Source organism: Conger conger, chromosome 3 (assembly GCF_963514075.1).
Source record: "Conger conger chromosome 3, fConCon1.1, whole genome shotgun sequence".
In the NCBI taxonomy this organism is placed as follows: Eukaryota; Metazoa; Chordata; class Actinopteri; order Anguilliformes; family Congridae; genus Conger; species Conger conger.
This window is the reverse complement of record NC_083762.1, coordinates 65,017,292-65,161,470: the sequence shown is the minus strand read 5'-3', so window position 1 is coordinate 65,161,470 and position 144,179 is coordinate 65,017,292. Positions and strand designations below refer to the sequence as shown.

At 43.5% G+C, this 144,179-nt stretch overlaps 7 protein-coding genes across 9 annotated transcripts; 2 read left to right on the top strand and 5 right to left on the bottom strand.

The window, feature by feature from the left end:
• Nucleotides 1-27,664: 27,664 nt before the first annotated feature.
• On the bottom strand, nucleotides 27,665-37,687 carry dok3 (docking protein 3). The gene is made up of 5 exons (XM_061235121.1): nucleotides 36,008-37,687; nucleotides 35,064-35,372; nucleotides 34,417-34,501; nucleotides 31,771-31,940; nucleotides 27,665-29,014 (listed from the first exon to the last, which is right to left on the bottom strand). Exons 1-5 carry the CDS (start codon nucleotides 36,227-36,229, stop codon nucleotides 28,511-28,513), a joined length of 1,290 nt encoding a protein of 429 aa, XP_061091105.1. The 5' UTR covers nucleotides 36,230-37,687; the 3' UTR covers nucleotides 27,665-28,510.
• A 142-nt stretch (nucleotides 37,688-37,829) lies between these two features.
• On the bottom strand, nucleotides 37,830-55,485 carry ddx41 (DEAD (Asp-Glu-Ala-Asp) box polypeptide 41). Of its 2 annotated transcripts, none has more exons than XM_061235119.1 (17): nucleotides 55,273-55,485; nucleotides 54,021-54,119; nucleotides 48,579-48,732; nucleotides 47,834-47,908; nucleotides 46,294-46,354; nucleotides 45,118-45,254; nucleotides 44,163-44,235; nucleotides 43,729-43,882; nucleotides 43,107-43,243; nucleotides 42,561-42,723; nucleotides 42,004-42,135; nucleotides 40,807-40,878; nucleotides 40,013-40,109; nucleotides 39,520-39,669; nucleotides 39,208-39,279; nucleotides 38,721-38,831; nucleotides 37,830-38,367 (listed from the first exon to the last, which is right to left on the bottom strand). In XM_061235119.1, the coding sequence occupies exons 1-17, from the start codon at nucleotides 55,297-55,299 to the stop codon at nucleotides 38,231-38,233; spliced, it is 1,851 nt and encodes a 616-aa protein (XP_061091103.1). In that variant the 5' UTR covers nucleotides 55,300-55,485; the 3' UTR covers nucleotides 37,830-38,230. The 2 variants fall into 2 exon arrangements, with proteins under 2 accessions (XP_061091103.1, XP_061091104.1); XM_061235120.1 differs by lacking the exon at nucleotides 55,273-55,485 and adding an exon at nucleotides 54,844-54,884.
• Nucleotides 55,486-55,743: 258 nt separating this feature from the next.
• Nucleotides 55,744-74,030, bottom strand: fam193b (family with sequence similarity 193 member B). The gene is made up of 10 exons (XM_061237137.1): nucleotides 73,687-74,030; nucleotides 67,471-67,770; nucleotides 65,666-65,852; nucleotides 63,052-63,273; nucleotides 62,288-62,651; nucleotides 62,000-62,183; nucleotides 61,050-61,286; nucleotides 59,470-60,490; nucleotides 58,755-58,830; nucleotides 55,744-57,935 (listed from the first exon to the last, which is right to left on the bottom strand). The coding sequence occupies exons 1-10, from the start codon at nucleotides 73,840-73,842 to the stop codon at nucleotides 57,839-57,841; spliced, it is 2,844 nt and encodes a 947-aa protein (XP_061093121.1). The 5' UTR covers nucleotides 73,843-74,030; the 3' UTR covers nucleotides 55,744-57,838.
• Nucleotides 74,031-75,809: 1,779 nt separating this feature from the next.
• Nucleotides 75,810-88,425, top strand: zfyve28 (zinc finger, FYVE domain containing 28). The gene is made up of 13 exons (XM_061236852.1): nucleotides 75,810-76,670; nucleotides 80,486-80,626; nucleotides 80,759-80,896; nucleotides 81,498-81,700; nucleotides 82,642-82,731; nucleotides 83,206-83,295; nucleotides 83,483-83,584; nucleotides 83,807-84,427; nucleotides 85,377-85,480; nucleotides 86,459-86,575; nucleotides 87,106-87,201; nucleotides 87,355-87,458; nucleotides 87,682-88,425. Exons 1-13 carry the CDS (start codon nucleotides 76,629-76,631, stop codon nucleotides 87,802-87,804), a joined length of 1,971 nt encoding a protein of 656 aa, XP_061092836.1. The 5' UTR covers nucleotides 75,810-76,628; the 3' UTR covers nucleotides 87,805-88,425.
• Nucleotides 88,426-89,934: 1,509 nt separating this feature from the next.
• mxd3 (MAX dimerization protein 3) lies at nucleotides 89,935-99,467 on the top strand. Its single transcript, XM_061235031.1, has 6 exons — nucleotides 89,935-90,096; nucleotides 90,876-90,978; nucleotides 91,525-91,554; nucleotides 93,082-93,196; nucleotides 94,622-94,784; nucleotides 95,822-99,467. The coding sequence occupies exons 1-6, from the start codon at nucleotides 90,018-90,020 to the stop codon at nucleotides 95,938-95,940; spliced, it is 609 nt and encodes a 202-aa protein (XP_061091015.1). The 5' UTR covers nucleotides 89,935-90,017; the 3' UTR covers nucleotides 95,941-99,467.
• Nucleotides 99,468-100,521: 1,054 nt separating this feature from the next.
• Nucleotides 100,522-106,122, bottom strand: prelid1a (PRELI domain containing 1a). Of its 2 annotated transcripts, none has more exons than XM_061235030.1 (6): nucleotides 105,965-106,122; nucleotides 104,212-104,333; nucleotides 103,171-103,396; nucleotides 102,150-102,263; nucleotides 101,671-101,749; nucleotides 100,522-101,469 (listed from the first exon to the last, which is right to left on the bottom strand). In XM_061235030.1, the coding sequence occupies exons 2-6, from the start codon at nucleotides 104,301-104,303 to the stop codon at nucleotides 101,339-101,341; spliced, it is 642 nt and encodes a 213-aa protein (XP_061091014.1). In that variant the 5' UTR covers nucleotides 104,304-104,333; nucleotides 105,965-106,122; the 3' UTR covers nucleotides 100,522-101,338. The 2 variants fall into 2 exon arrangements, with proteins under 2 accessions (XP_061091014.1, XP_061091013.1); XM_061235029.1 differs by having other exon boundaries at nucleotides 105,944-106,118.
• Nucleotides 106,123-111,073: 4,951 nt separating this feature from the next.
• Nucleotides 111,074-112,201, bottom strand: npy7r (neuropeptide Y receptor Y7). The gene has a single exon (XM_061233983.1). It carries the CDS (start codon nucleotides 112,199-112,201, stop codon nucleotides 111,074-111,076), a length of 1,128 nt encoding a protein of 375 aa, XP_061089967.1.
• Between the last annotated feature and the right edge of the window lie 31,978 nt (nucleotides 112,202-144,179).

Here is a 144,179-nt window from a genome sequence, read left to right as displayed (position 1 = left end):
CTCAACTTGTGGAGGTTTAGAAAGTGCAGCGTTAATTAGCATTAACTCTTTTTGTGAAATGCTCGGCTCTTTGTGCTTGGTATTCTCTTCCTCGCTCTGTTCAGCGGGGTTCAGGCAGTTCCCTCGTTATCTTGAAGCAGGGAACAAGTTCACTGCTGCCATGGATGCCTCATCACCATATTGACGACCTCATCACCATACGAACAAGCGCAGGGAGGGGTGAGCATCTCGCTCGGAATGGGCAGGTGTTCATATAAATTTAAAAGAACATTATACCATTATACTTATCTTAGCAACTTCTATTGTCTAAGCCTATAATCAGTATGGCTTATACCACCACACACATCCCCCCTGTGCCCCCAACAGCCTCTGCCACACACTTTAATGCTTCATGTTATGGTGGACTTTGATATTATTTCAGGCAATCTCCAATGAAGGATATTTTCTAAATTTAGAGAGGTTTCTCACACTCTCTTATAAATCTCTTAGACCCCATCTCCGCTAAACTTATTCAGGAACCATGTCCTACACTAGGAGGTCCATGACCTGTTATCATCAATGGGTCACTCTCGACTGGTATTGTTGCTCTAGCTTTCAAAATGGCTAACTTACTTAACCCCTTAAGTATTGCTCCAGCTTAAAAATGGTGTCTTCTGACTTATTAGCAGACGTATTAGATGCTGCTGTAGCCTATCCAATTAGAGTGGCTGTGTGTTCAGAGATGCTCTTCTGCATACCACTGTTGTAATGCATTATTTGTGTTACTGTCGCAAACCTGCTGCTCACTACAAGTTTTTTTTTGTACCATTCTCTGCAAACTCTCGAGACTGTTGTGTTTGAAAATCCCAAGATATCAGCAGTTTTTGAGATACTCAAACCACCATGTCTAGCACCAACAATCAATCACATCTCTTCCTCATTCTGACATTTGGTCTAAAAAACAGCTGAACATCTTGACCATGTCTGTATGCTTTTATGCATTTAGTTGCTGCTACATGATCGGCTGATTTGATATTTGCATTAACAAGCTGAACAGATAACCTAATAAAGTGCTCAGTGGGTGTATAGTGTATAGTAGATTGTACATTATTTTTGATTGGAGATATTTCCTGTGGTTCAACGTGAGATTGTTGTGCTCAAGGAAATAAGAATCCACAGGATATAAAAATATTTATTTATAGATATTAATGTTGTATAATATTTATATGTATATTTATATTCATGTTGATAGTTGTAAAAAAAAGTGCTATAAAATGTGTCTGCCCATATGTATAGGCTCGGGAAAAGTAAGATTGCTTTACTCTTTGGAGTTATGTAATGTATATTTTCTCGCTTTGGACCACAAACCTCCTAATACCCTTATAATAGCCATTATAAGAAAAGCTAGTAGGTCATCAGGACATCTGCAAGTGTACTTCTTAAATATCCTTCACATAAAAACTATCTGGGACACTGAACAACAAACACTAAAATATATTTTTTTAAACCCATAGCAAACTGCTGGTTTTCCACCCTCCCTTTACCTAGGAGTCAGGTGTAAAGAGATTCTGGCCAATCAGTAGCACTAACGGGAGAAAAGAAAACCAGGACTGGATTTGATGATCCCTGCTCTAGGTTTTCACTCCAACAAAGCACACCTCATTCATCAACTAGAGCTCTCGTTAAGCTGTTAACTAGCAGAATCATGTGTGCCAAATTACTGCTGAAATGAAAACCTACAAGACGGTAGATCTCCAGGAACATGGTTGAGCTGCCCTGCTCTAGATGATGCCTGTGCCTATTTCTTGCTCTTTCTATTTAACATGGAGGAATTGTAGCAGTCTGAGGGCATTCTGCAGTGTGCTTTTGTGTTGTTGATCTGAATGAAATCATTTGTAGTGTTGCTGGGTGTTGCTGCAGCTCTCATCAGGTTGGGAATTGCAGGAGTCAGTTATATGTCACGTTCTGAAATGGCCACACTCCCTCAAAACACAAAATATGTGCTGAACCACGCTTTTGTTAGCACGGCGCATTGGACAGTGCATAACAGTAGAAGTGAATGCGGGCTCCTCACAGGTGTACAGTACTCTCAGGTAAACTATGTTTTTAGCCACAGCAGGGACATGTATCAGAGAGAAGGGCACTGCACCTGAACGCCCCTCACAGCTTTTCCCCTGAATGCCATCTCACAGCTCTGCACCTGAACGCCGCCTCAAAGCTCTGTACCTTAATGCCGTCTCGCTGCTCCGGACTCTGGGGTGCTCTGTGCCACGATGCGGCCATTGTATACCTGGCTCAGTGGATGACTTCGCAAAGTTTGCTGTCTTTGTTGAAAGGCAACAGGCGTTTGGTGTTATTTTCCAAAGGGACACAGGAGTTTGATGTCTGTTGAAAGGAAATGGTAGTTTGGCGGCTGTGTTGAAAGGAAACGCAGGATTTGTCTGATTGATGCACCATGCAGAGTTGGCACCTGGTATTCCTACATATATACAACCTAACCCCCATTCGGTCTGCTCTCAAACTAGAGCCGGGTAATTGCACCAAATAGAGTCTGATTGCTAATGATGTGTTTCTATGTTCACAGAGACATGTGTTGGGCAGGGGGGGTGGGGAGGGTCAGGTAAGTTAAAGTCGGGAGGGGACACTTATTACTGCTCTGAGCCCCCTCGACAAGCACACTATTGGTGAACTGTCAAAAAAGGCCTCGCCTCCCACCCCAGTTACAAGTAAGGCGGGAATAAGGATATGTGAGCGGTTGTCGTAGAAACTGCTCCCTGCCTCATTCTTCCCTTGCGTTGTTCCACATGAGTGCAGAGTGACCGAACAGTCAAAACCAAGCCGCACCCCACGCGACCATCAAACAGAGGGAAAGACGGATCCAGAGACCATGCCGTTCATCCATCACTCCCCTTCGCCCACTCTCACAGAACACAAAGAATGAATTACCTTGCGCGTCCGCGTGCGATTGCGGTGATTATGTCGTTTCGCGAACAAAGACCATTCCCGTTCCGTTCGATTCTTCTCCGCCGTCGCCGTCTTCCTTCGGCTAATGATAATGGTTTATGAAAATTTCACGCATAATTGCAAGGCGATAACTAGATGACATCCTTCGCGAATCAGATAACCGCGGTTGGTAGCGCCCGTGGAGACGCAAACACAGTGTGTGACGCGAATGGATCATGGCACCTCAAAACAAATGTTTAAGTGGTAGATTTTATGCACTCATGAATAATGTAGCAGCCCCCAGAGGGAAAACGAAACAGTCTCACCAGTCACAAAATATAAAAAGAAATCATACACATCTTGTTTTATCTTTTTGATCTTTTATTGCATACAGTATCTCTCTTTTTTATTTTATAATCAGAGAAGATTGTCTGAGCAGTTTCAGATATCAGACTCCATATTAAGACTCTATATTAACCTTACCTGCAGTTTTTGTTGCTGTGTCTCAGTTGCAGGTACCTGAGCGTTAAGTGGTATTTCAGGTTGCGGTGGAGTTGTCGCTTGAGCTCTGTGTGTCAGGCTTAAGGAGGGGGTTTTCATGGGCCACAGAATTTCCAGAATGCAGTGGGATCCCGCGAACACTCCTGGCAGGCCGGTGAGTATCAGCCGTGTGGAGATTTTCTGTCACGGCCCAAAGTCCCGAGGCTGGCCTGCTTAAACTCGCTAACTCACATTCCCCACCCGCCAATTACCTTAATCCCCAACCCAGACAGAGGGCCTACACCGAGCGCCCGGCCCCCTCAAACTCCAGGCTGTCTCCTCCGTTTCTCACTCCTAATTTAAAACATGCAGTTTAATGAAAGGCTCCTTGCCCATCTATAGTGATTCATTCTCATCTAAAACAGAAACAGAAGCTATTATCGGTGTGTGATGGACTGTGAAGAGTTGGTTTCCGCTTCTCTGGCAAATAGGGGAAGATTTCCGGCCCACGTAAACAGATTAAGATGACTTCATCCAAAATAGAAAATCAAAAATAGAAAGCGTCTGAACATGGTAGCATCAGAAAAAGACATGTGTCCACTCTCTGCTTCTACCTGATTCAACTAATGTTCCAATTGCTATTTAACTCACCAACTATTGTCTTATGTATTCACCCACTCATTCATCCGCTCACCCACTGACTCACTCACCCATTTACATGCACTCTCTCTCATTCATGTCACACAAGCTCATTAACATATTCTGCCACTAGAGGGCAGAAAGTGTTGCATTGTGGCCATTGAGATATTCAAGGACTGAAGACATCTGCAGCTGACCAGTTCCATGGATTCCTTTGGGAGCTGCTTAATGGCGCATGAAGCCAGTTCATGGAGGCTGCCATGTTTGACTATGGGGCTTTTTTGGGCACTAGTACATGCACACTGGGGCATTTTTGGCACCAAAGCATGCACACTGGGTGCCTAAACGTGAAGGGAAGACTCAGAATTAAACAAATAGTCTTCTTCTGTAAGGTTCAGAAAAAAAATGGTTAATGGAGACTCATTTGTACAGTGTGAAGAAATTTTTGAATTTAAAAGTACTGTCCAAAATAGTATCATTTCGACAGCATAGATTCATGGTTTTGAAACTTCAATAGGGAAAAGCTTTTTGGCACCAAATGCTTAATAAACTGCAATACCTCCGATAACCACTGGAGTTTGCAAGCCTCTGGGGGAATGGAATTGGAGCAACTGGACTTTCTCAAACAGCAGGCCAAGACAAACCGATCTCTGTCTCAATGTCTGAAACAGCAGCCCACGGGTTGTTAACACATACACACACACACACACCAGTAGCATAAAGTAGTCAGTCACTCTTGCTTATTTATATTTTGAGACTTAAAGTTCTGAGCATTGACTCTTGGCTACACATGGAAATTTGGAGAGCCATTTTGATACAGAGGTTGGGCATCATATTTCAAATGAGAGATAAAGCATTTACTGTACACTCCTTACATCTGGGCTATTATAAGCCCAGTTCCCTGACCACTATGTTAATCTACCACATCTGGCTTTCTCAGTGTGGCTAATCCTCCTCAGTATAACTGTGTTAATACTCTCTGTGTGGTGAGCACTCTGATGCAAAATTAATGCATCACCCAGGAGTGCTACATAAATTAATTCAATTACTAAACTAGCAGTAGTAATAGTCGCAGTAATAATAGTAGTAATAATGGTATTAATAGTAATTGTAGTGATAATAGTAGTAGGCTACTTGTTGTTGTTGTTGCTGTTGGTTTAGGGGGCGCGACCTTCCCTCGTCAAGAACCTAATCTGCACTCTGACCTTGAAGATGTACAAGGCTTCAACACACCATCTAGTCAGGACTGCCATTTCTTTATAACATCTGCACACCAAACTAATAGACCATGCACTAGCCAGGACTCTATTACAGAGCAACAGCAGGGCACAAAGCAAAGAGCATTACTGAATGTGCTGTGTGAGTGAGACAGGGAGTCTGAATAAACATGATATTTTACACACACGTCCCAGCTTGTAATGGATGTAATGGCTACAGGAAGCAAGGTGGTAAAGTTTTACTAGAGGTCTTTTTTTAAATTTAGCTGGAATCACTTTAATTGGTGCCATTTAAAATACAGTTTAAAACAAAGAGAGCAATTTGAAAATATGAGCGTAACCATCTGTTGATGTTTATTTTTCAGTCTCTACGTGCAAGCCCTCCAAATTGATTTTTAAAATAGCAATTAGTGAAGTAGTAATTTCCGTCCCTGGATGCTGAATGGTAAAAGTGCTCTACATACTTTTTGGTACACTTCAGGACGACGCTCAAATTATCATCAAGTCACGCCCTCTCGCCTTCTGATTGGCTCGATGGTTAAAGGCTGATTGTCAACAGCAAAAATGTGTGTCCCCGTCCCTTCCCCCAAGTATCCCCATTCAATCTGGAAAAACATGCATTCTAGGGGACAGTTGAGTCAATTAAAACTCGATTAAAAATGGTCTGAGTTCATGGCATGCAAACAAAAACAGGCGTTGTGCAGTTGCCTTGCAATGCATTCAAAAGACCAGGAGAAATAAACCATTCCACCATTGGGGCTCAGAACAGCTGACAATGACCCATAATGCAGAAATAAATGGCAGCTATTCTGAGAAGTGCGGAGCTGAGATGAAGCCAGGAGCTGTCGCCATGGTATTGACTAGAATAGATTGCTGTTGCTACCGGTTTTGCTGTCCTTAAAAAAAAAAAAAATGTAAGAAGGAAATAAACAATAAAATCAAAATGATGAATGCATCTTAATGAAAATGGGAGAGGGATTATTAATAGAAATGGTGACAATAGAGGCTAAATAAACTATCACTCTGGTGACACACTATTCATAACTCAGCAGTGTTGCTGTTTCTGTGACAGATGGGCAAACTGTAACTCTTTAACTACTGATGGTGCACGGAAGGCTTACTGCTGGTTATGATAGAGCTACATGGGACTGCATGTACAATTTACTATTTTGTCATTAAGCAGACCCTTTTAACCAAAACAGCTTACAAAAGTACATTTCACATGGGAAAGGGAAGAGCTAGAGACAGGTAAGTGCCACTATCAAGGTGAATGCCAAAATCTGCAAGAGAAAGTGGGAAAGGGGTTTTTTTTTATATATGAATAAATGGAAACATTTATGTGTTGCTTGAAACTGAGAGCTTTTACACATTTGTGGAAAGCCAGTGGACCACCATGCCTAAGGATAGGAAGGGTCAGCACCATTCATAGCTTAGTGCTCAGGATGAGAGATTTGAACTGTATGCAGACAGCTGCCGGAAGCCAGTGAAGGATGTTCAAATCCAAAACAGTATGTGTGTGTGTGTGTGTGTGTGCATGTGTGTGTGTGAACAGGATTGGTTGACATTCAACAGGCTTTCATTCACGAGTTTAATCCTCTGTCGCATCGGCTTAAAAGCCGGCTAAACTATGAAGAATGTTCTCTTCCAAAGGCACGATAGGCTGCGAATCATTCAGTTTAGCAAGCACTGTGTGTTTGTGTTCATCATAAAAAGTCTTTCAAATGGTGTAAGTCAGAGAATGGGAAAGTAATATGGCCCTCCCATTCAGTGCTGTTGATAGTTTTCCCGTGAGAAGTGGAGCCTGACCACACTCATGCAGATGGAGGAGACAGCGTCGGGGGAGAGCGTAGCAGCATTCTGCTGACACTGGGCGTTTAAGAATCGCTTTGTGGAATTGCTGAATCACACTTTTCATAACCAAATTTCTGAAATGAAAGAATAAAGCACAAGATTTATGTATTAAAGACATGTTCGTACATTCAATTGCATTTCATGAATTATTTGATTGCGGCGCAAAAGGGAATTTCTGTACGAATCTTCTCTGTCGGAGAACAAGGAATATAAATAAATGAAAAAAGCATAAATAACACGATAAAGTATATGGAGGTTTCAGCTCCCATTGGCTGGGCAGCAGTGAGGGATCAGTCCTGATCAAGTCCCACCACCATGGCGGTGTGGAGCTATGGCAACCGTGCCTGCCAATGCAAAGCATCAGATTGAGCACATTCCTAACCATCACACTGCCTTAAAGCCTATCCCCAGAGACAGACAACACCACGACCCGGGTTGAACCATGTTTGCACAACATACACATCTGATATCTTTTATTACTAAAGATGGTGGCATCATCATTGGTCAACATAAATGCGATTGATATTCTAATGCAGCGCCTGCGTCTAGTGCAGTGATTGATCTGAATGTTCTGCGTGTCTACAGTGAATGTATAGTACTATGTTATTTTTCCCTCATAGTCCCCAAAGCTCCCCTCTTCTTTGAGCTATAGCATTCACTGTGCTTAATTATGCATTCTGTCTGCTTTACAGACACCCCTGTGCTTAATCACGCCTCCACCTACTTTACAGTACACATTGTACAGACCTTTCATTTATAAGGCTTGATATTTATTGAGGCAATAATGACTGAGAACCTAACTACGGTATATGGGCACACCTGACTAGCTACAAGACCTCTTAACTGGGAAAGCGAATTATACTAGCTGACCTGTTAAAAAGACATTACGCTACAAAGTGCAATTCATTCCCATCTCTCGTTTGAAGCTTTATCAGCCTAGTTTCTTTTGGACGTCTCTATATTTAGTCTTGGGAGGTAGTTGGAGAGGTCTGTTTCAGAACACACAGGGACCTATAGCAGGTTCACTCTCACCTCCTCACCTCCTCTGTCACCATGCATCTCTTCCATAGTGCATCCACATGACATGACAGAAGATACAAGCCATCTAAAGGGCATCCTTGGGTTAAGGGTTGGGCATGTCAGGCATGATGAAGCAGAGGCAGGATTCCTGTCCTCCCGTCCGTAAATGGCAGAATCCACAGGGTCAGCACACAACCCAAGGGGCAGAGGCAGCATGTAGCCTAGTGGCTAAGGTGCATGACTGGGACCCGGATGGTTGGTGTTTCAAGCCCCTATGTAGACTGGATAAGATCCATGCGGCTGTCGGGCCCTTGAGCCTTTGAGCAAGGCCCTTAACCCCACATTGGTTCTTGCTTAGTATAATCAACTGGATAACAGCATTAGCTAAATAACTGTAATGGTGTAATAATGTAATGATCTATAGTGAAGGTTCATCCCTGTTCAGACGGTGCCCCTGAACTAGTAACTGAAAACTGCTGCAGGAGATCTGAGGTCAGTTGTGCCCCTCACCTGCAGCTGGCCCATGGGGGAATGCAGCTGGACGGAACTGTTCTGGGATCAGAGCAGGAACAGTAAATGACACGGTCCCACTGAAGAGAGGATGTGCCAGGACGTGACCCCAGCTGACCTCCCCATAACCGCAGGCCTACCCCTCTCACCAAACATACATTTGCATACTAGGATGCAACTGCCAATCATTTGCTTACGTTTCTTTTCATCTCCCCAGGGTTATTGCAAAGGTTTACTTCCTTATTATACTACCGATCCCTACTTACTTCTTGGCTGTACACACCTGACAAACCAATTTGTCAACCCAGTAGAGCGCAATGTCTTACGCTTTCTGAACAGGATGCAATTGGCACAAACATCTGAGTGTTGAATACATGTACAACCTACAACCATAATGAGTCACTGTATTTAAAAAAACATCAAACTTAGTGAATAAACATCCTGATTTAGACATGAGGAAGACAGGCTACAGCTACGGCTAGCAAACACATACCTGCCCGAGGTAACCGGGTGTAGTTTCCCTCACTTGGATAAGGATGGGTCAGGTGGACAGAATAGCTGCCAGTTTAGCAGTCAAAGAGGCCCTGTTTGAAGCACACAGTCACTGCAGCCTTAAGCAAGGTGCCTTCCCTGAATTACTTGAGTTAGATATGCAGCCACATACACAGAGAATATTTAAAACTGTGCAAATTGCCTCAGACAACAGCCTCTGCTAATCAAATAAAAATAAATAAGGAACATTGAGCATGAATGTGTGTTTAATGCGGTTACAAGATTTAGTGGCTTTTGCGGTTTAGTCTCGGGGGTTTTTGGCATAAGGTGCAGTCAGTTTCATCTTCACTAGTCCTAAGGGTCTGCTTAAACTCCGCTCGTCAAAGCGCAGAGGCACTCAATTAGTTCAGACGGAGCCGCGCTGCTATGAAAGCCATGTCTGACTTTTCCAAGACAAGAAAAGGGCACCATCCATCGAATTTTGAGGTTATTTTTATTTTAAATTAAGTGTCTTAATAGTGTTGAATTAGGTGACTCATGCATGATTTCACTGAGGAACAGGTTTTAGAGCGTCGGGGAAAAAAGTCTTCAGAGAAACTTTCCATCACAAAATTGCCGGGACCTCAGGGTACCTGCGACTGAAACACGGCTCCTGACGCAGTGGCGCGGCTGTGATGCGGTCGAACAGGCGTGGTGCGTTCACGACACGGTCACGACGCGGTCACGGCGGCCCGCGCAGTTCTCTAGGTGTTTATCCGTGCCAACCAGGATGTCCCCGTGTTTGTGGAGAGAGGCTGAAGGGCACTGGGAGGCGCGGATGAGATATAACATCTCCAAATATTTGCGGAGCGTCGTGACTAATTGAAGGCAGCCTCGCTCAGATCCACACCAGCGGAGCACTGTAACCACAGCCTTATCTCTATCGACCTCTGCAGCTGCCGGAGACGTGCCAATGCTAACGCAACTCTCCCGTGCAATAACTCACGCAGATAAATACAGGGATGTGGTAATCAGCCTCCGCAGGACGTCCGATGGGCTCCTGACAAGATTCAGCTAAGTAAACACGCTAAAATGAAATGAATAAAAAATAAATACATAAGTAAATAAATAAATAAACACAAACCAAATTCCTCTGCCAAGCATCCTCCCGCACACCCCCCGCCCCCCCTACCCCCTACTCCCATCATTCTCATATTAAAATACAAGAGGTTTTATTGGCAGGAAATACATTTGTAAATATTGCCAAAACATACAGTTTATACATTAAACACTGAACACTTAACACCGATGAATAATTAGCAAAAAACATGACATAGTAAACAAAATAGTAATTAAGAGTAACAATAATCACACACTCATTCTTCATCCATCTCCACACGCAAACATATAAGCTCTCTCTCTCTCTCTCTCTCTCTCACACACACACTCACACACTCACACACACACACAGACAGAGTGACTCAGTAAGGTTAACCAGGCTTAGTATTATTTCCATGGTTCCAAAGGGCAGAGGGGTCACATGAGCAACAAATAATAAGGAATGTCGCTAATTTGCAGGTGAGTGGTGAACACAGCTGCTACCTGGCGACCCAAGCAGTCTTCAAGGGGTCAAAGGTTATTTTCTGTGACCGACCGGCACACTTGCTGCTAATATAAGGAGGCCCAGGTGGGGGGAGGAAGGTGGGAAGGCAGAAGGGGGTCATTTCACCTGCCCTGAGGAACCAGTGAGAGTTAGACTGACCATCTCCTTGGGGTACGAGGACCAGACACATAAAGTCTGACCAAAGAACTGCTCAGGAAGGTCATGCTCATCAATCAGAATTATCAGTGAGCATAAACCATTAAAGCTTATATCGGGCTTTCAGAATTTTAATGTCAAAAAAACGAGTTTCAGTAGAATGGAAAATGTATATTTTGAAAGTGTAAACAAAGAGCGGCATAATTTCATTGGCACGGTCATGCGGCTTTTTAACAAGCGGCCTAGTGAATGTCTCTCGTAACATCACAGCCACAATACATTTCTTCCTGCGTTGTGCCAATTTGTTTACAAATGTGGCAACCATAACTAAAGCTACAGCAACATGGCCAAAAACTCCATCAACAATCAATACGAAGACAACCTCCCCCGAACATCTGAGGAGAAATGTTCTGAGCTCAGGGGAGGATTCACCAGGGCATGGTACTGTAGTTTACAGAATTTGCAGAATGGAGCTAAGATATCTCTTGGCAGCTAGCAATCTGATCTGAATCATCAGAATTTGCAGCCGAACAAATTAGAAGCGCCTCCATCCACACAGCCAAGTCTGATACAGAAATTATAATTTAAATATATTAAAGAAAAAATATTCTAAACACATATTCTAACCTGATTATCGCTGCAGATTAGTTACATATTTCCTCTTATGAAAGTCAGAGTACAGAATTATGCTCTTCAGTTCAGAGTCTCTGGTTGGCTTCAATGAATGAGAGCACTGAGACCCACCCAGGATGGATGTATTAATGTGTTAAAGGTTTGCCCACTCAAAAATCTCCACTGGAGGTTTTAAAATTCCTGGAGAAGTGACCCTTTCCGCCGTACATGTCATCCCTGATAATGCGGCGGGATAGCCAGGTAATGATTAGAGCAGCTCAGGGCCGGTTCTCTGAGGGACTTCTAAATGATCCATCACCCGGAGCAGCTTATTTCCTGTGACTGAGCCGAGGAGTGGAGAGGAGCCTGTTAACATCCAGGTGGAGGAAACTGCTCTCTGTAATTAACGCTTTTATACCACACCACCCACCTCACTCTGCAGGGTCTGTGGGGTGGGGCAGGGCAGGGTGCGGTAGTTCCATAGTTCAGAAGTATCAAATGAGCTCTCGCTCTCTTTCTCTCTCTCTCTCACTGTCACACTCTCACTCTCTCTCATTCTCTTTCTCTCTCCCTCTCTTGCCCCCTCTGTCATTCTCTCTCTCTCCTTTTCCCTTTCTCTTACCCTCTCTCTCATTCTCTCTCTCTCTCTCACTCTCTCTCTCTCACTCACGCTCTCTATCTCTCTCATTCACGCTCTCTCAGCTGCTTGACTCCATTTTTGAGACATGCAGAAAGGGAAAAGGACCTTCACTGCAGCGGGTATTATGCTGTGATTGTAAGTCGTTTTCATTCATATTACAGGTTGTTTCAGAACTGATATTAAGGGTGTATCTAAACTTGAATACCCTGTTTGGAAATACACAGATAAGTGATGTGTGGTTGTGTTGTATACAGATTTATGTCTTCTCAAAGTCAAGCAATGATAAGGGGAAGATAGTCGGAAGATCACAGTAGCAGGAAAAGGGAGCGTTAAGTGGAAAATGAAACAATAGTAATTTGTCGCGCACAATGAAACACGCATTATAATGCATTTCTCGACAAACAGATTTCCAGTCCACAATTTGCCTGCACCGCAACCCCCACCTACTCTTCAAGGTGAACGGTTTCACCTCAGCCCATTGCCTTTTAGGTACAGATAGAGGTGATTTTATTGGTTGAATAGATACAGACGCAGGTACATTTGTACACCGGTCTCACCTCTATACAATATCATGTGCTTGCTTTAGAGATGCCAATACGCATGGTGACTAAACAGCATCTTCCCTCCGAAGACTGTTTTTCAGCAGGTGGATAGAGAGGCTCCGTAACTAATTCAGATTTGGCACCATCTGCAACGGCGTGAAGTGTGACAGCACTCCCCCCAAAACAAGACTCAAACCCCGCAACGTCCCGGATTCCAAGAAAGATGGACTACAACTACAACCTAATGACTACAACCTCCAGTGTCCCCCTCAACGTACATCCCATTCCACAACCCCCCACCCCCAGTGTCACTACCCCACCTACACCCCACCCCACCCCCCCAGCAAAGTCTGTCCTCCCGCTGATTCTGGCTGCTGTCCATCAGCGGTAGAGGTCAGTAAAGGTCACGGGGCTGGACGGGCCCCGGGGCCCCGGGGCCGTCCCCCGTGGCGGATGGAGCCATGCCGAGAGCACGCACGCCAAATGTCACTCACCCTCCCCTCCTTCACGCCTCCCGTGGGACGCCCCTGATGAGACGGGCTGATGAACAATCGTCGATTGCCAATTAAAAACCTAATAAGAATAATTGAAGCCTGCTGTGCCTGTAGCAGCGCCTACGATTAAGCCATCAGACCCATATCCTTACAGACACCGCCAACAAATATCATCATTCACGGGAGTATTTACTCTGCCTCTCCTAGTGGGTCCTTATCCTCTATCGCCACGCTCAGAAACACTCTCTTACACACACATACACATACACACACACACATATGTACATACGCACATAAACACACTCTCTCAGACACACACACACACACACACACGTACATGCATGCACACACAAACACACACACATACTCTCTCATACAAAAACATACTCTCTCTCCTCTCTTTCTGCCTCAGAAGCATTCTCTTACACACCCACACACTGTCTTTCAGGCACACAGACACGCTGCCTCTCACACACACACTGGTACAAACACACTCTCTCACTTACACACACACATATTCTCTCACACACACAAAAACACACACTCACTCTCTCAGAAGCACACAAAATCTTTCACACAGCCACACACTTGCTTTCAGGCACACATACTCTCTCTGACAAATGTTCTCTCTCTCACACACACACACACACACACACACACACACACACACCCTCTCCCTCTCACACACTCTCTTTCACACACATCGGCACACTCTCTAACTCTCTCTTATACATGGACACAAAGACACTCTCTTTCTCACAACACACAGACACACGCACCCTCACATGGACACAAGCACTCATATGCAAACACTCACACAGATCCAAATGCACACACAAAAACACACACTCAGACCGACACACAAAGAGCCCACACACAGAAGAATGTCAAAAAATAATAATAATGTCATCTGCAACTCATACATTGTTTGTTTATATAATATCTGCTCATAAAAGGTTATGCAGGCAAGAAACACAAATATGAAGCTTTTGAGAGCTGTAACTCTAGGCTTGTTCATGACAGATATCTTCATGCTATTGACTGAAAACACAACATAAGATGTGTCAAAATGTTGTGTGATCTCTCAACAATCTTCAACACACTGTTGACCAAGAACAGAAAATCAGTTCATTATTAATTGAATCCTTGATTCTTTCAGTCTCATTAGATACAATAGCTAAGAACAGATGGCAAGAAATTATGTTTTCAATAAAACTGAATCTGCTGCCATAGAAAAATCGATATAATGATAACTAAACATGAAGAGAAACTCTACATCTAAGCAAGAACAACCTGCATCTATATATAGTATTGTGAAACTTGTAGCGCAATGTCGGTTTTGACAGTTAAAATTTCTGATTACTTTTTTTCTTTTTTTGTGTGGTTGTTTTGGTGGTCTTCGCACTTTATTTAACTTTGCATATTTGTTCTTGTGTGTATGTGTATGTAGATCTGGATATGGTGGAGAAAGGGATAATGAATAAAGAGGAGTAATTAAAGAACTGCTTGGAGGCAGTCAGAGGACAATTAACGCAGCAGATCTTAGACTGTGTGAGAAAATACGCTACTGGCCCCTACTGGTAACCGAGGGAAAGACAAGCACGCAGGCGAGGGAATACGTGGAGGACAATAGACTGAACCGACTGCAAAGCACAGCGGTCTGAACACAGCTGCTTTCATACCAAGCGCTGAAGGCCACGTGTTGGATTTTTATCTGTGATCTACCGCACAACATCCATCTTATCTTCAAGAAAAGCATATTTCAATACATATTTAAGTACTGCATTTATCACGGTAGCAAATAATAAATAAATAAACCCATTTTCAACAAAAGGGCATGTTTTTTTTTTCCACATCAGATCTTGTTCCAGAGATAAATTAATGTTGCCAGGGCAGGGTGCAGAGGGGGTGTTGGAACTTAATCTCTAATGATAAGGAGCAACAAAAGACCCCAATTGTGATAACAGTCTTATCTCCAACGGCGCTCAACATTTTGTAAATGGTTGCCACTGTTTGCAATTTCCTTCCAGATAAATCCTGAAAGTACTGTCAAGAGAAACAATGTCTGCCAGTCAACATTCTGTGCATGTCACATATCCCCCCTCAGATACTTCAGTGTTCAAATCAAGCCCCCAGCCTGTCTGCCTCGGCAAATAAATCATACCTCACATTACCCAATGCTCCAGACGTTCCTGAGAAATAAGTGTCTATGTTTTTCATCTTTCCATGTGGTGCCTTCACAGAATTCATCATTACTTACATATTTTAAATGTGACCATTTGCTCATAACACCCAAGCTCTCGGCAGACTTGAAAAAGAGAGGTGTGGTTGCCATCTAGTGGGAGGAGGAAGTATTACCTTAAATCTGTTGCATTCCCTAATTTGTCACTTCCAAAATCTCATTGTTCACCTCCATATAATTCATTACCTATTGATTAATCCTCTATGATTTTTGCATCACCTTATTGAGAACACAAAACAACTTGTGTTGATTTGCATAGCACTAAATTAATATTACTCAACTGTGTGAAACCTCATTTATAACAAGCCCTTTGGCATCAGATCGATTTCTAACACCGATTTCTAAACCCATTTTATATCAATGTTTCCATTCAGTTAGCTCTCAATACCTGGAAATTATTAACACATGAAACACCTTTCAGTCATCAGCGAAAATGTTTGTATTGTGGAAAATTAAAACAACGAATCAGAATGTAACTCAATAAGTAAGGATATGTGAGTTAGTGAGCCTTCGGGAAGTCAAGACATGCTTGAGTGCATTCATTGCACTTACCTGTCTGAACCCTTCGATAGCCTATTTTGTTTGATTGTTTGTTTGTTTGAACATATCTTAATTGCCTAAAGCCTCCATTTCCCTGAGTGTAGAGTGTTTCATACTACTGCCTTCTCTCTAAAAACAATACCCACTTATGAAGCATCTGTAAACAATGTGTAATTGACAAGGATATATGAATGAAGCTTCTTAGATAGATAGATAAATCGATAGACAGACAGGTAGATGGACATACAAACACATGCAGTAACTAGAGCTCATCACTAGATGGCGAAGAGGCCAGAATAAATAGCCAGTAAAGCAGGATTCAGTGCTGTTCTCCTGCGCGTCGATGTCATCTCCCTCTCTTTTACTGCACTGCTGCATAGAAGCTTCTCACTCCTCAGCTTGTGCAAAGCGAAGCAGACAGGCGTCTGCTGGTGGGGGAGCAGAGCACTGTTTTCATTGCATATGACATATATCTACTGATGGGCATGAGGACTAGGGGTCTGTGGGGGCTGTCTTACACAGAACCCAGCCCTCCCTCCCCACCATCCACCCCCCCCCCCCCCGCCCCCGCCCCCCACGCTCAAGGTCACAGTGCCAAGCGACACTTCTCTATCTGCCACATGTTCCTCACAGACAATAGAGGAGTCACATTCATTCAATAAATACACACACACACACACACACACACACACACACACACACACACACAGAAGTTCAAACTCATGCACACACCACACACACATACACGTGTAGACATACGGACACATGCACACATACATATATAGACACACACGGACACATACATACACACACACACTCATGATTGGTGTCTTTTTGTGGGACTTCATAACATCCACAATCCTAAACGTCTCAAGGCATATAGTTGCCCTGCTTACTCCCTATTTAGCTGGCTGCAGTTGCAACAAAAATCTCCTAGAGCAACTTTCTCTCACATGAAGCAGTATGAAAATAGCACATCAGAAAAGAGTGAGTGTCCTGTACCTATAATATTCTGTTCTTGTACAATCACACAATACCGCGCTGCATGCAGGTTCCTGCTCATTATGGATACTGCCCCCACGCTACCAATTCAAAAACAGTAGAACCTGGCTCATCACTTTACCAAAGTAAACATCACTAACAGCACAGCAATGTGCAACAGCCAAGAGGGAAAAGATTTTCCTCTTTTCCCCAAAAGCAAATTTTGTCTTCAGGATTTTGCAAGATGTAGTCCAACAGGGATAACCATAACACTACTGTATGAACAGCTGTAAGACCTGTTTTCACCATTTACACAATCTAATGCCTACACCATTAAAACAATGATCATGGCTTTCAAAACCTAGTCGACATTCAGTTTAACATGTTACAGTATTTGTGGTAAAGCAGTGACAAGTAGACAAAAATCAGGCTATTTCTAATGAAAGGATTACCAACCAATGAATTAGTTCATATCTTTGGAGTATCATATCTTTGGCATTAAAGCAGGGAAAAACCTGAATGTGTAGTCTGACACACTTTTCTGTCTTGTCTCAGATTATCAACTTTTTCATTTTCATAAGGTTAAAAGGTTCCTATCAAAATTAAACTTCATGTATTTCAAAAGGTATAATAGGTCTACTTATCTACAGAAAATAGAGTTGTTACTGGTATGTCTTGGCATGTTTTGATCATTTCAAAGAGAAGCTTTATTCACAATAAAACATACTTTAATGGCTTTCTTTCAGTGTCACTTGGTGTATGGTATCCAAACTTGAAATACTAGTAAATATCTAGGTTAAGAACAGCCATAAGTAAAATGAAGTCAAAGAGAACTATTTTCTCTACTGATGAAACATTTGTCATTTACTTCTAACTTTTTTCAAACATGCACGCGGGTGGGCTTGTGTCGTTACTGTGCTCTCTGTTCAGATGGAGCCGGACACGTTTCATAGGCGTTCGGTGGAGACAACCCCACCGGGTTACCCTGCCAGGAGAGACTGCAGTCACCAACCCCCTGCCGGGAACAACAGCTCCGACACGGGCCCGCGACCTCCGCAAGAAATCACCAACCCCAGCAGCATTGTGCGGCTAATGAACCGTGAACAGCGCCGCATAATTGCCGCGACATTCCCATTGAAGAGGAAGGTAGGAGTGAGCCTGTCTGTCTCGCGACCACCTTATCTGTCCAGGGTATATCCATGAATCATGTTTGGCCAAGTAGACTCGAACTCACATCGAATATTAAGTGTGTTAACCCTCTCTATGCTTTTGCTGACAGATCGATTGCCTATTCCTTGCTTCAGTGACAAACAAATTAGGTTTCTTCTAACATGTAGGGCCTACACTCATTTTGTTTATATCTCCTGGCAGCAAACTACGCCCTTAAAGTGGTGGACCACTCATAATCAGTAATGCGCCAATAATCAGGTAGGCTAATTGTATTGTTGTGTTATGGTTCCACGTCACACCACATAGGCTATATTTTGCATTTAGAGCAACCTCGTCCACCCGTCGAATGCGCAATACTGAGCACTCTTTTTATTGTAGGCCTACTGTAGATGTTTGGATTAAAAACGTTCAGTAAATTAACCTACTAAAGTATATATTTTGTCTACAGGCTTTCATAGTTGCTGTCACAGTCGATGTTTGGTAGTGGTAAGTGGGCTTGGTGTGTATTAATGGTGAAGTTCTGAAATTGCGAAATAGTAATATTTCAAATAAAATGTGATCGGTAATTATGCATAAATAGGCCTAATGTTTTGCACAGTTGAAGTAATTATCATTCAAAGAATAAACCAATTTTCCGGGACAAGTTCGTGTGTATAATGTGTGAAGCGTTAACCTACAGTGTACTATGCCATAATAATCTGGGAAACTTTCGGCGTTCAGCGTCAGACGTTTCTTTTAAAAACTGAAATGACACTTTTTGTTGAACAGGTAGAGTTTCTGTAACAAGATTCTGATTTCGCCACCATACACGCGGGCAGAAAGAACACAAGAACTATCCAGGCAGGCACGGAAGAGGATAGGCTGTCTTTGATTATGGAAGCGTGAAACTACTGTTGTGATCCGACCCATACAGTAAGCCGACCTTAAATTGTGGGTCGCTGCAATACAATGAATCCCAGCGAGTCAAGTCTGGTTAACCGTTATTGCTTTGTAGTGGAGACGCGCCTCCAAACACCACAACCACGTGATTTCCCCACTAGAATGCAGCCTTATATCCATCCTGTGTAAAATAACTAATAATAGACTTTCACTGAGGTTAAATTACTTGATATGTGGCCACGCTCTAATTAATATTGGTATTAAAACATTAAATAATGCAAGCTGCTGCCTATATTTCAGTAGGCGAAATGTAACCATAGGAATGTGATCATTGTAACAAAGACCAGGCGGCATCACAGCTGATCTAACTAAAAGGTTGTCAACTGACACTTTTTACAGGCTACAGACAGCTACATGTTAGTATCTATCCAAGTACACCAAAATACATGGTTATGTATCCTTAAATAAATTGGAATCGTATTAGCATAGAATTGCAGTTGTACCGTCTTTAATACGTGGATTCCGATATCCGTCTGAAACTAGGGTTTGATATTCAAATGCAGACTAACGCCGTTTTAATAATAGGGTAATTTCACAGAGCAAATTGCCCTATCAGCTGAACAGTAATACCTCATTAGAAACTATTAGGACTTACCTCTATCTAAATTATCCTGTATTTCAACTGGAAAATAACTTCCCTTCCCCAATTTTATTACCAATGTCCCTTATTTGCGGTTGAGACCCCCCATTAGCAGCTCTGGCGGACCACTCATAAGGTCCCGCTTTGCCCCTGTAGCTACGGGAAAATGTGGATAATTATATAGTCCGAAACATCAAGGGCTTTTCTTCTTCGTTGGTCTCAGGTTGTTTTTACATTGGCCCTCTGACATTGTCAATTGTGTGAAGAGTGAAGGCATCCAGTCTCTTTTTAAAAAGTCTTTAATTATGCCGCGCAGGGCACAGAAAGTAAGGTATGTGCAGTCTGGTTGGCAATTGGGCGTTTAGATCTACTCCACTGAGCCAAGAAGTCAGGCCCACTGTATTCAGGGTTCTCCCGGCGACTTCAGAGGTCGTCAATGAATCAGCACCTTATGACTGGACGATTGATCCAAAGAACCACTGTAGCCTGTCATACAGTACAGGCCTACTCACTATTACGCATATTCCTATATTCCTTATTTGGACCCACTGGTCAAAACTAATTGGGAAAACTTACTACAATGTTCTGTCACTTCGCCAATAGCACATATACCCAATTAACTATTTGCATATTAACCACCTGTGTGGATGTGTAAAAGCATTGCTACATATTCCTAACAGATGAACAGATGAGCAAAATGGTAGCCTATGTTATATTGGTTCATTACTCTCAGCTATTTTAAAATGTTGATTTGTTTGTTTGTTTGTTATAGGATTATCATTTACGATGACAATCGATTCATTGACCGTAATTAGGTTATAGCAGGTCACGCGGACAAAATGAGTCGCGTGCTTCAAAAACTGGGCACCTTTCAGAACTGCCGCTTTTAGAGACATCTAGTGACCCCAGTAATACACCTCACACCTCCCATCGTCCCGTCCGACACTCCCCACTCACACCCCGCAGCAGATGGGAAGTGAAGCCGGGTATCCTCCCTAGATTCTGCAGGGCTGCAGTCTGTCGCGGCGGTAGTGGGGGAGCTAGGAATGAAATATTCATGGAGGAATGAATGGACACCCCTGCTTGGAGAGTGTGCCCGTTTATTCAACCGCGGCAAGGCTCATTAACTCGCTGACGGGAGGGCAAGTCACGGTGATTTCCTAACCAACATTTAACATCTACCGCCTGTCTCCACTGTGGGGTCTGCCCGACTTGAAACTTAGAACGCATTAGAACAGCTCCTACCCCCATCACACACAAGAAAAAAAAACAAGCACACAAATAAACGCACTCAAGCGAACACAATCACGCAACACCGAAAGCAAATACGCATACATACTGTCAGAGAGGGCGCGCATAGCCTACATACACACACGCAAGCCTACTGTCAAAAAATAATGCGGAACTATAGGCTAGATAGCCCTGTTGGTTTTATATATTATTCACAAGAGCAAATTGATAGCATACAACTTCCTATTTTAACTCGAATTTATTTCTAGCAATAAAATGAAATATTTGTATGATGGTCGGCAATAAAAAATAATCTCTTATTTCAAAGTTTATGAGGGATTTCTCAGACAATTTAGTCATGACCCCGTTACCCTCGCCACAGACAGCCAAGTGGCTAACTAACATTCTTATCTGGCCCATGCGTACGTTAGGATTGCGATATTTTTGTTCCTCTTCCAAATGCAGAAACAATTGCTTATGATTTATTGTCGGCTTTGGCGCTTCACTTTGGAAGATGGAAACCCCCTTTGCTAATGACTTTGGTAAGTAAGCTAGGTCATATCATAACCTACAAACTTGCACCTACAACCTAAACTAACCTACAAACGTTATAACATATGTCGGCCATTATTTAGCTTGTTATTTAAGTTGACAATTCAATTGTGGCAGAAAAAGGACACCCAAGTCTGACAACTGTAATCTTGCTGAGGTTCATTGTGCGAAACAGAAAGGAAGCATCTTGTTGCTATGAACTATAGTTTAATTATTTAGAGATTTGATGTGTGTCTTAAATATCTCGCGGCCCAAAGAGACTCTTAAATCAATCAGGGCACCAGGGAGTAGAGTCTGATCAACAATGTTCTTCTCCCTCGGGTATTCTAATGACGGGGGTTAAGAGAAAGTATGGTAATGAAAATGGATGCTGCTATTGTACCGAGCAGCGAACTTTTTTTGAGGTCTCGGCGAATAAAAAGTGTCAGAGTTAAAGTATCCCTGCGAGCAGCATATGGGAGACGCTTGTGTCGGCTTCTGACTGTGAGGCGACTGCTGGAAGACAGCAGCTGATGAGGAGGGTTAACCCGACACATAATATCGAAAGACATCATTTCATCCCCTGGGGTTCTCCCAATGTTTCTCTCTTTATACGGTTTCATATGAATGTAGAAAACTTCTCAAACTGAACGAGAATATAATAATAATAATAATAATAATAATAATAATAATAATAATAATGATAATAATAATAATAATAATAATAATAATAATAATAATAATAATAATAATAAACAACACAATAATAATGTTTATTATTATTATTATTATTATTATTATTATTATTATTATTATTATTATTATTAGCTACTGAGTAGGATCTGACAAGTTGGCCTATTAGGCTATATGAAGATGATGATGTTGGTTGTTGTTGTTGCTGCTGGTACTTTTGTTATTGTTATTATTTTATGTATAATGACTAATACTACTAAGGCCACTATTTATGTTATTGTTTCTATTTATTACTATAATCACATTGACTTTGTCATTTTGAGGCATAATAGTCACGGTTTCCTGATTACAGTAAAAGCGCCGTCTCCAGCATCCCTTATCAGCAGATTGTTTGTCCCCTCCTTGGCGACAGGTGTGTCTCACGACTTGTCTCCCACCTGTTCGTTTTATAGTTGCTAAAAACGCCCCTGGAGATTGTTCACGTTTACAGTTTATTTGAGAACAGCCCCATGCGCATATATTACATCGCAATTCCATGATCATTCAAGTTTGATCGTCAGCCAGTTCCGTTGCTTATCTATGACAAACTGCGCGCAGTTAAAGACGCAATGGACGAAATTCTACTTTTCCGGCACATGCAGGATGAGCGTTTACTCAGCTGAGAGGCCAGACGACCTTCTCCTTTTGTTTAATAAAGGCGTTAAGGTGCAGTAATGTTTTGCGTGTGCATTACTTTCCCCACTCATTCATCAGTACATTCCTTAGTGCTATATTTAATTAACTGATGAATATGAAAAAAGTTACTAATGAAAGGAAGAAATCCTACCTCAAACTAATATAACCAAACAACCAAAACATAGTAGCGGTTTCGTCCAACAAATGTAGATTTCCTGGTGGTATTCAGCATTCACTATGAGGAATATATCATACAGCAGGCTAATAATAAATAAATAAAAACACAGAAACACACAAGCCCAATTTATTTTTTAGTTTTCTCTGAAACCTTTAATGTATTATTCAATTATAGTGCACTGTGCATTCACTGCAGTTTTCAAATTTTACAAAACATAGCTACTGCCATCCTTAGAAAACCAGTGATGCTTTATGCATGCATGCATGGATAGGATTATGATTGAAATAAATATTACCACAAACTAATATTGTCAAACAACCCAAAATTGTAAGTGTTTGTGTCTACATGTAGCCGGCAACAGATTTGTATTTCTTTCATAGTATGCAGTAGTTGCCATGAGAGATATATGTTTCAGCTGGGACATTGGATTTGAAGTGAAACAATGAATACTTAGGTAAACTTCAGACTGCTTTAATTTGAGTATAATTGCATACATATTGGGTGATCTGTGTAGGAATTACAGGACTTTTTACTGTATGCATAACCACTTAACCCCCTCCATTTTATGTCGATGCAAGTTCACAAAAGGTCTAGAGTTGGTTCTAGGTATGGCATTTGGAATCTGTTACTGTCATCTCTCAACAAGAGGACCAAAGAGGTGTCAATGCCAGTAAAGAAGACCATAATGAGGCTGAGAAAAATACATAGCAAGTCAAAATCAACTGTTTGGTACATTGCTAAGAAACAAGAATGCATTGGTACATTCAGCAATAGAAACCAACCGAGCAGAAGACTGTCAAACAGATCAAGAACACTCCAGGATGCAGGCATAGATGTTTCAAAGACTACTATAAAGAGACTACACCAGGTAACATAACCTCAGAAGGGTTCACTGCATGTGGCAAACCACGGGTAAGCCTCCAGAACAGAAATTAAAGTTTGCTTTTAAAAAGGTACATAAAAAACTATTTCAGAAATAGAGTCTTCGCTGAGACAAGTATGAACCTGTACCACAATGATGGAAAGAGGAAAGCCTGCCAAAAGAAAATCAATTCTCTTGATCCAGAGCATACCACCTCATCTGTGAAACATGGTGGAGGTAGTGTTATGGCTTGGGCATGTACTGTATGGCTGCCACTGGAGCTGGCTCACTTGTCTTTATTGATGGTGTGACTGCTGGCGGCAGCAGGATGAATTCTTAAGTGTACTGAAACATCTGCTCTGAAGCAGCCAAATCCCTCAAAGCTCATTGGACAGCATTTCACCTGGCAGTGTGACAGGATGAGCTGAAACATACTGCTGCGGCAATCAAGGAGTTTTTCGGGGCCAAAAAGTGGAAGGTTTCTTTGGCTGGCCTAGTCAATCACCTGACCTGAACGCAACTGAGCATGAATTCCATTTGCTGAAGACAAGACTAAAGGCAAAAGGGCCCAGTAACAAACAGGAACTGAAGATTGCTGCAGTACAAGCCTGGCAGAGCATCATGAGGGAAGATACCCAGCATCTGGTGACGTCTACATGTTGCAGACATCAAATGCAAAAGATTTGCAGTGAAGTACTGAATACGATGACTTGATTTAAGATTATGTTAATTTGTCCAATTACACATGGTCACCTAAAATGGGGGCACGATGTATAAAAAGTCTGTAATTCCTATAAGGATCAACCAATGTGGATGTAAATACCCTCAAATTAAAGCTGATAGCCTGTATTTAACCTTATATTAATTGTTTCATTTCCAATTTGCTGGAGAGTACAAGCTAAAACAACAAATATTGTGACACTGTCCAAATGTGTATGGACTGCACTTAAGGGTCCATTTTATGTAATTTTATGGATGACTATATTTTATGGATGATGACCACTTTATAGAGAGCCAGCATATCTGTGAACTAATATCCTACTTAATTCAAACAGTCTCCTATGTTCTATTTCATAGATTGCACTTGTGCATGGATTTATGACAAAAAAAAACTTAACGCAAAACTCTATTTCACATGATAATCCATTCTGTTGTGCATTCACTGTCATTTTTAAACTTGACAAAATATTGGGACTACCATCATTGGAAAACCAGTGATGCTTTACTTGCATGGATGGTAACAAACGCTTTTTGTTGTGTTTTCTTTTGTCATGTAATGTTGTTTTTATAAATCGACGTTAGTCGAGAATAACGTCAGTAAAAACATTAAATTGCCCAATTGGATTGGCTTCATTCGCGAGTATCATTTGCAGTAGCCTCCTTGCACACTAAATGTATTTATTTTTTATTTTTACCGATATAACTTTTGTGAGTTCTACACTTTCTTTGCATGTGAAAGCTCTGCACTAAGGGGGAGTGTGTGGACCATTTGCTATTGGCTATGAACACGCGACTTGTATTTCTCTGGGGCGGGGACCAGGGCTGCTAGAGTAAAAAGCTCAGCACGCGCAGAGAATGATGTGAGATGTCGTAAAAGTCACAGCACTGACTTCTGCAGATCCAACACAACTTCATCCGTGCGGAATTTCTTATCAGATATTTATGTTAGTTCAATTCCGAAGGAGTGCGCTTGGGGAAAGTTATTATCTGTTGATTGTTTGCATTTTACAACAAACCTACACCGTCGTTGCATCAGCTAAAAACATAAAGATATGACAGCCGAAAAACTCGCTTTGATAAATTGGTCTGACGGAAACATACAGGACTGTTGTACAGACGAACTTCCTTTTCCTGAAATTTCTAGACTGGCACGCAGCGACCCACGCGGATGGTTGAACCAAGCTCTGGAAACATCGAGTTTGGGCCACATATATCCATCCTCAGGGGTCTCCGTCTCCAGTCTATACGCACATGGGTCCATGGATGTGGACCTTGAAAAGTTCATACCAAGGAGCAAATTGTCCGACAGTGCTATCGTGGCAGAAAATGACATCGATACGCCGACGGGCGAGTGCCCGAAGCAGCCTGGCACGGGCCCGATTAAGCACAGGCGCGTGGCAGCCAATGCCAGGGAGAGGCGCAGAATGCATGGGCTGAACCGAGCCTTCGACAAGCTGAGGAGCGTCATCCCCTCCCAGGAAAATGAGAAAAAACTTTCCAAATACGACACTCTCCAAATGGCACAGATATACATCACAGAACTGTCCGAGTTACTGGAGGGTGTCGGCCAAACTGAGTGCAGGGACTTAAACGGGGGTGGTGGCACAGCTAGCGGCCACGCGCGACGGAGTCAAAGGCAACCCTCCATAGCAGAGGGCATTTCTGATTACACCGTGGGCTCAACGCAATCAACGGTCAGGTTGCTAAGCGAGACTCAAGACCCAAATGCCTCGCTTGGGCGCCTGATCATTCTGTCTACCCCTAAACCGGACATGGGAATGGACAGCAACAATGTGCTTTCATCTAACGGCAGCGACGGTGAATCCTCACATTTCAGCGACTGCGAGGACGGCCAGTCAGACAGGAACTAGCCTCGGTGCAGGGCCACCGCAGAAGGCCTTCTTTTAACCCAGCCAGGAAAAAACTGGCCGGAGGACTGGGGCAGTTATTGAACACACAGTGACGCCGAGTGTGGACACGTCGAATCTCCGTGTTTAACTAGCCATGATAGAAGCCAAATAGCTGAGTAGCTACCTGTGCCGTACTGACCAAATTATTGAATGTAATCCATTGTCAACCTACCTGAAATGCTTTTGGTAAACTTGGAAACGCAGGCCTAACCTATTTGTTTTATAGGTATGCCTGACCATTACCAGACCATAATTTCAATGTATATGTTGAGGAATCTGCATACAATAACATAGGGAGACTATAGGAAATGACCATGGACTAAAATATATTTAAGTCATTCATGTTAATAATTTATTGTAGAAGAATTAAGCGTCGGTCCATTAGTTGCACTTTATCGATAAAACATAGGCTAAACTTTTTATGGAATATGTTTTTAGATCAGAGTTTTGTTTTTTTACGTAGACCTAATGAGATGTAGATTTGTAAAAATAATTGATATTTTATTTTGATATTTATGCCTTTTATTTGCATTTCCATATGATCAATTCTGGATTTGAGTTATTGATTACGAATAAAGGGTGTCTAAGGTACGTTTTTTGTGTGTGTCCACAATACTTTGTGCAATTTTCCTGAAGGTTTCTAGACGAAGTGGAGCGTGCTCTCGGAAGGTTTAAAATATCTGTCGATTTTACTGGTGTTTTTGGAAATCTATCGTTGAATATATTTATATGTACTGCACAAAAAATAGCTACACTTTTACCAGTCTAGATATTATGTTAGTCTTAATGATAGTATTTCACGCTTCAAGCTGTAATATTTTCCTCATACCATAGGATTTCCAACAGTGTTACAGTGTAAAGAAATATAGTTTGCGTCATCCACGTTGAGATTAACGCCAGTTTATGATGATGATGATGATGATGATTATTATTATTATTATTATTATTATTATTATTATTATTATATTATTATATTGTATATATATTATTATATAGTATGCTTTCCAAAGTAATTGTGATGTAGATCTGTGGGCTACATTCGAACTGGACAAAATAACGTTTCAAATCTTTACTAACACAAGTATTCAGGTGAATTTACGGTAGTCTGTGGGCCGAATTACAGTTAAAACAATGTTCCTCCAAACCTCTTCTTTATGGCAAATATAATAATATGCTTAGAAATGTTTATATTACAGCTGAAATAATAATACAGCTTCCAATGCAATGCACCACAAAACACACATTTTCACAATGGATGGCTCGTAGTATTCATTTATAATTGAATCATCAAAAAATATTTCCAGCATTTTACTGACTGATCAATTCAAATTAGCTCACATGTTTCCTGTTGAAAAAGGTACAAAAAGTTAAGTACAAAAATAATATGCTATTTGGCAATGTATTTAATTAACATTATTTTCTCTGTGATCGCAGACATTTCTAGAGTAGAAGAGACCGATAATACCAGAATGCAATGCAGAAATTGCATTGGGAGATTCAAATACTTCTCTTTTTTTAAAGATCTTTTTTCAAAATTACTTTTGCTGTGAAGATGCATATATTTACAGAAATGTCAAAACCAGAGATAAAAACAGACACAAACTAGTACATTCAGTCCCACTCATGAAAGTTCACATCCTGTCAAAAGATGAAATCCTACTGTGTGATATCTGCATTATCATGGGTGGTACAGCTGAACAGGGCGTCTGGGTGTCACAGCAAGCAGACTAAATAGATGGTTCTTCCTCTAGCACTCAAAGCTCTGATGCTTTATGGGCTGTCCAGTATTTGGCATCCATCATGAAAGACCACCTTGCGCATGTCAGTATCAGACCAGAGTCAAATACTTCATCTGAAATACACCTTTAAAAATCAGTAGTTTTCCTGTTGAGATTCCTTATATGTTTAAAAATAACATAGTTATTCTCCCCCAGTTTTAATAGCAAAAGTACCAGGGACCTGCAGAGCATTTTACCAATATACTAAGAGTTGAGGTTTGTCAAATCAAATGTTTGAGAGTTTTCAAGTAAAACTATTGCTAACTGAAACAGACACAACTTTGTTCTGAATATTGGTGAAAATGGCTGCTTCTTTCAATCCTGTCAGTACTCCAGGTTTGGGGGCTGGATTGGCTGCATTCTGGTCCCCTCTTTGGAGAGGAGTTGGGAGAGTTTCTGCTTGAAGCTTACTCTGGGGGCGCTTGTGCCAGAGGAGGTGGGGCTGGTCGGGTCAGTGGGCTGCTTTCCTCCCTTGTCGTAGTTCACCAGGGCGTAGACGCATTCGGAGCTGGGAGTAACCAGCTGGGCTTGTGCCTCCGGACCCAGGCCATCTTCTTCCCCCTCATACCTCCTCTCCTTCTCCATCCCGTAGTTCATATTGCGATAGACCGGGGATGCAGCTCTGTCACTGTCGTCGAGGGGCACGCCACTCCTGGAAGCCGAGGTACCTGCTGGGACAGTCCAGGCATCGTTTTGTGGATCCGTGACGCTCTGTTGCCTGATGCCGTCTTCAATAGCCCTGTAGATCGTAGCGGCCTCCCGGGACACGAAGGTGAAAAGGCCTTCCCCGGAGTCACAGCGACGGCCCGCCTCAATACTCAATGTCTCCTGTGAGAGTCAGTGCAGTGGGAGAGCCTAAATCAATAGACCGTTAATGCACAATTCATCTTCATTATGCTTATTACTGAATAGAGATCTATGCATAACTCTAGCAAGACATCAGAATTGTACTATCACTATTGTGTGATAAAATAACACATTACTAAAAAATACTAACTTAAGAGAAACCTGACAGACAGCCATTTCACTTTAAGCAGCTAATGCCAAAAAAATTACACAGCCACCCATACAAGCTAGTGCTTATTTTTTTGCAAGAGAGCCAGAGCATCTCTGGAAAGTACAGTGCAGTCTGTAAGTATTTAGACAAGATGGTTTTTGTTGTTTTGACTCCAGCACATTGGATTTGAAATGAAACAATATAGAGTAGTCATATTCATAATTGGTGATCCATGTTGGAATTGCAGCCTTTTTATACATAGTCTGAAATCTCATCTGCCCAAATCTCACCAAATGCCTAAAAAAACTGATTGGACAGTACTTTACCTTGCAGCAGGACAATGACCCCAAACACTGCTGAAGCAACCAATGAGCTTTTCAGGGCCAAAAAGTGAAACGTACTTGACTGACCAAGTCAGTCACCTAACCTTTATCCAGTTGAACATGTGTTTCACTTGCTGAAGACATGACTGAAGGCAAAAATCCCATGAAACAAAGGGAGGAACAGGCTGCAGTACAGGCCTGGCAGAGCATCACCAGGGAAGATGCCCAGCATTTGTGATGGGAAGTCACAAATATTCAACTTCAGGAAGTCACTGAATGCAAAGGATTTGCAAGCGGGTATAAAATAGGATGACTTCATTTAAGATTATGTTAATTTGTCAAATTACTTTTCCTCCCCTAACATGATGGGAGTATGTATAAAAAATTGATGTGTCCTACGTGGATCACTAAATATGGATGTAAATACTCTTAAATTAAAACTGACTCTGAGCTTTAACATATTGTTTATTTTCAAATCTAATGTGGCTTGAAATGCACGTAACCACTAAAGGTGTTTCAACCCTTATCCTCATGGACTCACTGTAAGCACAATAATCTTTTAAATAACAGGACAATTAATAGCACAGGTGCAACCAATTATACCACCAAGCATTCATTACAAGAAGCAGTGTTGACACAGTTCAAAAGAATGCATCAATGTGAAACATGGATGCATCAAAGAAGAAAAATGATGAGAGATTGTGCACCACAATATCCACCCCATTTACCGCACGCCAGTGGATGTAATTTGTTTTGTCCAAGTTCAATTTATCTTTGGAACACACACAAACGACTGGCATTTCAAATTTTAAAACATAAAAAGCAATAACTGCAGGCATCTGTTGTTTAAGGCAAAAGGGAAATGACTACCTGGAGAGCTGGCACAATGCTATTTACAATTTGACAGAGGCATTTTTTCAGTGATAATATCTCGTTGGAACAATAGCATAATGAATAATATACCTTCTGCTGTCATTTCAATTACCTGTGAATATTCGCACAACACAATCACACAATGCCTCCCAAACATTATCTCTTGGTTATAGGTCTTGGACGTTTTCACAGCTAGATAATATTATTAAAATGAACAGGACCTCTGAACGAAAATATGTCCACTGGCCTTAATTTACAATTCCATTTCCATGGAACTGAGATCAGCTCATTAACTACAATAATTCAAAACTGAGAAAAGCATGCCCATTAATTTATGCTGGACTGAAAATAGTGTAGGCTCTTATGTACCACAATAATTATTTGAAATGCTTCAACTTATGGAAGCTGAACGCAATGCCTCCAGTTAATGGCTGACCATATTATGGAATCCTGTTTTACATTAATATACTAATTTCAGAAAGGTATCTTTCCACACAGCTATTTTTTCTTGTAACACAGAAGAAAATGGTTGTTTCACAATCTCAGACTGCTTGACGCTGGCTTGTATTCAATAATAATGTGTGCTTAATTCTAACTTGCAGAATCTCAAATTAGTGTATTTTTCTTCACAGCAAAGTCTGGCAAAATAGTTTTACTGCTTGCTGAATCTGCCAAACTGATTAAGATAAAAACATTTCAGACAATGTTGAGCCCAAATTCTTATTGAATCCAAGTTAGAGTCCTCCAATGGCAGAACTGAGATCAACAATGTCAAGGCTACAGTCCTGAGGCTCATTCAAATTCCTTATTTTTCTCTTTTCCTTTTCTTGTTATTTTATCTACTTCTAGGTCTCCACCCATTGTGAGAAGCTGGGAAAAGTGGCAAGGAAAATAACTGAAGACAGGGAAATCGAGAAAATGTGAATTAGGCGAATGGAACGTCCTTGTTCCTTCAAATGTCAGTTCGAAGCCACGTCAGTTACAGATGTGGCAGAGAGGTGGATCCACAGGTCGACCATTTACATGTCAGGCTTTCTGGAAAAATACTTCTCCAAAGGATGCACTGATGTTTTCTTGCTCAAAGGAAAGATTTGGAGTTCCTAACTTCTAGCTCCCAGAAGGAACATTTAATGGGTTGGAATGTCCTTAAAGATGGCGGACCTCAATTGATTACTGAGTCAGGAGCAAGGGAAGGGGAAAATAAGAGATTGGAATGAGCTATGCAGTCTTGCAGCGAGGGGCAGGAGCTGGCCTGGCAGTGTGACATGAACAGGCATCTGCTATTTGGGCTTTTTTTGTAGCAAAGACGAAAAAATGAGGTAAATATATTTTTTAATGCGGTAGGATAGCCAATGATCTGAGGCTTGGGGCATGTGGGGGGCAGGGCTAACCTTGTCATTGCCGAAGCGTCGGAGCAGCTGATAGGGCCAGCAGTAGAGTGGCAAGGCTGTCTGAGGGTCCAGCAGGGTGAGGGCCTCTGCGCTGGGTGATAGCAGGTAGGACCCAGCAAGGTTACACCTTACTGCCGCCTCTGTTCTCTGCACAACCACCTGGTACTGGCCTAGGAGAAGCACATTACCACAGCGAACTCAACACACACTGTCTGCATTCAAAATAACCAGAGAACAACTGAACAAACACTGTCTGCATTAGAAATAACCAGAGCACACTGAACAAGCACACAGTGCATTAGACATAACCAGAGAACAACTGAACAAACACTGTCTGCATTAGAAATAACCAGAGCACACTGAACAAGCACACAGTGCATTAGACATAACCAACTGAACAAACACTGTCCGCATTAGAAATAACCAGAGAACAACTGAACAAACACACAGTGCATTAGACATAACCAACTGAACAAACACTGTCTGCATTAGAAATAACCAGAGCACACTGAACAAGCACACAGTGCATTAGACATAACCAGAGAACAACTGAACCCACACTGTCTGCATTAGACATAACCAGAGCACAACTGAACAAGCACACAGTGCATTAGACATAACCAGAGAACAATGAACACACACTCTGCATTAGACTTAACCAGAGAACACTGAACCCACACTGTCTGCATTAGACATAACCAGAGCACAACTGAACAAGCACACAGTGCATTAGACTTAACCAGAGCACAACTGAACACACACTGTCTGCATTATACATAACCAGAGTCCAACTGAACAAACACTGTCCGCATTAAACATAACCAGAGTACAACTGAACAAGCACACAATGCATTAGACATAACCAGAGAACACTGAACACACACTGCCTGCATTAGACATAACCAAATAACAATGAACATGCACTCTTCGCATTAGACTTAACCAGAGAACACTGAACACACACTGCCTGCATTAGACATAACCAGAGCAAACTGAACAAGCACTGAACATTGCCTTTTGTAGCATTCCAAGCAAATGCTTTTTTATTATTATTCTTTTTCTGCCCTAAAAATATATAGCAAAAAAAATGTCCTTCAGCAACCAAACTTGACAGGTAAGCTCGCATGGTGGCCACTACTCAGGTTTGACAAATTACAGCAATTGGCCAGATAGTGGCACTGTTGCATGCCACAACAATCTATAAAAGCCTATAACTCATGAACCACTTGGTCTAATTCAAAATTATTTGGACAAAAAAAAGATCTGTTTTGGTAGATTTACCGCCATTTCTAATTTTGTGGAAAAAAAATACATCAAATACATTCACATTGACCATTTGACTTATCAACTTGTAACTGATATCACTGAATGTCCGAATAACTTGACATTTTGTACTCTGCATCTGGGCCACAGTTCCAAACAGGACGAAAAGATATGGTCATCTTATTTTGTTCCATTCTGTACTGTTTATCACACAGAGCTGGTCAAGCTCAATTTTTCAGATCTGTTACAGAAATAATTATATTAAACAATTGTTACAAAAAATGAAATAATATTTTAGGAAAGTATCTAGCAGTAATAGTAGTAGTAGCAGTAGTAAGCAGCAGACCAAACATTTATAGACTGAAGAAGCAGCCAAGAGCTACTGCTATAAGATGCACTGCTATAGTTATGAATATTTAAATAAACTTTGCTGTTGCTGTAGGGTGAAAAAGGTGGTCAGATGCAGCAGACGTGTGTTGTCTGATGGCTGTAAGGCCACAGCTGTGACTGCAGATGTAGCTTGGTTATTTTTAGGCCCCTGAGAAAATAAAACAACACACTTTACACCAAGTTTACGTCAGCTGCACAGAACATTCCCCTGCGAGGGCCCTTTCACAATGCTACAATGCTACCTACGCCCTCACTGAACTGAAAACTCACACCGAGAGCTTATTATTTTGAGGGCAATAGAAATAACTCCCCTCCCAAAATACATTATAGGAACCTTTTTTTTTCTCGCCATAAAGTTTGAATGATAAGTTTAGATGATAAGCTTGAATGGGAGGGTACCAACTCGGATTCCTTAGAAGGGAAATTGCTCAGATGGAAAATGCTTGCAATCTGACAGCTAATCAGCCATCAGTAGTTAGGCCATATCCTATTACACAATAGCTGCTAGGTGCTAGGGAGCTGCCTAGATGTAGTGTGCTAAGGTTATGAGACTTCTGCTTCTCAGCCTAGAAACTAGTGGTAAGAGATCTGGCATCATAACCACAGAGATATAGGCTTCAAAACTGTGAATGTTTCTGCTGTCGTTCAAGGTTTGTAACCTGGATTACTTCGTTAAATACCGATTTGTTGAAATTAATCAGATGTTCCCTTGTGAGGAATATGCTACAGGACAAATTACACAGTTTGACGGACCATCCTCCTGATAATGATGTGGGTTTCAGTGCAGTTAGGCGGGGCACAACCCAGCTAGTGCCGACTATGCTCAACCTAAGAAATAAAACATTAGCTATTTTCTCAATTAACGTCCCTATACAGATATTACCACACTTCATTAGCAGTCACAAGATATAATGAAGGGTAAAGTGTCTTACTCTAAGGGGATTTGGATTCAAATGTGTAACCTCAAAGCCCTATGCATTGCCCTTCACATACCTGAACGCCAGGAGGAGTATAGCTCATTCTCCGCCATGGGCACCACCTGCCCCGTGCTCTTTAAGTCCAGGTTCCTGTTGTTCTTCTACAAAACACAATGAGTAGAGCAAGAAGAAATGTCACACCCCCCTATAACCATCCACACAACCTGTCACACCCCCCCATAACCATACCCACAGCCTGTCACATCCCCCTATAACCACCCCCACAGCCTGTCACACCCCCCTATACCCATCCACACAGCCAGTCACACCCCCCTATACCCATCCACACAGCCTGTCACATCCCCCTATAACCATCCACACAGCCAGTCACACCCCCCTATACCCATCCACACAGCCTGTCACACCCCCCTATACCCATCCACACAGCCTGTCACACCCCCCTATACCCATACACACAGCCTGTCACACCCCCCTATAACCACCCACACAGTCTACCACATACTCGAAGCCTAAGTGTGGGGGGTTTTACATGGACAGCCAGCAATGTGTGGTTGCAAGTGTTTGGGAGGAGGAATGTCTGTGGTTGCAAGTGTTTGGGTTGGTAGGTGTAGTTGTAGGTAGCTGTCCAGTGCCTCCGTACTTGATTGTAAATGGCAGGGGGGGTTAGGTGTGTTTAAGGGGGGCGAGTTATCAGGGTTGTACCTGGAAGGCCATTTGGCAGAGTATGGGCATCCAGTCATCGGCCGGCGGGGCAGCCAGGGCGTAGGTGCGCTGGGTGGTGCTCAGGGCGAAGGCGGAGCAGTCCCGAGGGCAGACCTCCTCAGGGATGGGGCAGATGCTGAGGCAGTCATCTAGCCGAATCACGCGCTTGTCCACTCCCTTCAGCACCTGTTTGACCTGGGCCGGGACCGCACTCCCAACCCCGCCGTCCCTCATATGGTACAGCTCCACTCTGCCGATACCGTACGAGCTGGGCGTGAACAGCATCGCCCAGATCCGCCTCCACGATTTCTGAGAGGGACGGAGAGGAGGAACCATGGCTCTCCATTAGTCACTATTCCACACACAACTTCCCAGAATACAATGGCTCAACGTGAAAATGTGTGGGAACTTGCATCACAACCACATTGACAAATACCTTCCATTATTCGTTTGTGTACCAGACTTGTTTATCCACATACTGACACTATTGATAATATTTTGGAATCTCATCCTGCTCTGACAAATAGGTCTGTTGTGCATGCTGTTGCTAATTTAGTAAAGATTACAATTGATGGCTGTGGCTAAGCTGACAAAAATGTTTTTGGGTGTTTTTGTGGCTGCAGCAGCTACCATTCTTTAAAAACAAAAAAACACTTCCCCACCAAGCGTCAAAAATAGTTCAGTAAAATCAGTGGTCGCTTGCCTTTTTCCTTCTTCCGGGCTCTCAGATACTATCTTACTACATTTAATTTGTTATGTGTAAATATTATTTAACTTTATATAACTTTACAACACAATACCCCACATTCCCTTATGAAACCAGGTGTATGGATTCACATCAGCAGTATGGATTCACATCAGCAGTGACTTCGCACATCCTAAAACTGTATCTTTCACTCTGTAAGGACAGCAAGAAAGTTGACCTTTCTTCTGGAGAAACTCACCTTGCCAAACTTCACCGACTGCAAGTGGAGAAGGCCCTCCTTGGCAGGAACCTCCATGGCCTTGTTCAGTGCAGGCACACGCAGCTGCTTACTGGCAGAAGGTCCGTTGTGTGCGTCAACTGCAGAGATGTTCCTGTGGCTGGGCAGAGTTCTGATGAAGCTGTGGTTTTGGTTGAGTGTAAACCTGTGGTCACGTGACTCAGCTAGAGGGAGGGGCGCCATTTACATGTTTTCCCTCTGACGGTAACATTATGCGTCACTAAGCCTGATATAATCAGTAGAACTCTGTCACCAATCATGACCGCCTGCTGCTGAAATCAAACTGCAGGAGCTGAGCCGGTGGTGGAGGGGTGAAAAGAGGTCTGTGAGCTAATGTTCCTGTTCTTCTGTGTATGCACATGCACTTGACTGTGAGTGTACTTATTTGTGTGTGTGTGACTGTGTTGGGGGTGTTATTCTTTGAGACCTAGAGCTGGTGAAGCCATGGGGAGGAACGAGCGGTAAAGGCAGACATGGGGGCAGGAGCAGCAACCATTTTATTTCATTTTTTGCAAAGATATCTGTCTGTTGTTCATGTGTTCTTGACTATGGTGCCTTTATCATTAGTTTTCTAAAGTTTTCTGAATCTGAATCCACAGTGGTCCCTGTGATAACTGGTCCCTTTTCTACTCTCTGAAAGACCCAGAATAAACTACTAAATACTCATGTGGAAGAGTACTTCAGCAATTAAGAGAGTAAAAGCTCTGTCAAGGAACCAAACTAAAAACTCCTTACATGCAATTACACAGATATTAATAAATGACAACTAATTAACAGTGAGCACTGCTAGCTGGAGTAATGAAGTGAAATAATTAGCAGGCAGCAGCAGCAGTGCCAGGAGGGGGGAAAGGCTAAGATGAAAGATTATAACCTCATTGCTTTGCAGAAGTCCTTCACCAGGGGAACTTGCATTCTCTAAATACATTACCCACATACCCACCTACAGTAACTAGGTACGGTCACACGGTCACACAAACTGCATGAATAGGAACTGCATTTTATGAATGCAAGCTGTTCCCTGAACACTTTACCTACCCCGCCCCAAGTGCCATTATGCGGCCATATTAAAAGGCGTTTTGTCTTTGGTGTTTGGAGAACTCTGCTGAAGCTGGACAGGGAAGGCGGTGCCTCAGTCAGTCTGACTCCATTTTGTCCATTCAATCCGATTCAGAGTATAGTGGATTCGCTACAGTTGTATTATCTCATTTTAATCTTGAATGATTGAAGCAACCCACGTTAAGTACCTTGTTCTCGGGTACATTTGAAGTATTCCATATGGGAGCAGACCCAGGAACGCTGGATTTGCAAACCCAGGGTCCTGTATCATAAAGCAGGATTACTGAGGTAGCGAGTAAAACCTGGAACTGCTTTTTACTTCAGTGATTGTGATACAAGCCCCTGGTCCCAAATAGGGGACATTATGGGTAAATTTCATAAGACACAGATTAAGCCTAGTCCGATACTATATTAAATTTCAAATGGAGATTTTCAATACAAATCACTTTAGTCCAGGACCAAGCATAATCTGTGTCTGTGAAGCCAGCCGTGTGCGTCACATGATAACGCTGTGTTGTGGTGGCGTTACACTCTTCATTATGAAAAGGACTTTCCAGAAACTCGATCTTGGCACCATCGCGTCTCACTTCCCCCATGCCACTTTCGGGCCAAACCAAAGAACACCCAAAATATAATCTAACACGTCCATACGCAAGCACCTACACGCCCACACTTGCACACACATATGCTCATGCCCATACACACACACAGGCACACCAGACTCGAGCACTGTTTGCCACTTTATTTACATTACATCTGCATTGGAGCTTTACTTCAGAAAAGCCATATAAAAGGAAGCGTAGGGAAAGCGTATGGTTTTTACAGCAGTGTGGGGAGCAAGGGCAGAGAAAGACACGCTCAGGGGATTTACATACAGAACATTAGCCACCGCTACACCCCCCACCCCTCCGCAATGACCATGCTACGGGAACTTTAAAACAGGCGCCCATCTGATAAAAAATATTTTAAATAGGGAAACCATTTCCACTGAGGGCGAAAGGAAGGGGAAGAGAAAGAGAGGATGGACTGGGGACACACACGAAGGAGGGAGGGAGGAGACAGACAGACAGACAGACAGACAGACAGACACAGACAGACAGACAGACAGACAGAACTATCAGAAGAAGCTCAGAAGTCCATGGAGCTGTGTGCCAGGTAGTCCTTGCGGCCGATGTTGGTGACCTGCTTGGTCTGCATGGCTTCCAGTTTGGGGCAGTCTGTGATCCTGTGGCCCAGACCCCCGCAGAACGTACAGCCCCGCACACCTGTAAGCACACACACTCATCATTTACATCATGTCATAGTTTCCAATCATTGCTATGTACCAAGTCATAACCTAATTAACATCACCGCAGTGCGCATAAACCCCAAAGACGTGACATCACGTCCTGTCTCTGCATACAGGCCTTAAGCGTGTCGGCCTGAGTGAAGCCACGAGGCACTAAAGCCCGCTTCTGCTTTTAGACTCTGTGGGCAGTAGTTTCACCTCTGTGTGCTCTGTCTGAGGCAGACAGGTGCTACAGCTCAGCGCACACCTGCAGGGTTATTAATATCTGAGAAGCGCCGCAGTGGGGGAAGCAAACACCAGGCCCCCCGGGGCACCAGGGGGCGCACTTACCGCCAATGTCCAGCATGGTTTCATCGCCGGTCTGCAGCACCTGCAGCACGGGCGGAACCTTCTGCTTGGCCTCGATCAGCAGAGCCTTCAGATCCATCAGAACCGACTCGTCTGGAGATGGAAAAACAGGAGGAGACAAGAAGTGAGCAGGGAGAGAGAAAGAGGAAAGAGAGGATGGGAGAGCAGAGGGGATGAGACAAGCACAGAGAGGAGTGGGTAAGAAATTTGGACATCTTAAGGCAGAATCATTATGTGGGAATTTTCCAGAGGGAAATTGTCAAAACAAAAGGTATGTGTCCCCTGTACGATTCTGCTTTGTGTTCTATTTACCGAGTCAAGGCTTTTCTCTTACAGGGTAGAGGTGGTTGTGGGTAGTAGAGTGACAGAAATCTCAAATTGGTCAGCGGTTGAGAGGACTGCAGGTGTTGTTACATTATACAACTGTAGGCGAACATAGAGGGTTATGGGTATTTATTCTGGTTCTCACCACAGCCCTTGTTGATGAAGGTGGTGGCGATCCCAGTCTTGCCTGATCTTCCAGTACGCCCAATTCTGTGGACTAAACACACAGGCACAGAGCAACATTACACAACACGGTACACAAAATCACAATCTCTGACTAGAGAGTGCATAAAATCCCAAAACCACAGTCACTGAGGATGGGCGACATGCAGTCTTATTAGTGGGGATGGTTGCTGTCACATGGCCTGATTGGTTGGGAGTGGGTGAAAATGTAAGCTGTCTGATAGGTGAGGATGACTGACGCACGGTCTGATTGGTGGCGATGGTTTGCTCGTACCGTAGTTTTCGATCTCCTCGGGCATGTCGTAGTTCACCACGTGCTGGATGGCAGGAAAATCCAGTCCCTTGGAGGCCACATCTGTGGCCACTAGCACGTCTTTCTTCCCTTCCTTAAAGGCTTCGATAGCCTTTGTCCTCTCCTCTTGGTCTAAAACAGGCCACAGACTGCACTTACTCATTTCAGAAAAGACCATATTCCGCAACAGCCAGCGTTCTGACTAAAGCTGTGGGTTTGACACTGAAAGAGTGCACTGACATACAGAGTCCACCAGAGGGCAGGCTTCTGCCACAATGCACAAGCTCTGCCCATGTCTAAAATAAAAAGAAAAAGAAAGCCCTGATATATGCCTTCGGCGAAAACGAAAATGAACACTCGCTTCAATTAGCATGAACAAAGAAGACTGGTTTTTAAAGATTCAGGCCTTGGTACAGGATACACCTGGGGGAGTGAGTAAACGTGAATGCACACGAGCGCACACACCCAAACACACCTTTCCCTCCGTGAATGGCCACCGCCTCCACGCCCTTCAGTAAAAGGTACTCGTGGATGGCGTCCACATCCGCCTTCTTCTCAGCGAACATCAGCACCTGAGAGGAGAGACACGTTTACACCTGCGATGCATTTACAGGCTGAAGGCTTCATACCCTTCACAAGCAAAACCCAGGGCTCATCCCCGATGCAGTTCAGACATTCATAAACATAGGCATAAAAGTATAGTCACCTCTATAGAGACTACACTAATACCTCTATGTTCTTAAATTTCTCCAGAAATTAAGCTCATTAAAAAAAAAAAAACATTCAAAACATAAATATGCTTTCATTGAGAAATCTATAATTCTATAATTCGGTACACACTACAATCTGCCAACCAAACTATTGATGTAAAAATGTTAGAAATTGAAAGTTATGAAAAGTTACCAAATAAACATACGCCCACACATAAAAAGGCTGTGTTCCCTATGTGCACTCTATGTGTGTTTAACTTGGCACTGCGTTTCAGAATCTATACACATTACATTACATTACATTAATGGCATTTGGCAGACGCTCTTATCCAGAGCGACGTACAGTTGATTAGACTAAGCAGGAGACAATCCTCCCCTGGAGCAACGCAGGGTTAAGGGCCTTGCTCAAGGGCCCAACGGCTGTGCGGATGTTATTGTGGCTACACCGGGATTAGAACCACCGAACTTGCGTGTCCCAGTCATTTAACTTAACCACTACACGACAGGCCACCCTACACAGCACAGACGAGGGGTGTAACAGCAGCACAGAAAGACTTACGGGGGGTGGAGTCTTCTGCAGGCACTCCAGAAGGTACACCATTTTAGCTTCCTCTTTCACATACTCCACTTCCTGAATGAAGGGAAACAGAATAGGGTTCTCTAAATAGCACACAAGAAAAGTGACTCGTCAAAGAGATCCCTTTTTAGGAGGACAGACAACATCTTCAATGTGCCACATGCAGACCTGCGGTAAAACAATTATTGAACTTCCAACTCTTTGGACACCAGGACAATATTTAGCACAAAATGGACTGTTTATCAGTGAAATTATAATGAACATTTCTGAGGGATACTTTTACCAGCATCTTTAAACCCACCCCCCCCCCCCCCCCCCCCCCCACCGCACCTCCACCCTCTGACGCTGCTACGACTGTCAATCAAGCCTGGTCCAATCCACATACAGGACAGATGGAGTAAGCCCCTCCCCACCCCCAGCGCTGCTCCAAATCTATAATTTGATCCTCTATATCACACTGTGACTTCACTGCTGACAGTGCGTCTACTGCCGGCTCTAATCTGCCAGGTAGTCACTGAATGATTCAGAGCCGACTGTCTCCACCGCTGGGGATAAAGACATGTCGTACCAACCTGACGGATGGGGTACATAAATCCTCCCGGGTGTGCGGTTTGAGTTGTACAGCATCAGCCATCACAAAAACTGGAGCTTGTTAATAGGGGCCCCAGCACTGAAGTTTCTTTGAAATTTGGAATCAGTCAGTCAGAGTGCTAGCAGGAATATGCAGGTTTCAAAGAGTGTATCACTGGCTGTGATTGGTGGAAAATGATAAACCATACATGTAGGTCCTCCAGCCGAATAACTTTGCCTCAATAAGCATCATTGCTTCACAGTTCACTCTGCCAGCTAAACCAGCTTTGTCTGGCTAGAGACCAGTTTTGACTAGCCACAGACCAACTATGACCAGCTGGAAGTGTCGAAAATATAGCGTGAGCCATTTTACACCAGCTTAGAATCCCAGGTGGCCTTAACTGGAATTTTCGGCAGGGACGGAGAGACAAATAACAATAAATGTCCCAAGAGTCTACAAACATCACATCGTAAGCTAAATGCATCATATCAACATACCGATATGTATAGATTACTTATTGCTTCCATTTAGATATGCTTCTTGCGCTCACCTCTGGGTTTATAACAGTTCACACGGTTTACACTGCATTCATGGATCGCTGGTCTCACCTGAATGACGTCCAGACTGGCGGCACCGGCACGGCCCACATTGATGGTGATGGGCTTCACCAGGGCGCTCTTGGCGAAGTTCTGAATCTTCTTCGGCATGGTGGCGCTAAAGAGCAGCGTCTGCCTCTGGCCCTGTAGACAGAGAGCATCCAAAAATGATGTCCCGCCCCTTCAAGACCAGCCAATTACAAACATTCGCACCGCAGTCCCATAATCAAGTCTCTTTTATAAAAAAATTAATAAAGTAAAAGGCAATGTTCTAACATTGTTGCAACAGCCACTGTCAGTTAAAAAGCGGATTACACTAAATAGGCACCTTCCTGTGAGAAGGGGATGTTGGAAGAAGAGTGAACATGACTGAATTAAGGTTTAGAGTGGCTGTGTTTGCAAAGGTGACCTTGAAGTATGAGACCACAGAATTATATGGTTCTAAATGGTGTCATAAATACATTGTCTATAGAACACTAAATATGTGTTAAGTTTTACACAAAAATACTGTTTACACAAAATGTAAAAGCTGCTTGGAGCCCATTCACTTTGGTTTCTTTGAAGGTCACCTTGAAGTAGGAGAAGATGGTTCGGATGTCCTCCTCGAAGCCCATGTCAATCATTCTGTCGGCCTCGTCCAGCGCCAGGTAACGGCAGATATCCAGGCTCACCATTTTCTTCTGCAGGAGGTCCATCAGCCGACCGGGCGTGGCCACCATCATGTGCACACCGCTGCCATGGAAACAGAAGTTAGCTGGCCCATTGTCCTGCTCATGTTCCGGCATCATGCCTGCACTCTTCCCACAATGCACTGCATTAGCCATCAGGCTCCTTCCTGGTGAAAGTTCGCTAGTGTCTGCTTGTCTCACTCCGGACTTTACTCTACACCAGACATACGGACTTAAAGAACATCAGTGACGATCAGGAAGAGAGAAAATATCAGTGACTGTGACATTCATGGTTGAAGATCAGTTCTTTACAGACTAAATTGTGTTATCTGTTGGAGGATCTACCTCTTTTGGTACCACGCAATGGTTGGCGTAGTCTGAATTCCGGGAGGCACCACCCACACCCCTGCCCTACCCTACCCCCTTCCCATGATGCAGCGCACTCACTGTTTGACCACCTCCATCTGATCCTTGACAGACATGCCCCCAATGCAGAGGGCACAGCGCATGGGTGGAGCCCCTTCTTCCTCCAGAAGCTTGCAGTAGTATTCGATGATACTGTGAGTCTGTCGCGCCAGCTCTCTCTGCGAACACAACAGCGCCTCGTGTAACCACCAAACCAAAGAGCTCCCCCATATAACCACCCACACGTGTACCGAATATAACCAGCAAGCCCTCAAAACAGAACCCACTATAACCACCCAAACCTTCAGCGCACCCCATAGAACCACCCAAACCATCTAAGTGCTCTCCCATATAACCACCCAAAACACCAGAGCACCCCATATAACCACCCAAAACACCAGAGCACCCCATATAACCACCCAAAACACCAGAGCACCCCACATAACCATCAAACCTTCATAACAGTGGCCCCATATAACCACCCAAACTTTCATAACAGTGGCCCCATATAACCACCCACATTTTCAGAATCACTGTTGTACAACAACATGGGTAACATTCAACAGCTTCATAAAATACCCCACAATCTGATACTCTGAGCACCAGAGTGCTGAGTGTGGCAGTGTAATGGCGGCATGCAGGCACCAGGGGGCAGCAGGCTTACGGAAGGGCAGATGATGAGTCCGTAGGGCCCCTCTCTCTTGTAGAAGGGCAGTCTCTTCTCCTGCTCCAGGCAGAACATGATGATGGGCAGAGTGAACACCAGAGTCTTCCCGGACCCCGTGAAGGCAATGCCAATCATATCTCGTCCTGAGAGGCTACACACACAACCAAAAATGGAAATAATGCAATGCAAAAGAGATTCCTGCAGTGTGCAGAAGATTATATACCTTGTTCTTTTTCCCCTATTCTGCCCTGCCCATCGCTGTTGCTGTAGTTTCTCTACTGTCTCGGAGTAAGAGTTCTACAATGATATTACTTCCACGAGTGACAATTCTTACACATATTTCAGTTTTACCATCATGTGAGGACTCCCATATTACATCATCACAGACTCCTGCCACAACCCTCACACCCACCCCCGCCCCTCATACTCACATGGTTGGGATTCCTTGGATCTGAATGGGCGTGGGGTGAACGATGCCTTTCTTTTTCAAACCCTTTAATATCGCTGCAGATGAACGGACAAAGAGAGTGTGTGTGAGGGCTGGTCTCTTTACGTACACACATTCCACGCATGTGTAATATTTCCCCTTCAAACAAAATGGCTCAAATAATATCTGAGCCATGCCTATTCTACTCATCTAAACCGAAACAAACCTGCCATTAATCTTCTGCCATGTCATTAAACTGGAAAGCTGGCATGCTGTCATTGTCTGCATGGGTTTTCACAACAGTGCGAGCAAGCGTAAATCAGTATTCCGCCAACACAGTTCTGGAGACTGGCGGCGTGCTGGGTTTTTTCGCTAAACGAGCTCTGTTAATTAGGTTTGATTGAGCAGTTAAAGGAATCCTGACCCTTATTTCGGATATGTGCGATTAATCTGCTATAAACTCTCTGGGGAAGAGCTTCATTACTGTAACTGTTTGTGCGATTAAGATATAAATCATGAATTAAATCTAAAGGATTTAAAATTCAATACATTACTTAATATTTGCCTGCAGGAAAGAAAATTTGGGCAGCCGGCTCAAAGTTAATCAGATGTTCAATTAATTGTTCTTGGCATTGCGGAAGAGGCAATTATTCTAATTCACTTAAATTATACACCTGTCTGAATTAATCATTAGTTTAAGGGGTTTACATGAGCAGAAACGGCTCTACGGAAACCACTATCCACTATCATTTCTTTCTCAATGCACTAACTGTACACATTGCCAAAGTCAGTATGTAATGACTGAAATTCTCCACATTGAAAGCCAAGTAAGACAGATGCACGCATGCACACACACATATACATACACACGCACACGCACACCATGCGCGCACACATGCACATGCACACATACACCTGCACACACAGTCAGGATGATGAGCTAAGTACAACCACGCCACCTTGTGGGAACTTCATCTCCCGGAAACTCTTGATGGGAGGTGGGATTCCTTCTCCCTCCACCAGGACGTGGTACTTCTTCCTCACACGCTCATGCCGCGCTGAAGGCATGTTCAAGATGTAGCGTGGCGCCCTCCAGCTGTGGGGAGAGAGAACTGCAGCGTGAGCACCTCTCTGCAGCAGTATATACCCCATCCCAAAGTAGGTTAGTCCTGATGGCTGCAATTTAAGATGGAGAATTATAGTTCCACTAGAAATAAATCTCTGGATATTAGTATTCATTGAAATGATTTGCCTCAGAAATGGCACCATGCAGAGAATACGCTTCCAGACCTTCCTTTAATCAAGTTTAATATTACCAGCAATATGGGTTCAGTATGCAGTCAAAGTTACATCAGCAGTTTCCCACCTGACAATTGAACATGCAACCACTATAAAAGAAACTAAGTCAACTTAGTAACTTCACCACAGTGGTGATTAAGGACTGACTGTTTGTTCACCATCCATGGAAAAGGTTACTCAAGGGAGCAGACCTGGGTGAAATATGCAATTGTTTTGGATTCAAATTATTTTTCTTAGCTAAATTGATCCTGCCTGGTTTCATTGGTTGCAATACAACAAGCTCAGTAAAACGTAGAGCTTTCAAGTATTCAACACATTATATCTTGTCAGCTTTGACCAGCCTGGCCATTCTCCTCTGACCACTCTCATTAACAAGGCGCTTCTGTCTGCAGATCTGTTGCAAAATTGATTTTTTTGTTTAGTTTTTTGCACCATTCTTTGCAAATTCTAGAGACTAGTGCGCGCGAAAATCCCAGGAGATCAGCAGTTTCTGAGATACTCAAACCACCCTCTCTGCCACCAACAATCACTCCATGGTCAAAGTCACTTAGATCACATTTTCTGATGGTTGATATGAACATTAACTGAAGCTCCTGACCTGATTGTATGCATTGCACTGCTGCCCACTAAATTCACTGATTAGATAATCACATTAATTAGTTGGTGTAATAAAGTATGTCTCAGGTGTGTAAGGGAGGGTTGCAGGTCAGATCAACATCACACCACATTCCCCTCATCACAGTCCGAGCACGTCCAACCACGTCCAACCACATCCAACCACATCCAACCATGTCCAACCACGTCCAACCACGTAAAACCCGCTCTGCTGTACTGACCTGGTTTTTATCGGATCTTCATATGTGATTCCCTTGGCCATCTCCTTTACAGACATCAGTGCTGCCAAAGAGAAGATAATTATTACCCCTGTTAGCTTCTGGGACTGCATATATTAGCTCCACATAGTCAAGTGTGACTGCACAGCCAGAATGATGTACAAGCTGTTTGGAACAGAAGATGCAACAGAAGCTGAACAGAATTGAGTGGTCACTGTGTGGAGACCGGGCTCGACACAGCGCTAGATACCATTTAGGGGTTAGGCAAACTAAGCAGTAAGTTAACTTTAATGGTAGGAAAATGGGAGCATTGCAAGGCTAAATTACCTGTTCTCACCATTATGTTATGTTAAATAGGTTTGCAAATAAACGTGAAATAGCATTGTCCTTCAATACAGCATTAGCAGTGTGTTGTTAACTGATGTCTGAAATGGGACAGACTTGAAGACAAACACTTGGTGGTACGTTATTTAAGAATTTGTCTGGTGTGAAAACTATCAAACATGTTCATATTTGTAAATAAGAGGCTGTGGACTGCAGCCTTTTGCCTGGGGTTTAACATCCAGGTGGATACGGTTAGATGGGTGGGGCCACATGCCGGTTGTGTCTGGGTGTGGCGCAGTGATAAAATAAAACTGGTTTTGTCTCGCTAAAACTCTAATCCCACCCCAGCGGAAAAGAAGGGGAGGGCATCCACGTGTGTGTGTGCGTGTGTGTGTGTGCGCTCAAAACGTTTGTAATAAATGTGGCTGACTTCACTGAAGTAATTTCATTTCCCCATCTCCGACAGAATCATAAATCTGTAACAGAATGAATGAAAATACAGAAACACAAAATAGAAACACAGGAAGGCAGATATATACAGCAAATGAAGAGACAGAATCAGAGAGAGAGAGACATACAGAACTGTGCAGAAGTCTTAGGCCCCCTAGACTTTATTATATATATATATATGTTTATTTTTTTGTGTGTTAGTATAAAAGAACACATTTGAGATTTCCAAATATTCATTTTCCAAAACACTTCATTTTACAGAGATATTTTTGTATCTAATTTGAAAAAGTAACATATTACTGTAAGCAAATGACTACTTTTTACATAAAAACTTGATCATGGCTGTCTGAGATCCAAAGCAAGGAGCCAACCAAAGTCTGCAGAAGAACTGTGGCAAGTTCTCCAACATGCTTGGAACAAACTCCCTGCTGATTGTCTTATAGAACAGCAGGACAGCGATGGCTATCTCAGAGAAGTGAGACAGTTTTAACGGCGAAGTGTGGTCACAAAAAATATGCGTGTGTGCACATGGTATGCGCGTTTGGTGTGTGCGCGCGCGTGGATGCTGGTGCAGTTTTGAACTATTCTGCCAAATTACTAAAATGTAATGTAAAATGTATAGTACGTTTATTTAGGACCTTTCATTTAAATATTTTTGAAAGAATCTTATCTGTACAGAATGGTATACAGGTGCCGAAGACTTTTGCACAGTACTGTATAGACACAGAAAGATAAAGAAGACTGGTCCAATAATAAAAGATTCTCTTACCTCTTCTCTCCGCTACGGTCTCCAAGATCTTCTCCTCCTCCTTAAGCTGTTTTTCCTTTGCCGACTCCTTCCGTGCTGCACAGGACACAACCATATTAAAGTGCACACAGACATAAACAAATACTAACCCATTTCAATGTTTCATCAATAAACCAATGAAATTCAGGCTATTCACTGCAACCCTGCAGAGCATTACTGCAGATTTAGTTCCTGCTCGTGTTCTATGACGTACAGTGGGGTCCAGAAGTCTCAGACCACTAGTGAAAATGCTTCTATTTTCCATTCTTTCCTCATTTAATACAAACCATTTCATTACAAATTATATTATCAGCATAACAATTTGAGTGAGAAGTTGAATCTTTGTAAAATGTACATGAAATTCTTAGCATTTGGAATGTCCCCCTTTTGCTTTAATGGCACTTGAGTTGGCTCCACACATTTCTGCAAAACCTTTGAGCACTCCTTGCTCTACTTTGGACTTCAAGTAGTTAATTTGTTTAAAATCATTCAAAATCCTAAGACATTGCTTACTTCCAGGACTACATGAAAAATAAATCCCCACTGTATAATAAAGACTTCTAAATCTCTGGCAAAATGAACAATGAAATGAACTCAAATAAATGCACAAATAAATATTGTCAGATGAGTCCGAGACTCTGAGACTGGTCCATGCATTTAAATAAATATATGAATAAATAATTTGAGTTAGGGGTGCGGTGAAGGTAAAGTGGGCAGGGAGGCTCACCCTCAGCCTTCTCCTTGAGGTGCTGGTGCTGGTCGAGCAGACTGACGTTAGAGCGCGGCCCCACCCCCTCGTCATCGTCTCTCTGCTCGCCGCCGCTCTCCCTCATCTCCTCGTCCGTCAGACCCTTCCCCCGTAGCCGGAGCAGCTTCTGCAGCTGGACACGCAACAAATGACATAAATTACTGCGCAGTCACACTGTACCAGTACTGAGCAGCTTCTGCAGCTGGACGCATTACTGCGCAGTCACACTGTACCAGTACTGAACAGCTTCTGCAGCTGGACGCATTACTGCGCAGTCACACTGTACCAGTACTGAACAGCTTCTGCAGCTGGACACACAGGACACATTACAGTGCAGTAACACTGTACCAGTACTGAACAGCTTCTGCAGCTGGACACATTACAGCGCAGTCACACTGTACCAGTACTGAGCAGCTTCTGCAGCTGGACACACAGGACGCATTACTGCGCAGTCACACTGTACCAGTACCGAGCAGTTTCTGCAGTTGGACACACAGGACACATTACTGCGCAGTCACACTGTACCAGTACTGAACAGCTTCTGCAGCTGGACACACACAGGATACATTACTGCGCAGTCACACTGTACCAGTACTGAGCAGCTTCTGCAGCTGGACACACACAGGATACATTACTGTGCAACATCTGCACAGTTACACTGTCCCAGTACTTCTGCAGCTGGACAAATTATTACACAACATCTGCACAGTCACACTGTCCCAGTACTGAGCAGCTTCTGCAGCTGGACACGACACAACACCTGCGCAGTCGTCGTCGTGTGGGCAGGTGTTGTTCTCTCCACTCCCCCAGGCCCTTTTACCCCCCCGAGCCTGGGGGGGGGGGGGGTTCACCCGGGCTATATTTCGGGACACACCTCCAGCAGCCATGCCACCGAGTCGTCATCCAGAACCGTCAGACCATGCATCCCGTTGGGTGCCCGATAGATCGGCCAGTACAGGATGACATGGTCTGCGGTTTGTTCCTCTGCGCCACACTCACAAACCGCACTGGAAGCCAAGCCCCATCTGTGCATCGATGAGCGGAAACCCCCGACGCCGGTCCGGAGGCGGTTAAGCCTCACCCATGCCAGTCTGGGCAGGTCCATTTACATTTACATTTTAGTCATTTGGCAGACGCTTTTAATCCAAAGCGACTTACAAGTGCATAGGTTCTACCATAAGTCAGAGCATCACATCCAGAAACTAGCAAAATACACAGGAAATGCTGTTCTAAACATAGTTGTCATCAGAAGTGAATTATTTTATTTATTTATTTTTTTTTGGGGGGGGGGGGGGGGGAGGGGTTAGACAAGGATAGGGATATCAGAAAGGAGGGGCAGGGGAAATCAGGAGGGAGGACTAAGGTAGAGTTTGAAAAGGTGGGTTTTGAGTCTGCGTCGAAATAGGGGGAGGGATTCTGCTGTTCTGACAGTGGTAGGCAAGTCATTCCACCACTGAGGAACCAGAACGGAAAACAGGCGTGAACGTGCAGCTCGACCGCCAGGTGCACGTAGAGAGGGAACCGTAAGGTGACCAGAGCTGGCAGACCGGAGTGGTCTAGCTGGGGAGTAGGGAGTGATCAGGGATTGTATGTAAGGTGGGGCAGTCCCCTTAGCAGCCTGAAATGCCAACACTAGGGCCTTGAAACGGATGCGTGCGGCAATAGGAAGCCAGTGGAGGCCAATGAGAAGCGGAGTGACATGAGCAGACCTGGGCTGACTGGTGATCAGGCGGGCTGCAGCATTCTGGACCAGCTGGAGGGGCTTGATGGCACATGCTGGGAGACCGGCTAGGAGGGAGTTGCAGTAATCCAGGCGGGAAATGACGAGCGCCTGGACTAGGAGCTGGGTGGCTTTCACAGTCAGGAGATGACGGATATAGCGTATATTATACAGAAAGAACCTGCAGGTTCTGGCAGTGGAGGATACTTGTGGAGCCAGGGTGAGGCAGTTATCAAGAGTCACCTCAAGATTCTTTGCCGTACGGGAGGAGGAAACTACAAAGTCCTCAACAGTCAATGAGAGGTCGATTGACGGAGAGGACTTAGCAGGGATGTAGAGAAGCTCAGTTTCGGCAAGCTTGAGCTTCAGGTGATGGGAAGTCATCCACGCAGAGATATCAGCCAAGCAGGCAGAGATCCGTGTGGTGATTTTGGTGTCGGGGGGGAAGGAAATGAAGAGTTGGGTGTCATCAGCGTAGGAATGATAAGAAAAGCCGTGGGAAGAGATAACAGAACCAAGAGACATGGTGTATAGCGAGAAGAGGAGAGGCCCAAGAACCGAGCCCTGCGGGACTCCAGTTCGTAGGGGGTGAGGGTCGGAGACTGCGCCCCTCCAAGTCACCTGGTAGGAGCGACCAGAGAGGTAGGAGGAAAACCAAGCGAGTGCAGAACCTGTGACACCCATCCCAGACAGCGATGAGAGCAGAATCTCATGGTTGACTGTATCGAAGGCGGCTGACAGGTCGAGGAAGATGAGGACAGAGGAGAGGGATTTTGCTTTCAGGTCCACCCCGATAGGGGGGAAACCGACGTCGGGGATGAAGCCACGGAGTCTGGAGGTGTTCTCCTCCCACTCCGTGCTCCAATTGTAGTCCGCCCATCGTGCCGCACCGATGTTAAGATCTCTACATTGCTGCAGGAGTTCCTGTGCGGCAGGCACAAATGGGTGTCTCGACTTGAGGCGCCGGGGAGGCTCAGCTGTTACAGTGAGCCTTTCATGGAGCAGATGGTTTAGCTCCATGGCCCGGCACGCGAGACGTGCTGTGGCCCCAGCGCGGCAAAGCCCAGCGGGCTGGATGCCTGCAAGGATGGGAACGCAGGGGTGGAACGCAGGCATCCTGTCACAATGCGCAAGGCCTCGTTGATAGGCGTATCGACGAGGCGAGTGTGGGCACTGCGACACCATGCTGGTGGGCAGTATTCACTAGTCGAGTACACGAGAGCCAGGGTTGCCGTACGCAATGTTCTGGCGCCGGCGCCCCAGCCTGACCCGACTAGTCGCCTCATCAATGCCACTCGAGATGTTAGTTTCTTGCGCAGTGACTCAAGGTGTCGGCGAAACGTGAGCGACCTGTCCAATGTCACGCCGAGGTAGGTTGGCTCGGCGCAGCATGGCAGGGGTGTTCTGCCGATATGTACTCGGAGCTCACGTTTGGCCTCCCTGTTGTTAAGATGGAAGGCCGCCGACACCGTCTTTGCCTCGCTGAGCTTCAATCTCCATTTCTGGTGGTAGACCGCTAGTGTCTGCATGTCCTGGCTCAGAGTCCCCTCCACAGACTGCCAGTCTCCAGCAGAGTATACCAGGGCGAGGTCGTCTGCATAAGCATACTTCCGCAAGACTGTGTTAGGTAAGTCATATGTGTAGATGTTATATAGGAGGGGGGCCAGGACAGATCCCTGGGGGACGCCGTTTTTGAGGCGTCGTAACCTGCTTCGCTGTCTGCTACCGGTGGTGAGGGTAAAGCTGCGATTTCGGACAAGCTCTATGATCATGCTGACCATGGGCCTGTCCGGCAGCAGGCGGAGCAGCTTACAGGTGAGGCCGCGGTGCCATACAGTATCGTAGGCTGCCGTTAGATCTATAAAGACGGCCCCGGCCTTCTTCTTGGCCGAAAAGCTATCCTCGATGTCTTGAGTCATCAGTGTGACTTGATCTACGGTCGATCTCCCGTGTCGGAACCCTGCCTGCTCCCGGGGGAGCAGCGGGTCAACAATCGGCTCGACTCGACCGTAGATAAGACGCTCGAGGATCTTGAAGGGGATACAGAGCAGAGAGATTGGACGATAACCCCTTCAGGCTTATTCGGCTTAGGGATTGCGACTACTAGGGCTCTTCCAGGAAGAAAGGAAAGCTCTTAACCAGGACTTCAGGGCAGGTGCGGCATGGAGTATAAGCTCCGGGCAGATAGAATCAGGACCCGGAGCTTTTCCTGACTTTAGGTGCTGAAGGGCGGCAGCGAATTCCTCTGGTGTGAAATCACCGGAGATATTGTCACTGCTCGATGTTGGGACCCTCCAGAGGTCAGACACTTCTTTTGCCACGAGTCGCGATGGCTCGCGGTCTTTACCCTCGTATACCCCATTTCTCACGAATTGTGATGCAATTTTATTTGCAGAAATGGGGCAGTGGCGAGGGAGAGTGTCTCGCCCTACCAGTAAGGTTGTTCAGGATACACCATGCCTTGCGACTGGAGTGCGAGAAGTCAATGGTGTTGATAGCCTCCTCCCAGCGCTCCTGCCTCTTTTGGCCGAGTCTTGACAGCAGGGCTGTTGCAGCCCCGCTTGACTCGGCTCCAGAGGGAGCCCGGAGGAAGGCGCAGTAGAGGTTCTCGCACTCCGCATCCCAACACGGTTTGTAGTTGTTACGACGACCACGTGGGATGGATTTTTTAGCCGCTTTCACCAATATGCCACAGAAGTCCCGATATGCCTCATCCACGTTGTTAGTTGTTGATTTGTTGGTAAGGAGGCGGAAACGTTTCCAGTTGGCCTTTCGGAAATTCCATCGCTTCACCGGCTCGCTCGGGACTGAGTCCACGAGTTTAGGCACGGTTATCAGCGATGGTCGGTGTTGGGACCACGGGAACTTTCCGAGTACGTGTCAGTCGGGGAGCCGATTATCTGCACCGACACTCGCAAATGCCAGGTCAGGATTTGTCCCGGTATTCCAGCAACCGGAGAGAAAACTGTCTGCGCCCTTGGGATCGTATAGCAGGGCCAGGCTGTTATTAGCTGCCCAAGCAACCAGGTTCTCTCCGTCAGATGTACTGGTGCTGTACCCCCAGTCCTCATACTGGCAGTTGAAGTCACCAGCATAGAGACAGGGGTGGGAGAAAACCGGGACAGACGCTAGTGTGAATTGCGAGGGGGGAGGTTTGTAGACGTTGATGATTTTGAAACCGGCAACGTCCACGCACAACCACTCAATCCCCGAGTCAGTCGGAGATTGGTCGGTGAGAGTCCAGCTCAACCTTTCGTGGACAAACGTAGCGAGGCCATGCTTCCTGCTCAGGATGGACCCAGCTAGAGCGAAGTTGGGTAGCGCTAGCTTGTCTGCTAATATGCAGTGGGTCTCCTGGAGGAGGATGACGAGGGCCTTGGTGGTATAGGCCAGCTGCTCTATGACGCTGATCTTGCTGGCGGTGAGTCCTTCGGTGTTCAGCTGCAGTATTCTGGGTTGGAAGCCAGCAGAGCAAGCACCGCCGGCTCTCCCCCCCGACTGCAGCCGAACACCAGCCCGGGTGAGGGCCCTTTGGTGGCAGACCTGCGCAGTCACACAGTAACAGTCCAGAGTAGCTTATCAGCACAGAAACATAAGTCTCTGCCCAGAGTCACAGCTCTATCATGGTGCTGCCCAACCAGTGACAACAAAAACACATCGCAACTGATACATCACACTTAAGGGAATAGTTAGTTACATACCATCTGCTGTTTTCTTTGTTTGACAGGAACATATGGCACATATTCTTCATCATCAGATCCCTCAGAGCCGTGCACCTCCTCTTCCTCCAGGTGTATTCTCTGTAGACCATCGGCATTATGTTATTATTATTTTACATATCAGTTATATAGCCTAGATCATTTGTATGGATACAGTCATGAAATATAGTTACATGCAGAATAAACATGTCAGAAACAGTTATGCAAGACATAAGGAACAGGCTAAATGTCCCAGGACTTCTAATTAGATAGATTAACTAGGCCTACATTTTCTTAATGTGCTATACAGCAAATGGGTCCTTTTTTTAAATATTTTATATATATATATAACTTTTTATACATTTCCTCATAGGCCTATGGCCCAGGTGAACTAAACGTGCCTTAATTACTGTATGTGTGTATCTTCTTCAATTAAACTAAACTGGTAAGCCAAACCTGCACTAAGTGAAGATACATTGAAATGTTTGAGAACCCCTGTTGAACGGCAGAGGTAGGCGACCGTAGTCCGAGTGAGCTGGAAATAAGGGCCAAACTGTCGAAAGTGTTATTGCGGTCAAATAGTTTCCTTCATAGTTACGAATGTGGATTCTAACAGATTATATTCTCTAGCTAGCTAGATTTCTTTGAATATCCATTCATTTTGCGACGCTGCTAACAAAATGTCATCAGCATGTGGAAGAAGTACGGTGTAACTAAAATGTCATTCAGCCCTGGTAATAATTTTATTAGCCTACGACAGAAACGGCCACTGAAAGTAATTCATATTTACGATTAATGTTTAGTTGGCTAAGTTAAGTTAGCTAACCATCGTTCAGTCTGTGCAGGGCAGGCACTTGCTGCCTATATAGCTATGCTACTGCCATACGTTAACTTTGCTCGCCATGTTATTTTAGGGGGTGCACACCACAAACATATGTCTATGGTCCACACTACCGTCAACCGGCCCGCAAATAGTGCGCCAAATGAGGGACACGTTCAGTTCTGGAAGCTGAACAATGAGGCAATACAGTTACAACGGGAAATGGCAGGTAACTAACGTTAGGTAACTGACGTTGCTACTGTTTCTAGCCATGTACCCTACAGCAACTTAGATCGCTAAATTTACCCACCGCAGATAACATAGTTGACACAAACGAGCAATTAAACGAGCTGCGACAAGCTAGAAATCCTGTAGTTTACATTATCACTAGAAATCCAAGTTAACGACTAGACGTACATATGTAGCTACATTTACCTTTCTCGATCGGTTTTCTGCTTCCATTGTTATATTCCGTGGTTATGAGTTGTTACAATTTCAGTAATATCCTCGCGATTGTGTTACATTAGACACAATTTATCTTCAATGATCAGCTCCGAAATAGCATTGTCGCCATTACGTTCCTTTTTCGACAGTGGTACGGTGGCTGAGGAGGTCCAAACAGGCCCCAATCACCCAGGCCATTCTAGGTTTACCCACCAACGTCGCACAGCTGACGTATTTCTTTCTTTTTTTTAATAAATAAAATATGGCAGGCCTACATTTGCAGTTAATATGCATATGGCAATGTGGAATATTGACGTTTTGTGAACTGAAACTACACATATCAATTCACATAAATATAGGCATACAAAAATTATAATTATATGAATTATCTGAACAATGACATTTAATTTCGGGATGTTGAGATATGGTCAAACGTGCCAAGTGAGAAAGCAAACACCACACTTTTGTGTTTTGTCAAAACTGTATTGTTTTAATCTTTCAGGATGAAAGATTTTTCACAGTATCAAAAGTGAATAATAAAAAAACAGAGCAGCCAACATACACTTGGCTCTTAATGGTATAGTATAAATCTACATTCCAAACTTTAAAGATAATGTCTTGTTGTTTAATATAACCTGGATAGCATCAGAGATCTTGCAAAATATGAAAAGATTCAAAATAGATTAAAAAAACAAAACAAAAAAACATTTCATTCATGTCAGACTCAGAAATAATTTTATGTGAAGGACCCCAAACCCCACACTAACTTCCACAAATCAATGCAATTCTGGTTTCCTCTCAGAAGGGGATAAACCACACTTCTTCACAGTAAAGCTGATGACAGTTTCAAGGATACCAATGACAGGGGGCGTGTAGTCAAGGCTGTACCATTATTGCAAAAAATAAAAATAAAATATAAAATAAAACCCCACATCACATAATGTGAGTTTTGGATGCCCTCGAAGCCTTAACTGTGGACTTTGTGCGCACGCACAGAAACCAGTGACACGAACAAGGAGGGAAGTAGCGTACCATGACTGCGAAGGATAAGCTGCTTCAAGTGCTGGAAGGGGAAAACGCGGTTCGTGGCAGCTGCGCAGTAATAAAGAACAGTCGGATCGTGGCATCGGAACGCGCGCGCGTGTTTCAAGATCGCCACGGAGGTGGCGTTAGGCTTCATTAGAATACACATTTCTGAGGTTCAGTTAGATTGCATACAGTCAACGTGATTAACAGCGAGTACTGAATTTCCAGGAAAGACGATAACGGGCAAAAACTAAGTGGGCAATTTTTGATTTAAAACACATTTGTCATTTTTAAAAAGCCATGCAAAAGAGAGGGGGCGGGTGTGCGGGGAGCAAGATTCAGTTTGATTTCAATTACATCTTTTGAAGACGTTTGATTAAAAAAAGTGTTTTACACCATTTCATACTCGTTTCTAAAATGGAAATTTCATTTTAGTGTCATCTTGTTTGTCAAGTTGATCATATTTATGGGAAAAGACATTAAAAACAGGGACTGCTGTGGCCACTTCCGTGACCTTTTTTTGTGTTGTGAAATACACCATTATCACTACAGGGGGTCTGGGAAGCCATGCCTCACTCTCTAGGGCTCTAGAGCAGCCTTCTTCAGTCACTGCAAAATAAAAAAAAAGAACTGGCAAGAACAATCATATGTTCACAACAACAGATGGTACAATGATTGACAATTCATGTGCCACTCGTTGCAGCAATGGTTCCCAAGCACTTGTGGATATCGTTCTCCCAATGAAGCCCACTTTTCATGAAGGATTCAACACCCTCCCGTCAAACCCACAGTATTACGTTCTGCTGGCTTGTAAACGTGGTCCTCAGCTAATCAATCCAGCTCAGTGCTCCAACGACCAGCAAACCACACTGCTTTGCAAGGCCACCGGGAAAAAACCAGCGCGTATGCATGCACGCAGTTTCCTTAGCTTTCTGAAGTTGTACATCATTTACTTTTCTAGATGATTAATCAAGAGGCAGGGCAGGGTACGGGGCCAGAAAAGAAAAAAAAGAAAGAAATAAGAAGCAAAGAAACACAGCACATGAAGGACATGGGGGAGAATCACATAGAACGCGTTAACTGTCAGTCAACCGGGTGTTAAAAATATGCCACACTGGCAATAAAAATGAGAATTTTAATAGCAAAGTAATTGATTTACAGAGTATACATAGACTGTGAGCGTGGAGGTCGGGTCTGCAGCCACAGACAGGGACCTTATGTGGGGTTATCGATAGACAGCTCTGGCCAAGCAGCCTGACAGGTAGCTGGGGAGGGGAGGGTGGGGACACTGTTGGCGCTGGTCTCTGGTCTCTGGTTATGAGCAGGTGGTGCAAGTCCCAGCGACGGTTACCAGCACCAGGCAGCCAGAGAAATGTCAACCCCAGGAAAGGGGCAAAGGTCGCTCTGGGTGCCTGGAGGGGTGGCGGGGGTGGTCTCGGTGGGTGGGAGGAGGGGGGAGAGGGGGGGTGTCTCAGGCCTCAGGCCAGTTCTGGTTCGGGACAGAGCAGAGAGGGAATCTCCCATCTCTCCGCTACTGCGCGGCGTTGGAAGGAACCTTCTTCAGGCTGAAGTTGGACCAGTTCACTGCGACCTTCTGACGAGTCTGTTTAGCGGAGTCCAGGCAGAATCTGGAGGGATGGAGGGAGGAGGAGAAAGAAAGAGGTGAGATGAAGACGACCGTGTCAGTAGCCATGCTAGAATAGAGTCACACCCGCAGAGTATACAACCTATAAAGACAATGACAGCGGTGGAAACCTTCCATCACACAGGCCACCAGGAAAGTACAATTGTTTCACTCTGCACGTGTCCTAGGTTACATGCAGAATGAGGAACACACAGGGGAAATATGCCTTGGGGGCTGAACCAATGAGCAACGCTTGTTTTTCAGTTGCAAAACGATGGTGCAAAGATTTTACGTCATAGCATTTTTTGAGAAATAAAAACATCCATCTTTGTTTGTGTGGTGGGGGGGGGGGGAATCTGACCTAAAAGTATGTACCATCGACTGAACATCAATATATGAATGGAAATATGTATAATTTGGGGGGGGGGAAAGTTTTTTTTAAGTGAAAATATAGGTATCACTAGGGGCAACTTCATATTAACTGTGCAAGTGTCCAATAATTAGCAAATAAAATGTACTCAGTGAATTATCATCATTGTTTCAATAAACTAAATGAGTAGTTTTTGTGAGTTCAAATAAACTAGTATGTACAGATTACATGTGATGTGCTTAGAGAGTATATATTGGGTGTGAGCAGGGCAATGGATATGTATATTAATACATAACTCTAAATCGAATAATGTTTAATAAGGAAACTAATATGCTTCTTTGGTGACATTGACAATAGCCATCCCACACAAGAAAGATTAACTTTCACATACAAGTGACATTGGTTTGATGTGTGGACCCTGAACGAGTGCCAGCTCAAATCAGTGCCTCTTACCTCTTGAAGTACTCAACTTCTCTGTCAATTTCATCCATTTCTGTTGGATCCAAGTCTTTGGGGAGAAACACATCATCTATAAAGAGGAAAAACAAAAGTACAGTTTCAGGCATGGCATTACTCAAACACTGGTCATTTAATTAACGCGCTTATAATATACAGAAGCAGGGCAAAGCGAGCTGATATTAATCTCAGTGAAATGGGTTCACAGAATTATGAAGACAAGTCTGGCAGCTGTGGGCTCATGTTGAATAAATGGTGGTACAAATGTCTAGCATGCTGGGATCAATGGAATATTACATTATATTACATGATTGGCATTTAGCAGACGCTCTTATCCAGGGTGACGTACCGTTGATTAGACTAAGCAGGAGACAATCCTCCCCTGGAGCAATGCAGGGTTAAGGGCCTTGCTCAAGGGCCCAACGGCTGTGCGGATCTTACTGTGGCTACACCGGGGATCGAACCACAGACCTTGCGTGTCCCAGTCATATACCTTAACCACTATGCTACAGGTCGACCTATGAGTGTGGAAGGGTGGGGCTGGGGGATGATACAGGTGTAGAGGGCAGGTCTGGGGGATGATACAGGTGTACAGGGCAAGTCTGGGGGATGATACAGGTGTAGAGGGCAGGTTTGGGGGATGATACAGGTGTGAAGGGTGGGGCCGGGGTGTGTATACAGGTGTGAAAAGGGCGGGGTTGAGCAGCCTTACCGATAGAGGTGTTGGCCTTCTCCACTTTGTTCTTGTTCTTCTTGCTCTTTCCCTTGGGCTGCTGGGAGCCGGCGTGGGCCGGGTGCGAGGCCCGGCCCTCATGCTCCTGGTCCCCCCGGCTGGGTTTGGGGCCCCCGGGGGCCTGCTCGCCCCTGTCACCAGGGCACTCCTCCGGCCTCTTCCCCGCGGCAGGCGTCTGGCACTGGGGAGGCGGTTTGGAGCCCGGTTTGGAGCCGGCTGGCTTGGCCTGGCTCTCCCTGTTCCTGGGAGGCTCGTTCCCTGGGGCGGCCCTGGAAAGCCTGCCCTGTGGGGGCTCCTGGAGCTGAGGGACTTCCTGCTGCTGCTGCTGCTGCTGCTGCTGTTTCTTCCCCTTCCTGGCCTTCCCGGCGGGAGGGGCCGGGGCGCGGACCGTCTCCACCTCGTCCTGGGGCTTGGGAGCGGGGGTGCCCTGTAGCGTGGGGGCGGGGTGCGGCCCCCGCTCGGGCGAGGAGCGCACGCGGATCAGCTTGGACAGGCTGGGCGTGGCCTGCAGCCGCTGCACGTCCTGGCCCGGGGAGGGGGCGGGGACGGGGCCGGGGGCCGGGGCGGGGCTGGGGGTGCGGTCGCGGTGGCGGTGACGGTCCTCCCAGCCGTTGACCAGCTCCAGGTGGCTCTTGAAGGTGCCCAGGGAGAGCGGGGCCAGGTCCAGGTCGATCTGCTGCAGGTCGGATGAGCCATTCAGGTGGGACAGCAGGTGGTTGCCCTCCAGCGTGGCGGCCTTCTTGGGGAAGTCGTTGACGTCCAGGTTGAGGTCGTACATGCTGAAGGAGGCGCGGATGGAGTCCTTGATGGTGTTCTTAATCTCCTCCAGGCGGCTGGTCAGGAAGCTGTTCACCCGCTCCAGCTCCAACTGTGGCCATTCCAGCAGGCGGCCTCCCTCCCCCTCCGCGGCCCCGCCCGCCTCCTCCAGGACCTCGGTGGGAGAGGCGCGGGGGTCATCGCCGGGGGCGTCCGAGCTGCCCTGAGCCGCCTTCTCCTTCTCCTGCAACACGGGGGTCACATCAGACACCCCGAAACTCCCACACCACATTGTTCCTCCTTACAGAAATATAAACATTTTTCATTACTATCCATTTCCGTGTGGCAACATGCATCTACAAACAGCCCACATTACATTATCATATTTTCTTAACAACTATGCGTTAGGAACAAAGCCTCTGTTGCTAAAAAGATTCAGTTCAGACACTGTAACTGGAAGCCAGGAATTAACATCGAGTGATACAAGAGGCAAGAAGAAAGAACTCATTAATATGAATAAAATAAGAATGAAAACAAGTCCAGACTCCCCTGAGACATGCCACTTAATTGTGTTTTCAACGTGGCGTCAAAAACGAAATATAACCTTATTGCAGTGATAGAACCTCTCTCCCCTGAAACCAGCCTTAAGTTCAGATGTGAATGAAATAATTGGACAAGGGAAGAACAGGGCTGAAAAGGGGATTTAGATGAAGCAGGCGAGGAGATGAGGCAGATTAACTGAGGGCAGCAGAGCCAAGGCGACAGCCCGTAGCACAGCGCCCAGCGAGGCGGAGAGGCTCTACCTTCTTCTTCTGTTTGTGGCGGGCGCGCTTGGCGGCCTTGGCGCTGTTGACGGGTTTGGGCTCGGTGCTGTTGATGAAGTCCAGCAGCTCGTCCACGTCGCGGTGGTCGATGGCGCTGGGCGGGGCGGCCGGGTCCGAGTCCTGGCGCTGCGGCAGCTCCTCCTTGCGCCGGGTGAGGCGGGAGCGCAGCTTCTCCCGGATCTCCGCGTAGTTCCGGCTCGTGGGCGCGGCCGGGGGCTGGGGGGGTTGGGGGGGGACACGGAGCAAATTCACAAGTGGCCCCGACACCTCAAACCCAACCTGCCAAACTTCCTCCTCGCACCTGTGTGCCGATGAATGAGGCTGGATACCGCTTTGTTTATTTAACATATAAATATCATCATTGAAGTCAAATGGGAAGTTGTGTCTTTTAGACCAAGTAGCAGTAATTTGCAGGTTAGGATTAGGTGGCCAGATTAGGAATTTTGCAGTTTTAAAGATGCATTTCATTTACTTTCAAATGCTTCCTGCTAGGACCGTGCAGTAAAGTGCATTTGAGTGCAGTAATATGTACTCAGATGCAGTCTGGTAAGCAAAGGTGCAGTACAGTGCGTTGTAGTTGTACTAAGGTTCTCTGGTGTAGTTGGGTAAGTTAAGGTACAGTGCAGGGTGCTGTAGTTGAAGGTGTATGTTCTCTGGTGTAGTTGGGTAAGTTAAGCTGCAGTGCAGGGTGCTGTAGTTGAAGGTGTATGTTCTCTGGTGTAGTTGGGTAAGTTAAGCTGCAGTGCAGGGTGCAGTAGTTGAAGGTGTATGTTCTCTGGTGTAGTTGGGTAAGTTAAGCTGCAGTACAGGGTGCAGTAGTTCAAGGTGTATGTTCTCTGGTGTAGTTGGGTAAATTAAGCTGCAGTACAGGGTGCAGTAGTTCAAGGTGTATGTTCTCTGGTGTACTCGGGCGTGGCTCTGCTGCGTACCGCGTTGTGGCCGAAGAATTCGCAGTAGCAGCAGTCGCAGTACTTCCCGTCCTTCTGATTGGTGGAGGAGGAGGCGCAGGAGCTTCGCTCGGAGCTGCTGTCCTCGTCCTCGCCCTCCTCCAGCTCGCAGGGCGGGTGACACACCGTCCCGTTCGCCAGCCGGTGCCCTTTACAGGCCTGGTCCCTGCACACACACACACATACACACAATGAACCAGCTCACTCTCATAACGACAAAAACTAAATACAAAGCTGCGAGACTGTGACATGGGCTGTATATCGGCTGACCTGCAGGCGGTGGTGGGTAGGTGTCCCGTGTTGGAGCTGACCGGCCCGTTGCTGTGGCCGTTGCAGGGGTGGTTGCAGCCCAGGGGAGCCGCGCCCAGCTTGGCGTGTTGCGTGTTGACGGCGGGAATGTGGGAGTTCTTGCAGGCGGCGGGTTTGTGCAGGGGGGCGGGGCTGTCGTTCAGCTTGGATGCCAGCGGGGCAAAGGGGGCGTGGCCCGGCAGGGTGGGGCCGGGCGGGGCCGCGTGCGCATGCTGCCCGGGGGGCAGCAGGGAGGAATGGTGCGAGGAGGACAGCCCCGTGGGACTGTTGGGCGGGGCCGCCAGGTCTGAGTGTTGGTGGTGATCGCTGGAGTGGAACGCCTCTCCTGGGGGAGAAAGGTGACATCGTCAGCGCCGCAGAGAAGTGTGACATCATCAACACCTCAGAAAAGTGTGACGTCATCAGCACCACAGAGAAGTGTGACGTCATCAGCACCACAGAGAAGTGTGACGTCATCAGCACCACAGAGAAGTGTGACGTCATCAGCACCACAGAGAAGTGTGACGTCATCAGCACCACAGATAAGTGTGACGTCATCAGCACCACAGATAAGTGTGACATTGTCAACACCACAGAGAAGCATGACATTGTCAACACAGGAGAAAGGGCACAACCTCCTGCTGGAAAGTAAATATCGCTTATCAATATCGCAAGTTTCTTTGGAAGATAAGAGCACAGACTGAAAATGAACCTTGAGCAGGAGGAGGCAGAGGAATACAGCTCACCTGGAGGAGTGGGGCGTCGGCACATGGTTTTGAAGTGCTTGGGCGTGGTCTTGCAGAGGTCGGCACTGCCGGGGGAAAGCGAGGAGCCACCCGATGTCCCACTGGGGTTCTGGGACGACGGGTGGCTGTAGGGACACACTTTGGCTCCCGGGGGTTTAGCCGACTTCCCCGGAGCTTCGTGGGGACCCCGCTTGTCCGTACAGGGGGGTCCCACCAAACCACCTAGGGGAAGAGAGGGAGGAACAGCTAGGTGAGACCTCCACTCTGAATATCCACTCTTTAAATAGTCTTCCTAACTGAATGTTAAATAGTCCCAGTTACTGAATTTTAAATAGTCCCAGTTACTGAATTTCAAGTAGTCCCAGTTACTGAATGCTAAATAGTCCCCGTTACTGAATGCTAAATAGCCCTCGTTACTGAATGCTAAATAGCCCGCGTTACTGAATGCTAAATAGCCCTCGTTACTGAATGCTAAATAGCCCTCGTTACTGAATGCTAAATAGCCCTCGTTACTGAATTTTAAATAGTCCCAGTTAGTGAATTTTAAATAGTCCCAGTTAGTGAATTTTAAATAGTCCCAGTTACTGAATTTTAAATAGTCCCAGTTACTGAATTTTAAATAGTCCCAGTTACTGAATGCTAAATAGTCCCCGTTACTGAATGCTAAATAGCCCTCGTTACTGAATGCTAAATAGCCCTCGTTACTGAATGCTAAATACTCCCTGTTATTGAATGTTAAATAATCCCAGATACTGAATTTTAAATAGTCACTGTTACTGAATGGTAAATAATGCCTGTTTCTGGATGCTAAATAGTCCTCATTACTGAATGTTAAATAGTCCCAGTTACTGAATTTTAAATAGTCCCAGTTACTGAATTTTAAATAGTCCCAGTTACTGAATTTTAAATAGTCCCAGTTACTGAATTTAAAATAGTCCCAGTTACTGAATGCAAAATAGTCCCCGTTACTGAATGCTAAATAGTCCCCGTTACTGAATGCTAAATAGTCCCCGTTACTGAATGCTAAATAGTCCCCGTTACTGAATGCTAAATACCCCTCGTTACTGAATGCTAAATAGCCCTCGTTACTGAATGCTAAATACTCCCTGTTACTGAATGTTAAATCCTCCCAGTTACAAAATTTTATATAGACCCAGTTCCTGAATTTTAAATAATCCCAGTTACTGAATTTTAAACAGTCGCCATAACTAAATGTTAAATAGTCCCTGTTACTGAATGCAGACTCAGGGAACCCCCCTGTTAACAAAATATTTTCAGAATGCAATCTTTTTGTAGGGAGCCTAAAATTTACATCAAGTTGGTGGGAACCATCAAGGAAGTTGAATGTTAAAGTTTTTGGGGACGTGCTGGGTACAGCAGCGCGAGCATTAGCAGGCCTAACGATGGCATCCCAGGCCGTCCTGCAGCAGCTGTTTAAACAGGCGGTGATGTCACGGGAGTCATTAGACTGGAACCATTCTTCCTCCTCCGCTCAATCCCGTCACACCGGTCCGTGCACGCAGTCACAATAGAGTCCTTCAGACGAGAGGCCTGCCTCAGCTGTCAGACGCCCAGAGGCAGCACAAGCACCAGAAAAAACACACAGGCAGCACCCACTTCCGCCAGAGCAAGCCCCGAAAACACGGCCTGTTTACCGTAGGCGGGCCAGCAGCAGAACTAGCACATCCGTACCCAATGAGCAAGCGCAGACATAAGATCAACCTACGCAACTTTCTTTTCTGCATCTACACAACCTACACAGCTTTAAAACTGCACCTACACAACCCATCCAACGTACTACATTTCTGAGAGTTTTACTCATATTCCTGCACATCCGTATTGTCACATGAATGCACAATATACATATTATTCATACACACATTTCATTTGTGGATTTTCATATCTCTTCCTACATGCGTACACAAATGGTGTGAGAAACGCAGTTAATTTCTGGATGCAATCTCCTTGAAATTGTATGTGGTGACTAGGTATGTTGAGATTAAACGGTTTCACTATTAACCACACTAAAAAAGGTTACGGCTTCCAAACCGTAGAAGTTATGGTATCTAGCTACAGCTTTCAGCACTGCACATTGCCGTGTTAAAACTCCACGAGAGTGAGTCATGTCATCTGGGTGTGCGGTATGCCTGGCTGGCCAGTGGCTTGGGAGTGTGTGAGTGCCAAAGACAGTGGCTGTGGCAAATATTGGGCACCTCTGTGTGAGTTTACAAGCTGATTTTGCAGGGATACAGCATCGAAAAATGCACCTACTTTCCCCCACAATATGTTTTCAAGTCAAGTAGGCTTACATGTTTTCATTGCAGAATGGTATGAAAAATTCAACACAACTTTTACTGAAAAAATGCTCATGTTTTTTCCCCACCATAATGTCGCCTAAATAAATAATCGTAAAACTGTGACATTTCCTCAGACTATGATCGTACGATCAAAATCCCATTACATCCATAGTAGTGACTTTGTCATGCATGTTCTTTCTTATGCATAGTCTGTGGAAAAACACTACGTTTTGATTTTCAGAGGAAGTTTGCATCCAACAAGAGAGGATGGGCAGAGGCGGGAGTGGAAGTTTGACTGACGGGGGGGGGTCACTGACCTTGCTGTGAGTGCGAGCCGGCGCCGTGGTTACAGTGCCCGCCTCCATTGGAGTGGGCGGAGTTCCAGAGGCCGGAGAGCTTGTGGGCAGAGAGGAAGGAGCTGGGGTCCCACTCCACTGCGCTGGGCTCGGGATAACCATTCCCACAGGCCTGCGCCTTACAGGACGAGGCGTGCGACAGGGGAACCTGCACCAATCACACGCCAGGGATCAACACGGGGAACTGACCCAGGGTCAGTCTGAACACGGCCCCACAACCACAACATGGGAGGAGCTACCACAGATCATCTATACACACCAGATCGAGACCATAGCATTATAAGGCTCTAACAGACAAAAATTAGTTGGTGTCATAAATATTGCTTATCGGGCACTCAATACATGTGTTAAGTGTATTGACACTGTTTCAAAGTATGAAAAAACGGTCAATTTAAAAGGTTATCAGCTCTGAGTGCATTCACTTTAGAATCTAGAATCTTTTAAGCTCAATATCTGAAAACCTACTCAGAACTCAGATAGAACCTTATAAGTGGGTCACGAAATGTGTAGCTGCAATGTTCCTTCTGTTTCCTTAGTAACAGGAGCTTCTGGAGCAATGTTAGTAGCATGTTACATATTTTACTGAATTACATATGAATTACAAGATGCCTAAAATGTCAATATTTCACCATCAATGGTCAGTGGACAGAACCAAGCGTCGCAAAAATATGCAGCCGAATATCTGGTTGGTCTGAAAAGTTTGTGGAGCTATTCTGCTACAGGAAACTCTTTTGACTGGTTCAATCCACCCACAGTGAGGTTTGTGAAGCCACACTCTTCCTGCCGCTACTTAACATTATTGGCGTTTGGCAGACGCTCTTATCCAGAGCGACGTACAGTTGATTAGACTAAGCAGGAGACAATCCTCCCCTGGAGCAATGCAGGGTTAAGGGCCTTGCTCAAGGGCCCAACGGCTGTGCGGATCTTATTGTGGCTACACCGGGATTAGAAACACCGACCTTGCGTGTCCCAGTCATTTACCTTAACCACTACGCTACAGGCCGGCCCCCTTAATGGTTCAGATGTTGCACAGATACTCATGGATCATGGATCGGCTGACATCCATGTAACATATGGATAGGTGAAATTGCACAGAATCTGGGAGGGAAATATCCTCAACAACAAATCCATCAGATTCCAGTTCTATAGCAAGTCAAGCAGGAGAGAATCAATAATGAGCATGCAGGGCTTTAAGTGCTTCAGCCAGTGGCTTCATGAATGCCTGAGAGATTCTAACTGATCAGGAGCACTTTTACTGGCCTAAATCAGCTAATCGTTAAAGAAGCAATTAGCTCAAATTACTAAACATGAGCTTCCTGGACCCCACTGGCCCTTAGGAAATGACTATATTACTGGAGAAAGAGAGGAGAAAAAAAAAAAAAAAAAAAAAAAAAAAAAAAAAAAAAACACACACACACACACACACACACACACACACACACACACACACACACACACACACACACACACACACATACAGTATATACATATATACATCGTAGTGGTTGGATAGAAATAGTGTTAGCGCCAAGCTGATATGGCACTTTGTGAAATGTCATAAGGACCGATAATGTGGACTTTTTCTACACGTATGTCACATGCACACGCACGCACACACAAACTCACATTCGCTCACACAAACGCACATTTGTGCACAGACAGACACAAACTCACACATAGACAAACACACTCACAAACTCTCACATACACACAGACGCAGACACACACTCAGACTCAGACACACTCTCTCTCTCTCTCTCTCTCACCGGTAGGGTCTGGTCCTGCGTGGCTCGTCGCTCCTCCTCCTCCACGCTCTTGCGGCAGCTCTGGCAGATCCAGAGCGGCACCTCGCCCAGCAGGGACTGGGAGAGCGAGGGCACTGCGTCGGCCAGCTTCCGGCCCGGAACCTCCCGCAGCAGGGCCTGGGACAGGGCCGGCACGCCGTCCGCCATCTTGGCTCCGGGGGAGGGCAGCCCGTTGGCTGGGCCCGCCCCCCAGTCCTTGAACTCGCGGTGACACAGCAGGCAGCAGGTGTGCATGGGCTGGCCCGACGACAGAGGGAGGGGCTGCAAGCACACACACACACACACACACACACAGGGTCAAAGGTCAGGGAGCTACAATGGACAGCATCGCTCCCAGTCAAAAGACCCACAAACCCAAGCAAAACCGTTCCACAATAGCAGTCCTGGAGGGCCGCAGTTTCTGCAGGTTTCTGGTGCGTTTTAGCACAAGTGATGAATTTAAGTTTTTCATTGGCTAAAGAGTCCCCACAGCTTGTTCTCAAGGCCTTATTTGGCTGCTGATTGAAAGGAAACCACAAACACAGACATTGCAGCCCTGCACTATAGCTGTGATGGGAATGTGAGGCTTTGGCTGAAATAACACTGCCAATGCATAATAGTTTCAGCCATTATTAACATAAGCGGCTTAGCATTTAGTGTACCACTGACAGGATGTTTCCAGGCAGTGCAATACCCTGCTTCTAGTGAAACCGGCTCATACTGCAGGTGTGAGGTTTCCAGCCCTGTTATCTACAAGAAACAAGTGTGTGCTGTCAGTCACTGACTTGTCTCAGCCAATACAAATGCAATTCCTTCTACAGCTTGGACACTATGATTCAAATCACAAGGCCCTCCTAACACACAGCAGTTTCAACAGTTTTGGGATTCACAGAAACTCACATTATCATTATGTTACAGTTAATTAGCCAATGCTTTTATCCAAATGACTTACAGTAAGCAGCGGACTATCCCCCCTGGAGCAATGTGGGTTTAAGGGCCTTGCTCAGGGGCCCAACAGCTGCACAGATCTTATTGTGGCTACACCGGGGCTGGAAACACCAACATTCTCGGTCCCAGTCATGCACCATAGCCGCTAGGCTACATGTTGCCCCAACATGACTGGGTTTTGGCTGTTGTCAGGGTAACCAATCATGTGTGACAGTGGAAGATGGTTAAGACCGTATACATTACACATGCAGGGATTAAAAAAAACTTGTCGAGTGATGAGACAATCGCAGGTTTAAACCGGGGGCAGTGAGCCACACCCGCTGTGCCCTTGTGCATGGCCCTCGTGCGAGCGGGAGCGGGTGACGTGTGGAACTGGAACTGCCGCGCACGACGTGGCGGGCACAAGGCAGACACCGCCGTGTTCATCTCTTCATCTCTCCGTCTCGCTCCGTTAGCCACGAGAAGCACGGGGACGCGCAGACAGGAAGGTGTTTTTTTTTCCTTCATTCCTTCAGTTTCTTCATGCTCGCCACATCTGTGTTTGTCGACTCTGCAGACGGATAATCGGCTCGGCTTTTGGGCGTGAAGGGCCCAGGTGTGTTTAGCGCGTCTCCGGCCGGCCTCGGAAGCCTTCGGATGGGCCGCGTTTCCCGCTCGATCCGCCGGCAGGCGAGGGAGGGCAATTCCACGGCCTCCTAAGCCCATTACACGCGCGCAATCAGCCGTTTCTTCTCTGAAGAGGCCGGGATTGCGCGGCACAAAAGAGCAAACGTGCGGCACAAGGGCACTTCAAAACGGCCTGAGAGAGAAGAGCTCAGAATGCTGAGGCGCCGGGCTTAAAGAAAATCTACTCCAGAGAATGAACATGCAAATCGCGGAGCGGGCCTTTTGGGGGACGGAAGGACGTTCTATTAAGTGGTGCCGACGAGATGAGAAGTGGGATCTCCGTTATCATCAAATATCATCAAATATCAATGACACGCACTGCAGTTATTCTGGAGTAGGTGAGCCTGATTTCAGAGAGTTTTAACTTCTAATACAGCACCAGCAAACCCAGCAATACATAACCAGGCCAGTGTAGTCAGACCTGGTCTTAAATAGGCAGTCAGAGAGCAAAAACCCTCTGTTAAGAGGCCGTTAGCTCAGTCCACAAAAACACACCTGCTCTTCCTGCTTTTGTGCTGCAGCAACGTCACTGCCAGGAGAACGGTCATAAACGCTGAACTTCGCCATAAACCCGCCACCTACCAGGAAACTCCCAACAACAACCGAAAACAAACGTTCCACGCGTGGAAACCACACTGAGACGAAGCAGCACCGAGTCTACAGCAACCAGACCCGAGTCAAATACGTAAACATTTCGGATTCAAATACTTTCCTGAGACAGATTGACCTTGCCTGGTGCACTTGAACCAACCAATACGACCAGAAGGCGAGGTTCACACTTTTTAAGAGCGTTTCATAGGTTCCAATACACCAGACAAGCTCAGTAAATCGTACTGAAAAGCATCAACACGGCAACAAAGTCATCAACGCGGTCGGAGAAGGGATGACACCAGATACAATCGCACGAGCCTGCCAATGAAAACAACCATAGATCACAATCTCGCTTTCCCAGGACCCATTTCAACAAAAGGCCCGCCCCCTCCCGCATTGCTTTGACATAAGTTACCAGGCAGGTCTTCAGAAAGGGGGAAATGCACCCCACAACAAAGTCAGAAGACCCTGCAGTTGGCGCCTTCTCGCGGGTGAAGTGGTGTTCAGCGGAACGGTTCCATCACTTCCTGTGAAGAGCGGATCTGTGACCGCATCGCGCCCGGAGCCCGTCGAGAAGCAGGTGCATTCGCAGTCGGGGCTTACTCAATAAGCTGCATCTCAGCCGCTTCAAAGCCCTGTACAAGACACCTGGTAACACGTTCATGACCTAACATTACAAACACTTCATTTTAGGTCTTCAGCTGAAGCTCTCATCCTCGCATCTTTAAGCTCTCGAGTTTACGTCCCTTAGATAAAGACAGTCCTCCGAATCGAGCCTACAACAGCTGATTGCGATATTTCCCTGTAGGAAAAATGAAAAGAATGTTTTTATTGTATTGCTGACTTTGCATTGGAAGGGCGGCCGAAACATCTACAACGGAGCCAAACGCAGTGGCACTAGTTAGTAGTGTTTCTCAGCAAGACCAGGAAGCGATGATGAAAAAACGAATCCCGGTTTGGGTCGTTAGGGGTTTTCCCCGCAAAAGAGCACCTCCTCTGGTGTAAAAGGCCCAGGTGTGACGGGGGCAGTACAGCTCAGCTGGTGGACTGCGGAGTGAGTAGAAACAGCAACAGCAGCATTTGTTTCAGAACACACACGTGCAAGCCCGATTCCTAATCAACAGATGACACGACAGTGAAGCAGAGAAATGTATGAATGCAGGATAAAACCCGGTTATAAAAATGCAGGTTCGCTACGAATATCACGCTAACAAAAATAATTTTGCAATCAAAACCGTAAACCAGATTAATAAAAACTGCCCATGGAAGCTGTGCAAAGCATCTCTCCAATGCAGCAGACAGATTTAATTCACAGGAACTGTTGACAGCGGAGAGACACAGACTGAGTGGAATTCTACAGGACACACAGTTTCACAGGTTTCTGTGGAGAACGCGTGCCAGCTACACGCTCTCCTTTTCGCTCAGAGGAAAGCCTGTTTTTTTTTTTTCTGCCAAGTAACAGTGCCCTGGCCTTCGTAGCCACGCGTGTAACAAGGGCAAGTCTGGAGGAGAACAGCAAACAAACACTCCAGATTACGAGGCTGGCGCTGGAGGTCAGTCTAATGCAAATGCGCGCTGGTGACTGTGGAGTCTGCAGCTGCTCCTATCCACTTGGCTTCTCACAATGAATGTAAGTTCGAAAATAATTCTGCCCATGTATTTTCTTTTGTGTGTATGTCTGTGTGTGTGTGTGTGTGTGTGGGGGGGGTTATGTCTTTGCTGGACTCTTTGGCATGAAGCCAACCACTTCCTATGCAGGCAGTGGCATTGTTGTGAGCCACTGTGGTTTTGCCTAAATGTTCCCTGGTTGTAAACTAGCTAAGGCTGTGGGGTGTGTCTGACGGTAAGGCGTCATCACTTGCATCGGTGTTGGCGCATCGTGCCCCGACACATTGTGACATCACTCCTAAAGAAGCTACAAGTCTGAAATTAGTTCCCTTGGCTGGAGACCTCGGTCTTTGGTCCAGTGGGCTAACCAGCGGCTGTTGAGGGCCGTGGTTTCAAACCCGCAAAACCTGGCGCCTAACACAAGCTGCATGGCATCACTGCAGGATAACACTGATTGATGAGTCCTACAGAGGAGCTCCCCTCAGGCCATCTTCACACTGACATACACTGGAGCCAGCTGGGGGGGAATGGGACTGTGTTGTGATGTTTGAAACAGCAACTTTGCAGTTCTATTACCGAAACTGCCAGCTATTCTGCAGGGGAGTCCAGGGTAGTAGTTAGGGGGCCATGCATGCAGCCAGGTGGCTGCGGTTTCGAATCTCGTGAGGAGAACTGCAGTTGACATACTTGGACAAAGTCTGAACTGAACCAGAACTGCTTCCATAAATATCCAGCCAAATACAGAAAACTACTAAAGTCACATTCGACAGGACTGTCTGCTAACCAAATAAATAACAAAACCTGAAAAAGACCTTGGTGTGGTAAACTGCACACAATGTTGGTTTGAATGCAACAGAAAAAAGCGATCTTGCCACAAAACTCAGAAAGGCAGCAAATATTCTGGACTGCTTCTTGCCAATGCCACCGAAGTGCACACCCATTTTTCATCTTTTTTCTTCCCACTGTGTGGAGCTGCTCACTGCTGGCTGCCTCCCCTTAAATTATTCAGCCTTTCAAATGGACCAGAAGACCAATAAATATATGCTGCACAAGAAGTGAATTCTTAAGTTGAGAATGTGCCATGAATATGCCCCCGACAGCTCTCAAGGAGCGAAAGCTCAAGGGGGCAGCCCCAGGTCAAGTCACCTGCACCGCTCCCCTCCTACTACAATACCCAGGGTGCAGTGTCAACCGGGGTACCTGCTTTCAGACAGTCTGCTGCCTCTTTCAATGGGCATGCAGATAGGTGGATGGGTTTCTTCCACCCGAGTGAGAATTGTTGGTGACCCATGCAGAAAGCCACGTGCGGCAGGCATCAGTCACCCTCAATCTGAACAGTATCCGCTGTAACCGGTTGAAACGATAGGCATTCTCGTAAAAGGAATCTCTGTACTGGAAACACATCAACGTAGGTAGCCATTTCAATTAGTGTGGCAAGGTCATCTGGATTAACACGGATTTGACAGCTATATTATTGTGTAAAACGTCAACGCAGTTTGAGTGTATACCTTTGAAAACAATGTCCCATTCCCAAAGAAATGCATTTCATTTAGACGGCCGGATAGCCACGTTTTTTCTTATAGTCATGAAACCACAGTCTGGACATCCGTCCAAAATACAGGTAGTTACCTAGCGAGGATTAAATCTACACAACTGCACTCGTTAGTTGTCTCGCTGCATCTAAGCATTGGGTGCAAAATTGTACGGCCAATGTTACCTGACCCATCCAAACTCGAGAATATGCTCATTACATTAATGTTAGACAGCGTGTTGGTATTTATTTTGCATTGGTAATCAACATTTTCAATAATATTACATGCACACTGGCCAGTTGTTAGCTCTTAGCTATCGAACTAATAGTACTGGCCAGCTTCGCAAGGGTCCCTACGGTTAGCTTCTCGGCTCGTATTTCGGTTTCATTTTTTCGTCAGCAGCTGGTTAGCTAGTTGGCTAGCTGGCTACCAATCTCATCGATAGAAAGATAACGTTATTTATTAGTAACTTAACTACTTATTGGTATCACTGTCTAAAGCGAATTAGAAAAAAGAAACGGACAGTGTCGAGTTGCTACACCTGGATATAACGTAAGCTGCGTCGAGAAGGTTGGAAGGTTCACCTGGCTTGCAAGTATTTGTACGTATCTTGCGTTAGCATGCTAGCGTGCTAACTGGCTAGCTGATGTGTGTATGTGTGTGGCTATGATTTTATTTATTTATTTACTCTACTGCTCCGCCCCATACAGGATTTTAGACTAGTAAAACTAGACCCCCAACAACGTGCAGCATTTAACAAATTAAAATAACGAAATAGCTATTTAAAATAGCAAAAAAGACACAGGGAAGAAATTAGCTGCATGTAGCTTAGCTGGTTAGCTCTTTTCGCTACCTGATTCGCCCTGGCTAGCCTTTCCAGTCCCGCATCTCCGCCGCCGCCACCGCCAGCTGCATCGCCGGGAGAGACGGGGCTCTTCGACAGGCTCTGCTGTCCACTGACCAGCTCCTTATTCCCGACACCTTGCTGTTTACTTTTCTTCCTGGCCATGATGCAGCTTTCCGCAAATCGCTCTGGCCCAGTTTGCACCAGTTTACGGGTCGAAATAGCCACCGTTTCGATTCTTCCAGTACCAAAAAAAAAACCTTCCCTGCCTTCTCTCGGCAAGACAACAGCCAATATGGCGGAGAGCTGGCAAAACCCTGGAGTTCAGAGGTCACGCACATAGTGCTGGAAAAATGGCGTCAATACAGTTTAAGGCAGTGAAGCATGTCTGGGACCATGTTTAATGATGGCAGATAATCTCAGGTAAGTAAAGTCCTGAACGTTAATGTTCTCCAAGAGTATATTACCAAGGTATATTTTCGCCGTATTTCTGCTGTCACTTGAAACAGCAATATCACCTTATATCAATCTAAACATTTCAATCTATTCCTATGTGGGGATTAAATGGGTGGAGTTCAATTTAAGTGGTTGGCATTTATATAGTACCTTTATCCAAAGCACTGTGCAATTACATTACATTACATTATTGGCATTTGGCAGACACTGTTATCCAGAGCGACGTACAGTTGATTAAACTAAGCAGGAGACAATCCTCCCCTGGAACAATGCAGGGTTAAGGGCCTTACTCAAGGGCCCAACGGCTGTGCGGATCTTACTGTGGCTACACTGGGATTCGAACCACCAACCTTGCCTGTACCAATCATTTCGCAATTGATGCTCATTCACCCGTTCTTACACACACACGCACTCACACACCAACAGTGATTGGCTACCACTTCGACACCCAGAGCGGGAAAGAACCGGCAACCCTCCGACTGCCACATGACTGCTCTTACCGCCTGAGCCAATATTACCAGACCAATAAATGTTTTAGTCTCATCGCATATTTCGTCCTATAGTTTCATGAGATTTGTATATAGATATTTTATATAATTGTAGCATGACCTATGTGGCAGCATGGTGTTGCAGTGGATAACATTGTCCCATTGTCCCTCTCCAACTCTGTCCAAGCTTATCCCTCTCCCACTCTGTGTAAGCTATTCACATTACTTTTAATAGATACCTGGTGGATGGGTAGTAGATACCTCTGTGATAATTCATGGTTATTTCATAATCTTCCACCTTCCTTAAAATCACTTAAAAATACAGTCTTGTGCCAGTCCGATTTCAAGTATCTTCAAACAAAATAATGTGAAATGAATGCATTCTAACTGTTAAATATAGGCCAGACTCTACAGGATTTGACCTGAAAATTGACATGTGCTAACTCAAAGAATGATTCAGGACCGCATGTACTAATTTGGATACATTAGTGTGCTCCTAGATTTTTCAACAGGAACACATGTTCTCCTTTCATGTTATTGCAAAGCCCTAGATATATGCTTTCTCAATGTAAAGACCATCAATAATATTTAGAACCTACCTATGTGACGCACAATAGGCATTGTCATCATCATTCAGATGACAATTTAGCCAGTTAAGTTTGGGGTTTGCAAGGGCTGCCAGATTTAGAAGAGAGTCTTGTAGTATCTGTAATAGACATTGTGAATTGGGACCTTGTTTAAACATTGCACCAAAGGATGGTGCCCATAGCCCAATATCCTGCCCTACTAAGGCAATTATTTTTTTACTTGGTCCAGAATCATCAAAATTGTGCCCTCTACTGGCCCATCAGCAAAAACCTGGTTGATCTCTTATGGGTTCACAGTCTTCTCATTCTCACTTTGCCCTTTGTCTGAAACCAGTACCCTTTGGAGAAATCGCCCGTTGCCAAGATGAAAAATATTATTTTTGCTCAATGCGAAACATAGGGTTGACTATACTCCTTTAGGCGAGAACTGCATATTCGTTCTGCTCACTAGTGATGACGACTAAGGAATTCGTTACTCACCACGAACCTGAATTCATCCATTTTATGTAATGGGAGGTGCCAACTGATCCGGGACTAGTGACTGGGGGGCATAGCATACAGTCTATAACTCCCAGGTGAGTCGGTGCGCGGAAAGGGTGCGGGTTATATGTGACGTAGTACATGGTCACGGCTTGAAAAGGCGTGGAAGAGCTGACAAACACTAGCCTACAGGACAGAAGAAGAGCGGAAAAGAAAACATTCTCAACGTGGGATTATTCGTGACAACTTTAGGATATCCGATTTGGTCCGCAAATAGTTCTGAGCGATAACAGAAGTTCCCCAGAATTACTTTGAAAATCGGAATCAAGAACTCGGTAGTTGAATTAAGAAAGCCTTCGTACTCATGGAAAGCAAAAGTAGTGCGGGACATGCGGGTGGGGTGCAGTGAAGTTACCAATCGGAGTTTAAAGACGAGACGACGAAACAAAACTGGTTTTTAAAAGTTGGCTGGCAAAATTGACGTCGCTGGGTTTCATTTTGTAAAGAAGAAATTGGTGTAACGATTAACAAGACATGAATTGCCTACGTATTCACGGAAATGTAACTATCTGACGATGAGAACTGACGTGAACACTTTGAGCGCTCACATTGATGGGACATGCGGTCTGCCTTGAAGTTTACCAAAATGACAGAGCAGAAGTATGCGGCCTGACGACATAGCTAGCAGACAAGCGAGCTAGGAACCAGGAATACGCTTTTGAGAATCGAGACTCGAAACACTGACTTGTTGGAATACGCAGTATAAACTGCCTACTTACAATATAAGTCTATTCCATCGGAAGGATTTACTCTAAATAACATTTTACTTTTAAAAAGTTTAATTTTTATTTGAACATTCTTCATTTGAACAACCGAAAGAGCATGTAACTTTGCTACAGTGGCTGGCTTGCTAAGTTTTGTGAAAATAACCCGACTACAGATGTTGTCAGCTCTCATGAGACGATGGCTCAACAGGCCCAAGGTAAGATTTTAAATAAACTGATAGTCTATAGGCTGCTGAAGTGTGGGTGTACAGTAGCATATGTGTTTATGCCGATGTAAAAGGCTATTGCCTACAAGTAGGTGCCATTCGTTTCAAAATTCTGTGGGCCCCCATTTAATCTTAACTGGTTTGTTACCACTATAGAGTGGTGGCCCAACTTTATTTTCACTTTGAAACAATGTAACAATATGGAATGCTTCTTGAAAACTACGGGTGACTATGGGAGCGCGTCAACAACAGAACCTATCGTTCCTTGATTTATGTATTGATTTTTTTTGTCACCGTTCTTTAAACTCTAAATTACACAACTAATATACTGTGAAAAATTGCGCGAGGTATGTCATCGAGCCGTTTGATTTAAAGCTCGAATCATGGCCTCTAATAGGTGTTGTTACAGTAGCCGAAATGTCTGATCGGGGATAGGTGTATCAGGTGTAGCCTCGTTGATATAGTTTTGGCACATGTCAGCAGAGGCGAAAGTCCACATGACTTTGGTGTAGCATAAGATACTGCCAGAAGCGTATCCGCCGTTTTTGATCTTTGCCCGTTTCTGTTCACTGAAGTTGAATGGCTGGATGTTTGGATTCGGTAAAGACAGGGTGCTAATCGAACTCATTACAGTGCATATGATCAAACTTGATAGAATTTGACGAATGGGCTGAATGTTAGGTGATTGTTTGTCTACTTTAATTGTTTCCCAAAATTGAATATGTTTTGGATGAGCTTTCGGGTAATAATTTCGCTATAGCATTCGGTATTAAAATAATTTCCTTGGGCTGCGTGTAAATTACAGTTTTTGCAAATGAAAGTTGCCTACGCGCCACTCACGAAGACCGTAGGCTATAGACATAAATATGTCGTATGTGCAAGGGGTAGGCCATTTCACAGTAGCATACCTTAGCCTACCAATAATTTGACAGACGCTCTTCGCGACTTGAGCCTACAGATGTGTTTCAGGAAGTAGGCACCTGAGGCCCTTTCGATATTTTCCACCTGCCAAGCAACAGTTGGTATTCTAACAAAATAAACTACAATGAGATGGCTCTGCACTGCTGTAGCTTCTATAACATTATACAAAACGGGAAACTAATCCAAGATGGAGAAAGGGTCACCATAGTACAATCTGAAGTGATTCTTCTACACAAGGTTCCTTCTATACAAGATAGTCACTAAAGTGTGGTTCACAAAAATATATAAACTTCTGCCTACATCTTGGTCATATCGGGCTAATGCATGGTGTCTGTTTTTATTTTGTCCAGCAGCTTTAGTTTGGCTGCACAAGCATGTTTTGATTTGGACTGCCCTTTGGGGATTATGGGTTTCTTTTTGCAAACACGTTGCCTCCAGTTGAAAACCTCACACTCCCCATTGTCAGCTATATCATTGTGAAGATCCCAGCAAACAAACACATGCTGAGGGAGTCAGACCTCTCACCTTTGACTAAGTACACAAGAGGCAGTGTTTGTGTGTTCCCTACTAGTACAAAGCTTTCCTGGATGACACGGGTATATTTAAGGACCACACTGTGTGATTAAGGAGGTCTTTATATTGTGTGTACCAACCTATTTTGCTCACTGGCTGGCTATCTTAAACCATGTTTATCGGAATGGCATGGAGTGGCTTCAGTCTGGTGAAGGGGCCTTTTCCACTCGCCCACACTAATGAACCACAGTCATAATTTTGCATTACTTAATGCTGAAGCACTGAGTATCATGGCCATAATATAGAGTCTTGATAATTCCAACGCTTTATTGCAACTGCTGTGTGCAAGTCTGTAACAACAGTTATGTCATGTTTTCACATCGAATCTCCAGGTGGAAATGAAAATTGATCTTTGGTAAAATGACACCTTTAAATATATAAATGAAGTTTTATATGTCTATTTATGTCTACTACATGCAGAAACAAAGGCTAAAGTTTTGTTAATCCACCATTTAACTTTGTAATGGTTAATTTAGGGTGTGCTTTTGACAAAATTGATTTTAAAGTTGAGCCTTTAAAGCCCATTCATCAATTCATATTATAAATGAGTGACTAGCTTGTTAGTTTACATTTGGGCTGTTCCTGTAGGTAGATCAAGATAATCAGGGTATTGATTAAGACCTATTGGAACTTGATTGGACACTGACAGGATTAGGCAATCAACATAGTTTGCTGTTGGCATAATTCTATCATGGGTTAGTCCTAACTCCATGAACGAGATTGCATTTGAAAAAAAAAAATTCTTGCGATTTATCTTTAATCAGCACTTTAGTCAGCAATTTGGGGAGAGGAGATGCCTACAGAGATGTGGGGATGAGATGACAAAATATCCCCCATGAACGTATAGAACGAGTCAAGTCACAGCTCAAGCTCTGTAGCTCTGTAGCTCTGCTATTCCCTCGGGTATATTGTTTTGTCAGCTACACCTCAGTGTGCCCTTTGGATGCACAATTACTGCTTATGAGCCTCGACCAGGAGACCTGTGGTGATGACACTCAGTCAGATGTATGTCAGTCAGTCATCACAGCCTGGCTCACAGGGGCCAACCTGCCCAGAAAGGCCAAATTACAGGGTGATGTGACCAACCCCACCCCCCCCCCCCCTGCCGCCCTACGAGCGTTCACACTGTGCTGGCTCCCGGAACATTCCCCTTTCGATCCCAGCAGCCGCAGGGATGGGCCGGGGCCTGCGTAATTGCATTCCGACGCCTCATCTGCCAGGCTGCCGAGAGGCACGTTCAGGCTTGCCCCACCGCGAAAGCAGCTAGCATCGAGGTGATGGACGCCATTAAGGAGCACCTCCGTGCCACGTTTCCCTGAACTCCGCCGCCGAAAGGGCCCAGCTATGACTCTGAGACTCTCTCGCTCGCACACACTTTATCTGCCATGTTGGAAATGGAAGTTATTCCTGATTTTTCCATGAATGAAGTGTGATGTTGTGTTGTGGTGATCGGGGTGCAGTGAGGCGTCATTTCGCAGTGAATCATCATCTGGGCTCAGCGATTGTGCCGGAGGCTGTGTACTGAGTGTGCACTGCAGTCGAAGTACGCATCACCTGCGGCAACTGCCGTCCTGTTTCTGACCTCATAAAAGCTGGAAAGCACCCAAATCAAGAGTCTTTTGTGTGTGCGTTTTTCTCTTCTCTTCAATTGAAAGCTTCGGGCAACTTTTTTAGAAAATATCATGCTGAAAATGCCAAACGGCCAAAGTTTACAGTATACTGAAATTATGGGGATTTTCAATAGGAATACTTGTGCCATATGATGATATGTTATGTAATTACAAATGTTCAGGGAAATTTGCATTTTCGGTTTGCAATTCTTCAAAAGGAAAAATGAAAAACAAAGTTGGAGACAAATAAATTAGTGTCTTGCTTGAGAAAAGTAGTGATGTTATTGCACATGACTATGATTAATCTTGCTTACACCTTGTTACTAAACCACTGTGTGTGAACCGTCAGCGATGAGCAAACGTCTGTGTGTGCGCATTAAACGGCTGATTAAGTTTGGGTCAAAGAGAGTAAACAGTGGGGAACTGCCAGCACACTGTACGTATGTGGAAACCATAGCAGATCGTTAGTAGGAAACATGAACGTTTTTCTGGTATTAGAATAGTCTAAAATAAGGCTATGATAGTATCTCCTGAGTGCACTTAAAATATTGTTTGGTTCCGTTCAGTTGTTTATATTGTGCTGTGTGCTGCTGCAGTGTGCCATAACAGGGGGTCGGTTATGGGGGTCAAAGGTCAACCTGTACAAATTGTAGAGCGCGCAGTACTTTGTTTGCCTAAACTCCTTCCTTCCTCCGTATGCAGCGGTCCGACACCCGGCCGCTTGCTCGCTTCTTCTTTGCGGACGAGGAGGTGACCCGCGTGACGATGGAGCTCAACGCGGTCGACCTGCGCAAGGACCCGCAGAAGTACCTGGTGCTGCTGAACCGACTACGAGTCAGCCAGGTAAGGCCACTATTCTGTAGGTGTTAGAGCCTTAACTGGAATGGTTTCTCATCGGTCTTTCTGAGCCTGGCCTGTCTCCAGGCCAGCAGGGGTCACTGGTTAAACTGTGGGGGGGTTTTGTTCTCGCGCCAGGATCAGATGCTGCGCTCTATCGAGCTGGTGATGGAGGACTGCATCCCAGCACAGCGGCAGAGCCGGGATTACCACGTCAAGTTTCCCGACGAGATTCTGCATGAGAACCTGGGCGTGCAGCTGTGGTTTGCTGCAGAGGTGAGGTCAAAGGTCACACGGTGAAGAAAATTGGCTTCAGAAATGGGAGGGATCTAGACAGTCCCAAGCTGATCCATGTTGCACGCTGATCCATGTCCCAATGCTCTGACTCCTGCTAACCGACAGTTTGGCAGTTCAATCAGATCAGTGTACTGTCTGCTTATTTTTTTGGTTCATAAACCTTACTTTGCTTCAGGGCTTCTAGATGGACTATGATTGTTGCAAACAGGCAGCAGGAGAATGTCAAGTACTATGCTGATGATGTGGAAAACCGCCCTGGGTTAAACCAGTTTACTGACAAGTTTCACTGACTGAGTCGCATACTGAGATCGAAACGGTCCTTTCAAATGAGCGAACAAGCCGGTTGATAAAGGGTTTCATTGAAGAAACCTGCAGGAGTGTTTTTTAAATTCACTGACATCTTAAAGTATTTCAAAAATGTGTTCAACCCTTGTTTGGCAGGAAGCCACAAAGAGAACCATTCATTTACGAGTTTGTGGGTTTGTGTGCTTAACCGGCGTGTGTGCGTGTTTTGGTAGGGTGGCATACGTGCGTGTGCGGTCCTGGTTTCACGGTTCTCTCTGTTTGTGTGGGGGGGCAGTGCCTCTCGGCAGGCTCCTTCCTGGAGGTGCGGGAGGCGGAGGGGCAGCGCTTGCGCCCCCTAGCAGAGCAGGTGTTGCTGTGCCTGGAGGAGTCCAGGATGTACCTGAGGGAGCAGAGCCTGTGCGATGGCCACACCTACTCTCCGTCCTTGCGCGAAGCCCTCCTGCGCTACGACTCCGCTTTCTCGCAGTTTGAGCTCCGGTACCGCCCCCCGGGTCATGTGACCAATCCTTCCCCCTTCTTCATATCAGAGCCACCACAGCAGATGAGGACAGTTTTTGAAATAAAAATCAAAGTTGCACCGTCCACGTCAATGCAATGTTTACCATGACAGGCATTTACTGTATGCATTGGCTTTCCACCTCCGTCTGGTTGTTGAACTCAAGATGCAGTATTACTTGTTCAATCTCAGGAACTATGGTTGACTTGACTTTCTAAAATGCAGTCGTTTGCCAGACTAAAGGAAAGTAATTCAGGAAGCATTCTCAGATGGTCTCATCGGCTAATGCCATTTTGATGTGAACAGGCCTTAGCAGACATTGTCTGCTCCTCTGTTACTGTGCCATCTCTGCTTTCCAGGCCTCTTTAGATGATTGCCTTTCATTGTAGATGTGAGAACTTGGCTGTTGTGACGTATATCTATTGTACAGCTGTAATCCAGAAATGCTAAACTAACATTATTTCTGGGTAATGAACATAACTTGGGGCAAGAAGTTGAGTTCTTTCCCTGTACGGGGCAGGAAGGACAGATTGTTTAAAATACTGTAATTTTGAAAGGATGTATATAAAATCTTTCAGAGACGACTATATTTCCTGTAGATTACTGACCACTTGAAAAGGTCAACTCTAGTTTCTCCAGTATTATGTACAAAAGTATTTTGTGTTTCATACAGTAACATGTTTGATAACATGTTTACCATGTCAGGGGGAAAAAATTATATGTAGGTACCAGCATATGAATTATAGAAGTATAAAAAAGAAAAGGAAAACGCACTGAAAATCATGTGTGCTTTCTTATACATACTTGTATAGCTTAATACTCACTACCAGCAGCTAGTAAATAGAACACATTGGCTGTTCTCACTGATCAGTGTATGCAGAACCTGGAGCAGGTGTTCTAAGTGTCGTCTTGTTTGGTGCAGCTACGTTTCCACGGTGATCCCAGTGAAGTCGGCTGAGGAGCTCCAGAGACAGCAGGAGATTGTGGTGCTCTTCTGCGAGACCGTTGACAGGTGAGCCATACTCCTGACTCAGTACTTCTGATTAGGGGAAATTCACACCTCGCATTCATGTTCCACCCAGTGTTAAAAACTCCCCTACCCTTGAACTGTTCGTGAATGAATACCTATTCAATGACTCACTCAATCTTGCGTAACGTTCAAACGCAAAATTTGAATGTGTTATAGAAGTATGACGTTTGTCTGAGTGTGTAGAAGGGGATTAACATGTTTGGCAGGTATCTAGTGAAATGTGTGCATTGTCATTCATTTCCATTGCAAACACCCTTGCCCATTTAACATTTTCTACATGCCATCCATTTAATCGTTTGAATACATTACTGAAGCAGTTAATGTAAACTACCTCACTGTACATTAACAGTGCCTTACCTGGGTGTCTAATCTGTAAAATGTCTGAGTTGTAAACCACTACACAGTTGCTATGTACCGCTTGTCCCTCATGAAGCTGTAATCTCTACGGTCCCTCAGAGCACTCAAACTGGGCTACCTAAAGCAGGAGCTCATCGATGGCTACGAGCCCCTCGTCATGTTCACCATTCCCCGGCTGGCCATAATCTGGTGAGTCTGCTGTGACCTTCCACCTGTATGTTGACCTTTCACCTGCAGGCCGACCTCTCACCTGCCCAATACAAATGGTGCTTTCTCTTTTGTCTTTTTTTGTGTCTATGACCAGTAGAATTATCTGGAATTGATGACTGTGTGCTCCTCTCTCTACCTCTCTCTACCTCTCTCTACCTCTATACAGTGGTCTGCTGATCTTCCCTGACGGGCCCCTGAACCTGCAGCATGGCTCCCAGGGCATGTCCAGCCTCTTCAGCCCCTTCTACACCCTGCTAGTGAAAATAAGGTACCTACCTCCTGCCCCTTGCTTGCCTCTTCACCTCCCTCTGTCCCTGCGGAGCTTCCATTTGTCTGTTTGCCAATTCATATAACTCATTTCTCACAGTGACAGTGTAAAGATTCCAAGTGAATGGGAAGGATTTCTGTGTAGAGTAGAACCCCACCAGTCTAACAGTGCATCCCTGTGTAGAGCAGAACCCCACCAGTCTAACAGTGCTTCCCTGTGTAGGGACTTGCTGCGTATCCTGACGAAGGAGGAGCTTTTTGTGCTGGAGAAAAGCCTGTGTGCGGCAGAGTCCAGCGGCCTGCTCTGCTCAGCGCCCCCTGCTGGTCATTTTCCTACTGACTGTGAGCCAATGAGGGCAGTGGACTGTGGAGGGTCTCGGCGGAGGCTGTTCCGAAACTCACACGCCTTCCCGCCCTCCCTCCGCCCCACCAGACCCTCGGAGAGCGACCCACGGCCCCACAGCGTCACCTTAGACGATGATCGCATGGTGATCCACACACCCCCACCGCCTAGCGCCGTGATTTCCCCTGACGTTCAAAGCGCGGGCCCCTCCTCTGCTCCCCACATGCAGTCCCCTTTGACCCCGGAACCGGCCTTGCCAACAACCCCGCCCTCTGCCACTGGCTCAACCCCGTCCCCTCAGACGAGCTGTCTGAGCAGTCCCCACCCTGGGGAGCAGACTCCGAACACTGTCGGGCTCCCCGGCCCAGTCACGGAGCGGTTCTATTACTACCGCGGTCCTGCGGAGCCCAGAGTGAGCAGCAGCACCGAGCAGACCAGGAGAACCAACCGCCGGCAGAGCTGGCACTGCGGCCAGCTACCCCCCAGCATGGACACCAGGAGGTAAACTGGGGGAAATATCACACACACACTCACACACACACACACACACAACTGCATTCTCACGTGCACACACACATGCATTGACGCACTCAAATGTATTCTCTCTGTCACACACGCACACAACTGCATTCTCACACACACACACGTGCGCGCACACGCACACAGGGATGGAACGGTATGAAAATGGAATTCCACGGATATCCTGGCCAAAATGACCAGAGTATGTTATTGTATGGTATGATATCATCTTGGTATATGCTGACAATCTTTGAATGGTTTTCAAACATACTGCAGTTCACCATGCTTTGTACTGAAACAGATTTTTATTGCCTCACAACGCATTGTTTGGCTTCATTGAGAAAGTGCTGGAAGAGATTGTTTGCCATTAGTTCACAGTTGCTGAATAGTTGGTTGGAATAACGATACTACGGCAAGGTAGCCTCCAAGTGTAGAAATGATATTAACTAAATTCCACCAAAACACAGCAGTTAATACCCCAAATTGTTAAATTTGATCATTTCATTGAAATATTCTGGTAAATACCCTGGTTCGCGTAACCTGTAACTGTTCCATCCCTAACACATACGCACCTTACGCACATCACATACGCACGACGCGCACACCACCTCGGCGAAAACATGAATCTCATAAAGACACCACTACCAACATTCACACACTTGGTCTAAGGGAAACCCACTTTCCCCTGAGCGTGTTCCTGTGCGTGTGTGAGTCTTTAATGAGGCAGGGAAGCGGCTTGTTTTAAGCCTGCTCCCCAGGCCGTAATGACGGGCCCTTTGAAGCGCCTGTCTCAGAAAGAGCAGCGCTTCACGGCTGGCTGCACCCCCTGTGTCGGACCCTTGTTCCACAGAGCGGTGAGGGCCGGGGCTTAATTGGGGAGTTGGGGCCTTGTGGTTCTGTGGGTGGGTTCTGATACGACTGTCTCTGTCAGGCTGGGCATCAGGCACGCTGCGGGGCACACCAGCAGCAGGGACCTGCGGGCGCGCTACAGCAGCAGCAACGACATGGTGCATCGCCTCTTCGTCTGCATCTCCGGTGGGTAACTGACTGCACACTGCTGCTGGGCTATGAGCCGGGGCTGTGAGCCGGGGCCGGGCCTCTTATGTAATTGTTATAGTCCCACAGTCTCCGCTCCGATCTGGATACAATGCCACTAGCAGCTGCAGAACAAAATGGCTGCAGCATTTCCCAGAGAGGGAGCGGGGGATTTCAGTGTGATGCATGTATAACTAATCACATACTGGCGTACAGTGCCATAGGCTTCAAAACAGAGCACATGCAGGTGTGTGCACCTGAATTGTGGTTGGAAATTATAAGTTGAGGAGAAAATGGATAGCTTTAGGCCCGAAACATACCCTATGCACATCCGGGAACGCAAATGACGACACCAGGCCGACGTATTGTAAATGTATGGTCCGGTTATACATACTTGATGTGTGTACTTATGTCCCTGTGGAGGCAATACTGCAAACCTGAGTCCTCAAGGGGGTGATCCAGGACAGTTGTGGAAGACTGAGTGGAAGGAAGCACAAATGGAAGAAGGCGGCTTAATCTTATTGCCGGCTATAGTGCCCGTTTGACACTGTAGCTCCTGCTTGCGTTGCGCTAAGAATTTCAGGCAAGATATTTTTGAACACAGCAGCACATAAAACCAATATTGTGTAGCGCGAAGCGACTGTGTTTGCCTGCTTGTATATAGGGTATGTTTTGGACCTTCAAAAGCCTGCTACCCCGAATTACCTCCATACATTTCAGGTTGTGTCAAAACACTCCATGTAATGGGTGAGATTTTTAAATCCAATGACTGCATGAGTGGCCATATTACCACTCAGTCCATAATAATGATGATAAAATGAGTTGCAAGAACATGGTCCTAGCACTATAACACCTTAAGAAGCAGACTGTGTACCTTAAAATGGTAATTTAAAAAATAAATGTTCTATAATTGAATAGTGGGCCTGTGAGTTAATGCTGTGGGTCTGAGTTTGGTGTGGAAAATCTTTCTTTCTGCAGGGGTGGCTGACCAGCTTCAGACCAACTTTGCCAGTGATATGCGAGCAATTCTGAAAAGCGTCTTTGAGCTCATTGTCTCTAGAGATGACTCTGAGGGAGAGGCCGTTGAAAATAAGCGTAAGCATAATTTCTTGTGTGTGTGTGTGTGTGTGTGTGTGTGTGTGTGTGTACAGTGGGCTCCAGAATTTTTGGCACCCTTAAAAAAATTTTTTTTGAAAAAAGATATAATAAACGGCATGGGTAATGATATATTTTATGTTCAAACATATGGGAAAACTCTATACTTTTATTTCAATACATTTACTCTCATGTTTCAATGTCATAATCTAAATTATTATTGGCACTCCTAACAATTATTGTAAATGAAATCAAACAAAGTGAAATTGGCAATATAATTGCAATTGCATCCCTATGGATGGAAAGGAAGACTGACAGATGAGTAGTAGCAGTTTAAGGACTGCAGAGATTGGCTGTGTCTTGGGAGTCACCAAGTCTTTAAAAAAAAGAAGGTCATGGGTAGATCGTCCAGTAGGAGAATGTCTCCAGGCATACATCAAAATTTGCACAGAAATAGTTAAGTAAAAATAGTGAAACTAAATCTCAAATGTTTCTAGATGAAAGCTACATGTGTTTTTGCCTGCCTGCAGTAATGGGGGAAGAGAAGACCGTGCAGGATGGCTCCAGCCGGCAGCAGGAAGGGTGTGAGCTGTGTGAGAATCAGAGCAGAGTGGGTAACGTCACAGGTGAGGAGCTCAGACTCGCAGTCGCAGATATCCATGGGATATATTTGCATAAATTTGCCATTTACGTTTCAGGAACTGTTTGATTTGCAAAGCATTCCAGAATGCCGTTTAACTTCCTCCATCTTTCCCTCCGATGTATCCCATGATGCTCAGGGCCCCCGGCCTGGGTGCCAGACAGCGCCTGCAACCACTGCACGGCCTGCCACGCCCCGTTCACGCTGCTGCGTCGCCGACATCACTGCCGGAGCTGTGGGAAGGTGTGTGGACCTTACTGTCCCATCCCATCTCTCTCAGGGTGGGAGCAAAATGGGCCAACTGTGGTCGTTGGGCATACTGCAAAAGCATGACCTGCAGTGAATTGGCTCCACATAACTGCAGAAAAAATACTTAATTCCTGCTCAGTCAAAAAATTAGTTTTTTCCCATTTCTGCTCCTGTTGATGTCTGAAGTTTTTTAATATACCCCTCTCTCATCTGTCAGATTTTCTGCTCCCGGTGCTCGTCCAACGAGGCCCCCCTCCCCCGCTTCGGCCAGCGGACGCCGGTGCGAGTGTGCAACCACTGCTTCAGCTTTCACATCGTGGATGAAACCGCACTGCTCTGACCTGCACCGGCACCAACCCGAGGCTTCTGGGAAAGTGTCCATCGTGTCCGACACCAATGGGCACAGTGTGCATCGCCAGAAAGTGTACAGTGTATGATCGCAATATATGCCATAGCTCCCAATCATGATGCTCCTTAGCATCTCATTTGGATCTTTAAGAGGACCAGTTGTCACAATGCTCATGTTGGGAGCCCCCAAATTGCTGTATAATTTGAACATTTTGGTTGATATTATCACTGCTTGCACAAGTTTGATACTGATGCCATGTAAAAAAATATATTAAAATAAAAACTTTGTAACATTCTTGCTAATAGCTTCTGAGGCGAATTGACCATAGTCTATAAACGGCTAACATTTATATGCTTTTGTTTTGTCGGTAGGCCAACAGTAGCCTACACGGCAATTTGCAAGTTGTGAAAATATTTATCTTCTATTTTTCAAGAAAATTTGTCAATCATGGTGTTTTACAGGACTTGGCAGATACTGTAATTTTTTGTTTGTTTTTTGTAATTATGTACATGTCTGTCACACCAATTGGTGCTACACATTCTGAATCTAATTTATAGAGCAGTAGCCAAAATGGAATAAAATATGAATGCTTGGTTCAGGTGTATAAAACAATTTCAGAGTGGTGTTTTAAATTGTGTGTATATGACTCACATAATTATAGATTACAAATGTATTTTCTGACTTATTTTTTGGGGACATTTATACAGAGAACTTAATTTAAAGCGCAATGTTAATACTATATAAAATGCAAAGACAGTGTAATTTATTTTACTGTCAAATGTCTTCCCTGCCACAGGAGCCAGTTGTAATCTTAAGGTTCTGTTCCACTGAAAAAAAATCACATTTTCAGTCAAATTTACCTTCGCTGTTTACCTCTGGGAGTCATCCCTCGACTTTACAACTTTCAGGATAATACCACCTTTTGAATGATTAAACCAAGTGTATGGTAAAATTACTATAATTACTTTGGAGTCAATTTTCTCTAAACCATATTCCCAGACTTTTTTTCTCAGTGCATAGTCATCCTAACAACATTAATATTAATTTCTTGTTATAATATTTAGGGGTGGTTGCAGCATCACAAATCTCAGTGTTAGATCCTAAAATTGAATTTTTCTTCATGAAAAATCTGAAATTTCTATAAAAATGACTATAGGGTACTGATGATAAAAAAATAAAAAAAATTAACTACTATATAAACAACTATTTTCCCTTTTTGCGTGTTAGTGTGATATGTCCACATTGGTTGGAAGTCTGCAAAGAGGCTGAACCTGAAAGAATCGTTAAAGTAGGTTACAAGATGCCGTATTCCAGTACGTTTGAATTTAAAATGGGTTTCCCGCCCGTGGGTGTTTTTCTGACTGAAATGTCAGCGTGCGTTTATTTGTTGTCAGGTCCGCCAATCCGCGTGCTCTCCAGGCGTTCTTGCGTGGGCGGTGTGTGGTTGCAAAGATTTTGCATGATAGCATCTTCCTCTCTGGTGGTAGGCTACGTGCATGACGTGCCATACACTTCTTCCTCCTTCACGGGCATTAGTTAATGTATGGCAACAACCCCGTGGCATCGCTGATTAGTGTGTAGTCTATATTGACTCCTATATGCCATCCAATGTGTTTACTGCCAACGCAAGTAACCTAACTGTCAGTAGCCTACATCTGAGCAGCGCCTGAACAATACGTTAATTTATAAAGCGTGTGTCATTCACCTTGAATATGTATTTTTGAAGTTATGGATGCGTAACTTGCCAACAATATATTTATTTGATGATTCATATTAAGGAGCAATATATAGCGCGAATTATAGGTGTTGTCCTACAGAAAGAATAAACAAAATTCAGTATATGGGTGCCAAGCCATAGACTTCCGGGTTACAGTAGAGGGACAACAGCCTATTGGAATTTCAGACAGCCAGTTTATTGATGAAATAATTTCACCAGAGAGCGTGTATGCCGTTTTACTGGGATGACCCAATAAGCAAAACGACGGTGACTTCTATTCGGTCATATTTTGTAACATTGTTTCAAATGGGCGTGTACCCGAAAAGGGCCAACGTTGCAAAGCAAGGGAGTGGTCGTAACGATCCGAGGGGCGTGGTGAAGGCGACGTCACTCACTTCAAGAGAGTCAATAGCTTTCACTAAGCTGTGCTGAAGAATTGGCTGCTCTACCTAGCTAGATCGGTGTCACCGTCCTCTCGCTTCATTTCATGATAAAAATGGAGATCAATGGATGCAACATCCAGGTCCTGTTACAAGCTGCCGAATATCTGGAAAGAAGAGAAAGAGGTACTGTCAAACTTGCAACTGAAATACGCCTACATTAAATGTCAGTTCTTAGTAAACAAATAACAGCCAGCCACTCAGTGTGCAAGAAACTGGTCTGTGCTACATTGTTCAGATCATTTTCGATTCTATGTTTACCCTTTCTTGTCTTTAAATTGATTGATGCATTTGTAGATAGCAATAATTAGGATTATTAAATAGGCTACTTTTTTCTAGGGTGAAAATCGGGGCATGCGCATAGCTAGAGCGGTGTAATTTTAGTAGGCTGCCTGCTAGCATCGATGGCTATGTTTGACTGACTGACCTACATTTGAGCACAATGTACACAAAGGCGCCAAGTCGTCAGTGATTTGAAAGCGGGCAGTGGGCACTGAATGAATGAAAGTGTATGCATAAAATCCCAGCACTTTTTCGCAACTTTCTTTCCTGTGTTGTAGGTGGTTTTCATGGCTAAATATACTTATTTCATACGTTGTCGGGTCCTGTTTTCAAATGCGATGCTGGCGCCAAAAATCGAACTGTCATTGACAGTCTGCATCCACCCGAAATCAGTATTATGTGTTTAAAATGTCTTTCATTCTTAAATAGTTGGTCTAAACAGATAGCCAGCAAGATGGATGAGTATGTAAACCCGATACAGAGTGCAAATTCGTTTAAGAATGTTAGGTTTGCGGTGGTGTCGGTGTTCTGTCAGAAATGGGATGGGCTTCGATCCGTCTGTGTCCCGGTTGAGAGCGGGGACAAAGGCTTGACCCGTGCATTGTTTGTGATTTTTCTCCCAGAAGCGGAACATGGCTATGCATCTGTACCCCCTTTCTACAGTAAAGGGGCTTCCGATAAAAAGAGCAAACAAAAAAACAAGAAGAGTGATGCGGACAGCACAAGGTGAGATTATATAACTATTGTGACAGGGAGAAGGCATTGGTGGGTTTTTTTTAGCTAACGTTAACTTGCTAGATTAGCGTGCTGTTTGCTATTTGATGTTCCATATCCAACATATAGAGTCGAATGGTTTAACAGGCGAATTATTGGTTGAAAATGTATTCGTTATGAAGAACACGTCTTGTGTACGTGTCTCATAATTTAAGTAATTTGGAAGTTATAAAATGCTTCCTAAAATATTTATGAAGAAAACGAATTAAAAATGTGACGGTTTTACCATACTACTCTGTTGTGAATTGAGATATTTGTTAATATAGTGTTGGCATAATCATCACAGCGCACCTTCTTGAGGAAGTGACACTTTAACAACCAATTTTGCCAAATCAGCACAACTGTATTTTGAGCGCTCGGAGATTTTCTCAGTTGAATGATTGCTTTTGTAAGGGAATCTGTTCTGGTTACAAAATCATGTGACATGGCTACTTTCCGAGTGTATTTTTGTGGTGGTGTGTCTGTGTTTTTATTACATTCTTGTTTCTGTTTTTTCAGGTCTGTGCACAATGAACTGGAGAAGCACAGGTAAAGGCTTGCACCTTATATATTTTATTTTGTTGCACATGGTATTCACATGACCACCTATTTTAATTTAACCAGGGTACCAAAAGTAAATCTGAATTTTAATCTAAAGTCCGATCTCTTTGCATTTTGCTTATACCCCTATAATTAAACGTACCATATTGTTGAGCATGGTATACGGAGACCTGCTACGCAACAGTTTGCATTTTATTCAACAAGATATACAAAATGGGTATGATTTCTCATTAACATGGGCGTCAGGGATGCTGTGGTCCAGCAGTGTATTGGCACTTCAGTACCTCGGTATTACTCTGGTACATGTACAGTAGTGTGCAAAAACTTTGGCACTGCTTTTACAATTAATATCTAAGTGAACAGAAGCAAACCTGACCTCTAAATGGTACAATGTTAAACATGACACATTTCTATGTCTTTAAACTTTAAAGCAAGATTTTTATTTAAATTCTTTCCAGTTTCTAAATAATAATAAAAAAAAGAAAAGAGAAAGGACCAGTGCAAAAGTTTGGAAACCCTATCGGTCAGTACTTTGTAACTCCTCCTCGGGCAACTATAACAGCTTCTAAAAACTTCCTCTAGCCGGCTAAGAGTCTTTTAATTCTCGCTTTTTCTTTTTCCCATTCTTCCTGGCAGAACACCCCAAGCTCAGAAATATTATTTGGCCTACTTGCATGTAAGGCATGTTTGAATAATATTCAAATCTAGGGACTGTGGTGGCCAGTCCAAAACCTTCATCTGTCTTTCCTGGAGGTACTTAATGGTTGATTTTGAGGTATGCTTTGGATCATTGTCTTGCTGGAATACTCAACTTCTCTTCAACTTCAATGTCTGGACTGACCTTTGAACATTAGCCTCTCTTTTGCAGTGATCTGTGGGTTCTTCTCACCAGGTCTCGGGCCATCCTATCTGAAATCTTTCTTGGTCTTCCAGACCTTGCCTTGACTAACTGTTCCATTTAGCTTCCATTTTCTAATAATAGTAATAATAATAAGTAACTAATAATAATAACAGTGGAGGTAGTTTGAAACATAGAAAGTTTTGTTGCTTTCTCCTTCTTGGTGGAAATGAACCATCTTGATTCTGACAATTTGCAGAAAGGTCTTATGTTTAACTCCATTTAGTACCATTTAGAGTTCAGGTTTGCTTTCAGTCACATACAGATTCACTGTAACAGACATTTCAACCAAGGGTACCCATATTCCCCCCCCTCCACGGTTTGCATACATGTGCACACATGGGTGCAGCGTTTTAGTGCTGTACAACCGTGATACGTGCCAGATATGTGCATGTGCTAAGTTTGTCCATGCGGGCGCAGTGTCTCATGTTGCAGTGCAGTGACATTACTTTGGCTCATGTATGCGCATACGTGTGTGCAGGCGGGCACAGTGTTTCAGTGCAGTGACATTACTTTGGCTCATGTATGCGCATATGTGTGTCCATGCAGACGCAGTGTCTCAGTGTTGCAGTGCAGTGACATTACTTTGGCTCATGTATGCGCCTACATGTGTGCAGGCGGGCGCAGCTGAGGCAGTGTCTGGAGCAGCTGAAGCAGCAAGTGCCTCTCTCCTCGGACTCGGTCAGGAACACCACGCTCAACCTGCTGAGACGAGCTCGTCTGCACATCAAGGTGAGCTTTCATATCACAGCACATGTTTGTGTGTGTGTGTGTGTGTATATCACAGTGCGTGTTTGTGTGTGAGTATGACAGCATGCGCGTGTGTGTGTATCACAGTTTGCATGTTTGTGTGTGTGTGTGTGTGTGTGTGTGTGCGTGTATATCACAGTTTGCATGTTTGTGTGTGTGTGCGTGTATATCACAGTTTGCATGTTTGTGTGTGTGTGTGTGTGTGTGCGTGTATATCAACAGTTTGCATGTTTGTGTGTGTGTGTGTGTGTGTGTGCGTGTATATCACAGTTTGCATGTTTGTGTGTGTGTGTGCGTGTATATCACAGTTTGCATGTTTGTGTGTGTGTGTGTGCGTGTATATCACAGTTTGCATGTTTGTGTGTGTGCGTGTATATCACAGTTTGCATGTGTGTGTGTGTGTGCGCGTGTATATCACAGTTTGCATGTTTGTGTGTGTGTGTGTGTATCACAGTTTGCATGTTTGTGTGTGTGTGTGTGTGTGTACCACAGTGTGCATGTTTGTGTGTGTGCGTGTGTATCACAGTTTGCATGTTTGTGTGTGTGTGTGTGTGTGTGTGCGTGTATATCACAGTTTGCATGTTTGTGTGTGTGTGTGCGTGTATATCACAGTTTGCATGTTTGTTTGTGTGTGTGTGTGCGCGTGTATATCAGGGTTTGCATGTTTGTGTGTGTGTGTGTGTGTGTGTGTGTGTACCACAGTGTGCATGTATACCACTGGGTGTATATCACAGTTTGCATGTTTGTGTGTGTGTGTGTGTGTGTGTGTGTGTGTGTGTGCGTGTATATCACAGTTTGCATGTTTGTGTGTGTGTGTGCGTGTATATCACAGTTTGCATGTTTGTGTGTGTGTGTGTGTGTGCGTGTATATCAACAGTTTGCATGTTTGTGTGTGCGTGTATATCACAGTTTGCATGTTTGTGTGTGTGTGTGCGTGTATATCACAGTTTGCATGTTTGTGTGTGTGTGTGTGCGTGTATATCACAGTTTGCATGTTTGTGTGTGTGCGTGTATATCACAGTTTGCATGTGTGTGTGTGTGTGTGTGTGTGCGCGTGTATATCACAGTTTGCATGTTTGTGTGTGTGTGTGTGTGTGTGTGTGTATCACTGTTTGTGTGTGTGTGTGTGTGTGTGTACCACAGTGTGCATGTTTGTGTGTGTGTGTGTGTGCGTGTGTATCACAGTTTGCATGTTTGTGTGTGTGTGTGTGTGTGTGCGTGTATATCACAGTTTGCATGTTTGTGTGTGTGTGTGCGTGTATATCACAGTTTGCATGTTTGTTTGTGTGTGTGTGTGCGCGTGTATATCAGGGTTTGCATGTTTGTGTGTGTGTGTGTGTGTGTGTACCACAGTGTGCATGTATACCACTGTGCCTGTATATCACAGTTTGCATGTTTGTGTGGCAGAAACTGCAGGAGCAGGACGAGCGGGCAGAGCGGCTGAAGGACAGGCTGCGCTGGGAGCAGAGGGGGTTGCGCGTGAGGCTGGAACAGCTGCAGGGCTCAGAGAGGACCCGGAACGACAGCCTGGGATCAGCCGTGTCGTCAGAAAGATCCGACTCTGACCGAGGTACACACACCCGCAAGCACCTGCAGATACCGTTTACTTCAACATGCGATCTGTACACACACACACACACAAATCATCTCTCAGAAATACAGATTTTTACACTGTTCTTTAAAATTTACAATTTAATAATAATAGTAACTTCATTTATATGGTGATTTTCATAACATGCCACTCAAAGCACTTTCCAAAAAAGAAAAAAATATGGGAAAGAAGAAAAAGAGGATAATGTATAATTTAATTTAGATGCAATTGGTCAAATTGCTTTCCAGATGAACATATGTATCACATGGCAAGCAAACACTACAAGAGTGCTTAGATCTCTCTTCTCTTATTTTGGAAAGTGATTATGCGATTAAAATGAAAAGTTATCTGTCTAAATGCAATGAAGGAAAAGCAACTGTGGGGGGGCAGAAGTGTTCATTATTTGAAAATACAAATACTCTGGCTGGGTGGAACAGTAATCAGTGGAGATGCAGAGACTCCTCTCACTGATTGTGTAGATTGTTCCAGGTTTGTCAATGTCATTTAGAATTTGTTCTCAAGGTGTATTTAAATGGAGGAATGGCTGCACTGTGTAGTGCTTCATACTCCTGTAAAGCAGAGATATCCAGCAGGGTCCGGTACAAGATCATTATTGTTTATTATGTGTTTGATGTCTGTTATTTTTATAATATTAAGATTGACAGAATTTCAGCTGTAGGATTACATTACATGATGTGTTATTAAGCAGACTCTTATCAAAATCAACAAACAAAAAAAGTGCTTAAAAGGTAATTAGAACAAACTACAGAACAGGTTGGATAAGATACAATTCACAAAGAAACAGTTGTACAGCCATGAACATTATTTCCAGTACACATGGCAAATAGGCTAAAATCAGTAAGGAATTAAGACGAACTACAATACCAAGATGAATACAAATGCAAATACACTATAAATAGAGATACAATTGCACCTGCAACTAGATTAGACTACAAATTGCAATATGGATTCAGCTGGATGGTGTGGCTCATGTGGGCCTTGTCTTGTCTCCGCAGAGGACATGGAGGTGGACGTGGAGAGCACGGTGTTTGTGTGTCTGGAGTCCGACGGTCTGGGGGCCACACAGACGGAGGGGGACCACAGCTACTCCACCCCCGGCCATGCCTGGCTATGACATCAGAGCGCCTGCCTCGTCGAGCACTTCGACTGAAAACATTCCCAAAAAAGAAAAAGGAAAAAAAAAGACAAAAATGAAAGAAAAAAGAACGAAAAAAATGAAACTATTGAGTGGCGTGGCGGTGGATGAGAGAAGACAAATAAAAACAAAGAAAGTTGCGGCTGGGGTCTTCCTGAAGTACCCCCCGTGTACGGCAGAGCGGCTACAACGCGCGTGCCCGTGTGTTACGCAGCGCAACAGCGATTTAAGAACCAACCCTGGCCCGCGTTTTCGGTTGAGTCCAGTAACCCGACAGGCCTGGGACGATCGATGCCTCGGGGCACCCTGCGAAACAAGATGGGGGAATTCCCCAGTTTCACACCCACTCAGGGAGGGGCCAGGCCAACAGTTTCACGAAAGTGCCAGAAGATCGCCTTAGTCAGTGTACAATCTGACCACCTGACGGCATGCATCCCACAGCTCCTGGGTTGTAGGAAACAGGGTCTTGGTGGCTGCACACATAGCTCTAAACAGGTTTTTCTTTGTCTTTACTGAGCCAGAGGACATCCTTCCACAGAACAGCAATGTGTGCAAAACCGTTTGGCTTGTAGAGGGTAAGTGCCTCTATCTCACTGTGAAACAGGAAGTTTAGAGAGATTCTGGTTTTCACTGGCACTTATAGACTACAAGACTGTAATAATACTAATACTTATTATCATTATTATTATCTGAGGGAATACACAAGGCTAGCAAACTGCCAGGTTATATTGTGAGTTGATTAACTGGTTGGTACAAGCAGTGTGGTTGGAGGGGGAGCTCGCTTCACAAGCTGTTCACAAGCTTTTCTTTTTCAAAAGAAGAGATTGAGGTGGCGCAGAAGAGACAATAACTAGATTTTAAAGAAATTAATTAATAAACAAATAAAAACCCATGAGTTGAGAGCTGATGTCTGCACGCAGCGCTGTACCAATGCAATGCTTACTGATCCAAATACCACAAGGCTCAGCTCAGGTGATAAGAACAGACTCTCTATTGCGACTGTTTCTTGATGGGTTACTGAAACCAAAATCACAGGAAGTATTCATCTCCTCGGTCTGAATTGTTTTGTCTGCTCGTATAATACCTGAGAGAGGGAGGACGTCAAAATGTGGAAGCTTTCAAACTGGGCTTCCAGAGCATGGCATTTGGTTTAGGGTTAGGTTAGGTTAGGACTATTGTAGCCATGCACTTCCACATTCCGGTTAACCGCCAAAATAAAAGACTGCAGTTGTGGGTAGGAGAGTCTGCCTCTCTGCCTAGTGGCAATATGTATTTTAATATCCATCTCTACAGGGATCCGTTGAGCCTTGCTATGGTCCAATTTGAGCTGGACCACAAGTTCTGCTCCATTTTTTGGATCACACCCTTTGTTTCCACGGCGACCTTCAGTTGTCCTTTGCACTTCTACCTGTGTTTCATAAAGCTATCCAGCATATTACCTGGATTAATATCATATCTGTCTTATTTAAGCTGATTTTTATGTTTCTGTTTGTGTTCATTTTGCCATTTAATATCTTCTTTGATCTTTTTTTTCTTCTTTTTTTTTTTCTTCTTTTGCACAACATATCGATGCACTTGTACCGACTTGGTTTTGTGTCACTTTCAGCTATGCTATTGCTATACTGTATAAGCAATGTTTTCTTCTGTCTTTTGTAAGATGCATGAATGGGTTGAAAAGCATAGCCTATCGATTTGCCAAGTAAGCTAGAGTGGTCGTCAGTAGGCAAGAAATTTGTTACTAGGAAGGTCTGATGGAATATTTTGAGCTAACCTGTAAAGTCCATTCTGACCTCCAGAGACTGCAAAATAGGAGCAATTTCAACGGAACTGCAGTGGTGCTATCCTCAGGGTTAAATATCTCCTGTAAGTGTTGCTTTTTCTTCATGAATGCATTGAGCATTCTTTGACTGCTGAGCTCCTGTTGTTTGCCTACTGAAAAAAAAAACAACAGCCTACTTCAAATTTTGTGGTGAAATCCAAGGACAAAGCACTTAGTAAAGTGCCATAATGTTGGTACAAGAAACCATTAACATTAATGTGATATAGAAATGTCTGAAAGCATTCATTATGAATACGTATGCATTACTACTCTACCCTGTTATGTGAGACTCGCTTTTTTGTGTCCCTTGTGTAAATCTCTACGTCCAACGTTATTCATGTATGTATGCGCTTATATTTCCAGATTAATACACATCACTGCTTGTAAGAATTGACTTAACCCCTTAACAGACAGATGTGACCTGCACGTTACATCTCCCTTAACAGACGGATGCGATCTGCACGTTACATCTCCCTTGACAGATGGATGCGACGCCAGCGTTGTATTTGATCATATGACCGTTTTTCAAGACACGTGACCATTGAAATGCATTGTGATTCCCGGGCCTTTCTATGGGTTTTCTATAGGGCAATGCAAAACTATTAACATGAGTATTGTTTGCGCATAGCATTTTTTTTTTTTTTTTGCACCAATCATTGGTTGTGTTACTAGTTTTGTGTGTGCTGAAAGGTTTTGAACGTGCTAATATTCTTTACAAATCAGGCCCTAAGTGTAATCCCTGTTTAAGTGAAAGGAAATGTCTTGTTTGGCTTTAACTGTAAAATAAGTATGTTGTTTCAGCATATGATAAAGGTATATCGTTAACGCAATGGTAGAAGTTAAGGTTGGCCTTCTATTTGATCGGAAAGGCAAACCGAATACAGGGCATCTACATAGAAATTTTAAGGTGACATCTTGGGCACAAAATGAATTTGGTAAAGTTAGGCTGTTGGAAGATGTCGCCAAATGTATTGTAAATCTGTCCCTAGACCTCTAGCACTCACCCCCACCCCCCAACTCTGATTCATTTGGGCTATAGCAGGGATAATTAAATTGGGAACAGTTATGTTATTGTGTCACTATTCGTAACTGGTCACCATCAGTGATTGGTAGATACTATTTACTGTTAATATCCACTGGAAGTCAGAGATTGTAAAATTTTAAGACGCCTAGGGTGTCCAACAATTCCTTAAGCTCCATGTGCCAAGTTGGTGCTGTTATTTTGGTTACCAACACACTCCACATTCTTCTCAGTTTGGTATTAGTGACATTGTGGCTGTCCCTTCTTTCATTTAATGATAGTTGGAGTACCGGTTTTCTACCAGGAAGGTGACACAGGGAATGTTCGCCATGGTATACACTGACCTCTGATTTGCATCTCACTGCTTGGTGAAAATATGCAACAAAAGTGCATTTTTGAAACCTTTATGTTACCGTTTGTAGATTATGAAAGATGTATCTCTTAAGCAATACTTCTCTACGGACACCACTGTTATAAGGACAGTGCCTTCTTGTTTGGGGTCTAAAAACACCCTCTGCTTATGATCCAAGATGGTGATCATGTTGCAACAACTCAAAAACAATACTTGTATAATTTGTGTGTAACTTGTAAGTTTCCCCCAGTAATCTGATGTAGCAATCTTTTATACTAGTATGCATTTGTATAATAAATATTTTATATATTTAACTTTGATTGTCTTCATTGATTTTACAGTTGCTTACGGCAGGATGTAGAAAGAAAATGTCACAGAACAGTACACACCCTCTAGAGACGAAAGTATACCTCAGACTGTGCTGGGTGGCTCCTTTCCTCACGCAGGGGTGCTCAATCTTACCCAGAAATGGCCAATGTGGGCTTTTCTTCCAACCAAGCGGTTACACACATTCAACTAATCAAGGTTCTTAGCAATTTGAATGGTTGATTTAGTACAATTAGGTGTGTAACGGCTTGGTTGGAACAAAAGCTTGCACCCACAGTCCAGCCCTTGTGGGTAAGATTGAGTATCCCTGGTCTAATGTATGGACAAACCCTGCAGTCTTATATAAAAACTGGACCCGTGCCAGTGCCAACTGGTGGCCCATTAGCCGCACAGGGCAACATACAATTGGTGCTTGCATCTCCCAGGGAGTTCTTCAGCCAGCCAGGATGACGACATCTCATTGCGCATCACCAGCAACCCCCACTGTCCAATTGATCTCACACACTCGCAGTTCATTTGTTCAATTGCACATGAACAGTCTTCCTCAGACTCATGTCTGTGGGAGCTTCACTTGTTGACTACGGTGTGAAATTAAGCAGTAGTACCATTGCAAGCTTAGTATGTAGTACGAGAGCCTAGACAAACATACTCTCCTCCAAATCATGTCACTTCACTGGAAGTTGGGAGGAGCATTGCAGCATGGGAGTGACTGGACTTTCTGACAAGAAAAAATATTCTCCAAATATGAATTTTCACAAACATCACATGAACATGCACACCATCCACTTTTTTATACCATAAATCTAAGGGAATTAATCCAATAGCAGCATACTGATAGGATTTAACCCTTTATGGTGCAAGATCACAAATTTGCAATTACAATGTTATCAACTGAACATGCTAATGCTGATATAACAATTACTACTACAACTCCTGGGAATTGACAGCAATTGAGTTCTAGAACTGACTTGAAAAGACATTGCAAAGAAACCTACTCTTCAAAGTGTTAAGCAGAATTAGCAAACCAGGAACAAGACACTATTTTGATAGAAAACTGGTTTATTGTTAAACTGATTGGTAACGTGTACAAATTTTTTACACTTTAACTTTACAACTTCCAAATCCTTTTCCTTTTTTTAATCTTTCCATATTCATGAAGCAGTTACAAATACAGTAAATAATTGTAAATTTTGACCACTTTCTGTAATAAAACATTGAGGCATCCCCATGGACTGCGATCCAGTGATCAAAGTCCATCAACGTTTCTAAAGAGTACAGCTGCGTTCGACACACCCTTACGATGGTTCAAGGTCCACACATCAGGTCTTACAGGCTATGAGTGCAAATAAAGTGGACCAAAGGTCACACTAATAACTTCAATTTGAAGCAATGAATTTACAATTTTGTAACAGGAAAAGAAACAAGGAGAAGGTTTGTGAAATTATCTAGTCAAGCATTTGAAGTGCGGGGTTCAAGTAATTAAGTACGGATGCAAGCATACGGCAAACAAATAAAAGCAGTATTTACAATTTAACTCTTAAACATATGGTTTAGATAAATCAAGTACTGTTGTTGGGCCATTGAGTGCTAGCTGGCTATGTGCTGCAGAGAGGTACCGGCATACTAAGGAAATTATTCCGTGAGATTCAGCTGCAGCACGTTCTGTGCGTGAAGGAATGGTATGGGGCGAGGTGGTGAGATTCCAGGCACCGGAGGGGAGAGTGGGGGGGGAGCCGGAGTTTGGAGACAGGGGGGTTGCTCCCAGGGCTGGAGCCTGCAGGGCGGGGTGGGGGGTAGGAGCTGCAACGTGGATGTTGGGTCTGAGCTTTGTGACCACCGCCTCTCGCCCCTCCAAGCCTCACACGAACTGCTTCTTCTGAGCCTGGGAGGCCAGGCCTTTGGCCTTCTCCGTGGCCGCCAGTGCGGTTTCCCGAGCTTTCTCCTTCGCCTCCTTAGCCGTCTCCGCCAGGGTCCTGGAGGGGGTCTCCCCTGGAATACGTGATTAAACAACATGTACATCCGGTTATACGAGCGTATGAAGACTCAACACTTAACACCCAGTTAAGGGACGCTGCCTGACACAGAAGAACTATGGAAAGTTTAATGTGAGAGCAGCATACACAGATTAACTGAATGTTTTTTGCACTCAGTTGCACAGATTACTCCAGTGATAAAATACCATTATCTTACCTTGCATTTTGGCCAGGACGTATTCAAAGCCTTTCATTGTCTTTGTAACGCTGCTCTTAAACCTTGCTAGGCCAAACTCCTGCAGGATAAAACAAACTGAATGTATAACTGCCATCATAACAGTGCGGGCTTACAGCCCTTGCTACACGATTGTTGCTTTCACAGTAAATCGATAGGGGTATTAATCAAGACAGCTTCACTAAAAATCGATCATTTTCACCCCAAAATGGAATTAAAAGTTTTTATAATACAGATGTTAAGCTAGGCTTAAAGTCATAATTCTTCAGCCTTAAAGATAATAACATTAGTTGTGTATTGAACAACAGCATGCAACGCACTGCACATTTGCACTTTGCCCTGGTAAAGGGTTATGTCGAAGGCACATGAATAAAATGGCTAATAAACTGCAGCAGTATTGGGTTTGGCTGGGAGTCAGGCAGCGTGGGTTAGAAGGGGAGGTCTACAGAGAAACAGCTGACCTGGAAGGCTCTGGAGAGGCCATACAGACTGGAAGAGATCCAGGCCTCCCTCTTTATCTGTGTCCAGCTGCCGTTCTCCGGATTCACCCTGTATACACACCGCTCCTCCACAGACTGGGGGGGACAGAGAGAGACCAAAGCCATTTACACACAATGTACCTGCACCAGTCTAGTACCAACTCCAAAGAGAGACATTAACACACCCTGCAGAAACACAGATAGGGGCTAAAAGACATCAAAGGCACTTCCTAAACTATTTATAAACACCACTCTTACACAGGATCGGGGCGTAAATATCCCAAATGCCAGGTCTGCGCCCTGAGAAAACGTTACATACAGGCCTCCTGTTTCCCAGCTCAGATCTATAAATGGCACTGGGAGATTCCAGAGGAAGTGCATCACTGCAGTGTAACTCTCCATGGTTACAGTGTTGGCATATGCAACAGCAAATTAGAAGTGCCGTTTCAGTTCCTGTAGGTAAGGCAATACACTGTAAATGGGATGTGTGTCTTTGTGCAGTTCCCTTTCTGAGAGTGGTGCAGGGTCAGTAGATACACTGGTTGGGTTGGCCCCTACACAAACTGAAACTAAGTCATTACCATTATGCACAACACTGACTCAGAAAACACCTCTAATCCCATTGTCAAATGTCTGTTCCTCCTCTTAATCAATGAACACACTTTCATGGTCATTAAGCACAACAAATTTGAGTGAAAAAACAAAATAAAATTCAGTCCTTGATATTAACATTACACACACTTCATACAAGCTTGCCACCATTACCACTGGCAAAAGCATTTTTGCCTTGAATTTTTAAGGAAATTTACTTTTCAACCCAAGAAATGTTCATTGCCTTATAACTTGGAACATGTAAACTTATCAACTATTTTTAGAAAATGTTCTATTCATGTAGGCATAACAGTAAGCGATCATAGAACAGCAATATACCCCTTGGGAATCTGAGGATCATGGGATAGGAAAAGCCCCTATTGGATTCATGAGTGTTGGTGGAAAGTCAGACCATGAGGCGGGCGTGGCTGATGTTCCAGGTCATAGTGGTCATGGTCTTTGCTTGGGGGTCCACAATGGAGTCTTCCATGACGTAGGCACAGCGGGACATCTGTACTGGTAGGTATCGCTCTGCCCACCGGGGGGCCCGACTCGTTTTGGTCAACAGACGTCTGGAAATGAGTCGGTTGTCCGTGGTCACCTCCCGAAACACAATGTCCTCCGTCAGGACATGGTTACTGAAACATATGAGGTCATCAGTCAGAAGATGGTTACTGAAACGCACAAGGTAATCAGTCAGAATATGGTTACTGAAACGCATGAGGTCATCAGTCAGAACATGGTTACTGAAACGCATGAGGTCATCAGTCAGAACATGGTTACTGAAACGCATGAGGTCATCAGTCAGAACATGGTTACTGAGACGCATGAGGTCATCAGTCAGAACATGGTTACTGAAACACATGAGGTCATCAGTCAGAACATGGTTACTGAAATGCATGAGGTCATCAGTCAGAACATGGTTACTGAAACACATGAGGTCATCAGTCAGAACATGGTTACTGAAACGCATGAGGTCATCAGTCAGGACATGGTTACTGAAATGCATGAGGTCATCAGTCAGAATGGGAGGGAATATTTTATGTCTTTGGTCTGAAAGTAAAAATTAAAATTGTTGAGCTCAGTTGGAAAAGGCCATAGAGCCATAACCAAAAAAGACAGGCATACATTGCATAAAGAGATGGACAACAAATATATACATTTAATGAATAAACAAACTCATAGTACAAAAATAAAAAGTGCACATGAGGAAAGGACAAATAGATAAATTATTTCTGACCAAACCTGGCACTCTGAAATGGCTCACACACTGCTTGGAGTAGGGAAGCTCAACACTGGTCCAGCTGGTTTTTCTTGTTACCTCGGCAATTCGCATTTCCTCTCTAGAATTCTCAAGTCTAAACTGGTCACAGATTTTTCTCACTCATGATCAGAGCTGAAAACACCACTGAGTCTTTAACTTTTTAGGATGGGGTAGCTAAGGGGTATTTACCTGTATGGGTTGGGGTACCTCTGCCAGAATGCAATGAAGACTTGGTCCCAAGAGCTCTTCAGAAACCCAATGCAGCTGAAGTACTTCACCATTGTTCCCGCAATTCCGACATAAGCAGTCTCCTTTGGAAAGGAAACACCTGGTTTAGCAGGGGCAAGAGCGATGCTTGCAAGACGGCCATACATAACCTTGTTTGTCAATTATGTATTTACAGCACGTTTATCCATGAGTCAAATTGGTATGATAAATGAAATGCTTACCACATGAGTAACAACACGCATTACATTACTAAACAGGCAGCAATACACTGCAGCAGCATTACACTGAAAAGTGCTCATACATTGACCGCATATTGCCTCATACAAGAATGCACAGGCACCATAAAATATTTGATTAATCCAACATTATATCTTTTCAGAGCACCAAGCAATAGAAGGCTATAATTTAGCATATTTAGACTCAGTTTTAGCAAGGAGATTTCGAAATGTGAGAAAAAATCATTTTGCCAACTTAACGAATTCTATTTTATCCTTCAAGATAATACTCCTCTCGGTTTTCCCCGTTTCCAAGGCAATCTTTTGCAAGAGCCATGGTGCTCAATTCAATCTAACGGTAACTGATATTTTTTATTAAGATAAATCATTTTTTGCAAAGTTGGAGGAGAACATCAATTAAATAAATCCGATCGGCTATCGGGTGAGGCCATGAACTTCTCTCTCAAACCTCCAGTAATATGCTGACAGAGCAATGCTAACTCTTATCTAGCTCAAACTAACCAGTTCATTCAAGGGCATTTGTGTGGTACACAATCGAATCAGGTCCTAAAGTCGTTAGGCTAGATAGCGAACGCAACAGTTAGCTAGGTAACGGTACTCATGTATCTAACATGACTTTACTTTCCAAGTAATGACTGTCACCATGTGACGTCAAATTAGCTTAAAATGAAAGGTACAAAGTTATGTATGAACCAAGTATGTTGTGAACATTGGGAAATCCCGATCATTATATCCAAATATGGCCGCTGTTGAACGTGACCATGAAATGTTAATGTTCCTCTAGCGCTAAAGTTAAAAATAGTTTAGCTAACGTTAGCTAGCTAGCTACAAAGGTTAGTTTCAGAGATGAGTGGTGTTAGCCATGGAGCTAATGTTAGCAATATCCTGCTACCTTCCACATAGCTTTGTTTTCAGAATATTTTTATTTGTTGACGGCAGATAGCAAAAATTACAGGGAATGATCATTTAACTTAGCGTCAGTCCATTGAATATAGCAAGCTACTAGACAGAAAAGGAGATCTAGCTAACGTTAGAGCTCGTTCTTGCTTCTAGAGGCCCATACACGAGTCCCTTGGCTAGCGAGCTACACCACGTTAGGTGGCTATAACTCGGGGTTAAGCTTGACACTGACAGCGACGAATAAATCGCAGATTTGAAACGTAGCTAATGTTGTGGTTCCAAGCTATCTGCGATCACATTACCGTGCTAAGGAGACGAGGAAACACATTTAGAAACATGACAAATTATCAAAACTGTGTAACGGTACAGTCTTTTGCCGATAGCTGGCGAGCCCGTAGACAGGATTTATCTTTGACTTTGCAATACTAGCTACACGGGAAGATAACCGTCACACACAGCAAGTTAATTCATTCACCAAAGATTGCATAATCTGACCTAGTTAATCAAAACACGTAAATACACTAACTTTATTTAAAATGAAAAACATTCATAATTACTTGCATTATCCAATCGCTTACCCTGCCAGCTCCAACATTGAGTTTAGTGAGTTCGGTGCATTTTCTTCTTAGCTAGCAGCAGCTAACATTAGTCAGCTTGCCGTATGACTGACTTGCTCCATGCGAAACGTGCTAGTGGAAGGGTCACCACAATGGTCACCACCACCAGCTACAGACGTACCCGGATCTACCATAGATATGAACACGAGCATAGGTACTACAGCGTGACCTTTACTCTACTTCCCTTTTGATACTAAAATATCTGTGATCAAAGATGCTGCTTGTATTTTCCTTCTGATAAAAAAGCAAAAACAAGTTCCACTGTACGGGAGACTTCTATTCCTTACAAGACTATGGATAGAAAAGGTGTTTTCTTTTTTTTAAATAGGAAATTTCTGCAAAATGACAAAATAATATTCAATCATGTTTAGCAGACATTATCCATCTAAATAACGATTATTCATAATAAAACATAAACATGAATCACCATTTCTAATGAATGATGTCATAAAGGGATGGTCTCTGTGCACGCTTATAGAAGACATGTTTGTAATGCTGTGTGTAATGCACTGCAGCGTACACATACACTCAGTTTATTACGTATTTATTATACTTATTTTTTAGACTTATTGGTTGTCTGCTGCTGTAGCCTAACCACTTCAAGGTTCTACATTGCTGTGTGTTCAGATATGCTCTTCTGCATACCTGTTGTAACGCGGAGTTATATGAGTTACTGTCTTCCTGTCAGCTTGAACCAGTCTGAGAATTGCACAGTCAAAGTCACTTAGATCAAATTTCTTCCTCATTCTGATGTTTGGTCTGAACAAAAGCTGTTAACTCTTAACAATGTCTACATGATTTATTTTATTATTATTATTATTATTATTATTATTATTATTATTATTATTATTATTATTATTATTATTATTTATTTATTTATTTATTTATTTATTTATTTATTTATTTATTTGCATTGAGTAATTAGATTGAGTAATTACCTAATCGAAGTGGTCACTGAGATCTTTGACCCATAAAAATGATTCCTGCAGTGAAGCATGTAACCCTTTTATTGGCCCCTAGGTGGCACTATTTGACTGCAGGAAATAGACGGGCTGTTTTCTCCTGTTCCCTACAGAGGGGTGAACTGGGGAAATACTGAGGAAACCCACCACCATTTTCCCCATCTGTTTCGTTGCCAATGCTATCATCCGGTGTGAAATATACGAATGGCGCATGATTTGTAATCGGAACGGGCTGTAAATGGCCACTGCAGTCAAATCCCTGGATAAGATAAGAGAATGCTAGTTGGAATTTGGTTAAACCTGCCAGATTGCAACATTAAACTAACCTCAGCAATTGAAAGCCATAAGTGGAAAATTCAGACATATTATCTGGATCATTTATATGCACTACATATGCCTACATGTGAACAAAATGGATGCTGTACTTCTCTGACTTCTCAAATAAAATCTTATCTGGTGTATTTTACAGTGCCCTTCTTTGTAATGTGCAAGGGCAAAATGATAAAAATCTGCTTTGGTTATTGTAATACCTAATAGCATTCATCACATGGTGGTGGACTGTAGAAATTGGGCCTAGCTTGATTTACAGTACTGGCAGAAATTATGGAAATTGCATTTAACCTATAAACAGGTTTAGACAATTATTGCAATATTTTACAATGATTTCTTTTTTGTATAATACATGTAATGCGTAATTAACGTAATATCAACATTAAAAAAATTAAGAAATAATTAGCATTTGTCTTCAGCAAGTCATACCTTCCTATATGTATTAGTTCATACGTACATAATCCAGCAGTCAAAATCAGCTTGAACCTGTATTTCGTTGCCCAGTATTTTTCTTCATAAAATGATAGTATTCATGCAAAGAAACCATTTGTTGTATATTTTATTTCAAAACAAGATAACTATTCCACATATATTTGAAAATGGCTCTGAGAAGCAGGAACAAAAGAAAGGGCGTGGATAAAAGTTTTAAGAGGGCTAAATGTATTCTTTAAGCATAGTGTTTCCATAATTTGTCAGTACTGCATTTGTTTTGACAACTCTGCATGGCCATGTTGGAACAGTAGTGTTCAGAGTTAAGTAATTGTCAACATTTGTGCATTTTGGAGTTCTAAGAGAGGAAACATTTAGTGTCATGCAAATAGCTGATGTTGAAGATCTTGAGATAAGAATTTGTTTTAAAAAAGCAACAGTAGTCAAAACAAGGGGAACAAGTTTTTATACAGAACTGCACAACAGATTTCAGTTTTCACAGATTTCTGATATTTCTATGTATCAACAGTTTTTTAAATTATATTAAAAACAATAAAATAACAAACACAATTGGTCCACTAGGCCACTTGAAAGACCACCCATATTGAGGTGAGAAAATAAAAAATGTATAACACTGTCCAACAAGCATAAAATATCTTTATATCACCTATAAAAACATGTAGATAACTTAAAAAGGTCAAGTTGAATGTAAAATATATTAACACATAATCTCCCTGATTTCTCAAAAAGAGATAAGCAGACTTACATCCAGTTGGACTTCCAAAATACATTAAATTATGGTACTTATGGTACTCATGGAAATTATGAGCACACTCATGTTATAACATACACAAACTGTACATGTTATGACATGTTCAAGGCCTATGCATAATTAGTACTGGAGTATGCTCAATGTCCATTCTTAAGTAAGCATGCATATACATGTAAATGATCAAGGCTTTACTTGGTAATTCGGTGGGAACAGGTAAGTTGATGAAGGTTATGAGGATGTCCTGTTCTTATAGAAAAAATGCATGTATTCATACATGTACACACACGCTCACAAACCAGGTAATGAGAATTAACTGGTTCATCAGCTACTTCAATATTGGTCAGTGCTGACCTGTATTGAGTAACACCAGTAGTAGGGCAATACCCTGGAAAGCCTCATGGCCCCAGTAACCTACCTGTGCCTCACACCATTAGCTCCAGAGTGAGCTACATCCATATTTTGAGAAGCATATTGACACAGTAAGTAACAGCGTGATCCTTTCGGAAGCAATTATCCAATTTTCCACTCCACCTTCTTCAGCTGGATGTGGGTGGATTGTCATTTTTACCTCTAAATTCTTATATAATATTCCACAGTCAAAGGCTGGATAGCTTGACAGATACAATGATTTTGAAGCAGCTGAACTTTAAATGCAGCAGAGGTAAAGTAATTACTTATTATAATAACATTTATCAAGCTATTGAAGCTGAAGGGGGAGAATTCCATTTCATGAAAAATAATAAAATATTCTGGTTGGTTCTGAAGTTTGGCTTCATCTGAGCGAACATAACATAATTGTGTTCTTGTGAAAGAACACTGCCATACTGTATCATAGAAACCTTTGTAGCAAGTGAGACAGCTTCCACCTTCAACGTGATGTGTATTTCAGTCAGTTAGAGTGAGAGAGATAGGGTGCCTACAAATATGGACGTTCCAGTTATTTAAAGAAATTCTGATATTGGTTGAATTTTCATTCCATTATTCATACAGTATATAATAAATATACAAGGAAAGTCAAAAGGAATATTTGGATGCTTTTTTGGACCTCAAGAAAATTTCAAGATTGTTTAAGCTCCACTGTGGAAATCAGTTTTCTAATGAGTTCTGAATTACTTTTTCATGTACTGTGTGAATACTGTGTTTTTATTGTGACATTGTGCAATAGGGCTTGGATGGTGTCTATCTTGAATATATGAATGTTATTCACCAAAGCCGCAAAAACTTTAGTGATAATTGTTCTTGTCTGACTTCTGTGTTCTTATTCCCAGCTGTTTTTTTTCTTTTTTTCCTGAAAACAAAGAAACCCTGGCAAAAAGACTCATCCATTCTGAGACAGGTTAGCAGACAGAGACGACAAGCTCAAATAGCTGTTCAACATTTGGAATCATTGCCAGACTTCTCAAATGTGACTTAACCCAAAAGGTCAGCCTCCAACTCATTAATTTCAACTGCTTCCAAAATCCAGGATGGCAGAGAGAAGACAGTGTAGGCAGACATTCTATCATCCAGCAAACTTCACTTCCTCTGCAATTTAACAAACAGGCTCACCAGCCAACAGAATAAAAACACACAAAAAACACTCAAATGTTAACACTGCAGAGTTATTTCAAACTGTGAACAACATAAAACGGAAAAAAGCTGAAGTCAGGCCTTTTTTTCATTGACACGCAGTGGTCTGTGTTACTGTGTTACTAATAGACCCCAATAGACCCCAAAACAAGGCCTGGATAATTCAGCATAGAATTATTATACAACGACCCACAGAATGTGGTATGAAATTGTGATGGCTGGAGCTTTAAGAGGAGAATTTCTCATTATCTTTACTCTAGGGAGACACGGTTGAATAATTCCAGTCATAATACAATGGGATTATTCAGCCATAATGTCAGGGATGAATACCAGTCATAATACAGTGGAATAATTCAGTCATAATTATGTATGATAATTCCAGTTGGTCATCCCCTGGACTCCCGGATGAGCTCTTCTTTAGTAAATGGTGTTCCAGTATGCAGGACGGTCACCAAAGGGCCAAAGAACATCACGTCTCATTTTTCACACATAACTGTGCCAGACTTAAAGTGAAATCAAGTGTTAAGTGCCTGATTTCAGCTCCTGGAGAAACCAGGTTGCTGCTGGACATAATGATAGCGGGCCAGTAGGGGGCAGTCATTCCTCTGTGGAAAGCAGAAAAGCCTGGATACACACAGCTGCAAGAGATGCTCGTCTTTTGGAGGAGGCTTTGAACCGAGGCCCTGGTGCACTGTGGTCATCAGAGAGCTCACATCTCTTATCTAAAGTAGGTGTGTTAACTATGTCAGATTCTCAATCTGCCCATGTATTCATCACTCAGCTGATCTGCTGTGCAAATCCAACCCGCTCCCTGTTTTCCAGAAAGCTGGAAACTTTGCTGCAAATCGGAAAGGAGCTGGTGACCAAGCGGTTGAATAAAAACGTAATCATGAATCAACTTTGACACATCCAACAGTAGCGTAGAAGAGTCAGCGGTTAAACGTCGCCCACTCCAGAATGCGGCCCTCTTTATGCCCCCCTGTGGACAGACAGATAGACAGACGCAGTTCAGACGGCGGTCCGGGGGTGTCCAGTGGTCGGGCCGTTGAGGGCGAGGGCGCGGTGCGAGCGGGTGCGGAAGGACCCCTCGGGGTGGATGGTCTCGGGCTTGTGCTTGCAGCGGAAGAACATGAGGAAGCCGTTCCTGTAGTTCTTGTTCATCCAGCCGTAGAGCAGCGGGTTGGCGAAGGTGGAGCACATGGCCACGATGTGGAACAGTGTGTACAGGAGCTTGTACTCCTTCAGCTTCACCAACAGGTCCAGGTCGCTGGCCAGCTGGAAGGCGTAGAAGGGCAGCCAGCACACGACGAACACCACCACCACCAGGGCCAGCATCTTGGTGGTCTTCCGTCGACGGTGGAGGCTGTCGCTGCGGCTGCAGGGGCTGACGTGGTTCTTGAGCTTGACCCAGATGCGGACGTAGGCGTAGCTGATGACCCCCAGCGGGAGCACGTACTGCAGCAGTAGCATGGACAGGCTGTAGATGACGCCGTCGCTGGCATGGGGCCACTTCTCGGAGCAGACGGCGATGTGGAGGTCGATGGCGGGGATCTCCACGTAGCGGTACTCGCGGAAGATAGCCAGGGGCCCGGCCAGAACCGCGCCCGCCGCCCAGGTGACGCTGATGATGGCGAAGCAGGCCCTCTGCGACAGCCTCCGGCCCAGGTGGAAGACGATGCAGCGGTGGCGCTCCAGGGCGATGACGGTCAGCGTCAGGATGGACACGTGCACGCTCAGGGCCTGGGCGAAGGGCACCAGGTGGCAGAGCACGGCTCCGAACTTCCACTCGTCCAGCAGGGTGTACACTAGCGTGAAGGGCAGGCACAGGCTGTCCACCATCAGGTCCGCCAGTGCCAGGTTGGCGATGAAGTAGTTGGTGACGGTGCGCATGTTGCGATAGCACACGATCATGTAGATGACCAGTGAGTTTCCAACCAGCCCCAGGAGGATGATCAACGAGTAGGCGATAATCAGCGGCACCTGCACACCCAGCTGCTTGGTGAAGTCGCTGACGAAGCTGGGCCTGTGCATGTCCGTGATGTCATCCTTACCCAGGCTCCCCTGGGGCCAGCCAGACATTTCCCTCCTGATGGGCGTGGCTTCCTCTGAGCAGTTGGAGGTGTCTGAAGGGCCCATCGTCACGGAGACGGGTGCAAGGTCAGGCCAAGGCCCTGAATAATAAATCAAATAAACAAAGCAAATGCATAAATTGCTGCACTTGCATTATCTCATTGACAATAGTATATTCCTAAGCTGTCAAGTATTTCATAGAAATAAAAAAACATTAGGGATCCCCATAAGTGCACAGCAAACTATTCAGTATTAAATCTCATAAGAGTACATGTTATCCCACTGTGTCCCTTTAGGACACATAAACCCTGAAGGCAGACTAGGCTGAAATTCCTTTCCTTGCCTTGCTCCTGTGTTTGTACACAAAGAACATATATGTCTCATTCTCAACCGTTGCAGATGACCTTGTGCCACGGTAGGCATGAGCTGAGAAACCACGGTCTAATATCATTTGTATAACATTAGCTTTAGTAGTTGCTTTCCACACCCAGAAAAGGGCCAAGGAGTTTTTAGAATAACAAATACGAGTAGAAAAGCATGGTATTAGGCAGAAGTCAACACAGACACAGGTTGCCATAGTGTCATGACTGAGCATGTTTGTTTTTTAATATTTTCAAGGTGAGAATCCTGCATAGTATGCTTTTAAGAGTTGAATTAACTCAATAAAAGTAATTTACAATGGCATTTTTCATATACATTGAAATTTGGTGCTTCTAAGTTTTTCACACAGGAAAAAACTTTCACACAGGACATTCCCTCCTAGCTATTATTTCATATATAAAACGTTTGCAAAAGATGGGATCTCAATATGAAATCAGTCAAATGACAATTCTAAATGAAGTTCACAAATAAAATTCATGCAAGGGATAAAAGGGGAGAAAGATATTATTTCCACTGAATTATTGTTTCATCCACCCACTCGTCTGGTTCAATATTTCATCAAAACAATGTCTGCACATTTTTTTCAATAAACACACATTCATTCAGTCATAATTGTATTGCTGAAATTACTGCAATTATTTGAATTTGTAGACTCATGCTAGTTTGAGCAGAAAACAATCCAGCTTTCACGGTGTGTGTGTGTTTGTGTGTGTGTGTGTGTGTGTGTGTGTGCAGGCCTGTGAATGTGTGTGTGTGTGTGTGTGTGTGTGTGTGTCCCTGCGAATTGACAGATGGGTTTCTCTGTATTCTTGTTTCCAGAGCATAACTGATCTGTTTTGTCTACTTACATAACTGGAAATACATGACTGGGGAAAATGGCATTGAACTTTTTCAATAACAAATGGGCACCACTCCTGGAGAAGCCCGAGACATCTGCATCCTCCTGTCCACTTCAAAGGACATCTTACCACTTCACCTTCCTCTCCATTTCTATTTACTCTTTATCTTCCTCTCCACGTGACATGTCTCCAGACCCAAAGCCTGCACGACAAGGTACCATTCTCTACAGACCACCATATATTTAACTTTTTATCAGTGTATTTCTCATTTTGGTCTATTATGTGTTCATGTATGATTCATATTAGTTTTTTCTCTGACCTATAGAATTCCTCTCACACAAAGAAGAAGTGATGTGGTCTCGCTATACTGCCGCTGGTTCCATGCCTCTCAGCCTTGAAAAATGACAGCGGACTGTCATTAATACATTAATACTGTCTCCGCCAAACATCAGTCACAAAAGTGTAAATGGCTCGATGTTCACCAACCGCCCACACCCTCCACTGAACCGAGCTACCTGTTTTTGTCTGCATATGTTCTTTATCCAGAGAGTGAATGTGCAATACAATCTAGAAAAGGAACAGTTGTCAGTCAAAATATTTTTTTCCTTGATATTCATGGACATACACATATATACAATGGGTTGTTAGTCTTATACTAAAAAATGGCTAATTACATTGTAACATTTACATCGTTTGTGAAACCATTCAGATGCAGATGCACCAATCAGCTGTGGATCCACTCACCCTCTTCACATAAAAAAGATAATTTAATTTCCATTTGGAAAAAGCATGTATAGATTCATGATGTGAAACTTTCAATGAAAGAAAAATTATGATTTTGCAGGAGCTTTAAACTTTGAGGTTTTAATTAAAAGTTAATAGCTATACTGTGCAATGTTTATAACCTATACTCTGCATCTTCCTTGCTTATTTCTTTCTTTTTCATTCACTAATGGTTCAGTAATAAATGGAAAAATGTAAAGCCAGCCACAGCTCAGCATGGAGAAAGTTTACATTACTGTTCTAAGTTGTACATTACTGTTCTGAGAGAGAAAGTTACATACCCTTTTCAAGAAACATATTCCAGCTAATTATGAACAATTATTTTTCTTTGTTGGCTTTATAAAGGCCTTTGACATAACTTGGCAGTTGGAATTATTAAAGTGGATAAATGGGAGGACAGACAGCATATATGGCACCTACGCTAACAATGTCAAAACTATCAGTGGAGGGATGTAATTATCCACAAGGGGGAGTGGAGAGAGGCAGGTCGGCAGTTTTTGTCCGACACTGTTCAATATGAATATCAATGAAATGGCAATGATGCGGGGGAAATTTGCAGTCCCTGATATTACATTAGGCAGTATTGGAATGAAATCATGCTTGACACAGACAACCTGGTCCTGTTGTATTGCACAGAACAGTGCCATTACAATACAGCCCTGACAGTTTTCATGCAACCCAGCCCTTTCTCACACACAGCAATATTTGAGCAATGCCAAATTGATTATTGATGAAGTGTTGCATGATTGTGACAGTTATGGAGACCAAGCGTTTGGTAAAGGAGAAAGAATTAGATGGCTAGATGAGAAGACCATTTCTACATGTTTAAAAAAGCAGAAAAAAAGATGTATTGACATGTGAGAGCACTGCATGAACCCATTGGCTACAGATACACTGCCTCATTAACTCTGAAGTGCAAAAGTCAGATAACAGGTTGCCTTGACAACACATGGCTGCTGTCGGGTTAAATGTAACACAGCAAAAGCGCTAAGAAATTGGATTACCACAAAATATTGTGAAGGTTAATGAGCTCTTTAGGTATTATAAAATGGGCACAGCGAAGAGATCGATTGAAACCTGATCCGCGAAGGGAACACTCCGAACACCATACACTGTCACATTAACTGACGAGAGCCAGATCACAGAGCCAGCGAGCCAGTCTAAATTGATCACCTGATCCCACCTGTAGTCGTGGAGACCCCGCAGCCATGCCTTAAGCTGCAATCGTGCCTTTTCAGTTACGGTGGCTCTTTCATAAGGCCATAACTCCCCTACGAATCACACATGAGGATTACCTCTAATCTGGAATTGCAGAAAGCAGAGAAAAGCACCTTGAGCACGTGCCTCAAGTGTAATGTCTTTGGCTGAGTAAGGCCCAGAGCCACACCTGCTTTGTCTATGTGTGTGGATGTATGTGCATGCATATGGATGAGTGTGCGTGCGTGCATGTCTATGCTGTACTTGTGTGAGTGGGTGAGTATACGCATGTCAGCGTATCTGTGGGTTTGTGTGTGCATGTGTGTTTGTTTATTTGTTTGTTTGCATAGCTCTTTACTGCGCAGGCTCAGTTCAAATGCCTGGATTCCATTTTAAATGGAGTTCTTTCTGTCATAACCGAAGACAGAATGCCCACATTGCCAATATGGAGCACATTGCCTCCAAGCCCCCGTGGTTAATAATCCTCCTGTGTAATGATCCCATACATGCCGCTTGTGTCGCGTCTAATTATGGGTGGGACGATACACTCAACTCGATACACGCCATTGGTTTCACGATACGATATGGTCACAATATAAAAAAAAATAATTCAGATTAAGACAATGTATAATTGAATAAGATTACTTGTTAATTCCTGAGGCAAGAAATGTACCTTTGTGAAGAAGTATACTTTGTGTAAACATTGTCCACCTAGTACATTTTTTTGCCTCTGGATTAAGATTTAAAGTAATCTTGTTGAATTCTCTATTGTCTTCATCGGAACTTCATGTTAAACACTTGATATGTGGTCCAAACCCACTTTCACTCACGGCTATGTGCATATTCCTTGCATTGCCTGTAACAGCAGTGGTATGACACGGCTTTTCCAGCATCCATTCTTAAACAGCCGATTTCAGCACTTTCCCGATGTTCGCTGCGGTATGAGAGACGAATAGTGGACGGGTTTGAAATACAAAGATTTCCATTTTCCAGTCATCATTTATGGGGTGGGTTGCGATTGTGATGCAGGACTGGGTGGCTCGGGAGGTCCAGCCGTCGGTCCATAGCGAGCATTCAATCTGAGTCACATTTTGTTTCGTATTACTGTAAAGGGCTGACACAACATTATTACTGGAAGTGTTAATTAGCTTCTGAAATCCTTTGTTCTCAACAACTGAAAACGACCTTAGGTTATGAGTCGTATAAACTCCTATGCATTTGCTGATTTCCTTTACTCGTTTACTTGATTGTAGGAAAGGTGTTGCAAATGGTTGACGTAAAGTAGTTTGTCCTTTGGCCGATTTGAAAATATGTGGTTAATGTGAATTTTGTCGTTTTATTGTTTTTAAGCTCACCAATCCATATTGTCACGTTTTCCTTTTGCGATATATTGTGTCACGATATTTTGTCCCACCCCTACTTGTAATTAGTTTCTGACGCTTTCATGTGTATGTCTTTTTCTTTCACAAGCAAAAATTTTGCACAATATGCAGATCAGTTGTGAGCTTTGCATGCTACCCCCCTAGCAGAAATGGAAGCAAACTGTACCTCCGTAAGAGCATAAGCTGATTACCGCTGACGTATGACATCATTCATACAAATGCCAGTGACCGTCCGCTTCATTTTTTATACTGGGTATTTACAGTGCAGTCTGTACTGTAAGTGGACAGTGGTACAATTTATGTCATTTTAGCTCTGTACTCCAGCACATTGGATTTGAAATGAAACAATGAGTATGAGGTGCACACTGTCGCCTTTAAATTGAGGCTATTCACATTCATATTGGGCAATCCATGTATGAATGGCATCCGTTTTTACACAAAATCCCTCCATCCCTCCAAACGTGATTGGACAGTTGGCTTCTCAGCTCTTTCTGATTAATCTGGTGTATTCAATCGCTTCGTTAGTGCAGGTATAAGAAAGCATTCAGTATCTACCATTTTTACTGGAAGAATATGTCTCATTATTACCAGACTATTACCAGACTTGGCTGTTTATTGTTGTTCCTGCATACAGTAAGTGCATATCATTCTTTCATGCTGTGTTGTATAAAAACGTTTTTATTTTTTTTATTTTTTTTTAGATATAACCCATTGTCAGATTAATCTACATGGCCAAAGTCCTTATCTTTGTTGTATTCCTAGCACTTGAAACTCTACTTCCCTCTAGGGTCTTTCAGCGCACTTGTCCCTCGTTATGGTATGCACTTTGTTGTATGTCGCTCTGGATAAGAGAATCTGCCAAATGCCTATTATGTAATATAATCTAGTCTCGATTCTAGGCTTTTGATTGCCCTTGGAGTCTCTTATTGCATTTGTCAACATAATGACCAGATTTGTGCCAATGACAGTCAAGGAGGCCATTATGAGGCTGAGAAATAAGAAAAACAATCAGTTACACAGGCCAAACAATCGGCTTGCCATAGATAAATAAATCAATAGTTTGAAACATCATTAAGAAGAAAGAGAGCACTGGTAAGCTCAGTAATCGCAGTGGGGCTGGTAGACCAGGGACGACCTATGCAGTTGATGCCCAAAACCATAATAAAAAATAAATTTCTCACCATAATAAAACATCTGTCCAACCTGTGCTAATGGGCTGGAGTACTGAGCAAAAAACAAAGAACAAAATTGTACTGTCCAAATACTTACGGACTGCAATGTATTGTGCAAAAATTATGAATTTGGAGTCTGACATTCGATCATTCAGTTCCACTCTCTGATTCTGAATTAGCATCTACACTACTGTAATCACACATTGTCATTCTCACTCCTCTATGTAAAGTGCATGTGCAAATGTGTGCTCTTATTTTTCTGCCTCAGTGCACAGAGATGGGAAATAGGCGCATATGCACTCCAGAACAGCACTCTCTGCCCATATCTGAAAAGCATTTCGGAGTAGGAACAGCGATCTTGGATTGGTTTTTTTGAGAGTTCAGCTCTCCCTACTTTAGATTATTCATGAAAATGGACCCGGGTCTTATACAGTAACACTGCTATTCATCAGATCGACCCTCTGCGAGGACTACAGTGGGTTGAAATTAACTTTTGATTCTTTTTCATAATTTTAATGGAAATTCAATGTAATACCCCTGTGCTTTGAGGAGTTAAAAAATATATATATTTATGTGCCTCATTATTCGGAGATATTTAAATGTCCTTAAATATACTTGGCATGAATCAGTAATCCACTCAAGCCAGTGAAATGTTTGTGGTCTGCTGCAGTCTAAAGTTTATGGTTTTTTTGGTCTCTTTTTAATCGGACTGAGGCAGCATGGCTATTTTACACTGCATTACATGACACTTTCATCTAAAGCGACCTACAGTTGATTAGACTAAGCATGGAGCAATGTGGGGTTAAGCTGTGCAGACCTTATCGTGGCTACACGGGGGATTGAACCACCAGAATTATCATGGCTACACCAGGGATTGAGCCACCAACCTTGTGGGGCCCAGTCAATGACCTTAACCATTATGCTACAGGCCACCCCAACAGCAGTGTTACAGAAGAATCTGGGGTTACAGAAGAATCTGTGACTGTGACCTTTGACCCCCAATATCCATCAAAGTATTCACTGGCTCTGCCAGTCTCTCACACCATCAGCAACCCCTTACTTACTTCTATTTCTGTGGAAACCCTTGTTGTCAATTATGGAACTAGATAGTGACCATGTCCTGCTTATCTTTGTTTCCTGTAGGCGAATTGCGGGTTTGGACGTCATTGTGTGGGGACAGCCATCTTTTAAAATTAAGCTAATGTCATCTAAAACATAGATCAAGTCTGACTGCTTCACCCACTGACAGGGACTGCAAGCCACCATTCAGGTGAGTCTTGTCCAGTTGACGCCAGACAGTCAATGGCAGATTAGGTTTTGGAAAGAGTGAGTCTGATGCACCAGCCATTTTATTTTAATTAAAATCTGGGTCGATGATATGCCAACAAGCCCAACATACTAACAAATTAAAATCAATTTTTTAAACTATGCATTTTAAAATCATTACCAGCCATGTTTTTTTTTTCTTCTCCTTAATTAATTAGGAATGAACCACAATTAGGATATTGTCAGCTCCAATTAGGATATTGTGAATATGTGTCCTCCGTGAATTCAGCAAGGGCAAGATACCACTTGTCCCTGCAATGGAGTGAGTTTCCAGTAGCATTCATTATTGTACTGAAGTTGCCACATACTTTTATCTAAAACATTAAATACAAAGTGCAGGAGCGACAAGCTCATTAAGGCACAAACCAACAAGGGCCTGATTTCCTAATGACTGGTCATGATATGTGTTTTGCACCAATCATTGATTGTGTTATTAGTTTTGTATCTGCTAAAATGTTTTGCACATGTTAAAGGTCTTAGTATATTCAAAACAGTAAATTTCCTTTAAAGGAAAACACCAAAATTTTGGGAAACACTCCTAACTCCTAAGCTTTTTACACAAGGTATCGTGTATTTGAAATACACATGCAGAAAAATTTTTCGAAAAATGAGAGCCGTTGTTTTCGGAGAAGTTCTACCTTTTAAAATTACCTTCAGAAGTCACTGCTTTCAACCAGTGGGAGATGGAAAAGGATGCATGTGCGTTCAGTGGTTATAGTTCCAAAGGCCTAACTTCTCCAAAAACAACATCTCCCGTTAAAATGTTTTCCCGCGCATGTATTTCAAATTCACATGATACACATATCGGCTTCTGACTCCTACAGGCTTCAAGTCTGTATGCTAACACATTATGCTAACACATTGAGCATGTGAATGTATCAAACATCTCGTCTGGGCAAGTCAGTGAGGTATATTTCCCAACATTTTGGTGTTTTCCTTTTAGCTAAATGGCACTAGAACAATTAAGCACACACCTGTCCGGGTTTCATCACACACAGCACGTAACTCTTTTCCCTGAGTGCACAATGCCCCCATAACATTAATGCACACACAGGGCAGTAGAATGGCACGAAAGTATGACATTACAGTGCATTATAGTTTTCCATGATGCCAAAAAAAGACCCAAAATAGCAGCATTAATGCGCATCACACTAATGTTCTCGCATGGCCTAGAAATGATCTGCAGCAGCCTCATTGACCAATTACACTGTCTCTCTCAGGAGCTAGAGAAATCAGATACTGTGTGTTTTCTAATATTGGAGTGTAAATTCTGCCTGCTTTGCTGTGATGCACCCCCTCCCGGGAGGGAGGGATGAAATGCACAGGCTGCTTCTCATGCCCATCGCCTCTGAGCGAGAGAGACAACATGTGAAATCTGAATTTGAGGCACACTGTTCTATAGGCGACTTTTATCTGCATGCAGAAGCGGGTTGCAGGGGAGGCGCATTGAAGGAGTGTTCAGGAGAGATTATGAAATAATGCACATATGGAGAATGCACAGGAAAAAAAGCACTTATCGCATATGCCGTCTGTTCCAGTTCCACCCTTACACCCCATTATACCACATCTCTTATCAGCGCTGAATGGAGCGGAGGCTCTTAACAGGGGCCTCAGAGAGTGTGACATCCCTTGTACTTCCAGAAGAATCCAAACCCATGGAGGCTGTGCAGAGCAGGGGCTGATTAATGTTTTGTATGCTCACATGCATATTGGTGGTACCAACATCACTGTGGATATTTTGTAATAAGAAAAAACTTTAAAAATGCGTCTTTGAAAATGTATGTTAATGCAGGATATATTTATACAGTAAATTTCAGGCATTTCTATGCAAACTGTAGCTTCCTAAGCAAGGGTAATGACCCGTAGAGAGAGACATTTCTAAGTTAAGTTGAATGTCTTTGGTCCCAGAGGCAGACAGTTCAAATTAGCCAGCGAACTGTGTTCCTTGTCGACAACCTGAACTGCATCTGTGTTGCTCATGGCAACAGACAGAATCAAAGCGAGCGCTGTAGTTTCCGTTCCCCTGAGCATTCCTCTTTCTCTCTTCCTGTCCTCTTTGTTTCTGTTTAATGTTCTTTTGCATTGATAACGTGAAGCCGTTGCCTTGTCTCCCGAATGGCGGTTTGGATTAGCAGAGTTAAATGAAAAGGAAATGTCCTTTATTGTGCTGTAATAAGTGATTGAAGCTTTCATGGTAGTCAAACAGCATTGCATAATTGGAAAGGCCCAAGAATAAGCACTAAAGCCACCTACTTATTATTCTGAAATATTGTAGGGACGTGAGTCCTGCCTTTCTTCTGTAAAGCTACATAAAAAAAGCTCAAGATCAAGGTGATCTTGCTTTGCAAAACAGAAAAAATACAGTTAGCCTTTAAAACAGTGAGGTGACAAACTGTCCGTCTTAGCACAGGATGGCTAATGCAGATCATGGGTAGAACAACCCTTCAATGTCAAGTTCAGATGCCACTGGACGTGCATTTGCATTTACTTATAAATTGCTGAGAAAGACTGCTTGTGCCGGACCATGCATAATGTTGCATAAAATAGCTGGTTTTGAGCTGTCTCTCAAGACTGGCAGCGTCATCACAAATTGTGCTGACAATAACAATAAGCTATGGAAGGTCTGTGCATCAAAATCAGATCGGATGTTGAAAGGAAGCATTGAGCACAAACACAAGGAATTTATACCCTGACTGCCTTGGAGTCGGCAAACCATGGGGGAATGCAGTTCAATTCATTTATTTTTGATTTGGTGTCCTTTAATGTTTGTATTATTTATTTATTTATTTATTTGTTTATTTGTTTGTTTATTCACTTACCTACTTACTTATGTCCTTACTTATTGGTTGCTTTTTTGATCAATGCTACACAGGCATTGCATAGACTCATAGAACTGCATCATTATATGAGCAGATCAACATGCTGGGGGTCTGTGAGCATTGAAGGCCCACAAGGAGGCCATGGTTCAGTCCTTCCATTTGCACCTGTCTTTTCCTACGTGCCAGGTTCCCACAGGTTATCATCACTGAGGAACACCTCTTCTGCAGTATTACATGCAGTAAAATAGTGACTGGCTTGCAGGTAAATTATTATTATTATTATTATTATTATTATTATTATTATTATTATGAAAAAGAAGAATAATTGATTCAGCAATTGGCAGACACAAAAATATGATGCCCAATTTGAGTACTGTTTTAGAAACAGATTAACTCTGAATCTGGAATCAAAGCTGAGAGTTTGTTTAAAATCTTAACAGCACAGCCTCTGCAAACCAGGCTGTAATTACAGTCATTACGTGTAAATCACAATCGGGAAGCGTCGCAGTGTGTGGAGTACCCACTTTCAGTATAATAACATTCTGAAGTGACCCTGGCCTGAGAGAAGGAGAAAGAGAGAGAGGGAGAGAGAAATATAATGTGTGTTCTTGCTGATGAATGGTTTGGACATGCTGAAATTCAGTGTACAAACTGTGAAAGCAATTCTCACTACGATAGGACCATAGATTTAATCGGCAGGATGTATGGGGCAATTCACCAGGAAAACAAGCATTTGGAGATGGAAACATTAAGAAGAAAAATGCTCTTTATATTGTCCCCTGTTTTTACCTGCCTTAAGACCAATACTGTTACATTATTATTATTATCATGATCATTATTATTATTGTTATTATTCATATTATTATTATTTTTGTTGTTGTTGTCCATTTTTATATGTCAATTGATAATTGTTTTGTTACTTATGAACACAAGGTTTCTCCCAAAAGCGCCATCTCTTGGACAGACATATGCAAAATGCCTCAACCAATCTTGGATTACAGTCTATATCTAGGCTAGTATTGACTTCAAAACAAAACAAGGCAATCAAAGCATGACAAATACTGCCATGTTCTATCAATTATACACTCAACTGAGCACTTTATTCATGCAGCTACTAACGATTCTACTAATTCATGCGATTACCTAATCAGCCAATCATGTGGCAGCAGAGCAATGCATAAAATCATGCAGATACAGGCCAGGAGCTTCAGTTAAAGTCCACATCAGCAATCAGAATGGGGAAAAAATATGATCTAAGTGACTTTGACCATGGAATGATTGTTGGTGCCAGACAGGGTGGTTTGTGTACCTCAGAATCTGCTGATATTCGGGGATTTTCACACACAACAGTGTCCAGAATTTGCAGAGAATGGTGTGAAAAATAAAAAACATCCAGTGAGCAGCAGTTCTGCAGACAGAAACATCATGTTCATGAGAGAGGTCAGAGGAGGATGGCATGCAGAAGAGCATTTCTGAACACACAAAACATCTAAACAGGTAGGCTTTGGATAGGCTACAGCAGCAGAAGACTTAAGTCTAAATAAATACCTAATAAAGTGCTTACTTTGTGTCTATGATAGATGCATAAGATTAATTCAACTCACCAATTTATAAAAAGAATGCGCAGGCGCCTAAATATTGAAATAGAAGAACCCACATTCACATGAACTAGGTCTTATTCTCGTGTGTGCCCAAATTATTTCTTGCACTTTGAGATTTCTTGTCTGCTTTGAGAAGATGATGCATTGGAGAAAACTGTTACGCAGATAATGTTCATATATAAAAACTGCAAATGATTTGTGCCTGTGTTTGAGGCTCGTGGTGGACAATCAGATCAGTGAGCATAAGCAGAAACTATGTGTGGTTCTGTTCGGTTGGGAGAGAGACACTTTCCTCACAAGCTGTGGAGTAGGAGAAGTGAGCAGGAAAAATATATAATGTATAGTATGTTGTGTTTCATCTGTGAGCAAATATATACTCATATATACATGGATAGATATAGTTCTTCATCAAAAGCATGATGATGATGATGATGATGATGATGATGATGATGATGATGATAATGATGATGACAATGCTGACATCTGCTTGTTTTCCATGTTAACCTCATCCTGTGAAATTATTTTTGAATATTTCATCATTTAAAAATTGGGGTTAAACATTCTCTATTTCCATGCAATACATTCTGTACATGTTTTATATTAAAAACAATAATAATAAAATAAACTAAATCATCGGCATCAGGCACAGTTTCCGATGAAAGCTCTGCGCAAGCTGATCGTCGCTATCTTCCATTGCTTGTTACCGGTTGAAGGTAACGGAACTGAACGCGCTCATTATCTGTCTATTATTGTCTCATACTGTAATTTAACAATTTAGCACATGGACTAGAGGGAGTGCGCGATAGATGACATAGACACAAGCGTCCCGTTTCCTTGGGCTCTTTTTAATCCCCGTCAGTGTATTACGTCCTCTTATTTATGGATCCATGCCACATAAAATCCATACCATGGAGATTATGCAAATTATAGAGCACATGTCCCCTTTCTGGTTCCACCAAAGAAATGTAGCCAACGATCCCTGTTCTGCGATCCATACTTAAATAAGGCTGACTTGTTTTGATCTCAATGTGACACCTGTTTAAAGGTGCGCTCCGCCAACTGCACAGCATCTTCTTACATCTTACGGATAAAAGACGTAAAAGGTCGTATTTTTTATGTAGGCAGTGTTGGTTTGAAATCATTTACACTTCCATTATGATAAATTGAGCACGGATAACATTTTTATTATAATTTTGAATCATATCGCGCAGCATATGTACAATTTTATAACTTCATTCCTACAGCGACAGTTGCCTACAATAAACATCGAAGTGTACGTGTAGCATATCTCCGTCTGGGACTGTTCCTAATTAAAAGTCCTGTTCAACACAGATACTCACCTGCCTTCTGTGTTAGCAGTCTATTCCTCTCGGAAGAAAGCTCTTTGCACAATCTGGTGAAGCGTGCAAAAGTCAGAATCCTCTCAGCTCCTCTGTCTCACACCTTAAAGCGAACCAAATGCTACCACGGCACTTTCTAACGATGGAAAAATAGAATGACTATAAAGACTGTTCGGGTAAAAAAGGAGGGAGAGCCCCCCGCCCCACTAGGCTAACGCATAGATTTAAGTGGAAGAGAGAAACGCACTGCGATTTTACGCGCTTCAGTCTGGGAAATAACCGTGTGGTTTTATCTACCCAGGGGTTTTCTCGGCTAAATTAGGGCAGTTGCACAAAGAAATTGAACAAAATTCTACATTTGCGTCTCATGCCAGCCGACAAAACCGAACTTCAACAGTAAACGACGGCAGAAATACCTTAACAAAATTCTATGGGGAGTCCGCGCAATATGTGCAATATTGCTGACACAATTTGCTATTTTATGTGAAAATCCAATTGTTGGGGAAACAAAAACAATAAAAAGAATAATAATTTGTATATTAATGCATTGTATCTATAGCCTACTCTGTTTACCATACAATGTTGTACTGACGAAATATGAACCTACTACTTTTTGTTAAGCTTTAGACTCATTATAAATATTAATATGGATATAATGTAATGTTTTATGAATACCAATGCCTTCCAGGATATCTGCTAATTATAATGACTTAACAATCATTCCGATTGCCGATTTAAGGGACACAGCCCGCAGTGCGTAAATGTTGAATCAGAATGGGTATAGGAGCGGTTGTACTTTTTAATCTACTTCGCAAGCCGTCTTTTTCCTCGCCATTTGGTCTCTGACGAAAGACTCTGCAGTGATTGATGCACGTCTTTAAACAAGTTCCGTTATTTTCCTGTGTTTTTCTCAGCGTGCACTTTCCCCCTGAGGAACTCAGTCATACAAAGACCCAAATGATAATCGTGTCTTCACTCCATATTTTGACAAAATTTTCAGCCATTCTTTTCGCAGCATGTTATTATTCAGCCATTCTTTACATTTTTAAATCGCCAGTTGTAACTCTCGTAGTATGACTGTGCCAAATCCCGCGCGCAAGGTGCAGGGCAGCTGAAGCGCGCGCATCCAGCAGATGGATGAACTAGCCCGAAAGCTAGGTTATTGTTTTTTGCCTGTCGTTAAGAGTGCATTGTGACCCTGTACATACCAGCTGTCCGCGAATTTATGGACATTTTAAGGAAATGCAACACATCTACGTATTTCGCTAAAACCAAATTATTGCTTCAGATCAAATTATGGATAGCCTATCTGATGCAAATCGAAATCTAATAAAATTAAATGACAAATGGCAAGCTCCCTTCCTCGTGTAAACCTAAGTGGGCTTTCATTGATGAGGTGGTTAAGGAATTGTTGTCCTTCCTTGAAAATGTGTTTGACAGTCTTATAATATTGGGGTGCATTGTCTTTTGGTAAGTTCTGGTCGGAATGCGTCACTTGCCGACCGCATAATTTGTCGTTTGCGTTGTATTTGTGCATTTCCTTCATATCATGCAAATATCCCAGGTTCCCTGTTTTTGAAAGTTGGTTTCCTTTTTACTGGATAGGTACGCAGACCCTTCATCCTTCAGCGAGTTGCCGTCCCTTGCGTTTATTTGCGCCATCTGGTTTTGGAACGGCTGAGAAAGCCCATATCATTTCACACAAAATCTGTCTGTCTTGCATCTTGTAGGATAGAGGACGACCTACATACAGTCACGTGTTCAAAAACCATTGTGTCCAAAAACGACATGTGAACACTCAGCATGTGAAGAGTACACATGGGAACTGTAAAAATTCGTTTTCATTTCGACATTTTCTGTCACACGTGAAAAAGCCATTCACATACGAAAATGTTAAATTCACATTGGAAATTGTGATTTTCAAATGTGAAAAATTAATTTCTTAATGTTAGCCCCATAGGGCATCGCCCGAAGTATGGGAGGGTTCGGTTGGTTAGGGGTTTGTGTTTCATCTAGCGGGTCAACGGGCCACCCTGCAGGATAAAGCTGTATATGAAAGGTCTTCCTCAGACTCCACTCTAGCTTAGCTGTAATCTGAAGTGTTACAGAGGTGAACTGTAGTTGTCTACACTCTCCCAAACTGGCAGTGTGGTTCACGTGTGAATGCATCTGCGGTTGCAAACAGATGAGCATTTGAAATGAGGGTGGGAATTTCTTAACCCCTCCTTGGGCACCAATTGTTTTTTTTTTTAATGAAAAAAGTGTAATGCTGCTACCCAAGCACCAGTTAAACAGCACAGAAAAGGAGTGGATCAAAATATCCAACAAGGCAATCACCAAGAAGAGGGAAGTGCACTTCATATTTCACGTGTTCTCCATTAATCTTTTGACCTTCCTGTACTTTACACTTCTCAAACTGAAAATGACTGCATTTTCTGCACACTCCAATGGTGTGTTTGTAATTGTATAAACTGAAATAGCTTTCCAACTCATTTGAAATGCAAACATTTTGGAATGCAAGGTCACTGAAAGTGAAAACTATTGGGAATTATGTTCAGTAGCGGGGTATTACATCAAAGAGGCTCTGCAGGAAATACAATGAGGAGCCCACCTAATATATGTGTTTACATTAAACATGTTAAAGAATACTTTGCGGGCATCAGGTGATGGATGGTCTCAGGGCCCTCTTTCTCCTCCAGGCTCGAGCTGCTGTTTTTCTCTCTTTGGTGGAGAGAGAAATGGGCTGGGGTTGACAGGATCCACGACACGCCCTGACCGCCACTGCGACAGCACAAGAGACTAATTTGCGCTGCCCAGATGAAAGAGGGGGGAAAAAAAAGCTCCCTCTACCCAGGAAATGGCTGCATTTAAACAAACGCTACCCTTGCCGCTGCTTTCAGCAGAAGATTAAAGCAATGCTCCAAATGACACAAAATTGGCCTGGTTGCTTGTTCCGTGGGACTGTTTTTTTTTCCGTTGACATCTCAGCAACAGTGACAATGAACCAAAACCATGGTAAAGGGGATTGTGACAGCGTCTCACCTTATCTTTAAAGTCACAGGCCATCAGCATGGCTGTACACTCTCAGAAAAAATGGTTCTTTGGCTTGTCTCCATAGAGGTATCCTTTTCAGTTCTGTATGGAACCCACATTTTTTTTTAGCGTTCTGGGGCAACCGAGATGGGTGCTACACATTGGTGGTGGTTGAGGAGCGTTTCCCCCTCATCCTTGTAAAGCACTTTAAGTGTCTAGAAAAGCACTATATAAATTCAATGATCTATCAATCTATGATCTGTCAATCATTGGTGTGAAGCAGAGATGTTCACAAATAATCAAATGCAAGTGTGAGTCATGTCTGAAACCTCTGAGCTAGAGTCCGAGTCAAGTCTCAAGTCTCCAGAATGATGAAGCCAGTATGGCAATAGAAATGAATCATGATTCCTATGCTAATTGAAGATATAGAAACCAGAAGTGCAGAAGACATATTTTGTATATGGCATCAAGTGTGTGACAACTGAAGAAGCAGTATTATCAGGGGCACCCAAAAAGATAGTGGTTATTTCATTTATTTATTCATATATCAATGAACTACCTGGCCTGAGGCAACGTTTTGGCAAAGTCTTTCTCAAGATGGCTGGAGTGGTTGGTAATTCATATATCAATAAATAAGATAAAATAAATAACCATTCTATTTTTTAAGACCTCTGTGTGACTCATGTGACATAATGTAAGCATTACCATGGCCTGTAATATAAGATGATGGTCAATAACAAAATATGGGCCTGTTACATGGACACAGATTAAATGTAATCATGGACTAAATGCAGCTTTGTATGGATAATCTCTAATTAAATTTAGTCTAGGACTAGGCTTAATCTGCATCCATTAATCCTTATTGACGAGTCGGAGTCGAGTCTGAAGTCATTTTTGGACGAGTCTGACTCGAGTCCCCATCTCTGGTGTGAAGTATGAAAGCTTCCAGACAAATAGCCATTTTGCCTGAGGAAGAATCCTTTAACTAGATAGGATTCTTCCCTGGAATCGCACTCATGTGTTTGAATTTTCACCCAGAAATAATCGGAAGAGGATCGGGAGACTTTGTGGTATAAAGGTGGAGATGGTCAATATAAACATGCTATACACTGAATACTTCTGACATATTAAGCTCATTATATTTGACTTTGTTATAATATGTTGGATGATTTTCCAGTCTGTGAGATGGACCTTTTTCTCTGGCTGGCTAGGTTACAACTGACCCCATTCCAAAGGCCTCCAATGTCAGATTGTGGGAAACTTCTGCAGAAACAATGCATTTATAGCCTTCATGTTCCCAGTCCCCTCCTGTGGAGAGACCACCATAATGGAGCAGGAAATGAAAATGGTGTTCCTTGTGGTGAGCAACTGCTGACAAACAGCTGGTAGCATCATGGAAAAAAAAGATTTCACCTCCATATCGACCCTCTTTTCGTCCCAATTGAATTTCTACATTTTGACCCCTCCGCATTTTAATTCACATAAAGAGAGCCTGTGTAAGTCATGGCATAAATAATACATTGCTACCCCACAGTGGAAATGTATTTATCTAACGCATCTATTTATGTATTCACTGAGTAAAATATGATCCTGCTGCCCTGGTTCTTCCACTGCAGAAGGACCCTCTCACAGATATGCCAGGACAAGTCTGAAACAAGGAATTTAACTTAATTTAAATTTAACAAATTAAAGAGAAACAAAACAACACACATGCACACAAGCAAACACACGCATGCAGGCACACACATACAGTATGCACACACCCATGCATGCAACTACACAGACACATATACAGACACGTCCTGAGTCTCTCACTTATACACACTCTAGAAACACAAATCTCTCACTCAGTCACACACACAGGAGATACACACATGCAACCACACACTATACACACATGCAGAGACACAGACATATACATGCTCACTCACACACACACAAACACCCACAGGCAAACACACACGCACACACACTCAGCCGCGGCAACACAAGACACACTAAACACACACACAACTTCACCCCCTCTTCTCGAGGTCGGAAACCAATCCTCCTTGCTGTCGGCCATTCAATAAGGCAATTTAGATTCATCAGCTAGATCTACAGCAGCCTCAGAAGTCAGAGAGAAAAGATTGCAGACATGGCATCTTATTAAAGCATTTTGAATTTGAGCGTGGTGCCCAGCTCGAATCAATAGACCTGGGAACAATAGTACAGGGAAACACAAATAGATTTTTGGGTGTGGGGAAGCGCTTTCTAATAGTCAAAAGTTCCCTGAAGCCCATGCAGAGTATAGTTCAGGAGTCCTCAAGGGCCGGTCTGAGTACTGATTTTCATTCCAGCCAATTGCCTTGTTCTTAATTTGCTGACTATAAATTACCCTGCTTCAAGCCTGTACTTGAGCACTGTAAAATCATTAGGATACACTTGCAGTCTGCAGCTGTAGCCGGTACTCATACACATGTCAGATAAGATATGATTGAGTCAATTAAATAATTAAGACCAGAGCAATAATCTCTGACCAAGCCTCTGGACCTCCCATCCAGTGGCTTCTCCTTAAAAACACAGCGCTTCGTTCCAAACCTCTGGCACGAGATTGATAGAGACATTGTGATTAATTTTATCCAGTAGGCGGGTGCCTGGCTGAACCTAAGGCGACACAGAGACCTTAGCGTTCCAGCTTCAGGGACCTACTGTCCTCCTTCATGCCAAAGTGAATATGTGACCTGTTCTGTCAAAATCAGTCATATTGACCCCAGAACTAATCGAAAGAGGAGAATGATGTCTATATACTCCACTAAGGGACTTCTGTCCCATTTCACTTTTTGTGCCACCAAACCATGTTTTTGAGAAAAACGGCTTCAAAGTTTCATCGCTAGAATTAAATGAGGCTGGGAGACAAGTGGCACTGGGTTAACAAAACTCCGGGGCTATAACTTGTCATCTTAAGTATAAACTCTTTAAAACTATATTTTCATTCTGAACATTTATTCTTGACATTAAGACATACAAAAAATACATTAATATGTAGCCACGAACACACCTGATGTGGTTGTTTGTGACTGGCAAATGGTGACAAGCTGGCTAGCCTCCAAACAATACACAACTCCAGTGTTACTTTCACTTTACATTTTAAAGCTTAAAAACTATATTTTTTACTATGAATTTCGCATTAAGACATGTAGATTATGAAAACCAATATATTATTCTCAAAAATGAAGATGAAAGCTTCAAAAAGCGAACAAACTATAATTTTTACATGAACATCTATTTATGTCACATCGGCGTGACTTACGACTGATTATGATAGAGCGGGTCACATATGGATTCTTCCAATGTAAAAAACTCTGTTGAATTAATATTCCTATTAACACACAATGACAAAGCATGCCTCAGCGCTATCATTATCTACCATTATAGCCTGCCAGGCAGACACACATGCAGGAAGAAGATGATGACTTCATTCACGGAGTAAACGATACCATCAAAATCCTTTGTAGACAAGGCAGATAAAGACAAAATAAATAACTTTATTACTGTATATTACCAATTACATTCATTTGAAGAAGATTCTGTCAGTAAATAGAGAGGATTTCCAAAGAAAAATAGCTTTGGGAAGACGGCTACAGGGAAAATGAAATGTAGGCTTTTTTCAGTAGGCGATGACTCCCATTTAATACCCTGCTTGTTGAGGAAATTCCATTACCTGATAGTCAGGCATTCACCTGTGAATCTTCACGATGCCCATCAGCGATCTTCCCTTTGACAGGAGCTGGGTGCTAGGCATCAAATTGCTGCGCCTCTGAAGGCATCCCTCCTTCACCCTTGTCTAATTTGCAGCAATTAAAAATGGCCGAGTTTCTGGATGGCCTGCTGAAATGGCCTGTCTTAATGAGTGCGTGCCTTGCTCCTCCCGGCGATATCTCTTCTCACGCCGACAGCATGCACAGCGGCTTGGAAAATGAGCCGGTAATTGGCATGCAGATGATGCGTCTGAATGGGCAATGTCTACACTGCTCAGTCTTGTCAGGCTTTCTGAAGATTGCTTCATTCATCAATGAACATTGCGTAAATTGATCCATTGTCTATCATCAAACTACACAGTTGAATATGAATATGCATATTTGCATAGATTTGGTCGCTTGACCGCTCTTCCGAATCATCGCATGCATTCTCTAGTCATTAGTCCCTTTTTAACACTAGTTCCTTTTCTAAAATCTTAAATCCACTATAATTGACTTTTTATCCAATATACTTTATTTGAATGCTTGCTATAAGAGGACCACTCTTGACAAACACCAATGAAAGGCAGTTTGTTCCTTTCCCCAGGAAACTCAAATAAGTACTCAGTGACATTTGACAAAGTGGATTTTCTTTTAAGGTTTATCTCTGTCTTGCCATTGAAATTTCACAGTTTCTGGCTCGATACATTGTGAGAATTTTCATGGTTTTCATCCTTTGAAGAGAAGTTGCTGTGAACCATTGCCAGTCATTATCTGTTTGCTGTTCAGTTCAGCCACTGACTTGGCTAGCAGTCCTTTTGTCCCCTTAACTGGGGGGTGTGAACACAACACAGAGAAAACCAGGGACTACAGAAAATGAAAGATCAGGAAGTATATGAATACAGAAAAAATTATTAGTTCAGAGCTTCTAGCGGTTCTTTTAAGACAGACCATCCATCTTACACTGGTTAAGGTACAAGACCAGGACCCTCAAGGTCGGTGGTCCGGTCCCCGGTATAACCGCAATAAGATCTGCACAGCCGTTGGGCCCTTAACCCTGCATTGCTCCAAGGGAGGATTGTCTTCTGATTAGTCGAATCAACTGTACGTCGCTCTGGATAAGAGCGTCTGCCAAATGCCATTAATGTAATGTAATGTAATGTGTCCAATATGGCATTTCTCTCTACAGGCTACACCTGGGCTGATTATGTTGGAGGACAAGCTGCCCATAGAACCTGTTTTTTAAATCTCAGGTCAATGACAAAGCATATAAATACAGCAATAAATCAGATTCATTATGGTTAATTTCTGGCCAGTTTATGGTTGCTCAAATTGAATTGATCTGGAGAGAGACAAGTCGTTTTTTTCATTTGCCAAACGATTATTACCCACCAGAGATATGAAAGGCAATATAAGTAGGCAAGATCTTATGGCTGGAAAAATTGAGTATATACGAGTTTGTTCGGATCACTTTGTCACTGGTAAACTTACTTTTAATGGGTTCTATCATATAACTCTGCACATTCAAGCTAGCATGAGCCACTGAGCTGAAAAATCCCAACAACAAAGTGTAAAGTCCAAACTAGCTAGCAAACTAGTATGAGGTACTTTACAACAAAATAACAATACATGTTGTGGCAGCTTGATTAATTTAGTTTATTTCCCTTGTGTCACCGCTTTCATGTTAGTAACGTATAAATCAAGAGTATTAGTTGGATTTCACGTTATAGCTAGCTAGGCTATGTTTGAACTGAAATGCAACTGGTGCAACCCACTCATACAGAGAGCATGCAAAGGGTGGCAGCAGCAGTGAAGTTCCCTCCTTAGATCTTTGTTTCCTTCTGTTACAGGTCAATCAACCATCCAACCTTTATATGAAAACTGATATTGGCTGGGAATTATCATAATATTTTGGATGGCATGTCATCTAGGCCTATTTTAACCCCTTTGTTTTACCACAAAATGAATGGGTTGCTATGGGTTGCTATGGCCGCTTGTCCTCCAACACGTCAAGGAAATTGTCATGTGATTAAGAACCATCGGTTTGAGTAGCCATTGCTGTCCAAGCTGCTGAATAACTCCCAGGCTTGGGGAGACTGCAGACAGCAGCCATGGGAAACAAGCAGCCTTCCTCACTCTAACCCCACCCCTCCCAGCACCTAACCTTATTATTCAATTAAAGCCTTTAATCAAACGTAATTAATTGCGAAAAATGGTTCGCTTTTTTTTTTTGTTATTGCCATTTTCCACCCAAAAAGCCATTAAAAGATTAGCCTTCCAGCAGAGCCAACCAATATTCAGCACTCAGTCTTTTTTCAGTTCCATTAAACCCTGCAGAGATCTTACTGTGATATAGATGGCAACATCATAGGTTGCTTGTTACATTTCATCATCATCATCATCATCATCATGCCCCATGACCCACACCCACATCAACCAGCCCTGCAGATACAAACTACCCCGCCTCCACCACCCTCCCCGGGGCATACTCTACCCCCTTCACACAGCTTTGTTGCTCCCTTTGCGTGTTGCTTGGCTGTCTTGGAGCACGGCACTGTGCTGGAGATTAGCACTTTGAGGAAGAAAGAAAGAGAGAGAGCATTGCACAGGGTTTGCCCTGACTGGATAACCATTCAGTATGCGCTTTATAACTCCCTGTTTATTATTTGCCTAATTTATAAAAATGTCAAATTGAGCACGCAATTCATAATTCAGCAGCCCCCAGCAAACACATCCATTTAACATTATGCTTTTAATTGAATAACGTAATAGAAAATGATGAAGACCCATCTCCAAGGCAACCATCGGTGGCTACCAGCCATTTCTTTCTCCCTGACATCCTCCACCCTTTCTGGCTCGTTACCTCAGCAGGTCTGCTTAGACGTCCATCATCCACAAACTTTAGATATCCCACAGTGCTTTGCTCAGGTAATTGACAGGCCTGCCTGTAGGGGTCTCGGCCCATTAAGTGTATCTGTCGAACACAGAGGTGTGCACCTGTTAACTCTTCACCTGAGACGGAGGGGCCTGGTTGGCTGACCACTGAAGGGTTGTGCTAACATCTCTCTTAGCACTGCACTAGTGGAGTAAGCCAACACGCCGTGCACGATTGACACAGTTGGCATAGGCAGACTGCAGGTGGCTCATTGACCAGAGGAGTCACAATGAGACACTCTGAAATCTGCCAACTACTATGCACCAACACAGAGCTGGAGCCAGCCTTATGCCACCCTGTAGGGCTGCATGCTCCAGTTGGCACAGGAACTTCTTTTTGGGCACATGAACATCCTGGAATATCCCGGAACATCCTGAAACAGAAGGAGCCATTCAGCTGCCCCTACATGGTTGTGTGGGGAGAGACCCAATCAGTTACATTTAATGAACACAGGACAAATCAAAATGAACAACATATCGACATATTTGAGCGTAATAAAGTAAGTGGATTGCCCCTCCCTCATTGTGTGGACCATGGCATAGTGCTCTACATTTATCCCATTGTGAAAGGCATTATGTTACATAAAATGTGAGCAACACAAAGCGTGGAAGTGTGACTGTTTTGGATCAAAATATGTGTATTTTATTTCTTAATTTGCATTACAATGTAGGTCACTGTACTGTAGATTAAAAGGCAGCTTGGGTCAATCTCTGAAGACGTATGAATAATTAATTACACAATTTCATCAAATAGTAATAGCTAATTGAATGCAGAGAGACAGAGAAGGACCTCTCTATCACAGTCCAGGACATCAGGAGTATGTGTGACCCAGTTCAGAAATAGGTCTGGTCCACCTCAGGAACGAATGCGATCCAACTCAAGACCAAGAGCGATCCAGCTCATATTTTCAGTATGTTCTAGACAAGAATGAAAACATTAAAAACAGTACACTATTCCTGTAGGTGTTAATCCTTTTATGTGGCAAACATAAACACAATCCCAAATGAATGCAAGTACTTATTACTTTAGCATTCATTTGAATTACAGGGTCACTATATGGTCTTTTTATTTTTCTTGGTTCTAAAAAGTATTTCATTTGACCTCCTGCATTGATATTTCTTGTCACTGTAAAGACTTCATACAGCATGTCCCATGTCAGTAGATTCATAATGTACAGCTCTTGGCTTGGCCAGGAGCAATGTAAAAAGAATAAATGATCTCAATAACTTCCATGGTTAAATAACGAAGATGTACATAAATAAATAGCCTTTAGTGGACACAAATGGTGTCTCCAGGGCCACATTCGTTTTTCCTGTGTCTTCTCTACCACATCAAGTAAAACCCTTTCTAGTGTGCCTGACAATGACAGAACTAATTCACTTAACTTCAACAACAACTTTAATACATTTTAAAAATAACTGACAAAAAACACTTTCTAAGCAAGGGCAAAGGCATACTCATCAACATTCATCTCACCACACATCAATCAACAAATTTACTCAGGGAACGATAAAGCTATGGGAAGTGTGCAACTAGAGTGGGAAATAAAATGTGCCAAAAGAGCAATAAGCAACCTGCCATTTTTCCTCATTATTTCTCAATATAAACATCAGATGGCCAAATGATTAAAATCATGCTGTGATCCTGTAATTCTAAGAATGTACATTCTTGAATTAAACATGATTCACCCCTGTGGGGGATCATATCAATTATTGAGGATGTAGTGTCTTAATTGGGCAATTTATCAGACATTCAACAAACAGCTGCAGAAATAGAATATAATATAAATAGATAAGTAAATATCAATATCAAAATGGTAAAATTTAGTTTTTTACCAAATTGCAAACTCTTGGCCACATTTAGAAACAAAGTCTTAATCGTATTTAACCAGGATGTGGCGGTAGGCTGTAGCGCAGGACAGTGCAGCAGCTCTCCACGCCATGGTGGGAAAACTGGTTATCGTCTGTCTTTTTCTAAAACAAACATTTAAACGCAACCAGACAGCGCCAGCCACTGTTTCTGTTCTCTCAGTGGCTGAGCTCTGCCGTCATTTCGTCAAAGACGTAAACTTCATGCACAGCTGATTCAAGCATACTGCAGTGGTCTAACGAGGAGGCATGAGTGCACAATGAAGATCCCCTCCTCCCTGGACAACAATGCTGGCAACGGTCACCATGGATACAGCCAGGTTTCAAACCATGTGTCACATCCACTCAGTGCCATCCAATGTCTTAGCAGCAGCACACAGTGCAATCCCGATACTATATAAAGTATTTTTTTAAATAAAAACAAAAAACAAATAACAAAAATGGTGAGTACAACTCTGGATGAGCATAATTCAGCCTGAACGATGTTCTCCGTACGGATGCCTTTAAGCACTGCCAGGCTGGACCAAGGTTGCTGTAAGTTGAGCTGACCGAATGGAGATGGGAACAAACTGCTGATCTCCCCTTGGATTTTTTGCTTCCTACTCACCAACCCCAGCATCCACAAATCCTCTCAACAGCCCGCAGACACTGTGACAAGGACATGGCCATAACTCACCGAGTTTACCGTTAATATGTCTCGTTTGTCTTGCCTATGAGTGCCGCTCGGAGCACCATCACAAAATCAAATATTCGTGCGCCTCCGGGCGCTGGGAAAATAGCCGCTCTGTTTGGCGGGGGCAGGATTTTCAGGGAAGTGAGCCAACATTTTAACTCTCAACTGAAAGTTATGCAATGGAGTTAGATTAGTCATGGGAGCTCTCGCATTGCAGTGCTGATTGGGTTTGCTCCCAGAGAACGGCCACTGCTAACGCTCTCTAAAAGATAAATCTCCACAACAGCAGGGTCACATGGTGAGGCCCTAACAGCCAGAGAAACGCATCCCTGCGCAATGCTTCACAGCAAAACCAAACACTGTTTTGGACAGGACCGCAGGTATGGTGCCATAGCAGGTATGCTATATGCCATTTCCAGGGAGATTGCTACCATTATGTCTTTTTACATTAATAGAATTTTATAAAAATGGGTCTCTGCCATTTGTTGAATTCCGATGTCACGTTGAAGTATAATGTGTCCACCACAAGGTGATAGGCCAATGTTAGCATGAAGTAACTATTACTATGTATTGGGTTGCAGCCCCTTTTAGTAATTGGATTCTAGCTTCCAATATGACAACATAGGTAGCTGCAAGGGGCGGCACGGATGGTGCAGTGGGTAGCACTGCCGCCTCACAGCAAGGAGGTCCTGGGTTCGAATCCCCGTCGGCCGGGGCCTCTCTGTGCGGAGTTTGCATGTTCTCCCCGTGTTTGCGTGGGTTTCCTCCGGGTACTCCGGTTTCCTCCCACAGTCCAAAGACATGCATGTTAGGCTGATTGGAGAGTCTAAATTGCCCGTAGGTATGAGTGTGTGAGTGAATGGTGTGTGTGCCCTGTGATGGACTGGCGACCTGTCCAGGGTGTATTCCTGCCTTTCGCCCAATGTATGCTGGGATAGGCTCCAGCCCCCCTGCGACCCTGTTCAGGATAAGCGGGTTCAGATAATGGATGGATGGATGGATGGAGGTAGCTGCAAGATCATTTTGCCAGGTTCTGAGCTCACCTCTGTCATATTTGTCAACAGTATGATAAACAGCACTCTTTATCATAACTACAGAGGGCTGGTAATGCACAAATACAATGTTATTACTGAGATAAACTCAAAATGTGAAACATTTTATTAATGTTTCAATGAAACCAACCAAAATCAAACATTCATTTCACCAAAATCAAGGTCCCGTAATTATTGGCACCTCTGGTTTATTACTTAGTGCATCCGCCTCTGTATAACAGCATGCGGTCTTCCTGTAATGCTTGACAAGGTTAAGAGGGATTTAGAGGGATTTTGGACCATTTCTCTATGCAGATCCTTGCAAGATGGTAAAATGGTAAATGGCTGGCATTTATATAGCGCCTTTATCCAAAGCACTGTACAATTGATGCTTCTCCTTCACCCATTCATACACACACTCACACACCAACGGCGATTGGCTGCCACGTAAGGCACCAATCAGCTCCTCAGGAGCATTTGGCGGACCTCAATCCACAGGTTTTTATTGGATTGAGGTCTAGCACATGAGATGGCCACTGCAGAACATAGATTTTGTTGTCACAGAAACACTTCTGTATGGATTTTGAGGTATGCTTTAGGTCATTGTCTTGCTAGACAGCTTCACCCAAGTGTTAGCCTTGTGGGAGAGGCAACCAGATTTTCAGCCAAAATCTCCTGGATACTTTGGAATTCATTATATCATTCATTTGAATTGGTGTTCCTGGACCTCTGGAATTAACACAGCCCCAAAAAATCAGTTACCCACCATCAAATTTTGCGGTGGGTATGACGCACATCTCCTGTTATGCATCTCTGTTTCAACGGCAAATATACTGGTGCTGTATCTGACCAATTTTGTCTCATCTGGGTTCAATCCGTGTCCGTGGGGAATTCTCAGAATTTAGGGAGGACATATTTCTATAATTTATTACAGGTTTTTTATTGATGTGTGAGCGTTTTAAAGTAGAGAATTTTAATGATGTCTGATGTATTTTAATAATTGCATTTTAAGCAGCTTTGGGAAAGAGTGGCATTCATGTTCATATTTTATGGACAAGACAGAGTACTTTTCTCACCATGGGGTCCATATATGCGCTGGGATAATTTTGTTATTCTTACATTTAATTCTGTTAGATTTTGTGTCTGCCTTGCATTTCTGCTGAAGAAGAAAGTAATTCCCTAAATGAATAGATTAATTAACTAATACATCATTCTGGATTATTATAGCCTGCTTGATAGTTTTCTGTGGATTTTTACCTATAAGACTATATAATCTGTTCAAGTTAATTAAATGTAGTTCTTGATGTCACACATATACTCACTGGTCTGGGATGTACATACACTCAGTGAGTACTTTATGAGGTATTTATTAGACTTATTTTTTTTATGTTTTCTTATTTATTAGACTTATTTTGTTATGCTGCTGTAGGTTTGACACTTTGTGTGTTCAGAGATGCTCTTCTACATACCACTGTTGTAATGTATGGTTATTTGCTTTACTGTCACCTTCCTGTCCAGTCTGGTCCTTTTCCTCTGACCTCTCTCATTAGCTATTTGTTTCTGCCAACAGAACTGCTGCTCACTGGATGCTTTTATTTTTATTAATTTATTTTTTTAACCATTCTCTGCAAACTCTAGAGACTCTTGTTCATTAAAATCACAGGAAATCAGCAGTTTATGAGATACTCAAACCACTCTGTCTGGCATCAACAATCATTCCATGGTCAAAGTCACTTACATCACATTTCTTCCCCATTCTGACATTTGGTCTGAAAAACAACTGAATCTCTTGACTGCTTTTAAGCATTTAATTGTTGCCACATGATTGGCTGACTCAATATTTGCCTTAACAAGCTGGTATACAGGTCTACCTAATAAAGTAATCACTCAGTGTATGCTATCCTATATTGTAAGTCTCTATCAAGTGGCTGCTAAATAAATGTCATGTATAAAGATGCATTGTATTTAAGCTTGTATTGCCATGCTGCTTTCAGACTTAGTTGTTTCACATAATGCACACATTCAGTATTAAAACAAGATGCATGTGTGGGGTGGGGTTTTTGTGTGTATGTGTGTGTGTGTGCGCTGGAGGGTGGGTTTATTAATTTGCCCAAGGTTGACATCTTTAATAAGGCACTCAAGAACAACAGGTTTAATGTTGCTTTTTATTTTCCATGCTTTATGCAGTGACTCATTGTTATAATTATGTCCCTGTCCTTTTCATTTTGCTGTGCTCAGGGTCTGCACCCTACTCCTGTAAGAGCTTCATTTAAATGAGTCAATGTCAACGCAAAGTGGTTTACTAGAGGACAAAGAATTACTTTAGTGACTCAAATGAAGATAATTGTTCTCAGTATGAATGTTGTCAGGGAGTTAAAGACCACATTATTGGTTTAATTCATTCTGTCAAATCGTAGTTAGGTATGCACTGCTGCATTCCCCGTTTCACTCCCAGATGAGAACACTTGGTTTATTAATTGGTTTAGTCTGGAAAAGCTGCTTCATTCCAACTGAAATGCAGAACTGATTGTACTGATAGAACACAGAGCCGCACTTGTTTGAAAACAACCACGGGCCAAAATCAGATAATCCACACTTATCATCCTTCTGCAAATTGAGGAGAGAGTATATTCGATTATGTAGCCTCTGGAGATATGTATTCATATTTCACAAATCAAGTTTCATATTGGTCTTGACGCTGATTTGAGGAATAATTTGTGTGGTAATTTCCGGTGGCAGGAGCTGTATATTAATTATACAATTCACTGAGGGACCAGAACAGGTTCACTGACACCCCTGTCCGAGAATAAGCTACTGCTATCCTTTACAGCCTTATTGTGATTATTGCTAAAATAATATGGACTGGCATGACAGAAAGCAGCTATATACGGTTTGTTTGCAGGTTGTATTTGCATACATCAAAACTCACAACATATACAGTCAGCTCAATAACTGTTGACACACTTCATAAAAATGAAGAAAAAGACATAAACAACACAGAGAATACATTATATGTTACAGTACATTCAGACATATGAGCAAACAATATACTTTAATTTTGATACATTTGCTCTCATGATTTAATGTTTTTTTATCTGTTTAGTAATTTTGTTTTATTTTCAAATGAATATTTAACACTGACCACTCAATTAAAACATTTGTGAATGTTGATAATGGTTTCTGAACGGTACTCAGTTCTCTACTCCAAAGAGTGAGTGGCTCTTTAATGTACACAGCAGTGCCTTGTATGCTAATAGATCTGGAAATGAAGAAACGGCTTCTCTGAAAGCTCTGTGTCGAGCTCCTGATTTTTCATAACTGAAAATGATTCTTCCCATAAACAGCAGGGAAGTGATTCAATTATTTAGATTAGACCTTCCCAGAAAAAACATTATGGTGCACATTTTTTTAGGATGCAGAAAGCAATGAGAAAGAAAGAAGGGCAGACCATTGATACCTCAGCCTGTAACATAAGGCACAGAGGCCCGGCAGCTGAATGAGTCCTTAGTGTCCCTCTAATGATATTTTATGGAGGTTAAGAGAAGCAGGATTATGATGGCTTTCTGCCATTGCTAGGCTGCACTGTGACTTTTCTTGATGATTGTGATGTCTAGTCCAGCTACCTATTCGGGAGTAGTAACAATAGCAACAACGACAACAACAACAACAATAATAAAAATAAAAGTAATAATAATAATAATAATAATAATAATAATAATAATAATAATAATAATTGTACTGTAAGCCCACTGAACAATGGCCATTTTGGCATGTTTTGATAGGTCCCATAGTATGGTATCAAATCAAGGATGTTTTCCAGAATGACCATGGCTCATCAAACAGCGACCCCCTCTGGTCTTCTCCAAGACTCCTGCCTGTGACATCATCAGATTTGGATGGAAGACAGCTGATCAAATTTAATAGAGCAGACCTGCACCCAAGGCTTTAGCTTCCGGCTTGGAGTCATGCTGTTCAATTTTGTCTAATATGATCATAAAGAACAGGATGCAGAAATACACCAGAGCAGAAACAGCCCTCTTCTCATTTTTGTGTTTTACCTGCTACAGCGTGTGAGATGTAGAGCGCAGCCGACAGGTCAAGCCAGCATCGGATTTCATTTAATATCAAGAGCCGGTGTTGGTACTGGTGCTGGAAGACATGAGAGAATTATGTGTGTGGGGGGGGGAGGTCTTGGTGAAATTATTGTCATTTTTTGTGATTCAGCCAGACATCCGTCTGCTTTCTGATGGAAAGATCTGATGGAGAGATGGAGATACAGCATTCTGATGGAGAGGTGGAGATAGTGTTCTGATGGAGAGATGGAGATAGTGTTCTGATGGAGAGATGGAGATGCAGTGTTCTGATGGAGAGATGGAGATAGTGTTATGATGGAGAGGTGGAGATAGTGTTCTGATGGAGAGATGGAGATAGTGTTCTGATGGAGAGGTGGAGATAGTGTTCTGATAGAGAGATGGAGATGCAGTGTTATGATGGAGAGGTGGAGATAGTGTTCTGATGGAGAGGTGGAGATAGTGTTCTGATAGAGATGGAGATGCAGTGTTCTGATGGAGAGGTGGAGATAGTGTTCTGATGGAGAGGTGGAGATAGTGTTCTGATAGAGAGGTGGAGATAGTGTTCTGATAGAGAGGTGGAGATAGTGTTCTGATGGAGAGGTGGAGATAGTGTTCTGATAGAGAGGTAGAGATAGTGTTCTGATAGAGAGGTGGAGATAGTGTTCTGATAGAGAGGTGGAGATAGTGTTCTGATAGAGAGGTGGAGATAGTGTTCTGATGGAGAGGTGGAGATAGTGTTCTGATAGAGAGATGGAGATGCAGTGTTCTGATGGAGAGGTGGAGATAGTGTTCTGATAGAGAGGTGGAGATAGTGTTCTGATAGAGATGTGGAGATAGTGTTCTGATGGAGAGGTGGAGATAGTGTTCTGATAGAGAGGTGGAGATAGTGTTCTGATGGAGAGGTGGAGATAGTGTTCTGATAGAGAGATGGAGATAGTGTTCTGATGGAGAGGTGGAGATAGTGTTCTGATAGAGAGATGGAGATGCAGTGTTCTGATGGAGAGGTGGAGATAGTGTTCTGATGGAGAGGTGGAGATAGTGTTCTGATAGAGAGGTGGAGATAGTGTTCTGATAGAGAGGTGGAGATAGTGTTCTGATAGAGATGTGGAGATAGTGTTCTGATGGAGAGGTGGAGATAGTGTTCTGATAGAGAGGTGGAGATAGTGTTCTGATGGAGAGGTGGAGATAGTGTTCTGATAGAGAGATGGAGATGCAGTGTTCTGATGGAGAGGTGGAGATAGTGTTCTGATGGAGAGGTGGAGATAGTGTTCTGTCGGAAATGCAGTTCTCACACACCGTGACACTCCCCTGGGCAGACACAGAGAGATAGCAAGCAAGTCAGTTTTTCGCCCGTGTTTTATTTACGTGACAGGAGCAGGGAAGTGAGAGAGAGTGGGAGCAAACTATAAATAAACGCAGTTCATATTTTGCCGTCACCTTCACCACATCGGGATCAAAACACCGAACTAAAATAACAACGCCAAACCAAACCAAACTGTAGCTTTCACTTCGTAGCTTGTCAGCTTGTCTTTCTCGCACTAGAGCTCCTTTGTCTGTGGATCCCCAGTCTCCGACGCCTATTACAGGAAAGAGCACACATTTAACAGCCATGACTAATATGTCATGTAGTCCTACTTAACCAATAGGCGTGGTCCTCGGATTGTCCTGCCTCCTTCCTGCAAACCAAGCCCCACCTGCCACAGCAGTGTAATCAGGATTTTTTCATGACTGATGGCTGAGTGGTCTGCTCTTCGGACACACTGACAAATCTTCCTGCACATTAATCCAGTCAATACGCCCACACACGTAACTTCCCCCCAGGCCATATACATGAAAACTGTCAATAGCAATGATCTAAATGAATAAATTTGA

Excerpts from the sequence above, each read along its gene's own strand:
- dok3 (XM_061235121.1), bottom strand. The coding sequence starts at position 36,229 with ATGGCGCCCCTCCCTCTAGCTGAGTCACGTGACCACAGGTTTACACTC. Across the intron at positions 35,373-36,007 it reads AGTCGGTGAAGTTTGGCAAG|AAATCGTGGAGGCGGATCTG; the intron begins GTGAGTTTCTCC and ends CGTCCCTCTCAG. Across the intron at positions 34,502-35,063 it reads TCTGCCAAATGGCCTTCCAG|AAGAACAACAGGAACCTGGA; the intron begins GTACAACCCTGA and ends TGTGTTTTGTAG.
- ddx41 (XM_061235119.1), bottom strand. The coding sequence starts at position 55,299 with ATGGAAGCAGAAAACCGATCGAGAAAG. Across the intron at positions 42,136-42,560 it reads CCATCTTCTCCTACTTCAAG|GGCCAGAGGCAGACGCTGCT; the intron begins GTGACCTTCAAA and ends CTCTGTCTACAG. Across the intron at positions 40,110-40,806 it reads TGCAGAAGACTCCACCCCCC|GTGCTGATGTTCGCTGAGAA; the intron begins GTAAGTCTTTCT and ends CTCTCCTCTCAG.
- fam193b (XM_061237137.1), bottom strand. The coding sequence starts at position 73,842 with ATGGCCAGGAAGAAAAGTAAACAGCAAGGTGTCGGGAATAAGGAGCTG. Across the intron at positions 65,853-67,470 it reads CGCAGGACCAGACCCTACCG|GTTCCCCTGTCGCACGCCTC; the intron begins GTGAGAGAGAGA and ends TGATTGGTGCAG. Across the intron at positions 58,831-59,469 it reads GAAGGCCAACACCTCTATCG|ATGATGTGTTTCTCCCCAAA; the intron begins GTAAGGCTGCTC and ends TCCTCTTTATAG.
- zfyve28 (XM_061236852.1), top strand. The coding sequence starts at position 76,629 with ATGTTGTCAGCTCTCATGAGACGATGGCTCAACAGGCCCAAG. Across the intron at positions 80,627-80,758 it reads ACCGACTACGAGTCAGCCAG|GATCAGATGCTGCGCTCTAT; the intron begins GTAAGGCCACTA and ends TTCTCGCGCCAG. Across the intron at positions 83,585-83,806 it reads ACCCTGCTAGTGAAAATAAG|GGACTTGCTGCGTATCCTGA; the intron begins GTACCTACCTCC and ends TTCCCTGTGTAG.
- mxd3 (XM_061235031.1), top strand. The coding sequence starts at position 90,018 with ATGATAAAAATGGAGATCAATGGATGCAACATCCAGGTCCTGTTACAA. Across the intron at positions 90,979-91,524 it reads AGTGATGCGGACAGCACAAG|GTCTGTGCACAATGAACTGG; the intron begins GTGAGATTATAT and ends CTGTTTTTTCAG. Across the intron at positions 91,555-93,081 it reads AATGAACTGGAGAAGCACAG|GCGGGCGCAGCTGAGGCAGT; the intron begins GTAAAGGCTTGC and ends ACATGTGTGCAG.
- prelid1a (XM_061235029.1), bottom strand. Across the intron at positions 103,397-104,211 it reads AGGTACCCCAACCCATACAG|TAACCATGTCCTGACGGAGG; the intron begins GTAAATACCCCT and ends CATATGTTTCAG. Across the intron at positions 101,750-102,149 it reads GCCTCTCCAGAGCCTTCCAG|GAGTTTGGCCTAGCAAGGTT; the intron begins GTCAGCTGTTTC and ends TTTATCCTGCAG.
- npy7r (XM_061233983.1), bottom strand. The coding sequence starts at position 112,201 with ATGGGCCCTTCAGACACCTCCAACTGCTCAGAGGAAGCCACGCCCATC.